Source organism: Trachinotus anak, unplaced genomic scaffold, assembly GCF_046630095.1.
Source record: "Trachinotus anak isolate AG129_WGS33_773 ecotype Australia unplaced genomic scaffold, CSIRO_AGI_Tana_v1 ptg000008l, whole genome shotgun sequence".
Lineage (NCBI taxonomy): Eukaryota > Metazoa > Chordata > Actinopteri > Carangiformes > Carangidae > Trachinotus > Trachinotus anak.
This window is the reverse complement of record NW_027273859.1, coordinates 22,430,484-22,572,624: the sequence shown is the minus strand read 5'-3', so window position 1 is coordinate 22,572,624 and position 142,141 is coordinate 22,430,484. Positions and strand designations below refer to the sequence as shown.

At 39.1% G+C, this 142,141-nt stretch overlaps 10 protein-coding genes across 19 annotated transcripts in view; 3 read left to right on the top strand and 7 right to left on the bottom strand.

The window, feature by feature from the left end:
* Positions 1 to 2,579, bottom strand: part of LOC139624464 (UDP-glucuronosyltransferase 2A2-like) — a 5,655-nt gene extending 3,076 nt beyond the window's left edge. Inside the window, exons 1-4 of the mRNA XM_071483596.1 lie at positions 1,462 to 2,579; positions 1,154 to 1,302; positions 894 to 1,025; positions 1 to 18 (exon numbers count right to left, since the gene is read on the bottom strand). The exon at positions 1 to 18 is cut by the window's left edge and continues 70 nt beyond it. Of these exons, the coding sequence (XP_071339697.1) occupies positions 1 to 18; positions 894 to 1,025; positions 1,154 to 1,302; positions 1,462 to 2,185 (1,023 nt within the window). The 5' untranslated portion in view covers positions 2,186 to 2,579. The remainder of the gene's footprint in view (positions 19 to 893; positions 1,026 to 1,153; positions 1,303 to 1,461) is intronic.
* A 4,555-nt stretch (positions 2,580 to 7,134) lies between these two features.
* On the bottom strand, positions 7,135 to 9,498 carry tal2 (T-cell acute lymphocytic leukemia 2). The gene is made up of 2 exons (XM_071483577.1): positions 9,275 to 9,498; positions 7,135 to 8,125 (listed from the first exon to the last, which is right to left on the bottom strand). Exon 2 carries the CDS (start codon positions 8,119 to 8,121, stop codon positions 7,783 to 7,785), a length of 339 nt encoding a protein of 112 aa, XP_071339678.1. The 5' UTR covers positions 8,122 to 8,125; positions 9,275 to 9,498; the 3' UTR covers positions 7,135 to 7,782.
* Positions 9,499 to 13,051: 3,553 nt separating this feature from the next.
* Positions 13,052 to 32,891, bottom strand: LOC139624453 (protein shortage in chiasmata 1 ortholog). Of its 6 annotated transcripts, none has more exons than XM_071483573.1 (28): positions 32,789 to 32,891; positions 32,342 to 32,417; positions 31,340 to 31,469; positions 29,994 to 30,087; positions 29,686 to 29,867; positions 28,695 to 28,857; positions 28,449 to 28,548; positions 28,218 to 28,359; positions 28,030 to 28,140; positions 27,761 to 27,890; positions 27,587 to 27,681; positions 25,937 to 26,173; positions 24,819 to 25,337; positions 24,067 to 24,294; positions 23,317 to 23,511; positions 22,773 to 22,865; positions 21,791 to 21,972; positions 21,526 to 21,598; positions 21,221 to 21,290; positions 20,130 to 20,305; positions 19,930 to 20,032; positions 19,038 to 19,149; positions 17,890 to 18,011; positions 17,719 to 17,806; positions 16,555 to 16,737; positions 15,873 to 16,022; positions 14,184 to 14,916; positions 13,052 to 13,430 (listed from the first exon to the last, which is right to left on the bottom strand). In XM_071483573.1, the coding sequence occupies exons 1-28, from the start codon at positions 32,830 to 32,832 to the stop codon at positions 13,345 to 13,347; spliced, it is 4,617 nt and encodes a 1,538-aa protein (XP_071339674.1). In that variant the 5' UTR covers positions 32,833 to 32,891; the 3' UTR covers positions 13,052 to 13,344. The 6 variants fall into 6 exon arrangements, with proteins under 6 accessions (XP_071339674.1, XP_071339677.1, XP_071339671.1 ...); XM_071483570.1 differs by having other exon boundaries at positions 13,053 to 13,430; positions 14,157 to 14,916; XM_071483571.1 differs by having other exon boundaries at positions 13,053 to 13,430; positions 14,157 to 14,916; positions 28,030 to 28,128.
* A 3,654-nt stretch (positions 32,892 to 36,545) lies between these two features.
* On the bottom strand, positions 36,546 to 45,076 carry krt1-c5 (keratin, type 1, gene c5). Of its 2 annotated transcripts, none has more exons than XM_071483568.1 (9): positions 44,939 to 45,076; positions 43,851 to 44,257; positions 43,101 to 43,183; positions 41,779 to 41,935; positions 40,536 to 40,700; positions 40,284 to 40,409; positions 38,371 to 38,588; positions 37,999 to 38,027; positions 36,546 to 37,869 (listed from the first exon to the last, which is right to left on the bottom strand). In XM_071483568.1, the coding sequence occupies exons 2-9, from the start codon at positions 44,247 to 44,249 to the stop codon at positions 37,754 to 37,756; spliced, it is 1,293 nt and encodes a 430-aa protein (XP_071339669.1). In that variant the 5' UTR covers positions 44,250 to 44,257; positions 44,939 to 45,076; the 3' UTR covers positions 36,546 to 37,753. The 2 variants fall into 2 exon arrangements, with proteins under 2 accessions (XP_071339669.1, XP_071339670.1); XM_071483569.1 differs by having other exon boundaries at positions 37,628 to 37,866.
* Positions 45,077 to 54,825: 9,749 nt separating this feature from the next.
* Positions 54,826 to 66,862, bottom strand: lhx6b (LIM homeobox 6b). 2 transcript variants are annotated; one of them, XM_071483566.1, is made up of 9 exons: positions 66,684 to 66,862; positions 65,924 to 66,054; positions 65,165 to 65,296; positions 64,637 to 64,758; positions 61,322 to 61,542; positions 59,644 to 59,744; positions 58,530 to 58,625; positions 57,065 to 57,236; positions 54,826 to 55,619 (listed from the first exon to the last, which is right to left on the bottom strand). In XM_071483566.1, exons 2-9 carry the CDS (start codon positions 65,924 to 65,926, stop codon positions 55,537 to 55,539), a joined length of 930 nt encoding a protein of 309 aa, XP_071339667.1. In that variant the 5' UTR covers positions 65,927 to 66,054; positions 66,684 to 66,862; the 3' UTR covers positions 54,826 to 55,536. The 2 variants fall into 2 exon arrangements, with proteins under 2 accessions (XP_071339667.1, XP_071339668.1); XM_071483567.1 differs by lacking the exon at positions 66,684 to 66,862 and having other exon boundaries at positions 55,388 to 55,619; positions 61,322 to 61,539; positions 65,924 to 66,064.
* Positions 66,863 to 84,217: 17,355 nt separating this feature from the next.
* ptgs1 (prostaglandin-endoperoxide synthase 1) lies at positions 84,218 to 96,824 on the top strand. Of its 2 annotated transcripts, none has more exons than XM_071483565.1 (11): positions 84,218 to 84,572; positions 84,670 to 84,750; positions 86,980 to 87,067; positions 87,258 to 87,398; positions 88,557 to 88,700; positions 89,225 to 89,406; positions 89,581 to 89,664; positions 90,786 to 91,032; positions 92,185 to 92,471; positions 93,387 to 93,534; positions 94,337 to 96,824. In XM_071483565.1, the coding sequence occupies exons 2-11, from the start codon at positions 84,736 to 84,738 to the stop codon at positions 94,684 to 94,686; spliced, it is 1,686 nt and encodes a 561-aa protein (XP_071339666.1). In that variant the 5' UTR covers positions 84,218 to 84,572; positions 84,670 to 84,735; the 3' UTR covers positions 94,687 to 96,824. The 2 variants fall into 2 exon arrangements, with proteins under 2 accessions (XP_071339666.1, XP_071339665.1); XM_071483564.1 differs by having other exon boundaries at positions 86,951 to 87,067.
* Positions 96,825 to 97,143: 319 nt separating this feature from the next.
* LOC139624448 (protein sax-3) lies at positions 97,144 to 109,921 on the bottom strand. The gene is made up of 15 exons (XM_071483563.1): positions 109,407 to 109,921; positions 108,295 to 108,389; positions 108,029 to 108,215; positions 107,487 to 107,584; positions 107,227 to 107,380; positions 105,987 to 106,105; positions 105,724 to 105,891; positions 105,453 to 105,566; positions 103,497 to 103,549; positions 102,684 to 102,798; positions 100,699 to 101,890; positions 100,434 to 100,588; positions 100,006 to 100,075; positions 99,695 to 99,896; positions 97,144 to 99,290 (listed from the first exon to the last, which is right to left on the bottom strand). The coding sequence occupies exons 1-15, from the start codon at positions 109,526 to 109,528 to the stop codon at positions 98,799 to 98,801; spliced, it is 3,336 nt and encodes a 1,111-aa protein (XP_071339664.1). The 5' UTR covers positions 109,529 to 109,921; the 3' UTR covers positions 97,144 to 98,798.
* Positions 109,922 to 120,995: 11,074 nt separating this feature from the next.
* pmpca (peptidase, mitochondrial processing subunit alpha) lies at positions 120,996 to 128,687 on the top strand. Its single transcript, XM_071483561.1, has 13 exons — positions 120,996 to 121,077; positions 122,030 to 122,232; positions 122,333 to 122,412; positions 122,795 to 122,877; positions 123,002 to 123,096; positions 123,193 to 123,293; positions 124,065 to 124,328; positions 125,427 to 125,519; positions 125,602 to 125,720; positions 125,824 to 125,914; positions 126,526 to 126,588; positions 126,691 to 126,835; positions 126,979 to 128,687. The coding sequence occupies exons 1-13, from the start codon at positions 121,031 to 121,033 to the stop codon at positions 127,146 to 127,148; spliced, it is 1,554 nt and encodes a 517-aa protein (XP_071339662.1). The 5' UTR covers positions 120,996 to 121,030; the 3' UTR covers positions 127,149 to 128,687.
* Positions 128,688 to 128,737: 50 nt separating this feature from the next.
* On the bottom strand, positions 128,738 to 136,172 carry inpp5e (inositol polyphosphate-5-phosphatase E). Of its 2 annotated transcripts, none has more exons than XM_071483557.1 (11): positions 136,038 to 136,172; positions 134,377 to 135,251; positions 133,494 to 133,617; positions 133,278 to 133,375; positions 133,027 to 133,151; positions 132,368 to 132,487; positions 132,058 to 132,165; positions 131,380 to 131,541; positions 131,150 to 131,265; positions 130,503 to 130,639; positions 128,738 to 130,059 (listed from the first exon to the last, which is right to left on the bottom strand). In XM_071483557.1, the coding sequence occupies exons 2-11, from the start codon at positions 135,180 to 135,182 to the stop codon at positions 129,930 to 129,932; spliced, it is 1,926 nt and encodes a 641-aa protein (XP_071339658.1). In that variant the 5' UTR covers positions 135,183 to 135,251; positions 136,038 to 136,172; the 3' UTR covers positions 128,738 to 129,929. The 2 variants fall into 2 exon arrangements, with proteins under 2 accessions (XP_071339658.1, XP_071339661.1); XM_071483560.1 differs by lacking the exon at positions 136,038 to 136,172 and adding an exon at positions 136,012 to 136,030 and having other exon boundaries at positions 129,794 to 130,059.
* Positions 136,173 to 137,902: 1,730 nt separating this feature from the next.
* LOC139624447 (gamma-crystallin M3-like) lies at positions 137,903 to 139,113 on the top strand. The gene is made up of 3 exons (XM_071483562.1): positions 137,903 to 138,044; positions 138,450 to 138,692; positions 138,798 to 139,113. Exons 1-3 carry the CDS (start codon positions 138,012 to 138,014, stop codon positions 139,074 to 139,076), a joined length of 555 nt encoding a protein of 184 aa, XP_071339663.1. The 5' UTR covers positions 137,903 to 138,011; the 3' UTR covers positions 139,077 to 139,113.
* The last annotated feature ends 3,028 nt before the right edge of the window (positions 139,114 to 142,141 follow it).

The window sequence follows — 142,141 nt, the reverse complement described above, 5'->3', positions numbered from 1 at the left end:
GCTGTATCTCCACAGCACCTATAAAACAGTAAAGTCACTTTTAGACTAACAAAGTGCTAATTTTATGCCATTTAATATGAATGAATGCTAAAATGATAAGAATAGTTGTTTTTTTTTTATAACAACCTCAATACTTTTATTTGGAAAATGGTCAATTTTCGGTGTTTAACCTTTGGTATTAGGTGTACAACAAAATCAAGCCAGTGTGATTTGGGACCAACACTTATTTTTGAAAATCCCATCTTAATTCTTTCCGTCAAATCTTTCTTCAATTGTATTTTTTTACACTTTGCTTCTCCTTGCATCCACTCCTGATATCCCAATACAACCAGAAACTATGACAATATTGACTATATGCACGCTGTAGTCAATTAACAGCAAATCATGTCTTACCACAAAAAATATCTGCCACAAAATATTAATGTCACATTTAACATTTTGTTCTTTCTTTTTGTCAGTTGCCTGGTAGTGCTGTTTCAAGCAGCAATCCTTTTGAAAATTGGTGGCATGTTATCTGACAGTCACAAGGAGAGTTTTTAAAATAGAAACTTTGTGACAGTGTAACTCAGGAAAAGGAAGAAGATGACTAAACATTTTCTGTCAGGCGTTGCCTTTTTTTCACCTAGTTTTAAGTTGTTGCAACTTGATTTTCATGTGATAAAATGAATGGAAACCAGTGGCTCCTTAAAATGTAGACGTTAAACATCTTGAAACTTGTGGATATGCTGTGGAAAATGCCTGGCAGAAATGTAAAGTACAAGCTATCTGCAGTCAATTGGATAATACATGCAATAACACTGATATGAGCTGCCACATGATATTCTCATAGCCATAAAAACTGCATCCAGGGGGTCATTCAAGTTGATTTAACTTGGAACTTATTCTCCTCTGACCTTTTGTGGGATCTGAGCGAGGGCTGAGGCAATCATGTTTGCTTTCTCTGTGGTGATGTTCTTGATCATGGATCCCAAGGTAAAGACCACAATGCCGGCATCTCCCGAAGTCTGCACAAACTCTTCCATATCCTGCAAGAAGTGAAGTACAGTATCATCCGAATACAAACCACAGCATTTAAATGGCTCATTCTCTTCAATCTTGGAGTCATGAATGCTGTGGAGTTGTCATAAAAGATAAATAGTGGAGACATTACTACCTCTGGCAAAGGTTTAGCAGGTCTGCAGTGGATCCCACCAATGTATTTGAAGTTGGGGAGGAAAGGACGAGGGAAATCAAAATCCCAGTAGGTTCGTATCAACCAGATGTCTGCCCTGCTCATCAGCTCACAGGCGCTGGTGGGTGTCCCTGCCATAATACAAGTGAGATAGCTAATTTTCAAATATTACTTATTAAAATATCAATTAGTTGACAAAAGTGATTAGATATAGAAGCATAGCAATTCAACCAACAAAGGACAGTATGTGTGTTGTTACAAACAGCGGTTCTTTTGGCTGAGCTGCTCACCTTTGACTTCAGAGTAATATGTATCTAGTTCATTCCAGTAAAAGTTATTCAGCAAGATGTCCTGCAGAATATAGAAGAGAAAGTTCCACACTCTCTCTGAGAAATCCATCTTGTCTGTAAGTTTGCTCATAGCAGCTGGGACAAAGGAAGGTGGAGCGGGTAGCTGACCGCAGTGCCTCTCCCAGTTATTGGCGAAGGAAAAGCGCAGAGAGAAGACCAGAGGGATACCCAAAATCTCTGCTGCTAAGTCACTGCCGGGGTAGATGGGGTCAGCCAGGAGAAGGTCATATTTTCCATCCTTCAGGTTCCTCATGATGGTTTCTGATTTTAGCACACCGTCCAAAAACTTCAAAGTATACTGCAAGTCGGTCTTCATCAGATCCATGAATCTGATGTAAATCTGCAAGTAGCTCATTTTATCTATCTCATACATGGAGAAGTGAAGGAACTCCTCAAGAAACTCCTCCATGTCCTTCATTGAGACGGCGACGTCGAAGGGTTCGTAGCGAAAGCGGGAAGGCTCACTGGTGTTCATGAACATCGACGCGCTCGGGACCAGGACCGTCACCTGGTGTCCCCTGTCAATCAACCTCTCCAGCACAGGCTTCATGTTAATCCAGTGGCTGCCTTCAGTGTACCACACCAAAATGTTTCCTCCATTTGCACTCCATGTTGCACAAAGTGTCAGGAGCGCGCAAACAGAGAGACGCTGCCCCAGCTCCATGATGGCTGTTCGTCAAGAGGCAAGCCTGCTGTCACTTGATCCTAATAGGTGCTCCGAGAGAAGTAATTATTAACTAAACAAAGCTGAACTCTGGCTTGTAGTTCCCCTTTGTGTAGCATGACATTAGATAACAGATGCACGCTAAGCAAGTGGTTAAAGGTAAAAGGTAATGGCTGTAAAGTTCAAGGTATTAAAAATAAGAATAATCTTTATCCTTTACTTGAAAGCTGCGGAGTACAACCAGACTTCCGACCTCCCGAATCAAGCTGTCAGCTGTGGAGAAATGGAGTAAAATAACACAAGAGGATAATGACTTCATCTCAATGGGCCTGGACACTTGCATAATCTGAGGAAGTTGTGAGAGCATGTGCATGTGGAAGAATTCCCCTGCATACCACTAAAGCGTTAGAGAGAGAGAGAAGCCAAACACATTTATTTTTATGGGGGGGGTGGCGTCATTTTAAGCTTGATAGTGTGTTAGGAGAAAAAGACAGATTCTGCTTTAAAGGCACATTTCAAAACTAGCAGTATCATTGCCATTTTTTTCCTCAGTTGTGACATTTTTGTACACAAGGGGCCATGACTCAAGGGACTGCAACGTTGGTTGGTCCAGTTCCACACAGGATGCAATGGTTTTGGTCATTCCTTAACCCTTAACCTAGTTCTGCCACGAGGTAGAAATTTTGACTTATCTAGTGAAATAAATTAAAATCTTCCAGATAGCTTGGCACAAGATGTCGTGCAGATGCCCCTGGTTCCCAGCAAACGTAGCCTGAAGACTTGCAACGCCCTGTCTTTCTGTCTACCGCCACCATGAGTTTGACATCTGTGGTTTTGAGTGTATTGTCGCTACAACAATGCTAGCATGCTAATACACTAAACTAAGATGTTGAACATGGTAAACATGTTTGATAAACATCAACATGTTAAGTGTCATTGTGAACATGTTAGCATGCTGATGTTAGCATTTAGCTCAGTATAGCCCGTATGCTGCTTCTTATTGTCGCATGGCTGGATAGCTTCGGAAAGCCCCTGCCCTGAAGCTGTTACGACAACAGAACCAGTGCGTCTGTGACTGACCATTTCTTTAACTTTCCAAAAGCCATCAATGCAACATTTACACCCATTTGACATCGTTATTGGCCAACTGTGCAGAGGTGAGAAAGAAGTCGGGGTTTGAACTGTTCTTAAAGCTTTCTTTTTTTTAATCTTTACACTATTTCTACTTCTGTCTGAATCTCCAGCCGGAGCGACTGTCTGAAAGCGTGCGTTGTGTTGTTATCGCCTTATTTAAATGTTACTGTCTTCCCTCTTTTTATGACAGCCGGCCTTTCACTCCGCCTTCAAGTGTAGCCTTTACAACAAAATAAAAACATTTGATTTCTGATTAGACAACATGTCGTTTCAACTAGTTCTAATCGAGCATAACCCGACCTTATGTGCAGCCTCACAGACATGCAAACATGGATGCGGAGTCTGAGTCTTCTTTTAGAGATGTGTTCATCAGCAGAATGAAGCAGCTGATCAGAAATCAGGAAGGGGCAGGGTGGTCAGCTTGGTGTGAAGATTTACGAGGCCGGCGGGTGGGGGTTGTCGATAATGCCTTCAGGAATCAGTGGCACAGAAGCTGTGTTGTTTTCGTGAAATGTCACCTCTGTTTGTCACCCACTGTTTGGGCGTCTAAAATCTTAACTCTGGGTACTTTGGCCCCCTCATTAACATTGTAGATTCCTTTTGACGCTGGTTTCAGGAGCGTCTGGAAAAACAATAGGCATTTGAATATTGAATTCAATGCCCTGTTGAAGGAGTCAGTGGCCATTCAGAGTGTGTAAGTGTGTGCTGTTTCGTCCTCAGACCTCCCCTAGTGTTACAGAGAAACTGATGGGAGGTGTATGAGGGTGTTGCATACAGAATAGAGCCTAACAGCGCATTTTGTCCTTGTATTAAATTTTTCTTGGGAATTCAACCATCTAACCTTCTCTCTCTACATTCCTGCTGCCTCCTCTCCTTCCCTCGTTCTGCCTCTCTCTGTCTTTCCACCACAGGGTAAGGGTTACAGCGTATTGCTTTTTGAAGTAGATATTTGCATAATCAGATTAGGATGCGTGATTGTCAGTGGGCTCCCCCATCAGAGGGTGCTCCAGAGGAGAGAGGGTGCTGTCCAGCCCAACAATGGAGGAGTCCCCTCCTCTCTCACCCTCCAACCAGCCCTGCACCTGCATCCCACCCACCACCAACCCACCGCGGACTGCAGGTCAGCTGCGGCGGCGGTCCACGCTTGATATTGCAGCCGTGGAGGGTTGAGAAAGAGCGAGAGGAAAGGCAAAGAGGGAGGAGGGGGTTCGAGTGCATGACGGGAGTGGGAGGGCAGGGGTTGAGCTGAGATATTTAAACATGCAGAGTGTGAATTGGCTTTAAGGGGATAAAGAGCTCAGGGCCTATCGGTTGGCACCCAACTCCAGAAATTCTTTTTCATGGGCGCCTCAGCCGGAGAGCGAGGGGCTGCCTGCACTGATCTGGCCCATTGTGATAACGGATTCAGACAGTGTGTTAGACGCTGATAAGGAAATGTGCTCTCAATAGACGATTACCCACATACTTGGGAGAGAATAGTCAATCAGGCAAATATACTTGGTGGAGGGAAAGAGAAGCGTATACAGATTTGTTATTATTTTCAGTGCAGGGTTTCATAATCCTGCGAGAGAGTTGAGACCAGAGTAACAGTCTAAATAAGGTGTATCAGCAAAATGCATTTTGCAGCTGACAGCATGTCTGCAAAAGCTGTCACATGCCTTCCAGCTTCAAATGACTGAATAATTTCACATTTAGGGAGTCTGAATTACACTGAAACATTCCACACGTAAGGAAGTAAACAGTTTTTTTTTGTTTTTTTTAATATGTCTCATATTACTAGGCAATTCACCTATTAATCACCAATGTAGTCTTACTTAGTATCATTTCAATTTCCCATGAAATTGCTTAATTCAGCATGAAACTGCACAAGAGGCGATTACCTCTCAAATTCATGCTGTGGGAGAGGCAGACTGCTGCTGTACAGTTGTCATCTCTGTCCCACTACAACATGATTTCAGTATTTTCGCAGCATTACAAAGAGTCACCTGTCAGTTCCCACAGGCCTCCAGTCAGTGTGTCCAGCTGCCCTCTGCTCCGTTTACACACCATTAGCCAGAGTTTAACAGCTGGGGTGAAAGCGCCCGAAAACAAGCGCAGTGTTTACTCTTCAGCTCAGTTAGTTGCAGCTTTTTGCCTGAAAATGGGGCACGTTTTCCACAGTCACAATAGGAAATTAGGCATGTAAATTTCTGACCTCGGTTTAAATGGCTGCCAAACAAAGAGAACGGGGACAAACATAACTGCTGACTTTGGAGAATCAGTTTGTTGATTCACAGAAAGTGAAGCAGTAACCATTTTGGTCATTTAGTAAGTGCTTCAGTCATTATTAATCAAAAATATTTGCTGCTTTTCAGTTTTTATATGATATATATATATATATATATATATATAAGTGTGTGTGACTGTTGGTCATACATAACAAGTCATTTGAAGTTGTCCTTTTGAAATCTGGGGTGTTACATTGGACAATTTTAAATATTTTCTCACAGCTTAGACATTTATCAACTGTTAAAAACTTCAGTTACAGCTCTAGTTGACATCGTCAGTTTTCATCTATTTTGTCATAGATCAATGGTGTTATAACTAAAAAACATTTATCTAGTTGCACAGTAACATTTTGTTAATTTAGAAGTTGGATTTTAGTGTTTGCCTGAATATTTGGGTTCTGTCGTCTCTTTTCATGAAATTCCTGCTTTTATATACTTAATAGCTGTGACTTCAGTGCTATCAAATACAATCTGCAGCAACAAAGTGACACTTTCCTTAAGAAAACTCCATCTGCACGTTGGTCAACTGGTCAGTGTTTGACTCCAGAATAGCCTCTGACCTCGGGGGTCACAAGTTAAGCTGTCACTTTCACTGCTCTGTTCTCCGGCCTCTGGTCAGTGGCCAGAGAGCTGAGGCCAGCTTTGTGTCCACTCAGTCATCACAGGCAAATGTCTGGGCTTGTTAAGCATGAACAAAGAGGGTCTGCACCGACGCAGCAGCTCTGCTCTTAACTTCAGATTAGTCTGTGTGTCTTACACACTGTGAAGTAATTTCACTGGAGTCTGACACTGCCCCAATTGCTCACTACACACATATGCAATATATAGTTAGTATTTAGTTTTTGCTGAAAAAAAGCAAAACAGTTTAACCTTTTCATACTAGGAGGAAATGAAACACTTCCATTTAAACTTAACAGATAGGTGGCAAACTGCTTTTCTGAGGCTTTGATAGATTTTTTTTTTTTTTTTTTTTTTTTTTTTTTTTTAAGTGTTACTGGTTCACCATCAAAAATTTGATTTACATTTTTTCAGAGTCCATCAACAGCACACTCGAACATTTGGTGTCTTATTTTTCACGCTGACTGTATACTGAGAGTTTACTTTCTAATGTATATGCACTAAAGTCTAAATACCTGCCTGTATTGCGTGGAGTATCTCTAAAATATCTCCTCCTTGAAAAATCAGATTCTAGTAATGAGTAATGGTTTGAGTGACCTCTTTCACTGAAGAGATTCAAAGGTGTTTTTTTTAACAAATCATTTATTAAATAAATAGTGGAAATAAATAACATACTGTATATTTACAAGCAAACCAAAATAACTTACAAAAGAGGTATCAGAAGATAATTAGCACACTCTTCACAGTAGACAATCAATTGATAATCTTTGGCTATATGACATGCGTATTTTACAAAAAAAAAATCAAAAGAAAACACATGTAAATGAGAAGATATGTGTGGGAAGTAAGTAATTACTGAGAGAAGGATTGTCAGTTTTGCTAAAATTCCTCGGCCCAATCCTAAGTATCACAAATGAACAAATACGGAACAAAAAGAGTGAGAAACAGGAAGTCTTTCTTAGAAGTAATTCTTCAGAGGTCGCATAACCTCGATAATTAAAAAGAAAGGTCAGATTTAGTGTTCTCAAGAAAAAAAAACAGCATGTCGATTTTTAAAAAAAAAAAAAAAAAAAAAAAAAGAAAAAAGTGCCCTTGGCTATTTTGAGACGATTGCAGTCTGGAGAATTGGCTGAGCCATTATCTATTCAAATGCCTTGCTGAATCTATTGCTTGAAATGAGAAAATTCCTTAATCCGCTCCATTTTCCTCATTGGCAAAACATCCTCTTATTGCAAAACTAAATTAGTTCCAGGCGGGTTGGCAACAAGGAATATTAACACGAAGACATGAAGGGAATATTGTACATCCAGGTTTTACACATCCATGCAGAATACAAATTAATTTTAACCCTGCAAATCATATTTCAACACTGATCAGCGAGCAGGCACAGTCCACAAATATCACACAATATTGCATCTTCTGCACTGAAACACCAGTCACATACAGGTGACAAATGCAGAGACAAAAAAGGAGTCTTGAGAAAGGAAGAGAGCAGTTTTGAGACCCAGGAAAAGTGTCAAGGAGTCAACTCAATTTTTGTTCTTTTTTTTTTTTTTTTTTTTTTTTTAAACTGTGTTTCTACCAGGCCTCAGCACTGTCGCAGCTGGATCCCGGTGATGGAGCTTCAGTGTCACTGGTCAGGGCCCAGGCGTGTGGAGGGGACTGCAGCCGCTCCATGTTTCCTCTGAGAAAGGTGAGCAGAGCGGTGGGGGAGTGGCTGGCCGGCTGACCGCTCTGGCTCTCCAGCAGCTGCACCAGGAAGTTGATGTAGCGCATGGCCAGACGCAGGATCTCGTTCTTGCTCAGCTTCTTCTCCGGAGGATGGGTGGGGATGAGCTTGCGGAGCTCGGCGAAGGCAGTGTTGACGTTGTGCTGGCGCCAGCGCTCCCTCGTGTTGGTGAACACCTTCCTGGTCATGGTGCTGAATGGAGCAGCGAAGATTAGTCAGTTGACAAAAGCTTAATCAGCAACTGTCCTGATCATCAAATAATTGTTAGAATCTTTTTTTGTTTGAGCAAAAATGCCAAACATGTCCAAGGTCGAGCTTCTTGTACGTGAACATTTTTCACTTGTTATTGTCGTACATGATAGTAAACTAAATGTCCTTGAGTTTTGGACCCTGTTGGACAAAACTAAACATTTAATTATTAATTGCATTTCTCCACTATTTAGTCTTTACATTTTATACAAAACAAAGATAATAATCAATAATGAAAAATAATAATGAAAATAATTGTAAGTTGCAGCCCTAGGTCTGAGGTGACTGAGTACAAGAAGAAATTAGTGAATGTATGTCAGGAGGAAAGCTGGACACCTTACTGAGGTTTCTTGGACAAATGTTAGTTATATAAGATCTATATATATTTTGACAAAATTATGCACATTTCTACTAGACTTTGCATTAAGTAGGAGATCAATAAATAAATGTATATATCTGATTATAATGATCATTTTAGACCTTGTTTGGTTGTAAAACTATTTGACCTGAAAGTCTCTAAAACTAATTTTATAACATTTTACTTTAATCCCCCTGGTTAGCATTCATTAGCACTATGTGTACTTTTAATAGATGGTTTACAATACACTGTAACGCAGTTATAAGCTGATATCAGCGTTCATTACTATAACTCCTCCTGTGGGCTCCCACATGTGGACATACGATGACAGTACAGTAAAATACAGGAGTAAAAACATACAATCTGTCTCTATAGGAGAGTTTATAGATGTCGACAAACTACTATACGGTAATAAACACTTGTCCTTGAATCTACTTACAACTACATTATAAACCACGCTGCTTTTAAATTGTAACTAGAAGGACAGAAGTTAAAGAGTGAACAAATTTGTTTTCTACAGTAAGAAAAATTATGATTTAATTGGATCTTTCAATTACTGCAAAGTCTGGTACAAATGCATTGGTCTAAATTATTTACTATTACATGGCAGCTGCAGGCAGAGTACACAATATCCTCTTGCATTACATACTCGGTCTGATTAATCATTTACTCGACCAAAGTGGGAACACATGCCCTCAAGAGAAGAAAAATCCTTAATACCAAACGTTTCTCACCTGTGTGCGTGCGTGCGTGTGTGTGTTTGTAGAAATGTGCAGAAATCTCAGTCGCAGCCTCGGCAGGTCATCAGAGTCCAGGAGTCCAGGAGGTGTGAATGTCCACTCAGTTGTGTCTTCTCATGCTCACCGAGAGATCCTTATGAGCGAGAGGGAAGGAGAGAGTAAAAGACAGAGAGAGGGAGGGAGGGAGGGATGGAGGGATGAGAGTAGGGGGGAAGACTGCTGCATGCTCGCATCCCACATTTTATAGCAGGGTGAACCCTATTGTGTGACGTGTGCTGTCGAGGAGGTTGGTGTTAACTGAGGAATGGTTGTTAAAACACACACCCACCTCCTGTCTGTCATTTCCAACCGGCAGAGATGGCTTTATGACTATATTGTTCATAAATCGTCACTTTCAGAGGTGATTCTGTGCAACATTTGAGGGGAGCCTGGGTCTTTTTTTTTTTTTTTTTTTTTTTTTTGCAGCTTTCATGATTCAACAGCCTTTTAAGTGACTATTTGTGCTGCTTTTATGATTCATTGCTCATTTAATCCTTGAAGGTTAGCACTAAAGGTGACAAATAAATTCCCATTGAGGTGAAACTGAGACGTTCATCTCTCTGATCCTTCTCTTACTGCTGCGGACACTTGTTCCTTTCTGTTTCTCTGCCATTAGGCATGGACAACCCACCATCCCCTACACTGCGCAAAAGACCTTGATATCGCTGGCTGCTCTGCTATTGAATTCAGCCTGATTGGGCCACAAAAGGTAAAAATACCATATCCAGATTGACAGTTGGACAATATGGGTTTTGTTATGACTATGGTAATCTTGTTGAGCCATTCCAAAGGGCCACACATAAATTACAGAGCAAACAGGGAGAGCACAGCGCACTGACTCACCTCTCTCCAACCACTCCCAGCCCCTCTCTCCCCCCTCCTCTGCCTCCCACTTTCAACCTCCGCTCAGATAAAAAAAACACAAGTCTAGTTTAACCAATTGTCACTGTTCCTTTTACACCCTTCAAGTGTTGTTTCAAAGATGCAGCCTTCCATAAAAGTCTGTGTGTGGAGTAGGAATTTACATAATCCGATTAGGGGCTGGGATTAGCCCTGGGCCTGGAGAACAGGCCCGACGGGGGCCGTTTTCTGAATCGGGCCATTCATGGGCCCTGCTGCACGTCCAAGAGGCTGCACCTGCAGGCCAGGCGCCACCGCTCTCTGGCTACATCCAGCCTCCACCGCAGGTCTGCAGACACACTCACTGTGGGGGAGTGTGGTTTGCCCAGTGTGTTGACTTTGGTCACAGCTACAAGGCCAGGTGATGATTATACCTGACCTGGATGACTAGGACAAGCTGCGAATCCCCAACTGAAATTAATTACATCAAATTATGTGCAGCGTTTCGATGCAAGTCAGTTTGACAAACAGAGACAACTTGAGATCACTCGAGTCTCTTAAAACCAGTCTGACAGCAAGGAGCTTTAATGCCAGAGGTCACTGCTGTAGTTCTCTGCCTCTGCGGCTGTCTGACGCTCATATTTCAGCAAAGCCTTGAGGAAATTTCTTCAAATTGACACGAACTTGGATTCAAGAATGAACTGATTAGAATTTGGTGGTCAAAGGTAAAAAGATCACTGACCTCACAAAACATGTTTTTGGCCACAACTCAATAATTTGTAGGCTAATTATGACAAAATACACTTAAAACCTTATTAAATTCCTTCAAAGTCGTCGGTACATATGATTACACCAACATTACTCATCCTCTGAATTTTTCATAAGGTCAAAGTTTCAATGTCTCCAATACTTTAAACTGATCACAGCCTCACTTGTACTTTGTGTTTAGTTTAAGAAAATGAACCAATGTTAACATGCTCTCACACTTAACAGGGGCAACCAAGCAGTTTTTTCTTTGTCTCTGTAGAGGATATTGTCGGTGTCAGAAATTCATGATACCTCCAACATGGAAAAGTGGAGGCTGATGTGAATGATTTTCCCACTTAACTGTTTGTAATCACGGTTTTAAACATTATGACCTAAATGCAGCATGAATGCAAAGTCCAGCTTCACGGAGCAGCCACCATGGCAGCAGATTCTCCTGTTCATACGTTTATTAATGAATTTGCTCTCTAGCATGCAAGCCACACAGTCATTGTTTTTAAGTTAATGTATCATATGATTTTTGTTTTTTAAGTAGAATCAATTGTAAAGACATGAGTTGATAATCCAATTATGCCAGGTTAAAAAAAGAAAAAAGAAATAGAGGATAATTTTAGGTAAGAAAGTAATTTAATTTATATTAGCAGACAAATTTACCATCAGATACTTAGTCTGCAACTATTTACATTATTGATTCATCTGCCAATCATTTTTTTAAATTTTCTTTATTGCTTTGTCTATTTTTTGTCAGAAAATAGTGAAAAATCTTGTTGCAATTTCTCAGAGTTCAGAGTGTTCAAATGATTTGTTTTATCAACCAACACTCATTTGAATATTGTGTGTTTTGTGTAGGAATCTGCTGCTGCCGCAAGGTAAGACACCATCATTTTCATTTTTGGGGGGTGGACTCTTCACATATTCATGTCAAATTAATTAACACTTCTTAAGCCTCTTAATTGTTAGTTAATTGTTAGCTAATTGAACTACCATGCAGTGTTGTATAAAATGTTTAAAGACTACTTATAATTTCTAAATTGGGGGTTGTAAAGTTTTACCTTTGTGTCAAAAAGCACAGAGCAGATCTTATTTTGTCCGTCTAGGATACAAAATCTGTGCATCACTCTTATCTAAAATCAGTACTTAACCAAGAAGGTGTCACAGGAAATCCCCTTTATTTACAGAGGAGAGGAAACTCACAGGTGACTCTGTGAGCTGCTGCTTGTGATTAAAGATAACAGCTGTGTGACCTTTGCAGCTGTAGCCAGAGCAGGATCCAAACCTAAAGAATGGCTCTGGTTTAAACAGCCTGTTAATTCCCACAATATCTCTCCTGTCCCATTCAGTCCGGGGCTAAAGTAATAGTCAGGGGCAATTACTGCACCATCATGCTGCTGTTTGTGTAGCTTTATGTGGAGACTCCTTTGACCATCCTACCCGCTGCTTTTGTTCCTGTGCCATTAAAGAAGCTCCATTTTCTCTTTGTTTGTCCACTGCTTGTTAGAAGGCAGAGGCCAGAAAGACAGAAAGAGAGAAAGAGATGTTTTTAAAAAAAAAAAAAAAAAAAAAAGCTGTTGGCAGGTTATTGATGGTGGCTAGCCAGTGCTGGGTATGGCTGTCCAGAGGCAGGGAGGCTTGTAGTCAATGTCCCCGGGGGTCGTCTTTGTCTGGGGATCATTCCTGAGGGAGCTGGCTTCACTCTGCTGGCTCGTGAAGATAAGCACTCTCTCCACATGCTGAGAGACGACGATAAGGGGATTGCTTCACTAAATGAAAGAGGAAAAAAAATAGCCCCACCATTGGAGCTGCTAAAATGAGAGACTTTATCAGTTCAGCTGGGAAAGACCCCCAGTCCCACTCCTCCAACCATAAATCACAATTTGTTTTTTACTACTGAGCATGCTCTGAATGGAGGACAACAAAAGCAAAAAGTGCACACAACTGTAATCTTAATGTTTTATCTTATTTTGTAAAAACAAATTGGGGACCCCCATATTATTATTTAGCAGTAAATAAATAAGTTTATAACACATTTTAATGTTGTTGTAATCAGATATAATGTGTTAATATTGTATTATCGTTCATAATCACTTTATGTACCAACAAGAGTTACAGGGTGCAAGACACCTAAATAAGTAAAATAAACAAGTACTGTAAATTTTCATTTAATAAATCACAAATACATTTGTTCTGTGAAGAACAGAAACTTACGTAGTAATAGTAAAACACTAATACTAACAATACATTTCAAAATATTAACATATTATTTCATTGTTGCTGATAAATGGTATAAATTTTATTAAAAACTTGAGAAACTTCTCTTGCAATTAAAACTAAAATTTTAATTATGCAATTTAACAAAACTTAAAAAGGCTGCACTTCTTTCTTGTCTTTACAAACAGGCCGCAGGAACAAAGAATTCATGCCTAAAATAATTTAAGCCTCGTCTGTCCATCACTTCTGCCGGGAACCCTCTCATAGCTCAGCCTCCCCATCTTCATTGGCGTCAACACTGCAAGACACGAGGAAAATTCTTAATCTGTTAAATAAAAATTATAAATTAAATCATATATTCTGAACACTAAATACTGAGTAAGGCCTTTATTGACCTTACAGTCAGGGAGAACCAGGCCTTCATGTCTAATTTCCTATTCCCCAGTTGATATAAACTCAGAGTCACATCATTGTGACAATGATCCACCACTAAGAGCAGGGTTTGGCAAATTACTTGAACAAATCAGTTACTCGTCACACATTACGCATAAAATAAGTAATTACATTACCAATTACTCAGCAGCAAAAATACTGCATAACGTTACTCATTTCTTTTGTTACTCAGCTGTCAGCTCTGACAAAAGTAAGTAGGAAGAACATGAGGAAACAGAAAACATAACGCTGCCATTCAAAATCAGTACGAAAAACTCGGATTTACAGATGGTTCATTGAGCTCAACAGTTGGTGGCTTGAATTGACTTGAAAATACTTAAAATCGAGAATGGGGTGACTCTTAGCTGCGCTGTGATATCTGCACACTGACCTACTAGGGTTCCCCAACCTTTGCACATCACATTAGTACTTTCTAAAATTAGGTTCACGTAAACGTAAAGTAAGTAATATTGGAAGAAGGGGTCATTCTCATTGCTTGTTGCAGGTGCTCCATTTACTTCTTTTCACTTCAAAAATCTTTGCCTGATTTGCCCAAACTTTTGCTTGTAACTTAACAGCCACCATCATTCACCTGTTCCAACCAAGCCCACAGCCTCACCGCTCCTCTTCCTCTCTTGTCCTATCCAGCATTTGGAGCCATACATAGGTGACACTGTTGTTATCCCTCCACTGTCGGAAAGGCAGTTGTTGCTGGTTTGAGCTCGGCCCCACAGCGTGACCCCTGTTGAAGGGCGAGGGCTCTGACCACAGGTGATGTGATGGCTGTTGGGACGTTGGAAGTCACTGAAGACTGTAGAGTATGAGGATGTTTGACCGCTGATGTCAGGTAGCTGCTGTAGGACAGGGCTGTACCTGAACGTGGTGTCCAGTTTGAGAGGACTGCCATCAGTGGTGTGGAGGTAGCTGGTGTAGCCACCGAGGTTTAATGGAGAGCTCAGTGTGCACTCATTGTTTACTCTCCTGACAACTCTCCCCACTGCTCCAGTTCTGCTTCTCCACCCAGGAAACTTCACCTCCTCTTTCCATGGATCACCACTGGTCCAGCTCCTCTCCAGGTAAACATCTGGGCTGCCAAAGGAACTACTCAGGTCGAGTCTGAAATCTGTGTTTCCATCCTGCACTGTTGAGTCTGGGTCTTGTTCACAGAAGCTGCCCTCTGTACCCTCTGCTCTGAACAGGAAGCTGGTGTTGTTCTCGCTACAGAATGGCTCTGGATGTGGGTTGGTGGAGGGTTGTGGATGAGGAAAGGTTTGTTGGTTTGTCTCGGTGACAACTGTCTGAAACTCTGGCTGGTTGGAGTCAGTGTACAGGGAGGTGGTGTCACTGAACAGCTAAAACCAAGAAGAGATAAGATAAGAGTGCTTTATTAGTCCCACACTGGGGGAATTTGTAGTGTCACAGCAGCAAAGTGGACAGTACAAAAAAGAAAAACCGTAAGATGTCAGTAACAATACTTAAAAAGATAAATAATGGATAATAAAAAAAAAGAAGAGGCTGATCTGCCACTGAGAAAAGATTCCATTTGCTTTATCTGATAAAAACTGAGTTTATTATTTGCTCAGCAGAAAAATTTGGCATGTTATAATTTTTTAAACACTCATGGAGCGTTGGTGTAGTTCAGGTAGTCATGGATATTGTTTTAAAGTCACATGTCCATAACCTGTCTCTCATAATAGAGTTGTGAAGTTTGAGGAGCTATTTTGGGGACTCCCACTGACTTCCACTCATTTCTTTCCCATAGGCAATGTTATGTGACTTTTCCACAGTCTAGACCTATTATTTTGTATCCATTAAGGAGGTCACTTATAGACAATATTAAATGGAAACATGGAGACACTTCATAGCTTTAAAGGAAGTCTACGTTACATTTGACACTCATTAAATCTGCAACTCAAAGAAATGGGCCTCTAATTTGTTCTGCCTGATTTTCTGTTTTAAGAGTGTTTGATTATTCTTAAAAAAATCAGTAGCTGCAAATATTGAACATCTCAACTAGCTTGTCAACAGTTTGAATTGTTATAGTAGAAAAAGCACAGGTGTTGTTAATGTCCTCGTCAGTCATGACAGTGAGCCTGCATGAACAATACCACCCTGAAACTGAAGCAGCTAAATGGAACTTTCGTTTTTGTTTTTTTTTTTTATTTACCTGTTTTGCCCACTGTGACATGCTGAAATGTCTTCCTTCAAAAAGGAATAAAATATACTCTTTCATAAAAAGAAGTGGATCAAAAAAGAAACATGCAGTGTATTTTGGCATATTTAAGTGTAGTGATATGCACTGGGTTACCTTGAGGACTTTATGTGGCACCTCAGGGAGGAGCTCCTTCAGCTGAGACAAAGAGGCCCTCAGGAGCCATCTGAAGGACGGCGCTCTCCTCAGCATTAGCTGACTAACCAGAGGGTTAATACATGGGAACTGCAGCAGACACTTTTCCTCCTGTTGGAAAAGGAAAAAATGTTTTAAGTACTCAAAGTTTGCTCATTTAGCGATTTAGTGAATTGTACTAACTAATTGGAGACAATTTGCTTTTTTATGTAGTGCAGAACGTAGAGAGCTACAGTTCTCCAGATGGGATAAAATAAAGATATGAATAACTTTCTGCAGACAGAATGGTTTGATTTTACATTGTTTCTCAACTGATAAAAACAAGACTGAAGATCCCCTTGTACTTGGTTTTCAAAGTGATTAAAAGGAAGATATAAATGTGTATCATCAGCGTAGAGATGCAACAACATGTCTGCTTATTGTCTGACATGGAGAAAGCAAAGGAGAAGCCCCCTTTTAGGTATTTACCATCCAGTTATCCTGCATTAGTACAACTGAAGTGTCAAATAAGACTAAAAGAAAGGCCTCTCCACCAAATATTACTCCAAACTTAGTAATTTACCATTGATAAGAAACAAATCTTCCTCTTGTGGACAGAGCCAAAAAACAACTGTAGTTCAGTATCCAAACATACACCCTGTACCTTTTCTTCTATGGTTTTCTCTGTGATGGTTTGGTTTTGTGATGTGGTCACCTGTGAAGGCATCACGGTCACCCAGTCTCTGTTCAGGTAGCTGAGAAGTTCCCTGTCACTGGACATCAGGCTGTGGAAGCAGATCTGACTGATCCACTGGGCAATTTCCAACACTTCTGACACTATCAGCACCTGAAAGACGGGGCAGGAAAGCAACTTGCTTCTGTCAGTGTTTAAAGTAACTTAAACACTTAGTGCAATTACCTAAGTACTGTACTTGAGTATTTCCATTTTATGGTACTTTAAACTAAATATCGCACTTTTGTCACCATTAATTTTGACATTTTAATGGCAACAAACTACTAAATTACAATGATGCTAAACTTTTACTAGCATTTCATTAGCTTTATTTTTTGGCTTGAGATTGTAGCTGCAAGTTCCACTTCTGTAATGTTGACATAAAACATTTTAGTTTGATGTGCTCAGTTTGTAAAAGTTTGATTACTGTTGACTGATTTTGAACTTGCCTTTCTTTGTGATGCTGTTGATTATTCAGTAATTAGAAATTACACAGGCTATAAATTTGAACTCAAATAAGATGTAACTCAAAACATTTCAAAGTAAAAACAAATCATTGATAAACCTGGGTCAATTACTAGCCACCAACAGCTGTGTGATTACCTTGAAAAATACATAGGGGACAGTGGGCGTGTTGTGCAGCAAAAATATATGGTTCAACTTTTTTCTGCACCTTTTTCTACATCTTGTCAGATGACTCCAACGGGTCATCTGACAAGGTGCTTCAGGTACCAATATTTGTGTGTCTTCATGATGTTTACTTTAAGATTGTCACAATGAAAGATTAAACAGCTGCTGCCATGGTAACTTTCCAGAGTATTTCAAACCACTGTGCTGTGTTTTGGTGTCTAATAAGCTTCATGGAACAATATGTTTCTCCAGCTGCACTTGCTGGATTGTATTTCATTGTCTCACCAGTATGAGAAACAACACGCCCCCACCAATGCAGCTAGAGACAAAAAGCCCACTTGGGTGTCATGTTCTCTTGTTGACACATCAACAACAAATTAAAGGCTCTGATGGAGATCTTCTAGCATCAAGGTCAATGAGTTTTGTTGAAAAACATAAATCTTGTTTGTGTTTTACATGTTCTACCTTGACATCTAGATCCTTGAACTTCATCCCAAACAGCACCAGTGATGAATAAACCAACACCAAGTTACTGAAAGCTTCACTGGAAAATCTGCCATCACACAGACAGAGGAGTGGTAGTGAGTCTTTGTGTACAATGTGTGTGTGTTTGTATGAGCATGTGTGCAGTCTTACCCTCCTCCCTGGATGTCCCGGCAGTGCAGGATGAGCCAACAGCAGTTGTACTGAAGAGAGAGTGCACTCATCCTCATCACCAGTCCCTCACTGGCTCGTTCCTGACACAGTTCATCCTGCTCCTACAAACAAACAAACACACAAACAAACACACACACACACACACACACACACACACACATTTATCAACACTCTAATTTTGTCATCCTGATTGTCCATACTGTAGTTTTATTATGTCATCTATTCTTTAACCATGATATCTAGTGCATGTTGGTTCTCTTCCATTTAAGGATTTTTTTTCAGTAGAGTAAAAGGATTTGTGGTACATAAATAACACTGACGGAACACACACAAATACAGTTGACACTTAATTAATTTGACTGTATGGTATTTTGCAATTTTTTTTGGCAGATTTTCTGGAAAATTGGTAAAAATTTGCACTCGGTTTTAATGGAAATCTGGCTTACTGAAAATTGTCACAAAGGCTGTTACTCAAATAATTTTGAGTGTCAAGTAATAGTTGGGGTTTGGGGGACAAATACAGGCCAGGTTAAGACAAAAAAAACACAAACAAAAACAAAACAGATACACACACTGACTGACGGGAAACAGCTCACATGGTAGATTTAGTATAATGTACCTTTCCAGAGGACTAAATCCATCTGTACAAACAGTCATGTTAAAGTCACCACTCTGCTGACTTTTTTAACAGAAGTATTGTTTTCATACTCTTCAGACTCTTTAACGAAAATGCAACACATTGTTTTTTTTCCACATTAAAAGCCTACCTGTAAACAGAAGGTTGCAACACTTAAGCTGGTTGAGTTTCATAGCATAACAAATGGAAAGCCTGATGTGACTCCTGCTGTACTGATGAATTTGTGCTGTGGAAATGAACATTATACTAAATTTATCAGAACAACAGGTAAACATGAAGCCTGTCTCTAATATACACCTCTCTGCCACTGAGGTAAATACATTTGAGAATTAACAGTCAGTTGCCGCTGTCAGGACAGATTTTATTCTTTAGCATCTCCATGCAATACTGAGGAGGCTCAGCAGGGGGAGATGAAGACATTCAGTTAATCCAGCATCGTAGCAAATTTTTGGCCTTTGAAGGATGCAGCAGGTATTTCTGTTCCCGGTACCTGAATGATGATAGCGGTACTTTCATCCACTGTGATCACAGCATAGTGATGGGTCCCTCCGAGCATCTGCAGGGATGAACAGTGGCTCCTCTCCAACACATTTATATTAAACCTGTAACACACACACACACACACACACACACACACACACACACACACACACACACACACACACACACACACACACACACACACACACACACACACACACACACACACACACGTCTCACCATGTGGCATTTCAGAGATAAGTTATATTCACTGGCAAGTATGGTAGAAACATTTTATTGAAAAGGCTGACCGTGAGAATAGCTTTTCACCATTTTCTGATATTCTAATAATGAAAAAAAAAACTTTATGTTTTGATTGTGGCCTTAGTTTTGAATATTTTGTCAGCAAGACTGTCTTGTCCTGCTTTTATCGTCTAATTAATCGTTCCAAGATTCAAACTATTTTATTAATTGTCAATTTATCAAGGTAAATATAGTTTGTCAAATTATCACATATTTAAATTAGGGATGTCACAAGAACTGATACTTTTCAAAATTTTGAACTTCGTTTTTGTATCCTGAATTGTCTCAGTTATTGTTTGTGAATTACGACAGCTGGCATCTGTTGTATGCTCCACACATAACGTTCAGAGATACTTGTTTCATCCAGCAACAGCTCATAATGTGTGCTGGGTGCACACAACATTAGTAGGCTACTGTTACTACCAATCAGTCTGTCAAAATGTGTGTGCGCCTTGGTGTTCAGAGTAATGCAGCTTCAATGGTTTTGGTATCAACTCTCATATTTCTGGTATTGTGACCTCCCTAGTCTAAATACGGCAATACTGTGGAAATCCACTCAATCTGTAATTGCTCTCGGCTGGATGAATGGGAGACTTTACCCTGACTCAAGTGTCTGTAGCAGCAGTGGACAGTTAAGAAGTCCCTCTGTCACAAACAACACATAAGGCACGTTGTCTTCCAGGCACCAAGATGTTTTCTCCTCTTTTGGGGGAAAAAAAACATACATTTAGAAAAAAAAAAAGGTAATGAAACATTACTGATAGGTAGTGTGAATAATATGTAGTTAGTGACATCAGACCAGTGTCAGAGATGCTGGTGTTGAAGGTGAGGTGAGTGATGCTCCTCTCTCTGCAGACTGCGGACCACGGAGACTGGCCTGGATGGTCGTACTCCACCACCAGAGAGAAACTGTTCCAGGGGAAGTCGGGGCCTATATGTTGCTCGTACACCACTACACACACACTGTCACACACCCTGGAGGAACAGGATGGGAGTGTGAAAACAACACTTTGTTCAACATAACGTAGCAACTTGAAATATTTCCTTTAACACAGTGAAATGATTAATAGTTACTCCAAGCACTCCTTTCTCTCTCTCTCAATGAAAACAGATGTTTAATATCTTTGCTTGAGGAAGGACTTGGTTTTCACTAAACATTCATAAAAGAAGCATGACCTAAAATTTTGCTGTTTGTATTTTATTAATACCAAGATACAGAATTGACACCAGAACATATGGATGTGATTTATGATGAATGTGCTAAAATACTTTGTTCTGACAGGAGAATTGAAGCTGATCTTATTTTAGAAAAATCAGTAACCTACAGGATTTTTGCTATCAAACAACAGTTATGGGCTTTGATTCACAGATATTCAACAGATTAGTGGATCATCTTCTGTTGATCTATGACCCAGTTGGCTACAGAATGTTTCATTGTTGGTGCAAGAAGTGGAAATAGGACTTTCAGTTATTTATACAAATGTGTCTTTTAAGAATTATTTTAGTTTATATAACTTTACATGAATTCTTCTTATTTATATTATTATATTGCGCCTGCTTGTTAACTGTTTGAATCAGCTGATCATCATGCTGCTGCTGGGGTTTGTCATCTCTCTCTTTCTCTCTCTCTCTCTTCGAGTTGCCCACATTTTGGATTGGGTCTAACTGTCCTTGGGTCTATTTGGGTCTGAGCTGCTTCCGGATAAATGTAATGGAGTAAAAACAACCATATTTCCCTCTGAAATGTTTTGACTTAGTAGGAAATAGTATAAAATTGAAATAATCAAGTGTCAAATGTGAACCTAAGTGCAGTACTTGAGTTAATATATGTAGTAGTAGTAAAACCTGCAATAAAAACAAAAAGACTCACAAACAACTGTACATTTTTACCTGCTGACCACACTGGCACCGTTCAGTTTGGTCTTATTCTCCTCAGGACAAATTGCAGTCACAGCTGTATCTGAGAGAATAAAAAGAATGAACACATTCAACTGAACAGCACTATATTATCATGTTTTTACATAGTGTAACAGGTAATTTAGTAAAATATTGTAGATAAAGGCAGTTGCTTTGGCTTGGCAGTAGTTTAGTTCATTATTGGTGCTTTTAATTTGTTTTTTATCTACACAGGAAAAATATAAATGGACTGGAGTGTTCAAGGAAAACGTGGCTGAAAGAGATAAAGAGCTGCTCACCGGCCACTTGGCTCAAGCTGTTGATGATTATAGATCTGCTGTCGTCAGAGTCAACGGATGTTATGACAAGAAACTAAAGGAGAACCAGGACCACAAACACTGAAACATTATGGTGCTGGTCAAACACAACATCAGGTTAAGTAAGAAATTTGAATTTTGGATGGAACAAAACATCAGGTCAACATTTCCGTAAACAAAATGAAACATGTGACACAATTCAATAAGAGCCAAAAAAAAAAGTATGGCAGGGCAAGTGAACACCGACTTTCTCCATGTTGTTGTGTCCTTTCCTGCTGTGCAGCCACGCAGTGAGCAGCTGCTGCAGCTCCTGCAGTTTGAGGTTGGACTCCTGGTTCTTCTGACTGAGGAAGAGGATGATTTGCAGCCTCTTCACCAGCTGCTCCAGGTTCTGCTCCGTACAAGCCTCAGCTGCCTTACTCAGGTACTCTATAGAGCATAAGAAGAAGGCTCTAAATATCACAGTATGGTGTATACAATGTTCAGAGTATCTGCAGAGTTCAGCAAGTTGAAATTTCAGACTTTAGATCTTTTTAATACCACACAACAATTTTGTACAATTTTCACAATCATCAAAACCAAAGTATGATCATTAAAGTATATTATTTTACTTCCTAGCAGTAAATAACAATAATTCCTATGATAAATGATTAACACGATGATGTATTAACCAATGAAAAGTCATTTTAGTTCATTTTCCCATTATAAGACACTGAGCTTCTTAGCTGCTGTAGCAACAGAAGTGACAGTGTTTACTACAGGTCTGATGGCGCCGACTGAAACTCCACAAAAATGGACTGAACAGCCTCTAGCAGCACAATCCACTGTCTCACCAGTCTCACTTTTAGTTTAAAAGGTGTTTTAATTTCTCCCCACAGCCCACAAACAGATACAATAACCTTTTTTAACCAACATGAGCAGGGCAAGATAACATATTTAAGACTTCAGACTTCTTAACACTTTCAAAGACCTTTTTTTAGGAAATGAAATTCAATGCTTTTGAAGACTTTCTGCCAGAGTTCAGCAGTATTTAAATCAAAATGTAATCACAGTTATGTTTCCAGCACTGCCAATCAAAGGTGCTTAAACCAGACACACACAGTCCTGTTGAAGCTAATTCCTCAAACTTTTTTGTGAAGATTTTTATGTCAGAGAAAGAGTCAAGATTTGAAACCAGGTTTTAGGGGCTTTAAAGTCAAACTGCAGGATTGTCGGCAGCTTAGACCGACCCAATGCAGTACTGAGGTCACACTTCAGCAGCAGCTCCTTGAACGTCACCAGCATGTGAATCAGAGCCGCCTGGTTGAAGAGCAGCTCCTGATCTGCATGCAACACAGTGGGAATTTACAACTTTCAAATGTAGGTTCAGTATATTAATAACTGTATACTACAATATATGGTCACTAAGCACTTTATTAGGAACACCTGCTTATTTGTTCACCTGCAATGATCAGTTTACTATCCTCTAATGGCTACTTCCAGCATGATAAGGCAACTGTTGAGGATGTGGTAGAACAGGAGATTCAGAGCATAAATGTGCAGCTGACAAATCTGCAGACATTATGTGATGAATGTGTCAACATGGAGCAGAATCTCATGTTTTCAAACATCTTGTTGAATCAATGCCATGAAGAATTGAGGCTGTTTTGAGAGCAAAGGGAGACCCTGCCCAGTATGGTTTCCCTAATAAAGTGCTCGGTGGGTTGTACAGTTCAAGTCATAAATAAATTTCATACAAATGTGTTTAAGCATCAATGAAATTACTTTTCATACCTCTGATCAGCTCTGTGCTCTGTGCATGCGCCCTGCAGAGCGCCTTCTCCTGCTGTTTGAGTAGGAAGTATGTTTGGTCGGGAGCCAGGCAGCAGAAGTCTCCCAAAACCGGGAAGTTGAGCCCCAGCTGTCTGGCAGAGTTCAAACATGGCTTAGAGAGGGCCAGCAGCTCACAGTAGGCACGCTGCTGGCTGTCTGCAACGGAGTGAGAGCACTGAGCCTCGACAAACAAACAGACTTAAAACGCCATCTGAAACATCTTATCCATCCTTTTCTCTAACACAGATACTGTGCTACAATTCAGTTTGGTCTGTGAGAAAAGTGCTCAAGTAAATTCAACATAACTGGGAAATACTACTTCAAATTAGAAGTGGTGCATTTAATTTTTTTACTGAAGTTTACTATCAAGTATTAGCAGTAAGATGTACACAGTAAAATGTACTTTTTGTGTAAAGAGGACAATACTCTTTTTAATCCATCATATCTGAGTTGCCTTTGAGTATTTTTATGTTGGTATTGGTTCCCTAATTACTCCACATAATGTTTAATTACCTCTAACAATGCATACTGTATAAACTTATTATACAAGTCAAACTTACATCAAAACCATTGAATGAATGTCATGAAAAAAAGTGTGACATTTAGTGTGGCAGTAAAATTCTCTCAAAATGCAAAGTAAAATTCAAAGATAAGAAAACTGCAGCTAGTTTTATATTATGATTTAAACTGAGGTGTTGTAATGTCTTGTACCTGTAGCTTGGACCTGTATTACTCTGCTGTCCTGCCTCTCTTGAGGGTTCAACTGACTGACAGGATGACTGATGAGTTGACCTTTTGACTGACCAGCTGCTTCCTGTTCTCTGGTAGCATTTCCTGACACAGCACTGCTCTTGTACGTTGGCCTCCCGTCTGCTCTTTGTATTTGCTCTGGAGTAGGCTGCAGCTCAGATGGAGGCGTTTTCTGCTCCACCTTTGGTGCTGATTAAAAAGAGAAGGAAATGAGATTACAGCGGGTGATATTAGCAAGTCATTACGCCATTAACACAGTAAGTATTGAAGTATTTACAATTTGAACCCCCAGAAATTATTATTGTACCTATTATTTCCTCAATTTATCTACTAATTGCTTGGTCTATCAAAATAGTTATTGAAATATTTTGACAACAAAACATTTAACACAAAAATAGGTAAGGTAGGTTAATCAACATGTCCAGGTAGTGTTTTCTTATTAAGAATAATGTGATGGTATCTCAACTGAATCTATTTAACTTGGGTGTCTAGTGGCCCAATGGTTTAGGTGCATACAAAGGCAAAGGCAAAAACAAAATATTAAAAAAAACAACCTACCATTAAGCTACAATTCATTATTTTTTTAAATTAAGGCTGCAAATCTATAGTGGAAGATCATCTTCAGCCTTTATGAGAGGAACAGCTGATAACTGCATCATCTGTTGAGTCATTGTAACCAAATGAGCCACAGCAGCAGCATCAGCAGTCTGTACCTGGAGAGCAGGCTGAGCTCTGAGCTGCTGCAGTAACTGGAGCTGTCTGCTGGGATCTTAGTATCATGAAGTTGGACAGAGGGTCGAGGTCCTTCTCTGGTGAACGACTGGTAACCAGACCTCTGTGACTGTCTCTGATATTCAGTCTGGAGGACACAGTGCATTCAGGAGCGTGGACACTCTGCTCGGTCTTACAGTCGTCTCTACCTGCGTTGGTCTTGTTCTTACGAACAGAGGACATGGCTGCAACTTCTGAGACCCTCACGTCAGAAATTTCATCTTGTGTGTTGGTGGCAGCAGCAGGTTTAAGAAAGAGTAAGGTTGCAGGTTGTACTTCCTTCTTGTTTGTGTTGAAATTGTTCATCAGGAAGGTGTCAGGTGACGTGTCAGCGAGGATTTCTTTTTGGAGAACGGGGTCATCTGTCACAGCGTCAGCATGAAAAGCAGCAGTTTCAGGTTTCTTCAGGTGGAGTAACTCAGTTTTGTTTGTGGGACTCGTCAGGATGGATCCAACAGTGACTGAAACCAAGGAGATGAGGAAAAGGACACAGATGACTATGTAAGAAATTGTAAGACTGCTTTGGAGTAATATATACAAAGAAACAGGATTCATCTGCCAACTATTTTCTTGATTAATCGACTAATTACTGAGTCTACAAAATGTCAGGAAACAGTGTGACATTTCCATCACAGTTCCCCACAGCTGTACTGTTTACATATTAATTTTTCCTTCTTTGTCTGACCAACCAAAATATATTCAGTTTACTATCCGAGATAAAATCAAGTAATTGTAACTTGTTTCAGTTTTACCTCATTAATATGCAAATTCATACATCAAGCCACTCCAAAATCAGATCATCTACTCTTAATGAGGGACCTGTGTGTTGTTAAGTATGAAGTTGTCCATAAACATGTGTCTATGAGTTACAGACATCTACCTAACAACATAACGTCCAGCATTCCACATACCATGGTGATGGGACATCACCATGGTATGTGGAATGCTGCGAAATATACCTACATAGGTTTTTTTTTTTTTCTTAAAAAGCCAGTTCACCCTCTAATAAACTACCACGTGAACTCAAAACTGATTCAATGGTAAAAACAATTATACTCACGTGGCACATGTTCAGGTGACAGTTTTTCAAAGTCTTCCAACTTCTTCTCCTTGGTGGGTGGAACCTCAGATCTCATGCTCTCTGTGAACCCGCGGTTGCTGCACAAATACACCTGTGGGGTTCCTGTCCTTGTCTGTGACTGTAGTTCACTGAAAAAGCTTTGTTTCTCTGATTTAATCACTTTAATGGCTTCGGACAGAGGCTGGAAGTTGAGTGGGGGTTCATATGTTTCAGGCTCTGTGAGAAAATATAGCAGATTAGATTTTTTATAACATTCTTTGTAGATTTGTTTGTAGTGTAGGTCTTTAAACAGCCAGAATCAGGGGTTCATTTGACATCGGCTTCCAGACTCACGATTCTATATTGTGCTTCAAATAAAAATAACTCAACAGCATTTCATGAATGTCAAAATTTTGTGATTGAACTGACAAAATTTGCAAATAATTTCTCAAAAATAGTTTGTGGATAAATAATTACTGAACCAGACTAATTTCTTCCCAAAAATCTAGCGCAAACTACAAAGGATTATCCTGGACACTGAGCTAATACAGATGCATGTGCATAAACATCTTTAGATTAATTAATGACTGTCTTCTTCTTAAAGAGGCACTCCATCACGTTGATGGACTCACAAGAGTCAAAAGATCAAAATCAGTGCAGCAGAGGCAAAAATCCCCTGACTTTTACTCCCACAACATGATACAACATTTGTTTGACCTTCCCTGTCTGATATATGCCCATGTCTTTGAAACTCTGTTAAAAGTTTATAGTCTCTGAAGTCCAGTTTAAGCTCCCTCCAGAGCCACAGAAGATATAGCAGGGGAAGATAACAGTCATGCAACAGTTTTCAATGGTGAGGAGTGACGGGCGGATGAAGCCTAATGAAGCTCTGAGACTTTAACCTCAAGGAGCACAATGACATCTAGTGGTTTGCAAAAGTTACTTGGTGCTTGGTATCGGATATAAATGTTTACATCACTATTTCTTCCCAGTCTACATCACCATATTTCTCAGTTATTCTTCTGTTATTATCCAGCCACTGTGCGTTATTGCTTAAGCAGATAATCTAGCTGCAAAACTTTCAACACTGTCAAATTGAATGAAGCGCTTTCTGAAGCAAGAGTGACAGTTGAAGTGTCAGGCGTTGTGAGTCATGTGTTTTTTTTTTTTTTAAATCAGACAAAAACAAGTGAAATCAGCCGCGGAGCTACGGTATTGTACAGCCATCACTAACTGAGTCAAATGATCTCAGTTAGGGCTGCACAACCAATCAAAATATAATTGAATTTGCAAAATGGCCAAGTGCAATATGCAATTTGATAAAATGTAAATGTGTCACATTGTTATCCATTGTTATGCACTGTAAGCACCATATGTGTGCTACAGAGAAGCCCCAGCCTTCAAATCATATTCTCTAGACAGTAAAGAAACATGTTTGCTTGGTACCAGACCCAACAAAAATCACAGTCATCATTTTTTTTAAAGTTTTTTCAGTAAAAATGAAATGCAAAAACAACCATTCCAACTGAAATCACATATGACTATCTGCCAAAATGATCACAATATGATTTTTTGCATATCTTGCAGCCATAATCTCAGTGTGTAAGATCAGTAAAGTGCCCCTTTAAATACCAAACTACCTGTAATTACCTGCCAACAGAAAGCCCACCACAAAGGTTGGATGCTTCTCTGCTTTCCAAAGTGCCATCTCCATCTCTTTGTGAGCTCTCCCTGACACCAGAGATCTACATGACAATCAATAATGTCACAAGCTAGCTGCAGCGTCCGCAGTCTGACACAATTTCACTGGGTATCATCACTCACCGTCTGTGGAGCGGCGACAACTCTTCCCACTCGAGGTCAGAAGTGGACAGACGCAGATGGGTGGGACTAATCTTCAGAGTCGGAGAGAGAGTTAAGTCCAACTCCATTTCAGCTGGAGGTCTCATACATCCTTTTAGAAATATAAAATTTAAGTCCATGATCTGAGGACTAGGTTTTCCATCCTTGATTGAATGTCCTATTCCTTTTCACACAAGGAATAGGAAATTTCACAGGTTACACGTTTTGTGTATGTTCTCTGCAGCTTGTACCTTTGAAATCTGAGTCCATCAAGTCTCGCGTCATCTTGCATTCTTTGCTGGGCTCCTCTGGTAAGTCATACTGGGAAATGTCCACTGATAATGATGCACCTGAAAGAGAAGCTGATTGAGACACTATATTACTTAATTTTTCTATATTGTTATGCTTTTTTCTTTAAACCTTCTTATCATGTCTTCACCTTGATGAAGAACATCCAGGACTGGAAGCTGCTCATCCAGCAGTTCAGGAGCAACATTCATATGACCACAAATACTTGAAAAGGATGTGCAGTTTTCTGTGGTCAGTTTCAAAGTGTCCACTATGACGGGTAACAGCAGAGACTACGGAGGGAAAATGATAGAAGTTAAGTCATTTCATATATACAACACAATAACTTAGCATTTATCTTTTTTTTTTTTTTTTTAATTACCTCTTCCTTCATGATTGACTCTTTAACAAACTCCTCATGTATGTTTGCACATGTTTGAGTGTTACACACATCAGGGGTTTTTTCATAAGACGCACAGTGCCTGAAAAGGTTGTAATCCAACAGGTTTTAATATTATGACCAACACAAACTAGAACATGAACTTTCTTCACAGTAATGGATAGGTTTCACTCTGATTACAACACTATGAAATACATTTGTGGGTGAACATATAGAGCAAGTTTTCACCTGAATATGGTGTCCTCGGAGACGATGTCTCCTGTTGAGCTCAGCAGAGGGTCAGCCACAGGAAGTGTCTTCAGCCTGGACAGTTTGGCTTTCAGTGTGGGTAAATGTCTCTTAAATTGTGGCAGGTAATCAGCAGCCATGAGCTCTTCTGGCAGGAGGAGATCTTTGACAGATGTTAACGTATTTTTGGTGACAAAGACAATCAGGGTCACAGTCAAAACAGTCATTCCTCCAATAGATCATATACAGGGTTTCTACTGTGTTCATCAAATCAAAATTAAGGCTTCTTAAGACCTTTTTTATATCGCAGGGAATGTGTCAAAAATTGATGAAAAACAAAAAAATAAAGGAAACAAATATTGATACATACGTGAATTTATTGATATTTATCACATACATATCACATTTTTGTCAGCAATTCTCAGCTGTATATAACAAAAATTCTAAGTAATAAAATTAAGCATTTAATGTGACCTGAAATCATTTGGGCATTACAGACCATGAGGCTCAAAACCACCACAAAGAGATGCATAATGACTACAAAGACACATAATGATCCCAAAGAGACTCAACACAACCTCAAACAGATGCAAAGTGACTACTTGTTTTGTGTCTCTTTCAGTCTGAGGGTCCTACATACAAGGGTTGGGGGCATTTATTTGTCTACAACCAAGGGCTTAATCCGTCTATGCCTGGACCCAGATAAGAGGCAGAAAATTGATGGATGGATTATCTATCTAAAAAAATAAAAAATTTATTTGTTTAGTTTTTGCTAAAATCAACTTGTTCATTAAAAGTCAATGAGCTTCCTAGCTACATGTAACTAATGCTACTGTCTAGAGTAGGCAAGAAAAAATATTCTAAGCCTTTGAAATTTAAATGTAAGATTTTAATACCGTCTAAAGCCTTTTAATACTTTCAGACCTGCAGTTACCCTGAATGTAAGGGAATGGTGAAATAAAATAACTGACAAAGTTATTCTTTGAGTTACCGTTGCTGTCATTTCCAGGGTTCATCTGGTCACTTGTCCACTTGAAAAAAGATTCCTGACATGGATCATGCGTCTGTGATTCTTTTAAAATGCAAAAATATTCATCCTTGTCTGGATCCGTCAGCGAGTCAGGATTAGAGCTGGGTATCACCTCAACAGAGTCGCTCAGAGTCACATTAAATCTGAGACATGACAAAACTTCTATCAAATATCATCCACCTTTAAGTTCTTATATATCTTATGAAATTCTGACCTTGAAAATAAAATGCATTGGAAGAAAAAGATGCAGAGTGAGTGGGTGACAGCACCTTTCGGGTGAACTAGCCGGTTGTTTTTCTGTTCCTCCCAGGTCGTCAAGCACAGAGCCACTGACAAAGAGTTTGCAGGTAGAGATCACCTTTCCTGTCAGATGTGTAAGAAATGAAGACGTCGAGAATCAGTCATGTCACATATGAATTAAATGCAGTAGCTAAAATGATTATGCTTGTCTTCAAAAGTCAAAAGCAAGCAAGTAGAGCGCACACTAAATATGAACATCATCTGCTCGTTTTACATAGCCTACAATGTGACTGATGCAGAAGACAGCTGGTATTAAGAGGGATACAACCTACTTCTGTGTGTACTTTTCAAAGTAAAGTAGCAGTGACTGTGTTAGTAGAAATACTGTGATAATAACATCTTGAACCAAGCTCTGGAGAAAACGACAACTGATGCGAAGGAAGACTGGATAGTTTTTGGAAAATTGGTACACTGTCACGTTAGCAGTGCTTTCTCCCTGATTGCTGTGCTAAACAAGTGCTACATATGTAAGACGTAAGACTTATTATTAAGAGTGGAAATGAACATTAGGTGGAGAAATGGGGTACTCACTATTAATCTTACTCTGCTGTAGCAGTCAAAGAAGTGGAGAATTTGTGTCACTTACAGTAATTGTGAGAATCCTTTTAACGCAGAGATATAAATATCATGATATTAAAACTAAAATTCCAGGTATCTTCAAAAGTTTGTTTCCTAGTCTAGTCTGATTTGAGGATGTGTAAAGGAATATCCAAATGTTAGAGATATTAGAATGTGTAAAAGAAACAGTTAATATTAACGCATATCTGTAAATGTGAAAAAGAGTTATTCATGTGTAAAAGAATCTGCAAATATATGAACTGTTTTCTGTGCCCTGAGCTCAGGCTATTCTCACTGCCTATGTCAACAACTAACAAAACATAAACATGTATTTACAACAAACAAACAATCTAGAATCCATCGAAATCTGCCTTGCTGCCAAACTGCAACCATAACTGCTTAGAAATGTCACAATTAAAATCACTAGGTGCTCCTGACACCTGCTGGTGCATGGTCTTACAGCTACTGAGGCAAAAGGAGAAGTTAGCTGTGCTCATCCATACAGCGTGAGCCTGTGAGTCCTTGCTCAGGGGAAAGAATCCCCTGAATACAGCCAGATCACCACATACATTTACAGATTTGTGTACATATTTGCAGATTTCCTTACACACTCAGAAAATAAGACAACACATTTTCAGATACTTGCACACAGTCACAAATCTGAGAAGATACATACATATTGAGATACAGTTTGACAACCCCTCACACACATTTGCAAACAAAAATGCCCACACGTTAAGTTAGGCTGCTTCCATACCTCTGATCCACGGTGTCCTGTAGGTGACCTCAGGCAGCTTTCCACTGTGAGGGTACAGGTCGTGGCTACCAGTAAAGTAAGGTGTTGGCAGTGCCAGTAAGCTCATCGTGACTTTCAAACTGGTGGTCACCTGAAATAAACACAGAAATGGAAAGGGAAGAGGGAGACAGAATGAAAGCTGAAGTCTGCTTCCAATTTGCAGCTTATTTTACAGCAGGTAGGGGGAAAGTTAAGGGAATATTAAATGACAGTATTAAGTTAACAGTTCTCAGTTTTTTGCACCACTTATTGTCAAAGGACATTGATAATGTGATTGTATTTCAAAATGTAAAAATACCTTTTCTACCTTTGTTTTTAAGTGACATAGAGATCTCCATGCCCAAAAAAAGACATCTTGTTGAAATACTGGTTAATTTTGATAACCTATTAAAATTGTCTGTGGAGTCTTTACGGTACTATAGTCCAAATTTGACTGGTTCAGGTATAGTTGTTTTTAATCTAGACCTGGTCCAATGTGGTCTGGATGGCAAAAATCAGTAACATTTTCTTTTCTCACTTATAGAATAAATGCTTCACAATTCCAAAATTGTTTTAAACAGTCTTTTGTTTCTCTTGGATAATGTAGTCCCATTTCCATATCTAAGGGTGGTGGATTTTGGTCTGATGTGGTCTGAAACTGTGTTTTACACGGTTAAAGGAGTTCGCTTGTTAATCAGGCCAAGGTTTTGACAAGTGCAAATCTGGGGGCTTTTACATTATACCTGGTCTACTTATTGTCTGAATGAGAAAACCCGGTGAAGAAAAAGATTTCCCAACACTGAAAGTGGGTTTTAAGCAGCATTAGGGTTTTAACTAGGATGTCTGACAGCCTTTCACAACAAAGAGTGGCGCAAAAAATACTATAATAATATTGTTATTCAAGCTTCCCTTAGCTTTAAATACAATTTAGCATCAGTGTGCAATAAGGTATTCTGGGGTAAAGTTAACAAGTCACAAACTGACCTCAAACACATAATCCAGAGCTTTATATCTGATAGTAGAGAAAATCTGAGGAGGTAAACGACTGTCCTTTGCAGACCTGTAAGCATCACATAAACACACAACATAAACACAAATTAGCATATTTTCGCAAAACATGAATTTGAAATATGTTGTTTTCTTCATTATCTTAACAACAGCCGTCACCAGATGGATTCATTGAATATCTAATATCACCCTACACCGATAAATGCAACTCAGTTCCAACAGTAAGTGTGTCAAAGTATCACAAGATAAATACTACGCGGCTATTTCGGTTAGCTTGGCTAGCTATCTCTTCCAAGTTTAGCTAACTTTTTTTTCTAAAGACTCCAACTAGTAAAATATTCTCACGTAACCAAAGCTTCTATATCACGAATTGAACAAATAAAACGTGAATGATGGGACCGTGCTGGTTCACATCAAACTTACATGACATGAGTTTCGTTTAGATTTGTTTGACAAACGGGATTCATGTCGAAGATCGTCTAAGCGGATGAATCAACGGTTCATTTTCTGGGCTTTAACCTTCACGCATGCGCATGGGCTTTTTCCAATTATCATTCGGCTATCTTATAATTTTTTTTTTTTAACAAGAGTGGCTACAAATAGTTTGGTGAGAAACAGGGTAAAGGATTGGCATGAAAATGCAATGGATAAGAATTCAACTGGCTTGGTAGTGAGGAATGTAGTTGTAATAATGTCTCTGTATAAATAAGTTATATGTTTTAAAGAGGGGTTTTATGTTCGCAATTTTTTTTGTTTTTGCAAAAAAAAAAAAACAAAAAAAAAACTGTGAATGTAGAAATTATCTCATATTATCAATAGGTTGGTGACAGACACTAGTATTTGGCCGTTACCTGGTGAAACATCAATTTTTGTCATTTCTATTTTAAAGTTCAGCCAGAGGGAGGCAGTGTGGGATAATGGGGAAGAAAAAACTGTGTCTTGTCCTCAAAAGTTTTTTTTAAATAGTAACTTATGTTAGGGTACACAGAGAGTAATATCTATGAATACCTTTAAATATACTGTAGACTCTTTGATATATTTGTAAGATAATATCCATATTTTTCCATATAAGATGCAATAGGAACATTTACATTTTCTCAAATCAATCAAGTAAAGACAAACAATTCAAGACTGAGAGACACTTGAAGCAATAGAGCACATCATTTATATTTGTTTATATTAAAGATATACCTTAATTACACATGAGGGTTTATCTTTTAGAAAAGCTATTAACTGGTCTTTTTTTCTACAGGGACATTGCATGTATTTCACCACAGGGGGGTACTATTCACTACACTTTCAAAATACAGTACAGAACTGACACAGGATGTGTTAGTGCATCTGTGCAGACAACATGTGCAGTTCAATCTGTTCCTCTCCAGGCCTAAAAAATGGATCATATTATCATACCAGGCAGTAACACAAAGTTTTAGATGAAGTTTCAAGCTACAAATATGGGTTACATTGTAGTTCAAATGGGTTATGTTGCAATTTGAAGATGGTGTTACAGATAAGTGGCAGAAAGAAGAGGTGTTGCTGTCCTGTTTCTGCAGTGGGTGGGGAGAGTTTGAGCATGTCACACTTCATCTTTCTGGGTTTCACAAAACAACTGCTGTCCACTCTGAAAGCTTGTAAATTTTGTGGATGAACTCATGGGATAGACTCTTACTGACACACATCTATGTTTGGATTTTACTAGTTTCGCATCAAGGCGGCAAAAAATAATACTATTAACTATTCAGACTGCTGTGTTTACGATCCTGCTGTTTAAGGCTTACATGACGAAATGAGTAACACCTGCACACTGACTCCAAACCACAAATATATTTCAACGGACAGTGTTTCAATGCCACTTGGATCTTCGTCAGGTTGGGGTTATACAAATAGGCTGGCTGGCTCCATGATGAAAGATTTAGTTAAATATCCCTCTCACCCACTGTCTAAAAACTAAATCAGAAGTAGGAAAGGAAAGACAACATTAAAATATTGTACATGATAAAAAGCACTGAAAACATATTTCTCTGGAAAATCTCCACAGAAATGCATCATATTTTTCTGCTACCATACACAAACATTCATGTTTGTTACGGTCAAGGCAGTTTAGAGCTTTGACATCATCAGTGACGTCTGAGTCTGGGAATGTGTGGATTTACTGCATCATGGTAAAATCTTTTCACACTGGAGTGAAGGCCTCAAGGAACTGAACCTAACAAGCCCCAATAAAAAGGTGATACACAGACAAAAGCCCACAAGCAATAAACATATATACACAAACTATTCTTGCTTGCTCGATGATAACTTGCTTGCTGACTGCTGGCATCTGGAAAGAGGTTCAGTAGCATTCGAAGCAGAACAGCCAATATATTTTAAATACATTCTTATATTTTGTATATACATATACATATTTATTTATTTGATTTCCTCTGTTTTATTTGTTTTTAATGTATCGAACTTGTTGCACTATTTTGACCCATAGCAACAGAATCTCGTTCTGATGTGCGCTGTATGATGCATAGTCTGAATGACAACAAAAGTCTATCTATCTATCTATCTATCTATCTATCTATCTATCTATCTATCTATCTATCTATCTATCTATCTATCTATCTATCTATCTATCTTTTATCTATTTTCCCATCTTATTTCTGAGGCGGGTTTAGAAGTGATTTAAATTGAATGCCCTTATTAATGAATTCAATTTCATGATATTTATTTCCAAAAACAAAAATTACAGTAAGTTATAAAATTATTAATTTAGTTTGCAGTGAGATTTTTTAAAAATCATGTGTATTGTCAGTAGAATAAGTAGTTTGGTTTGTCAACATTTACTACAATTTATTTAATCCATATTTGGCATATTGCAATATTGCTTGGGCTGCAACTTATTCCACTATGTTTATCAAAATCATTTGATGTGTGTTTATCATGTTTTGGTTCCTACACAGTATCATTATAAAGATTTTTATTTTTTCAGACAAGTTTGGGAATCCAAACATGGTCTCAGATGTGCATCTTCCAAGATTTAGACCAACTCTGTGTTATTTTTTAATCAGATTAAGTTGAAGACTTTAGTTGTAGAGTTGGTACAATCATAGTGCAACACAATCTTTCTCTCTCATAAACTTGAAATCTAAGCTTCAGACTTATTTGATGAGCCAGACCAGGTAAATTTAGCATATTGTGGACTTTTTCCTCCCAGTGCCACATTTTGTTTTCTTCTGTATGTTGCTGCTTTGTGTGTGTTCTAATGTGTTTTATTGTGTTTTTTATGTTATTGTTTTATACCTTTTGTTAGTGAACTTTCTTTACTCGCTGTTCGTACATCTCAACAGCACAAACCTTTTTAATCCTTTAATGTAATTTCTTTGTCACATGTGCAAGTAAATTTGACTCCTAAACTAAATGTGTAGTATATTCTTCCTTACAACCTCTCCACTAAAACATGCAATGCTCTGTGAAACTTCTCACACTGACAAAACACCTCAGCAGTCAGTTATAAAACATGATGAGAGCGCTGCACTTTAAATGGAGCGCTTTGTCACTCGAGATACGATCAAATTACATCAGAGTTTCACAGGACAAATCACCAGATTTCTCCAAGCTGAAACCTGTAAATCTTTGTAAAACCTTGATACAGTTTTTTAATGCTTGTTATTTAAGTGTGAGCTCAGTGTCTCCGTGTTTCCATGACATATGACCTGGTCTGGTATCACAGAGACCCAGGATGACAGCTTTTATTCGCAGCACTGTAGGATTTTGCTTTGACCCTTATGGTCATCTTGTTGTTCACTGTTCACACAAGTTTTTACATTTTTTGATTTTGATTTTAATCAGTATAAATATGTCATGGGTCAAGTTTAAAGCCATTGTTCTTGGAAATAATGAACTGTATAAAGAGTCACATTATTTATTCTATGTACAAAGTAAATGAAAAAATCAATAACTATATTAAGTATGGTGTGCCATCCCTCTGGGCCAGCCTATGATGTGCACACAAAGAGAAAGAGAACGAAACATAAGACTCACACAGAAAGATTGTTACCTGATACTACTCTATGTGAGTGCTGTAGTTTCTGCAGAAACATTCGTTTCTTTGTTTCTACCCCCAGTTTGTTCCTCGAGTATCGCCCAAAGTTTCAGTTTGAGCTTTAATCTCTGTGAAATGACTGAGACACTTATCTTTAAACACTGTGTTTTATTGACACTGTACAGCTGCTTTGGTTGATTTGTTTATTTCTATCTATCATAAAGGTTACAATTCTCCCATTACAACGCTTACAGCCAAACTATTGTGCAAATACAGTAGATACTGTTGCAAAAACAAGACATTTTCTATAAAGCATTTGTTTAGAGTGAAGACAAATTTCAAATAATTAATCATATTTATTGTAACCTCCCAAAAAACTCCTCTGTCAGTAATTCAGGAAATAGTTTGACATTTTTGGAAACACTTAAAGACTGACACCACTCTCATGTCTGTGCACTAAATCTGAAGATAGTGCTGGCAGTTGGTTAGCTTAGCTTAGCATAAGGATTTTTTTTACCCTTTTGTTTTTGTCTGAATTAAGTTAACCAGATATTAACTGTCAATAATTACTGAACTTTAAAGGAGCTAGTAAGCAGATTTTGCAACCGCTGGACAGAGCCTCTTGTTATGCTAAGCTAAGCTAATCTAAGCTAAACTAAGATAAGGGATTGCTAGATGTAGCTTTATATTTACCATACACACATGAGAATGTTTTCAATCTTCTCATCTAATTCTTGGCAAGAATGCTAAAAGGCATATTTCCAAAAATATTCATGTAAAATAAAATGGGATTGATTGTGAAAACTCATTCTCGATTTTGAAAACTGTAGTTTGACAAAAAACAAAACAAAACAAAATAAAAAAAATCTAAAGGCACAAGGTCCTCATGCTAGCGTTTTCCAGATGTTTCACATTTTTATGACAATTGCGCAGACTCCATCTGCTGGGGAAGACTGTGAGATGTAGTTAAAAGCCCTGGAAAAAGCTAGTAAGTGGACCTTGAGTTGAGAGTGTTTTTATCAGATCAAATGATCATTCATTCACACAGCATTTCACACATTTCATCAAGTCCCAGCACAATCTACACATATTCCTTTTCTTTCTATTATCAAACAGACTATTATATCATGATTATGAATTTCCTCTTAAATTTTAAAGTTCATACGTACAGAAATATATCATGTTGTTGAAATGATGAACATATTCTTAACTTTGATTTCATCTTTAGACCAGATTTCGGCAAGTTTGAGGAATTAAAACTCAGAGACAAAATCACAAGAGCACTGTGGCGAAACTTGACCCTCAGTCATCAGGCACTTTTGGGTTAAGAGACATTACTGCTCCGTCTCTGCGCACTTGGCTCATTTTTTGCGTTCTTCAATCTGCTCCACCTCGCTGGACTCATCTACCACTTTCCCATTGATCATGGTCTGAGTTACGACTTTAACAATCTTCCTGGTCCTTACATCGGGATCTTCTGTAACACAGAGGTTAAAAGTCACTTTAGTCACAAAGAACACTAAATGACATTGATCTTTCTTGTCTAATGGAACAGTGCTGACAAGTATGAGGTCCTTAATAACATCCAGTACATAAAATAACTTACTTTTAGGAGGGGGAGGTGTTTCTTTCACCCTGTAGGACAATAGAAATTGACAACTTAATCCAAGAAGCCAAAGTACAAAGTAGAAATCATGCTCACTTAATAGCTGAAGCTGATATTTCCTTTGCTGCTGAGAGTTAGATTAGAAGATCAATATTTGAGAAATGCCTCATTATGTTCACAGTTAGTCTGTAACTGCCTCTGGGAAGCTGCAAATCTAGGTGATGATTCTCTGTAGGTAGGTAGTTCATCTGTACAAGCAACTTCTTTCACATTGTTTTTCACATCGGTGCCACTTTAAAGGAAAATGTACAAAAGAAATATTAAATGTATGTTGTCCTGAGTGATAATAGCAATTTCTCTGCCCTCACTTACATTTCCTCTCCTTCCAGCAGCCTCCTGTAGGTGGCGATCTCCATCTCCAGGTTCTGTTTGATGCGCAGCAGCTGTTCGTAGTCGGTCTTGTTGCGTTGCATGTCCAGACGCAGCTGAGACAGCTCGTCCTCCAGTTGGGTCAGCGTGGCCTGAAGACGGTCCATCTCCACAGAGTATTTGTGCCCCGTTTCTCCCAGGTTTCCCTCCAACACACCGACCTGTTAACAGAGCATGGTGGCAGGTGATGATCAGTGACAGTACAAAACAAGTAATCCTATACAGTTTCATACACTAAAAGTCAACTGTAAAGTACTACAAGCTAGTAAACAAGTAAACAATACTGGATTTAAAATACTCAAAAAAATGGCTTTGCAAATGTTTTATGTAGAAGGACCTCAACGTCAACACGCAATGCATTTTGTGTGTATAACTTTCGTTTGTTCAGAAGGAAGCTCCACAGGGACCTTTAACTCAGACTGTTCACACAGAGCAGGGTGTACTAGGTCCACAAAGGTGTCTCCACTCTCAGACAATCAGTACACCTTTGATGTACATTTCTTCCACCCAATATTTCTTTGTATGTTTACCTGTTGAGCTCATCCATTCACGACCCCCCACCACTCAACCAGAGATACTAGAGACTGTCAGCGCCATAATATCTCTACATTCAATACTGTGTGCTCATTATCAGGCTGAGCAAACACCCATGAGCTATATTTGCTTCCTTTATATGCTGTTTGATCTGTGTTGACTTGCAGCAGACACACAGACAAAACGTTTGTTGTGTGGGTCTACGTCTTGTCACAGTGATTGATTATTGGAGCAGAATGAAATTGCTGTGTGCACTTTACCGCTATAGTAGCTCTTTGTTGACAAGGAGAAAGCAGCTGTTATCTATAGTTACCAACATCTGTGCAGTGTGCATAAGAGATGAGGTGAAGACGGGTTGAGCCCTAAAAAGGAGGTAATTAATCAGGTAGTAGATAAAGGTAGTTAACATAAAAATGTGGGAAAGGGAAAAAAAACTCTTTGCTCTCCCTCACAGTGAGAGGACAGAGCAGCTACAAACAAGTCTCTGGAGTTCAGGAGCTTGTTCAGTGGAGATGTTGAGCAGTTGGAAAATTGTGGAAAAGCTCAGCGGGATTACAAAACCTTTTATTTTCTTTGTTTGTTTTTTTTTTGTTAAAATAAGCATATTTAAGCAAGAACACATACGATCGATATGTCATGTATGTACTCCTGCATCCTAGTTTTATGTTTTGGTGAGCTAAAGACAATTTTCCACTCTGGTGGACAATAAAGTTGCATTCTATTATACTCCACTGATTAGTATTAGTCAGTAATAAAATCAGCAGAGCAGAAGCTGGAGCTTTGGGTGTGTTATGCTACTGTAGTAGTAGATACTGTAGCCTCATTGCTGCAAGCCTGAAGCAGAGCATGAGGAGCAGGCTACAGAGGTCTGGCAACCTCGCCTCACGATAAATAGCCTTAACACAGATTACTCTTTAGCCACAAAAAGCTTACACAATTTTTGTCAAACTCGTAACCTGTAAACGGACTTTGACATGTAAAATTGGTGCAGTTCCCAATGAACATTAGTCTTGTGACTGAGAGTGTGAGAAACTAGTTAGCAAGCTGTCAGAAAAGTTGAAATGATGAGTTGGAAGTAACTGATAAATGATTGAAACGTCCAGCTTCTGCAACACAAAGTGGTAGCTATACTAACACAGACTTATATCATCTACAGAAAAAAGAGCCCAAACCTAAACTTAAACAATTCCTGGATCACCATCACTATGAAAAACGATCAGACAAAGTATTTGAATGATTTGAATGCTAACTGTCATACTATGAGAGAAATGGGTTGTTAGTTATGGAGGTTCACATGTTCAGGCAGTGTGTTTGTGCCGTACCTGTTTGCGAAGACTATCGAGCTCGACCTCCAGAGCCTGCAGGAAGCGTCGTCTCTCACTGAGTTCACCTTGGGCACAACGCAAAGCCTCATTGCTTTCTTTGACCTCCGACTGCACTGCTTCTAACTGCAGACACACACATCAAAATGATACATAATGTATTGTATGGTATGTAGTCTATAATACCACAGAAAGAAAAAGTATTAAGCATTAATATTGGAAAAATAAAGGCTGATTCATGCAGTGACTGACCTTTTTGAGGTACCAGGCCTCGGCCTCTTCCTTGTTCTTGCGAGCGATGCCCTCATACTGGACCCTCAGCTCGGCGAGTATGGCCCCCAGATCAGGACCCTGAGCTGCATCCACCTCAACATTCACCTGCTCGTTGGCCAGACGAGCCTTGAGGGAGCTCATCTCCTGCAATAATTTAAAAAGGGGAAAAAACAAACACTATTTAATCCTGAAACATCTCACTGTGGTTTCTATCTCACACCCTGGACAATAAGAACTGAAAGCCTGCTGATCGCAGAGCTGTTTTGGATTGCAATAGCTCTAAAGCTGCAGTGGCTGCTGACATCTGATTTTGACATGAGCTAGTGTTAAACTAAATATATTACAGTAACAAGGAAGTAGATCCAACGTGCTGTGTAGTTCGCTAGAATGGCTACAGGGATTCAAAGGGTTCTTCTTTCTGTTTTCAAATTCAAAGATGCTTTATTAGCATGAAAACAATCAAAATAAATTAACAGAAAAAAGCAATAAAACGAAACTTTGTGTTTACTTTCTTTTTTTCATTTATGACAAATGTTTGACATGATTTCTTTTAAACTGACGCCGGGTTCAGGTTCAGGCTTTCCAATTCAACTGCATATGTGCAGTTTACAATGATAACCATGGTGTCCCTACTACTTAAAATTCATGGTTATTATAAGAACAGAACAAGTGGTGACCTTTCATTTCTCCTGATTACATTTTTTGAACACCTCAGCATAAAAAGAGCTTTGCTTTCCAGCTTTGCTTTCAGTCAAGTCTGCAGGGAGCAGAGCGGCACCTGGGAGGTTCAGGCCACATCCTGGACACCACACCTGACTGTCTAAACACACACACACACACACACAATCCCTGTGGCTGGATGAGCTCAAACACTCCTGTGTTGTGTACATGGGTGTTATCCAGCTATCTGGAAGCACTATGGCTACAAAGACACAGGGTGTGCCCGTACACTTAACATTATCATGTTTCAGATACTGAATACTGTTAAACCTTCTGAGTGAGCAAATATAAACTGCCTCAGAGCTGGTTCATGTCAGCCTGTTTCAGTTATGTTGTAGTTTCTGGATTATCTTAATAACAGATGTTTAAGCAGCTCAGAGAACCCACTGTGCTTCCTGCATTTAAACAAGACTACACTTGACAACTTGTAAAGCGATTATCTTGACGAATAAACACTCATTGATCATGTCTGACGGGACCTTCACTTCAGCAGGGCTCTCACCTCGTCGTGATTCTTCTTGAGGAAGTAGAGCTCCTCCTTCAGGCTGTCCAGGTCTCCTCGCAGAGTGCCGATGATCTGGTCGTGGTCAGACTTTGCTCTCCTCAGGGCCTGACAGTCCCTCTCCACCGACTGGCACAATGTGGCCTCTGCCTCCCATCTGCGGAAAAACACAGTGAACAATTCAAATAAGAGAAAAGGGAGGTCATCAGTAAATGTGTGCAACACCTATTTTCCAAATCAGCACTGTAATGCTGTAATAATTTATATGCAGATGATATCATGTAGATTTAAGATTATTTTGCGAAAACATAATGTTATTTATCACTTTTTCGGTTTTTCTGTTATTCTTTGTTATCTATCATTCATTTCTGGATTCGAAATAGACTCGCAAGTTTAACAGTCTGTGCAGTGCACTGAATATTCTTCAATCCAAGTGTGCAGGGGAGTTTGCAAAGACATTGGAAACACCTTTAAAACAGCTGTAAGTGTTATTAAATGCCCATCTGAGTTTTTGAAACCCAGGTGGTGTAACATGTGCTCAGGTTGCTCACTTAAATAAAACTGTTAATACCACACAGTAGAAGTACTCATTACAAGTAAAAGAACTGCATTCAAAATATAAATAAAACTACAAAAGCATTATTAGTAAAATATCCTTAAAATATATAAATAAAATTACTCAGGTATATTACATTATACTGTAAATACCATATTACTGTAGATTATTGCATTATTAAGGGTCTAGGCAGAGAGGGTGTTGTATGCTGTACAGATTATAAAGTCCTTTGAGGAAAAGCTTTGTCATTGTGATTTTTGACAATATAAACAAATCTGACTCGACTTGATTTGACTTGATTATGATGAAATCCCAGAATGGGTGCACACAAGTGAAAAATACCACGCAAACTCATGCAAAGATCTGCATGTAAGGTACATGTGCACTTCACTGCTGATACCATAAATCACTGTCAACTGATGTATTACTCCTTCACATCAAGCCACAGAACATACCACCAACACACTGTGAAAAGTGGCAGTGGTGGGTGTACACTGATTCTACCATCTTTCTTCCAGCTTCACCTTGCCAACTGTGGACTCTTGAGAAACGGACGATGTCCCCCTGACCTGCACGATATATCACATCCTGCGTTAACTGACGACACGGTTGTTTGTCTCCTGTAGGTGCCTGAGCACCGTGGGAATGGGGCTCTTATTTCGCAGCCTGACAGAAAGGTCATTTATTCACATTGCTTTGCAGTCTGGCGCTCCCATGTGAACACTCACAGGCAAGTAAAAGAAAGGAACCTCTGTGTGACACTCACTTGACCCTGAAGTCATCAGCTGCCAGCTTGGCATTATCAATCTCCAGCATGATACGAGCGTTCTCCAACGTCTTCTTTCTCACCTTAGAGGGAACATGGAAAGTTTGTTAAGATCATGAAGAAGAAGAGATGAAATGTGTTTTTCTATAATGTTGATGTGTTGGTTTATTTACTGCAACTAGCTGGCAGAAAAAAATATGTTCTTACTAAAGTACATCACTGAGCATGAAATTCTACCTGGCTGTAGATCATATTCTGTTAAAGGTTGCTGCAGGAGCTTTTTTGCGCTCCTTCTCTCATCACTACCTTTAAATATAATGGACTGCTAAAACTACTACTACTAACTTTTTCTTTCTCTCTTGTGTCAGTATTCACAAATGTCATTTTCCTGTTTTAAAGCACAGGATTTAAAGTTTTTTGTCATGTTCCTATTAATTTAAAGTTACCCTGAATGTTATTATTTATTTAATACTTCAAAGTTGTGTATGCAAACCACAACAAGATATCAGGTGCACAGAGGAAAGGGCAAAAACAATCTCAGATAATTACAACTTCATCAGATAATACTTATGCGGGCTTCAACCAAGCTGTGAATCTCAGCTTCAGCCCATCAGTTATGCTGGATGTAAAGTACATACCAACTTATTAACAATATTTACAACACAAAAGTAAATTGAGTGTAATCAAATGCTTCCTGGCAGAAAGAATGTGGAAAACTGACTTCTTAAATCTGATCTGCTGGACACTGACCTCCTGCCCGATGGCATGTGCCTGGGCCATCATCCCCTCGATGTCGTGTCCTTTTGGAGCCTTCTCCAGCATGAGCTGTTTGATCTTCAGCTCCAGTTCAGCATTGGACCGCTCCAGTGAGCGCACCTTGTCCAGGTAATTGGCCAGCCGGTCATTCAGGCCCTGCATGGTCTCCTTCTCGCTGGCGCCCATGCCGATGCCGTTGAAGGAGAGGCTGGAGCCAAGCATGTTGAGGCCATTGCCCATTGAGACGGAGCGGGACAGAGACAGGGTGCTGACAGTGGACAGAGGTGAGACGGGAGGCTTGGAGCGGATGCTGCGTCCGCTGTCCCTCACAGACATGCTGGAGAAGGAGGGCTGGCGTATGGAGTAGCTGCGCACAGAGAGGGTGGAGGCCATGGTTTCCACTGCAGAAGATTAAAATGAATGTTACTTTTATTGGTGCTCTTATGAAGCTACAGGTGTACACGTACAGAGAAGGGCCAGAAATACAACTTTTGTGTCAATAAGCAAGACAAAATTAATTAATGAGATTGAGAGTTTACTCCTGGCCTTGGAAACAATAGTCAAGAATGCATCATCAACATCCAGTCAACTTTTAAGCCAACATGGCTTAAAAAGAAAACGGCATTGTTTTGTGACTCTGTGTAGTTATTTTGCTTCTCTCGCTCTAGGTCTCTCCGTAGTTATTTTTTTGGTTGATTTGCATCTTTAGTCATTTTGTGCCTCTTTGTCGGCATGTAGCGTCTCTCTGTAGTCAATTTGCATTTTTTTGGGAGTTTGATTGACAAATGGTAACTCTCATTTCAGGCATATCTCTAGCTCAGGGGCCCCCTGACCTCTTGTGCCCCTTTGTCTGGCAGGCTCACTCAGTAGTCCATCCATCTCTCAGGACGGCTCCTACGTGGTGAGATTGTTTGTCAACTTTGATTATCGATGATGTTTAAAATAAAAGTGGTAAATATGAAACATTATAGTTCTGTTCTTGTCAGTAAGTTTCGATACATCCCTCCCTCTCCCTCTGTGAGACTATTTCTGTGGTTATTTGATGAGTAAGAACAGAGGAGAAAGAACAAAACACTACTCACATAGAGCTCTGTTCTTCAGGACGTCTTCTCTTCTGCTGCTTGGTCAGGTCTCAACCCTGATGATGTGAGTGATCGTTGTTACTGGAGCAGATGTCACAGGTGAGTTTGGCTGCAGAGGCACGACTCTCTTTACTGGGGTGGAGCCACTGTTGGTGCATCCAATCCCACTTCAGCAATGAGGAGGGCGCAACTTGACACCTTGTGGAGTGGTAAAAAAGTAACTATGGTGCACATAAACTAAACTAGTCAAATGTAGTTCATTGTCTGCAGGATCACATGTTTGCAAACAGCATCTGTAAGTTGAGACACTTGATTCACTTCCTGTTATAGTAAAACTAAATCAACATCTGCTGTCTATTAAATCTTTCAAAATTCAAATTTGACTTTATTATCCAAAGAAATAATGATCCTATTTAATTCATTCTGTTTACAACTGAAAAATGTTATGTTTATTGGTGTATATTAGTATTTTTCAGTGTATTTAATCTTTGCTTATTTTCAATTTTACCAATTATACTGATGGAGATGCTTGAATAGTGATTTAAAAAAATAAAACAAATAAAAATATGTTAGAGCCAATAGAAATAATCATAGAGGAATTGATATGCTGGAGAAAACAATAACTTGATTGTGTTCTATTTTTAATCAGTATTGGAAGAAGTGCTTAGTACTTATACTGAGGTAAACGTAGCAATTCTACAGTAAAATTAAAAGCATCACTACATTACAAGTAAAAATTTTGCTTTCAAAATTTTACCTACATAAAAGTACACAATTATTATTAAGTATCAAAAGTAAAAATACTAGCAAAATGGCAGCATTCAGTATGTTATATGTTTCACATATAGCTGCTATACATTATTACCAAGGGTGGAAGTACCCAGATCTTTTACTGCAGTCCACAGTGTGTGGTAAAACCCAAGAAAATGTTACAAGTAAAAGTCCTGCATCCAACATTTTGCATAAGTAAAAGAACTAAATTATTAACATCAAAATATATTTAAAGCGCCAAAAGCAAAAGTACTCATTATGCAGAATGGCTCATTTTAGAATAATATAATATTGTATTATAATTGTTTATATGGTGTCACTTTAATGTTGCAGCTGGTAAAGGAGGGGGTAGTTTAACTGCTTTACATGCAGCCATGTAGTTTAATATATGTGATAATTCATTTGAAATGTAGTGGTATAGAAGTGGCAGAAAATGGAAATACTCAAGTTAAGTAGTCTACTTCATCCTTGTAATTCATTACAGTACTTAAATTGGGTACACTGTGTGTTTTACAAGTGTCATCTTAATCTGAAAAGTAACTATAAATGTCGAGAGTAAAAAATACAACAATTTCTCTGAAATGTAAAAATATTAAGTAAAGTACAAAACTGTCCTTAAGTACTGCATTAGAGTGAATGTACTTTGTTAAAGCCCAGAACTGTTTACAGGACACAAACTGACTTCTTGAGCTATGTTTGGCCTCATATATCCATACAGTGACATCCACCTCCTCTGATCTTCATCTGACCTGACTGGTGAAACCTGGAGTACAAACCGGTGGGGCTAGTCGGTTGGAAACAGGGACCCTGCTGTCTCCATAGTGATCCCATTGAGTGAACACACAATGCATTCGGAGCGATGTGAGAAGCTGGCTTCACCTGAGGACGGCCTGGCGGGGTGGGGAGAAATGGGAGGAAGCCAAAACAATGGAGGGACAGATTGAAAAGAAAGTGAAGACCCCTGAGAAATGCAGAGAGAAATGTAGGGCGTAGGTCTGGTTGAACTGGAAACCTGGCTTATATTCACACACAGACTTAGAAACACACACCTTTTTTTTTACATTTAATAAGTGTCAACTATCTCTCGGCCCCTCTTTTGCTGTAATCCCCTGTTACTGTATTGTAAAATTCCTCTGCTGAGCATTATTCTCTCTGTAGGATCAGATCACACAGTGGCACTGACCTGGTTTAGTGCCTTAGATGTCTCTCACTCCACCCAACCCACACACATCTACCCTGCACACACACGTACACGCTGTCACAAAAACCACTGAAAAAGGGCTGACGGAAAATGAGGTAGGCAAAAAAAATGCTTATTCTATTCAGCTCTGTCCACAACAAATTTCAGCCAATGCCAACAAAAAGTAAATTACATTTCCTGTCCTCTAACTGCAGGAGTATTATGAGATTATACAGGTGTTTGTATCATTTTGTCCAACAATGATGCAAACATCTCATCATGCCATATGATTGAATACATATTACAGAAAGCAAAATAAATAGAAGATGTAACATTTTTTTAAACAATACCAATTAATAATAAAAAAGAAATGTATGCAATCGTTATGCTTCCTCAGATCTGTATGTGTGAGGGGTTAATGTGACACCAAGTGAAGGAATTCTAACTCTGATTTTCACATTCAACCTTAGCAGGAAGTAGCATGGATACACCGCCACCTTGTGGTTCAAAAACATGCTACATTATGCACTGATCATCAGTGAGCTCGCAGCACAGCATAAAACCAGGTTAAAACGAGGCAAGTTTCCGCACTGTGACACTTTTTCATGGGAGCTGTAGTTTTAATGCTCACTAAGTAATCGCTTCACTTAGCTAAACCCAACACAGTCTGATACAACAGTCCTGCTTTTGTCGACACTATCTTCAAGTGTTGAGTCAAATGTATGATATTGGAGGATGCGGTCTGTGGTGCTGTTGAACTGTGTTGCATTATACGGAGAGGTGTTTCTGTTATTTAACCTACCCTCAATGGATAAGGAGGACTTACAGTTGCTTTTGCTTTTTTTCTGTCAGCACAGGACAGTTTGATTATTCAGAGCTTAAAACATAAAAAAATGTCCTCACATTTATAAGACTTTTTTTTCCCTGAATTCTTCATCGGAAATATGAGGAACTGAGGAATTCCTGATAAGATAAGAGGAATAACTTCTCTTTCAGAGGGTTTCCTCCTCCACTGTAGAGGACGAGTACAGTAAACCAAAATAGTCTATATCTTGCTCAACTGTCTCTGATAACAGTCTCTCAGAAGACTGAGAGAAACTGGATCAACGTTTTTCCAAAGTATCTAATAAGCAATAATTTTGAAGGACTTTTTAAAAAAAAAATCAATATCATCATCTTAACAGAATATTGTATACATAAATGCCGGTATGCTAAATTGACCCTCTATTATTTGTATATATTCTTTTACAATATGTATGAATGATTTGTTACCTTAGAATGTTACTCTTTATGTTTTTTTTTTTTACTTTTTTCTTTTGCTCTCTTTGTTTAATGTAATATTACTTGTACGTATTTTCTTTACAATCACTATTATATTTATATATTTGATTTATAAAAACTCCTTACCTATCCCATCCCAGTCTCCATGAGCTCCACATATGTCTCAGTATTTTTGCCATTTTTTTCTGCCGGTTCTTCTCCATCTCGGTAGGTTCTTTTAAAATAGTGCTTTAGTGCTTTACAGTTATTTTCATCATGGTCAAAAACAAGGCAACTGGACTCATCTTCTCATGGTGCTAGCATAGCATGCTAATTCTCACCAGACACGTCATACTTTATGATGACGTATCGGTGGTTAATCACTGGATAACTTTTTTTTGGGTAATTCTGGATAAACTTCAATTTCATTAACTTCTTAAATGTGCCAGAACAAAGAAAAGGTTCCTTCACCACAGATGAAAGCACATTTTTCATATATCTCAACATCCCTTGCTCTCACATTGTTATCCACACACAGACAAAACATCCATAACATAAGGTTTTCTACCTTGCATCATGTACATTCCACACACAACATGAACTTAATAAACTTACATTTTGTTTTTGTCAGCACATCTGCCACCATCTGGTTTGTTGGGCAATACTCCAAACTTATTTTTCCATCATTCACAGTTTTGACCTTATGAAATGAGACTTCATTTCAGCGTGCTTACACCTCTGTCTGCTGACAGGATTCTTTGCTCAAACTATTGTATCTTTGTTATCCGCATAAACCTTTGGTGGTGCATACTGACATCTATCAGTGCCTTCTAATAGTTGATCTAGGTGCATACACTCTTGTGTGGTTGCTGCTAACAGTGGGCTGTTTTTTAGTTTTCCATGAAATCAAAAGGACCATTCGCATTCAGGCTTTCACAGTAACCAGCTGTGCTACATCTGTCAGTTACATCAGCTCCCCAGTCTGGATCACTGTATGCTTGTAATCCCATTTTTTCATTGTCACATTTTCTGTGACACAACTCTTTCTCCATTGTACCTTTCAGATATCTCGGGACATGTTTTACAGTAGTCCACTGCCTCCTGTTGGCTCTTTAAAATACTGCGACAATTTACTAACTACAAAACTCAAATCATGTCTTGTGCATGCAGACAGATCAGTCAGTCAACTACTTACTGCCTCTCTGTATTTTCTGACATCTCTCATCATTTCTGCACCGTCAGTGTAGTTCAGGTTTTGTTCACAAGGTGTTGCTCTAGGTTTACAATCTTGCATGCCAAACCTTTCAAGTAATTTCTCCAAATATCTCTCCTGTGACATTTTCACATGTGTATTGATTTGGTCAAAATCAATACCAAGAAAATGTTTCAGTTTGCCCAAGTCTTTCATCTTAACCTTTTCTGTGTGCATCGCCTTCATAGTTTTCAGTGCATTTTCATCACTGGCAGCAATGATCAAATCATTCACCCATATTTATCATGATCACTGTCTCATTTTCTGTTCCCCTTGTGTCAACACAATGGCCAGCACAAACTTGTTTTGACTGAGATAATCGTGTTGCATCTCGTTCGAGTGCAAGTGTTTTAGGCCATAGTGACTTTTCTAGTTTATACACCAACTTTTCATTCGTACCAGATTGCAACTCATAACCCCCTGGCTGTGCCATGTATATCTTAGTCTATTGGTGCATGAAGGTAAGCAGTTGTAACATCCACATGATGTAAGAACAGGTTTTCCTGTGCAGCATTCTGCATTAACTAATTATTAATTAGTCAGTTTAGCACCTTCTCTTGATCTGTCTGTCTGAAAAATGCCCTTTTGATGCCAGAATGTCCAGAAAATTATATTTTTTTCTGTGACTATGGGGGCGAATTGGTCATAATCCGTGATCATGTAAGTGAGCCATATCCTTTCTGAACTGTCTCTGAGTAAACTTCAGTGATTTCCAGAATCTCCAGTCTTCCAGCGTGCTATAGCGCCACCATCTGTCCCTGACATGCAGCAGACAGTTGGGCATTTCTGCCTCCAACACGCCTCAGGAGAGTAATTTAGATCCTGCTCTGGCTTCTTATAAATCAAACTGAAGTGCTGTGATATTTCAAAAGCCGCTGTCGTCCCCCCCAAAATAAACACATTCTGGGAACCTGCTGTGGAGTCCCGTGTTTATTTTTGCATAGTGCACAGTTGGCCGTCAGCCTGGGTGAAGTGAATCATATGTTTCAGCTATTTCGTTGCTTTTCATCAGCCCTCCTCCTACTCTAGTGTGCTACTGTAACAGTCATGGTTTACACATGCAAAATTTTTCTTTGTTTATTTCTCAGAATGCACGTAGTACACTGTGTACTACAGACCCATTGTCCAGAGTCAAATTAAGTCATTCTGCTTTGTTTTGTCTTTGTTTGGAAACTTGATACTGAATACAGTTGTGTAGAGCTTTTATAGCCAGGGTTAAATGGAAGGCCTGTGCAATATCCACATTTAAACAGAACACCCTAAGCCACAAAGTAAATTTGCTGTCGTCCAGTTCGCCTAAAGAAAGAACGGTTTCACCCAAAAAAGTTCACTCATGTGTAAACCCTCCCACTGTTGTTTGGTGACGTGGATCTGCTCTGAAGCCTCAAATCGTCCACTCCTGAACAACAAATTAGTCACCCTCAGTCCGAGAGACGCTCAAATAGCTGGTTTTCTCGTGTGTCACCAAACAGCTGATGGATAACATGAAATTTAGATATGATGCTTTAAGTGCTTCCAGAAATAAGCAGCTGTTGTTGGAGGAAAACTCACCCTGCATTTTGAAGCTGGATGACACATCTGTTTGGTTTAGAACAAACCTGAAAACCAGAGAAAAGAAAATGTCAAGGCTTATTAAAAGCTAAACAAGCTTCCAAATGTCTTGAATTTATTGTTAAAAGATGGCAGTATGCTAAAGTGCCTTGTGGCCATTTTGGATAAACTCAGCTGAACCTTTACTTAAGCCCCGCCCCCTTGGTTACTGTTGCTAAGTCTAACAGCTCTCCTTTATATTCAGGCCTCACATTTTGAACGGATTTAATACATTCATGTATTTCAAAATTCATAGTCATTTTTGAAACATTTTTTTAATTTCAATCACATGTATATGTTGGTGGTGTGCATTAGAAAGATATTATTTTAAATTGGGGTACAACGCGATTGAACAAGGTGTAACCTACCAATCATTATTTTGACATGTGGAAAGTGTGTAGCAGTTTTTCCTTCAAAAGTGGGGTTCAAGGAAAATATTAATACTATTCTGGAAGGGGCCTTGGTTTTTTTTTTTTTTTGGTTTTTTTTTTACAGTGAAACATAAGGTCCCTCCTCCACTAACACTTTTTAGCCATAGCTCAAGACTTCACACAGCAATTAGGACAAATTTTCACACAAATGGTTCATATTTATATATTATGACTCTGGGTAAACAAGGGTGAAATCTGAAACTAGTCTGAGTGGTGGAGGCATACAACTGCAAAGTGGAAAGTGTATTTTCTTTTTTTTTCTTTTTCTTTTTTTAAATTATGACCAAGTTCTTTTATTTAAGAGCTGAAACTAAACCATTATCATGCTCATCAGCCACTCAGTTACTTTGCATGGCATCATCAGTTCAGTCAAATAATATCCTCAAGTGAAGCAGGGGAGTAAAAAAAAACTCACAAAAAAAAAAAAAAAAAAAAATAGAAGACCCTGCCACCATATGGCAACGTCTGAAATAAACTTAAGGAAGAGGAGGTGGAGGAGGAGGAGGGTACTGATGAAGATGGCTCTCGTTGCAATCTAGCACAGAGGTTTTGTTGACTGTTGTGCAGGGGAGAGCTCATCAGCATGAAGGAGAGAAATGTGAATACGCAGAGACGAGGGGCACTGCAGTGTATCTGCTCATTAGGCGGGCGACGCTGTAATTCAGCAAGCAAGCAGCTCCGCAATCAGGGGCCTATTCATTAGCATGGGGGGCCCGCTTTCATCTGCAACCACTTGAAGCTGCCAATCACCGAGGCGGACGCATGACAGGATGACAGAACGGGGTGGCTTAAACGCTCGGGGATGCTTGTGCATGGAGAGAGACATGCCTAAATGCTGCCTCGTATCTGAGAGGGACTTTAATGGGAAAGAAATGTGCGTTTTTACAGTGTAGTGCTGGCAGGTGGCCCAAACTGTGTCAGCCTGATAATCATCTCTCTGCTCAGCATAAAGACAGCTTTTGTTCTAAGATTTCACAAGGAGCAGAATCATTTTCCTGAACAGGTTTCCTCCTGGATTGAATTGATTGAAAGTGATTGATTAGAATGAAGTTTGATTTAAAGGTAAAGTTTAGGAAAGAACAAGAGTTCTCCATCAGTTGTCTGATGCCCTACAAGTAGTGAGCTCTACAACACAGTTTTCCTTTCAACACACAGATGTGCAGTATACTCCCACACAAGGACACGCATACATTTACCTAAAAATCAGACAATGTTGCAGGTACAGACCCTCACACAAACCTTGTCCAGTCACCATTCGGGCATCTTTAATTAAATCTCTCAGCGGTAAAAGGGAACCATTGTGTATGTGTTTTTATCTGCTGTAGTTATGCTGTCTGTGTAGAGGCAGCGCTGGGTCAAACTGTCGAGTTTCTGACATTCCTGCTCCAGGAGAAACACTGCTGTCACCTGAAACTGCATTAGTGTAGATGTGATCCCCCTCTTTCTGCATTTTTACTCAAATGACATGTTTGTGTTCACCGGTTTTAATTCCATGGGCGGAAAAACTGTTGAAAACTTAACAAACATTTGAAAATACATGAAACAATCAGGGATTTTTCCATCTAAATTCTTTAATGGTACAGTTCCTCATGTGGGGAAATAGTCTTAGTTCCTGCCACTCTCATGTTTATATGATAAAAACTGAGCTCCAGCTAGCAGCCAGTTAGCTTAGCATTACGACTGGGAACCATGGCTCTGACTGAAGGTGACAAAATCTGCCAATGAGCACCTTCAAAGCTCACTATTTAATTGGTGGGGGTAAGAAAGATACTGATGATTCCTGACTCTCAGAAGCCTGTTTTCTTTTCCCCAGCATGATCTTCTTTACACATAACTTGTAAACAATTTCCTCCTCCAGATGTCCAGGCCCAGTTGTCTATGCACATATGCTGTATTGGAATAGCGCCAGTGACATATGCAAACTACGAATTGTTCACTACATATGCAAGTCATAAATAGCATCATAAATTGGGCTTGATGTGGTGTAAATCTTAAGGATCAACTTTAAGGGATTAGTAATTCTTTATGTGGCTCATCAAGCTTTAATCAGCAACTCAGATGCCCGCAAATAATTATATTATGATAATGCCAATAACTCCTCAAATACTCAATACAGCTACATTGTTCATACGCAAGATGATAGTCCAGGCAACAAACATGGGACTGACCCTAACTTAGCTGCTGTGTTGTTAATATTAGATAGTAGGATTATATGGGGTGATTAAAAAATGACATGTATAAAGCATGCTGTACTATAACTATGCAACCTTTTTGCGTATGTTTAAGTGTTTGTGTAGTAGTGTTTTCAGTCCAGCTGTTGCAGGGTCTTGCTAGCTACCATGCTAGCTAACACCTAGTGCATAAACAATACAAATGGACTGATTTCTAATCAAGCAAAGTTGTAAAAGAGATGGCAGGAAACAAGGCGGTGCAGCAAGTGAGGAAAATTAAGTGTCAGAGCCGGCAGCAGCTGAAACCCAGAATGAAGAGCAGGGACTAGCAGGCAGACTGCAGGTGGTCTGAGTAAAAATGAAAATAGTAGTTAAGACCGCTTCTTTAGAAGAAGAAGAAATGACACCAGAGAGTGGTGACGGGTAATTTTTTAAACTGTAAAATGTCCCTTTGTCTCATCCTTCCATCAAAAATGTTTGTATTAGGTAAAAAAGTTCATATCAGCAGATAACCCATATAAATTTGTAAACTGATATTGGTATCAGCCTCAAAAATCCTGTATTGGGCTTTAGTGTCAGCCCTTGTCATTGCTCTCCGAGTGTCAGTACTGTAAACGTTGACAGGACTGTGAAAGTACAAGTGCGTGGTTGTAGCACACTCAGAAAATGTACTTCTGTGCTAAGAAAAAAAAAGAAGCCACATTGATCCAGTTGGGAAAATCTAACAATATCCTTTAACTCAAAGTATCCCATTCAATCGTCCATCGCAGCAGCTTAAGTGCTGTCAGTCAATGTAACAACTGTAGGTAGTCTGTTTTAAAAGGCCTTACAAAAGGCAACAAACTGCCCGATCAATGGCTGCACTTTGAGTGAAGACCTCTATAATCGTTTTCACAGCAGGACTGATCACATTTCCTGTTAAGTCCAGCATGTAAATTGGAGATGATGTGTAGGTTTGTGGCAGGACATTGCTCTCAATAACAGGTTACCGCAGGTACTTGGCCTCTGACAGTCGACCTTCACATTCAGCAGCTGTGGGTGTATAAAATAGTGTCCTGTTGTAATGTGCTTCCAGTGGGGATGCATTCTCATTTCTCTGTACTGCTCCATCTTTAAATACGTGTCTTTGTCCGGACATTTTCAGCCACACACACACACACACACACACACACACACACACCCCTTGTTTCCTCTGCATAAAATCAACCTGATTAATTATTCAAACACTAAAATTCTCATAACAGATCTGGTACATTTTATTAAACCGTAGCAGTATTTACAATGTACAATCACTGAATTATTCCATTTCAAGACACATTTAAAAGTGCTTTTTAAAGTGGAGTTTTGTTCTGAATAAATAAGAGTTTCCATTTTCTGACAACAATACAACAACAAACAACAGTAAAGCTGCAAATGTGCTCACAAAAATAATAATAAACACAAAATAATAAAACAAATGCTGAGGTTTTACTGTAATACGGCTACAACTTTCCTTTTTTCTTCTTTTTTGGGCGCTCATATTGCAGCAACAATTAAAATACCTTGTATGAGTTGAGTAAACCACAGGAAAGAAAATCCTGTCCTGCTGCAAAGTTTTGTGTCCAGTCACAAAAAGGAATAAAATAAAAGTGGTCTTCTTTTCTGCATCAAAAAAACAAAAAACAAAAAACTAACAAAAAAAAAAGAAACTTAAAAATAACTCCCAAGCTGGCATGGAGGCGGGACATTTCTTCCATCACCAGAATCTGCTGTCTTTAAAAGACAAGTTTAGCTCTGCAGTCTCACAACGAAGAATCCAACCGATTGAAAACAGATTGTCGAAGTCCTGCTGCCCACGGATCAGACTCCCAAACAGAGTGAATTACCGACAGTATGTCCCAGAGGATTTTTTTTTTTTTTTCAGCACAAAATCATTGGAGTGCTGGAGAAGTGGACACAGGAGGTCAGCGGCTTATGGGAAGCTGTGGTAAAGAGATGGACGAATGGGTCAAGTGGCCTGGAGCAGCGAGGACAGAGAAGGGATGAGCTGCGTGAAGAAGAGACGAGAAACAAGATGAGTTTGGGAGGCAGCGTGAGCATGTTACTGCGATTTAGCTAAAGAAAATGCTACTAATAAGCGATGAAGACTCGCTGAGCCGCTGAATGATGAGTCAAAAACCACAGAGACTGATTGGAGTCTGTAGAAATCATCCAGTGTAAGAAAAGTGATTCAGATTCATATTTTTAAAGCTGCAACACAGTTGGGCCCTCACAATGCCCTTTCAAGTCGAGCCATTTTTATTTATATTGCTCAAAATTACAAATTAAACATTCGTCTCTAAGGACTTCACAATCTGTTCAACACATGACATACTTTTTCCTGATCCTCTCACTTTGAATAAGGAAAACTGAAAGCTTTATAATAAAACCCTTAATTCACATTGTATGAATCAGGCACTGATAAAATACTAACTGCTTCCTAAAATGAAGGAAGAGTGGCAGAAAATAAAATGATGGGGAACAAGGAAATAACAACTGGGCATTTTAGAGCAAATAAGAAATAAATGATTTGATGTTTGAGAAAAATTGTGTTATCCACAGTGATGTTCTGCAGAGTCTACAAAGTAAAACCTAGCTGCCATAAGTGAAGGAAAAGTGTTTGTTTTTACTGGACTGCAGTCAATTCAATGAATATGAGCTGGCTGGCTAAATTGCCTATGCACTGTTTAACCTGTTAAGTCCTCTATAAGTACATTGCTGTACTCCATAAAGTCCCTCATTATTCCAAGAATGAGTTTCCAAGATTGAGTTACTACATTTACAAGCAGGTAACATTTACTCAAGTAGTGTAATTCAATAAAATTTTGAGGTACTTGTACCTCATTAAATTCCTCTTTCTAATCCTCATTTTCAACTCTTATTGCAATCATTAGTCTTATTTGCATAGTATCCTTTATTCTTCAGCCAGGCCCTAACAGTATGGCAACATGCATTTCACTACAAATGTGATTTAATGATATGATTTGAAATATGATTTTAACTATTCTATGCACTGTTGGGCATTTTAAAGTACAACAGTGCAACATAATTTAGTGACTGATCATATGTTTTTATATAAACTACTTACTGTAGAAAATAACTATAGCCGTCAGATAAATGTATGTATACAAGTAAAAAGTACAGCGTTTCTTTCTGAAATGTAGTTCAACAGTGTAACGTAGCATGTCTATACTTTTGGATACTATTATACTACTATAGTACTGAGATTAATCTATGTCTCTGCATCATATTTTATAAGCTCTGTATATGTTTTGTATGTAAAATCAGAATCTGTAAAGTAAAGCTGCCAGATAATGTAGGGCAGTAAAAAGTACAATATACAGCATTTAAAGTGGTGTGTTATTCTGCTTTACAAAATACACAAGTTTTCATGTGTGACAGTTTCTTTAGTTCCCTAATAAAGAGGCACCAACACGAGTAGCTGACACTCACTGTCTAGGTATCCCTGCAGGGCGAGTAGATGTGGTCGGTCTGGGCTGCTGAACGGGGAGTAGTGGATATCTTCTGGCAGCGATGGAGGCATCCTGGACAGCGGAGCGTTCTGAGAGAAGCTGCCCTGAGGCGGCTGCTTTTTGTGTCGCGCACGACAGTTCTGAAACCAAACCTGAGAAATATTACAGGTAAAGTGAACATGTAGCAGGAAGGTGGAGGGTGGGGGGTATACTCTGTAGCAACACTGTAGAAATCTAGGTTGAGGTTTGGCCCTATTTGATTATTGAACATGCTGAGGAGTCAAGAACAAATATTTGTTGTTGGATTCCCAAGATACCCAGAAACCAAGCAACACACTAAAGGTGAAATAATAAGTCGATTCATTCATTAGAAGAAAATGAATTGGCAACAATTTTCATAGCCAATGAATCATTTAAGTAATTTCAAGTACCAGCTTCTCAATTGTGACCATTTGCTGGTTTTCAGTTTTCTACAATAGTAAACTCAGGATCTTTGGGTTTTATAATGTTTGACTGCAGTTAGAGTATGTTAACTTGATAATGATGGGCATTAATCACTATTTTCTGACATTTTACAGATTACACATTCAATCAATTATGACAGAAAATAACTGTCAGACCCATTAATGATGAAGATAATTGTTGAATTGTTGAACAGTTCTCCTGTGATGGAAGATTATGACCTCGCCCGATGGTCTCTGCATGTTAATTACTTCACATCACAGAAAAAAATAGAAGAAATCTGATAAAACAAACAGATTATAAACTCGAACAACCGAAACTAGATTTTGGCACAACGTCTCTCTTTAAGGTATGATTTTTTTGGATTGAACCTGGGCTTTTAGGGCTCCTGGGGTCCCAGTGCAGCTGCTCATTTTGCCAGGTCAGACAAATCATTCCAGTGTTGTGCGGGAGGATTTGACCCATCATATTAATGGTGTTAGTGTGTAAATCCTATAATGAAACTCATCTTACTCTGAGATACGACACTGCTGTTTTCCCAAAGAATTTCAAGAAAAATAAAAAGAATCAAAATTTTGCCACTTTTATTTTGAAATACTGGATGATTTACCTGATTTACCAGGTCACAGGTCGACAGTTGATTACTTTAAGTTTACAGTTTATAGTCGAGTAGTGTAGAACTGTCTTTGTCTGTTGTTCACAACCTTTTTTTTCCTTAAAACAAAGCAGTGTTGAATTGCAACCTCAAATCACAAGTTGCATGTGTGATTTTCCCTTTTTCAAATTGTTTGATTTGAACTGTTTCCAGGAGCCTGAAAAGCCAAAATGATCGAGAAGTCCAAACTAAATATAACATTGTGGAGCTGAAATATGTATTTTTCTTCTTCTCCATCATGTTAATTATGTCACAACCCCTTTTCTGTGTGGCATAGAACAACATAAACTTGTGCCATGTTGTTATATTATGCTTTATCGTGGCCTACCTGTATGACTCGTCTGCTCAGTCCTGTCATTTCTGCCAGTTTCTGTAAAGTTTGAGCGTCTGGGTTATTGTCCTGAGCGAACTGACTCTGCATCACCTGTGAGGACAGACAGTATGAAACGTCATGTAATACTGCACCAGGTGGTGGAAAGTAACTACACATCCACTCAATTACGTTATTCCACTTAATTTCTTTGACAGCTTTATTATTGAAACAATCTGATTTTGCACAACATTTGAAGAACTTTAAAAAAATTGTGCTTTGTTGATCAGTAAATAATCTTATAATTAATCAGCAGCTGTTTCGGTAAATGATTAATCATTTGAGTAATCATTGAGTTTTATGCAAATGATGCCTGAAACACCTCGTGGTTCCAGCATGACAACAAACTGACAAATGCTGTGGTCTGGGCTGTGGAAGGTGGGACTTTGTGCTCTGGGTCGTGATGGAAATCTTGTGAACCAGTTAAAGAAGGTTTGGGAGACTTCAGATGTCTCAAGCAGAAGCTTTTTTATTGATGCTCGATGCATCAAGGAGAAAAATTATGAACAAACAGGAATGCCACTCTGAAATCTCTGAAACAGTCCTCTGAAACCCAGAATCCTCACATTGCACAAACTCATACATGTGTGACGACTGATGGAAACCAAAGTCTAGACATAAGCTCACGTCTCTCACCTAACTCACACTGTAGCTCCCAATTACCTCGGTCCAGCTAACAGAGACACTAACTGAACATGAGACACAGAGACACAGGCTGTTTGTTATGGCTATCTACCTTATCAGTGCTTTCACAGCTCTCCTAGAAACAGGCAGTGAACTGTTGCCTCAAAGTAAATGACATGTGAATGAGCTGTGTGCAGACATTTCCTGGAAAAGAGAATACAGACTAAATAAATTAGAATAAACATGTTTTTTTTGTTTTTTTTGTGATGGACGTCTCTTACCAGTCAAACAAGATGAGCAGATGAATCCATAATGCAAATAATCATCAGCTGACTTAAATTGAGCTTCACCTCAACCAACAAGAGTTGCATCCCGCTCAAACATTAATGCACGAGTGATGATAACATATATGGTTTTACACACATATACACATCACAGCAGAATCTACCTGCAGCTGTTCAGCAGTGAACGATGTCCGCGCTCTCTTGGCTGGTTTTGGTTGGCAGTCCTGATCAGAGGGCAGTGCTCCCTCCAGAGTCAGCCCTGTGCCTGAAGACAATCACAGCAAGGTTTCTCATGTCACTTCGCCCGCAAAAAACAAAATAGTCAGTGATCATAATGTGAGGTTACGCAACACAACATAAAAGTTAACAGGCCAATCTTGTTGCAGCTACACAAAGTCAGTGTCATAAAACCAAAGATTTGTCCAGACAAGCCACAAAACATAATTAAAATGTTTTCCTGCCAACAACCGCACATTCCAAAGTATTTATACCATTATGGCCTACGTGTTCCTCACAGCAGAGTGCACAGCCTTCCACTGGATCAGTTATTATCAGAGTGAAAAATAAACAAATGTCTATTTTAGCATTACTGTGGAACATGATGGACTTCTGCGTGAAATATTCTGCGTGAATTTTGTTTATACCTCTCTCCCTCTGGCTTATTTTATTCTCACTGTGATTATTTTTGTTAGAGCTTCCCAAAATATCACCTCCTCTCCAGGTTCAGTTACCTTAACCTGACAGATGTTGTGGCAGGTCCATCGTTTTGATCTTTATCTCACATTCAAGAAGTTCACAAAGAGCAAATACTGGTGTTTCATGGTGAAAATAAGGCACCGGGAGATGTGGATTTTAACATTTGATGTAATGATGATGTTATGCAGAGCTGGACTGCGCTCTTACAGAATATGTCTGTGATATTGTCTGCCAGTGTGGAACAAAACTACTTCAGAGGAAACTTAAAGGGCGCACTGGAAACTTTAGAGCTCAAGTGATCAAAAGTTGCCAGAATATTTTGTTCCATTTGTTACAGAGGCCTTCACCAAGGCTGGATTACCAACTGGGCAGAGCGGGAAGGCAACCAAAACCCCAGATTTACTACATATAGTTTGGGTCTACACAATCTGTCTAATTGCAAATTTGTTAGAAAGTAGAACATCAGTTATATTGCATCCTCCATGTCGGGGCCCTGGTCTTGAAGAGGGACCTTTAACTGTTTGTTTATATTAAGCTTATTTGTTAGAAAGTTGTGTTTCATCAAACTACTTCGATTTTATTTGTTTCAAGTAATTAAAACACAGGAATCCTCAAGACAAGGTTTTATTACTCCACCACAGGAGTAAAGCTGCAGCCAACAATTATCATCATTGTCAGGCCCATGAATAATAATTATTTCCTTTAATAATTGATTGATTGTTTTGTCTACAAATTGTCAGAAAATGGTCATAAACACCCACCATCATTCCCTGACGCTGAAATTAATAAATTATAATCACAGTTTTTGTCTGACAAACAGTTAAAACCCAAATACACTGATTTTATTATTATAGAAAACTACAAAAATTAGCAAATGTTCTCATTTGAGAAGCTTGTACCAGAGATTTTTAGGCATTTTTCTGAAACAACTAATTAATTAATTAACTAATCATTTCAGCTGAGCATTGTTTGTTTTTCAGGCTGCATGGAGAAGCTGACATGTGTAGTGGGGGTCAATATGGGCCCCAACAACAAATGATTCTCCTGGGGCCCCTCGGAAAGTTAATCAGGCCCTGACTTTTGTATATTTTAGCTGAGTGGCTCATCAGAGACCATCAGAGGTGCATCTTTGATGATGTCTGTTACCGTTTTCCGCAGCCCTGCGGAGGTTGTCCAGCATGATGTCGTAGTGGCTGCGGCAGAGCACCCGGCCCTCCACCAGGCCGAACTCCTCCCCGGTGGACAGCTGCCTCTTACAGGAGAAACAGGCGAAGCAGGCCAGGTGGTACACGCTGCCCCGAGCCCGGCGCACCCAGTCACTGGCGTACACCTGCCGGCCACACTGGGCGCACTTAGTGCCGAACCTACTGTGAGGAAGAAGGAAACGGGCAGGTGAAGGTTGGAGCACAGTTAAAAGTCCTGATTGTGTTATTTTTTCTCCTCTGCAGAATCTTTTGAAATACACTGTATGTGCACATCCACACTGCAAGTGTCTTAACTAATACACACATTCACGTTCACAGCTACAATAAGAACTTACAGTCCATGATGCATCAGTTGTGTTAAACACAGTCTTACATTGAGCTGAATTGTTTAATTGTCCTGTACATAAAAGTCAACCTGCACATTTTTGCTTTAATCCTTGGTAGTTACCACTAATTTCCATCTCTGTTTCTTTGTTTGTGTTCATATCTATATATCATATTGCCCCACACTACACAGCTGATATCTACGGCTAGAAGACTGTATGATATAAGTTGTAGAATAACTTTGGGTAAGATGCTTGAAATGCATCCAGCCATCCCTGCCAGATTGGTTTGAATTTTGATTCTCTGGTATGATTCTCAGTTTGAACATTTCTTCATGCTAAATACAGTGGTTTCATTTTTTCCTCCTTCTCGTTGTGCATGTTGTTGTCGTACTTTTGGTTTTATTTAACACTAATTTGGTCTTTTCCACACATTTGATATCACATCAGTCTATATGACAGCTACACAGTTACATTTCACTGAAATGCAACTTAATTAATCAAGCAATTTGAATCAGAACATCATGAAATATAAGCCACTGTATAACTTGAGCTTTCTTTTGTGGTCTCCTAGAATATTTTGTATTTTTTCTGTGGTATATTTTATAACATCTGTGCAGAGGAGTCTTACTGTTACAGGAAACAGCCTCTCTTTTTCTCTAGAGTGAACTAAATATAGAAATTTAGCTGCAGTTTTTGAAGTGTTGAAAATGGTCTAAATCAGTAGTTTCCAGCCTGATGGTTCCCCATCCCTAAATCTGAAAGGTCACAAGTGGATCAAATAAATCATTTCTCAAAATGTTGCCACTTTCATTTTGAAATACTGGATCTAATCTCTAAAAACCCTTTAAATCAGACAATTCCAGGAGGAAAACCAGGTCACAATGCTGGATTTTAAGGGGTTACAAGCAAGAACATTGGGAACCACTTGTCTAAATGCGTCTTTAGAGCCTATTCAACTGCATCATGATATATTCTGGAGAAACTGTCTGGATTTAGGTGGTTATTAGTCTAAAAACTTCACAAATTTAATTGATTATAAAAATACTGGTGTCAGTATTGGCCTTCAAGACAGCACTGGATAGTCTAAATGAAACCTACTGTGAAGCACTGCCTTTGTCTGGAGTCACAAACATTTTGGCTTGTGTCCATTTAAAACAAAGCAGTATCTAACTGCAACTCTTTATCACAAGTTGCACGTGTCTGCAAACTGTGATCAGCTCAACCAAAGAGTGATTTCCTCTTTTCAAGTTGTGTGATTTGAACTAAAGGTAAACAGTCCTGTAGATCAACCACGGGACCTCAGAGTTCTGCTTCTGCCATTGTCTCATAATCATGCTACTTATTAATTAATGAAAGATAATATTGTGAGACTGTTCTTTACTGTCTTATTGTTGACTGATGTTTCCACCGTCTTCAATCAATAATGGATTCTGTCATTTTCTCTGAAACACATGCACCAGCCTGTATGTAGCCTGGGAGATGGGTGTTAGTGGTGAGATCTAGGTAGAGAGATCTTTGTTAGTCAAACTGAAACTGAAAAAAAAGGAGGAAATACAACTGGGATTTTGAAAAAGTGAGGGGGAGACATTAATCCAGTGTAAACTAAACTTTTCTATGAGTCGGGTGGTTTGTGGTAGTTTGTCTAAAGACTATTATAACTTAATTCAGGAAAATGCACCATGTGAGTGCAATGTGAACTAGAATAATATGGTCCGAACACTAGAGTTTGATGGCAGGGCCCCACTATGAGAAAGGGGTCATGAAAATTAGCGAATGATGCTGAATCAATTTTCAGGAAATTGAGAAGCCAAATCTTATTATACCAAAGTCCAAAGTTGATCTTGGGGAGAAAAGATCAATTAGCTGTAAAAACACCCAGAAAAATAAACCCAATTATGTCCAATGATTCATCACCTGGACAAAAATAATCTTTATGTCATCAGTCATTGTTCGACCTCTCACTGTAAATTCATTCTTTTCCATTCAGATGTAAAAGTCAGGTCTTTTACAAACAAAAGCTACAAATTAGAGCCAAATTCAAAGATAATATCTGTTTTTTTTATTTTTCTTTTTTTTATTTTAAAGAACGGTTTTAGAGAAGCATTACCGTGTGTAGAATCAGTTATGATATTATTTATTGCATTTTTTTGTCTGCATTGCTTTTTATGAATAGCCTATGAAAAACAACAGGACGGCCTTTCTTCAAATATTGTGTCAACAGCATCAGTTCATAACGTTTACAGAACGTTTTTGGACGATTCAATGGGAGATCAAAAGGAAATATATCATCCGGGTTTTGTTTTGCACTGACGCAGTCATGCGCCGGGAAACTGGAGCCTTTACAGAAGACGCTCCAGTCACATCTTCTTTTTTCGCTGGGCTATGATTTCTTTTTTTTTTTTTTTTTTTTTTTTTTTTTTAACAAATGCACTTTATGACATCTCTATTTAATTCGACAAACAGATTGAAATAATAAACCATACTCTGTAACTGTAATTTGTAATTTATATTTCAGAATAAACTACATCGACATGGCGAAACAAAGTGACTGGGGGGAAAAAAAAATCGAAATAAAGTACACTTTCAAATTGATAAAGATTTGAATCTTTAAATTCATTAATTTAATTTCGGTAATCGACATATTTGAACTGAACCTCGTTTATAAAGATGATAATTAGCCTAATTATTAATTCTAGAAAATAAATATAATAAAATAAATACATTAATTCTGAAATGGTAAAATCCTTTTTCAGTGCGTTGCTTCCACAGCCTATCTGCGTTAATGTGGGATTTATAACAACAAATATATTATATATATCATATAAATATATTTTTAAATGAACTTCACTGATGATCTGAAAGTAACACAAAACAGCTCTAGGCTTCCCCAAATAAAGATCAGAGCCAGAACAAAACTAAACTGATCCTACCTGAAATAATCCAGTTTGCAGTAGATCTCTTTGTTTTTGACGTAGCAGCTGCTGTGCTGGCGCAGAGACGCTCTGCACACTGAGCACTCCAAACAGCCCAAGTGCCAGTTCAGGTTGTTGACCTGCGGAGATGAAACAATACACAATCACACTCACACACTAATGCACGGCTGAGTGTGCATGACCGATAATCACAGCGACGACCCCCCAACAAGATGCTCATCAGCCCGCCACACATCTTAGAGAATTTTAAAAACAAAAATCAGTTCATTTAGCTATTTAGAGATTTTCCTAAAAGAAAGAAAGAAAGAAAGAAAGGAAGAAACTTGAGGGGGAAGAAATATCTGCATATATTTTTCGCTTGTTTTGTTGGTGTAAAGTCCAAAATAATCCAATCAAAGGAAACCTACGGACCGAATTCAGAGGCTGAACTGCAGCTTCAATCTCTTGAAGCTTCACGGACACATTTTGCTCTTTGTGAGAGAGCAAACAATCGTGGCGTTTCCTCCGTGGGTCGCGGCTCCTCACCTTCAGCAGGTACCGGTCGTGGATCTCCATGCCGCAGCTGGCGCACTGGTTCTTGGCCGCCGGAGGAGAGCAGAGACAGGCGGCCTCCGATGGGCTGGACTCGCCGGACTCCTTCTTCACCTCCGACTTAGACTGCGTCAGAAAAGACGAGTTTATACCAAACACAGGGCTCGTTTCATCGTCTCTTGCAGCTTTTTTTTTTTTTTTTTTTTAATTCTAAGAGTTACTGAAAAAAACAAAATAGTCCGTGAAATATTTCAGTCCTAAGCAGTGATGTGGTGGAAACATGAAGATCCAGCCCTGGGAAAAAAAAGCACTGATTTGAAGCTTTATTTTCTCCAGTGTTTATTCTAGTCTTTTTATAGGCAACATTCATATTATTTTAATCACACCCACTGGAGGCAATAGTCTGTCTACGCATGTGCCCCGATAATATATAAAAAATAACTTTCATTTAAATCTAAGAACATAAATCTTAAAATGATTCATTGTGTGAACTCTAATCCGAAGATTAAATGTGGATAAACTGAGTTTTGGTGGCTTTACTCTAAACCTCTCTAAACCAAATCCCTGATGATAAATGCCTATAGGTGCAGTCTCTGGTTCGCTCCTGATGAAAGCTGTGCCTCTGCCGGAGGTTATCCAGCATGGGAAAGTTTAGGAAGAGAGCAAGAAGAGGAATCGACGAAACCTTACACACACCGAAAGACAAAGAAATCAAAAGGTTGCAAACCAAACTCGCCCAGATGTTTGACTCACCATTTTCGGGTCTTGAACGCTGCCTATTTGGAGAGAAGATGGAGCTTGTTCTGCGCATTACGCATCTCTGCCCCAACCCACACTATATCCGGTCCAAAACAACGAATAACAGTTTCTCCTGCATTTAAACCCTGGCAACAAAAGAAATTTTGATGCAATTAGGAGGGGGGAAAAATTATATCTGATCGATCATTCCTCTTGTGCGCAATAGGAGGCTGTATTCCCATGCAATCAAACGCAGTGAAAAGAAAGGATGGCACTATATCTGCAATTAGCGGTGGATTGAAATGCTTCGCTTGATAAGAGGCAACCCGAGTGTCAATTTCATCTGTCAATCAAGAAAAGGCAACCGAGCCACCAAGCCAAGAGAGAGAAGAAAGCGGCGCATCCTAATTTCAATAGCTGTATAATCGAAAATCGAAAAATCTCCAAACTGAAGAGGCTCAACTGGAGATCAGTCTATTCATAACAGACAATGTGCAGAAACTGCAGCTGATCTTGAGGCATAAAGGAGCTTGATTGTCTTTTTCTCGTGATGGACCCATTTAAGTACTTGAGGCTCCCCTGGGTGATTACAGCTGCATTCATAAACTGCCAAAAATCTGCGTTTGGGTGGCAATCCGGACTCCGTGTTGTCCTTCATTTTGTCGAAATGAACTGGAATGTAAGATATGTTAATTATCAGCTAGGGTATAAATATTGGAGGCAGTGAAATAAGAAGAGAGGGCCTATGGGAATAAGAAAAACATATACTTCATACATGGAGAACCTCCCAAAAGCAGCGAAAACATCGTCCGATAAAAGTTTTTGCGGAACATCACAGGGAGAATATCCAAATAATTCCGTGGGACATGGTTGTTTGTGCAGGCTTTCCTCCCCGAAAGACTCCTCTCCTTCCCTCTCTCTCTCTCTCTCTCTCTCTCTCTCTGTCTACAAAATAATCCAACTTGATTAACTTTGTGGAACTGGGAATCAAACCAGTGGCACCAGCACCACCCTCCCAGGCAGACTCCCAGCTCTGTTGGTGCGCTGTGGTTTCTTCTCCCCGCCTCGACTCGGAGTTTACACCCAGTTGAGTCGCACAGGATGTGATGCTGCTGCCCACATGGGCCAGCAGTGGCCCGGGGTTACCCTCCTCACAGGAATTCATTAAGAAACACAAAAACAAGAATATCATAAAACAACCAACACTGAACTTTGAGAAGTTTTCTTTTTCTTTTTTTTTTTTTCCTGCAGATCAGAGTCCAGAGTCATTTTGTTATTGAAATCACTTCACTGCTGATTGCGGGGTGATGGAGGCGTTTAGGATGCTGGTAGTGCTGTTTAGAGCTAATTATCTATAGAATTTAATTTTAAGTACATTTCTACACTTTTCCTTTGTGTTCGGTTTTGATGATTTTCAATTCACATGGCTCAAGATGGGAGAGTTATTTCACAAGTCTGCCTTAAAACAGCACTCACATGCACTTATGTAAAGTTCAGTTTTATGTTTGTAGTGTTGTGTTTTTATGTTTTTATATCAGGCCCAGTACAAAAACTGTTTTTTTGTTTTTTTTCTGATTCCAGTTATTTACCTCTCAGAGTTTCCTATTAGTTTTTCATGTGGATGTTTTGCTTTGATTTATTTTTTCAGAATAATATGAGAATGAGAATTTATTAGATGTAGATAGTTGCAGTCAGGGTTTCTACTGGATTATATACACGTGTAGAAAGTCAATTTGCATAGAGAAAACTGTTGTAAAATGCATTTTATTATAATTGAGAAAATGTCAAATGTGATAGCTCATAACAAAGCAGTGCCACAACTTACCAGTGTCATCTGTGAAGTTTTATTTTCTTTGTGCAACTGATGGAAACTATGAGCTCACAACAGCCTAATAACTACTAAATAACACAGGAAATAACTGAAGAAGAGCAACAGCAAAGATTTACTTCTTAAATTAAACCATTTCACTTTCTTTTCTGAGTTCACAGGTGTTGAGGCTCAACGCCTAGAATATGAATAGTTCACTAAATCTCCATAACCAAGAAATAGAGGGGAATTATTTCGACAGCCTCATTTCCCATTTGGGAGAATGGAACACAACCAGTGATGCCCAGATGTTGCCACATGTGTGATGTGGTAGTCTATTGTGTTCATAAGGGCAGGGTCATTCATACTGTATGCTGATTGACAGTAAAAGTGACCAATCACTTTAACAGTGGGCAGGAAGTCAGTGCTCAGCTGGAACTGATGTAACTGTTGTGCTGTTTGGCTCCTTAAACTAAAGAATAGGTGGATATAAAATCAAACACTCATACATTGTGACACATACTGCTTGTTTTTAACATGTGTTTATTGTGTGTAAGTGACTTGGCTTTGAAAAGTCGGGACTGATATGCAACAAAGATCTTCGGCTGGACTCGAACCAGCGACTTTGAGGTTCTTGGTCGGTGCCTCAAAACTCTTTTTTTTTTTTGGACGTTTATTATCCTTGACTGATGATTCCTGTGTATTTGTTGTCATGTTAGTGTCCTGCGTTCAAAATTACAGTCTGAGAAATCCCAGCCAATGAAAAAATTCCCACATCTCCAAACAACTGTGACTCTTTTTTAGCCTGTGGGTTTTATTCACAGGAAATTAAACAAAACAGGAACAGGTCATATTGGGCCATACTGGCAGCAGATTAGAGACAATGTTGAAGTGTGATTGAATGTCAGCAGCTTTTCCTCTGATGTAAATGAATCGAACTCACCGAGTGAAGACCTCTCAGGTCAAATACTGCTCACTCAGACTGAAGGGACTCAGCAGGACTCGTCTCGCCCTGCTCACAAAAACACTGAGAGGTATCAAACAAAGGACAGCCAGGTTTTGTAACAGCATGTATCCAGAGGCTTTTAGTGTCTTTAACTTCAAAAAAAAAAAAAAGATAACAACTGTTTTACACAAGGCACCATAAAGCCAGTAAATCTGGTCCAAAATAAAACCAGAATCTGACTTTTTGACATTGATATTTGACATAGAAATGAGGAGCCTGGTTTAAATGCACTTTGGATTAGATTGTCTAAAAGGAGTTTTTTTTAGCTATTCAGACGTCAAACTTCAATTTTGTTTTCCGTACTTACTGCTGTCTGCCTTTGAAAGGCAGTATGGGAGTGCTTGTTTTGATTCATAAAAGTTTTATTGTTTGACTGTGGTCATTTTATGCTTTTCCTGCTTGTTTTATGTCTTGGTGCGGTTATGTGCAGTATGTTTCTGTTTAGTTTTTGATTTACATTGAGGTCACCAAAGCAAATCAATCCTCAATCCTATCAACTGCACTGAAATGGCAATAAAGCACCAAATCTTTTAGTGACTGAAGGATGAGAAAAAGGATGAATTTTTGGTTGCAATAACTTGAAGGTTTCATTGCAGCAATTTTTTAATATCCTGATCTTACTGCACACAATAAACAGAAAAACTCTGAAGATTAAAGATTGAAGTCCATATCATGTCTGATTGGTCATTATATGATGTTTGGATATTGATAAAAAAAAACTTTAATCTTTTCTATGAGTTGAGACTGGAGACAAAAATCTTCAATTGTATTGTAATGTTACTGTCTACATAAGATATTATATTCTTGGGTGATAAATATCTTATCACTTAAACTGTATTTTTGATATGAACTGGGTACTATGTGAGCGTGATACAACTACATTTAGGATATCAGCAAAATCTGAATGTTTTAATCATGTTTACTCCAATTATTATGAGATTTTCTGTGTTAAATTCAGCTGAAGTGAACAAGGAAATCTGTCGTCTTCATAGGTTCACATTTAAGAGATTTCTGAGTGATAATATGAGGAATCTTTTCCTCTGCGTACAAGGTCTCACACTGAAGCCACAGCTGTAGATTTCTTTCACTACAATCACCAAACTCCCTTCACCTACAGAGAGGGAATAAAATGACTCAAAGTAAAGGTTTCCATGAAATCAATGACACTTTATTACTTATTGATCACATAAAAAGCATTTGTAACAGCAGAATTACGTTGTCTCTGCCTCTCTGTATTGTCAGTGTAATGCACTTTAGCGGCTCTGTGCATTAACTGTAATTACCAGATGGAGCAGGGTCAACTGGAAGTGGGCTGGTCAAGATGCAGCAGGACTTTAAGGAGGGAAGAGTGTTATTTCACCTCCATTATCATGACTCTTAAGTGGTGATTTGTGAGAGTGAAGGTTTGGACTACTGTGACCATGTTTTTTTTTTCAGACCAGTTTTTGACCAGTGTGTATTTGGCTTGGTTCTACATTAAAACCCACAGAGCCTTTTCAGAGACAGTGATTTTTCTGAGATATAATCCAGGGTAGATACACATTTGGAAAGAAGCCGTTTGGACCTTTGACAAGCAGCAAATACATTTTCCTCTTTCTCGAAAGTTATTGTTTTGAAAGCCTTACACTGTAAAAAAAAAAAAAAAAAAAAGCCACACCATTGAACTTTTAGTGTAAAGAGAAATTAGTGCATTTTATTATCTGGTTATGAATATAATGATAAAATCCGCCTACTAAATGTTCACTTACTCCATTGTTCAGGATCTTTCAGCCATTGTCCTCAGAAGATGTTTACTAGTTTGTCACACAAGTATATGTTTAAACTTTCCATTATTGTTTCCATTATTCCACATTATTTATTACCATTATTGAATAATGGCTGAGCGACCTGATGAGGACTGTGTCGCATGATCAAAAGCTCAAAAGAGTAAGTGGGATTTAATTGAAGTGAAAGCTGTTTCCAAGGTCAAAACTGAAAGTTTATTTATTTCATGATTAAAACACTGATGACATTTTATCCATTACGCATGGTGAAACTGACCTGCACCTTTTCATCTAGAGGAAATATTGTGCAACAGGATTTCAAATGTGTTACGTCTGATTTCTATTTTCCTGTACGGTACGGCCCCCCTCTGGAGTGTGACTGGCCACTCCTGTTGCCCCCCCCCCCCCCCTTCCTTTATGAAGTGATTGTTAACAAGTCTTGTTGGAAAGTTAATCACACAAGGAGATAAAAAGACCACTGGAAGAGATAAGAAATCTAAGAGATAAAGTGACCGCAAAGAGATGCAAAACGACCATAAAGAGACGCAAAGATGACCCCATTGGAACAAAAATGACCACAAAGAAATGACCATAAAGAGATGCAAAAATTCATTTCAGTGGAGGGGCTTTTACACATCTGTGTCCAGGAGCCCACTGTGTTGTAATCTCTCCTTGGCTGTAGCATATGTGGAGTTAGAAATGGCAGCTACTTATTGACATTATTTCATGTAAGAATCTTTGAAGTGGTTCAGTCATAAACAATTTAACTACTAATAATGTTGAGTGTATTATTGTCAAGAACCAAGAACCCCCCCCCCCCCCCCCCCCCCCAACCACGGCTCAATGCCCTCCCCTCACTTCAAAAGTTTCTAAACCTGCCCCTGCCTGTACGTCACCCTTTACAGAATTTTTGGCAGTGTGAAACGCACAGGAGCTTCTTGACAATGGTAATATCTGAGGATGGGTCACCTGTTGCATCCTGCAAAGCTCGGTGGATGTGTGAAAGTCACAGTCTTGCTGCAGCACATGTGTATGTGAGCGCTTTGTCCTGCAGCCCTGCCCTTCCTTTACGCACAGCTGTCCGCGATCCACACAAACAATAAGTGACCAGCACACCGCCACAATAATAACAAAGTGTAACACATGCTAAAGCTATTAGACTCATCCAATGAGCCCCAGTGGACAGTTTGATGATTGGTATGTCGACAATGTATGACGTAGGTTGTGGAGGTGCAGAGGGGTTCACATGAGGGCAAAATCTTATTTACAGTGCTGAATGCTGGAAAACAACCGGCATTAAGGTGGGGTCCTTTTGTCATAACTGAATAACAATGCTTGTATAACACACTGGCCTCCACTCACCAAGGTTATGAGTTAAAGCCATGGTGTTGACATAGTGAGATATAAAATACTGCTGTAAATCATTTTCTATGGATTATTTGGAATATCATATTAAGATGAGCAGCTTTAAGATGTCACCTGTCAGGTAATAATCTTTTTCTGAGCTTTGAATTGCCAGAAGCAGCCATCTTCACCATCTTCTCTTCTACTTGTTTTTTGCTTATTTTTCTAAAGTAGTTTCAACAGGTTTCGGCTAGATTTTCTCACAGAGATGAGATTGAGATACTGATATTAATACAAAAATCAATCAATAATAAAACAAGTAATCTTGTTCAAAAATGTGTCTGAATACACTTATTGTATTGAGCTTTCTTATGGTCTTATGAGTCTTTTCATGAAAATATGTGCTGGCTTTGGCCATCAATTATCTCAACCCCCATTACTCCGCTGCATCGTTTTATATGAGTGCAACAGCCAAGAGCTGCTGTGGTCGCAAATGTTAATTTTACAACTGTCTCTTGAAATCACAGACTAATTATCTTCTCATCTTGAAATATCAGACTAATTTTCTCATGATTAAAGACCCTGAAAATCTGTTTTTTTTTTCCTCAGCCACCATCTTACGCTGAGTGCTGTGGTATTCTCTGACAAACGTTGACCCGTTTAGGTTATTTCACAGGAGAGAAATTTGTTTGTACAGTTTTTTTTTCCCTGTGGTCTTTCCACTGGTTTAAAGTGGGTGTGACTCACAAAGTTTATGTCACATCTTCCAATTAGGATTTTGCAACCAGGACTGGATGGCAGTGGTGTGGCTGTTTGTTTATGATGCCAGGTCAGTGTGCATGAAATCCAATGACACCACGCCCACACTGCTCCGATGATGCAGATTAGCTTAGTTTTTGAGTGTTAAACTCACCTAATCATGTTTTCCCCCCTCAAATTTTACTTTTGCTTGTCGCTTGATTTGGAACTATGTTTCCAGAGGCTTTAACACTTAGTGACCTTGACATGATAAATGATTTCTCTGAAAACCATTAGTTATGTTTGTACAATAAGTCATTTTATGTTTGTACCATACAATACAATCAGTAAAGTAAAATCTAATGCAATACAGTAACTCAAACATAATTTATCTCTCTGACAATATTGATTATAGTGCAAGTTACACAGAGAGCTGGTAAAGTCACAAAAAGCTGCATTTGTCACCTTAAACCAAACTTTGTTAAACTGAGCTTTGCTTGTACTGTGACCTTATCACAGCAGTTAGTGGCCAAATAAAAAACAACTGTGATCTGGAGAAGAAAAAACATTCACGACCAGAAAAACCTTGTTTCAATTACACGACGATGAAGTCATTAAAATTTGCCATAGTGAAATGATAGCAAGCATAAAAATGGGTTAAGCAACAACAAAGATGTGAACGTTGAACGAGTTTTGAATGGATTTACTTGACATCTGTTTGCATGCACTGTTGAATTCATGTATCAGTGCATACATAGACACTTTTATCTGTTGTGTTGTTTTTATCCCAGATCAGTTTAGTTGTTTAACCTGAATTTAAAGGCATAAGCAGAGACGGTGGCTGCAGAATTAGCTCCAGCTCAGTGCTCTATGTTACATTTCTTGCATTGCTTCTTCCTTTATAGCAATCTTTATCTGTATTTTCCTGTTTGAATAAATCAGTAAAGGTGTTTGTGATGGTGACATTATGGGGTTAAACATGAATAACAATGGCTTCTCTTCTGTAGACGTCCACTGCCTGCAGTTTGTGGACGTCTACACTGTAGTAATTCTTTTGGGCGAGGCGGAGAATAACTGTAATGTGCATGATTCATACCTCCTTCTTTCAGTGGCTGAATGTTAAGGAGAACCAGCACAAAGCCACGTTACAGTGATGACTGATGCTCTGCTTGTCATGTTGGCTGAAAGAAAATGTTTGGAGAAGGGTGGAGTTAGTCCTAAATGTAACACCAAGGCCTTATCTTGTTTCTGTAGAACTTCTGCCACTGTAGTAAATGTGGACACTGTCGGATGTTTGAGATAAGATCTGAAGCCAGTCCATGTGACAATAGGGCTTGAAAACATCCATTGTTGCAATTGTGATTTACCTGCCTTGTAAACCTGCATTTCTAACTGGTCCCCAACTAGGGGGAACCCAGGGGAAGGAGCCATCAACTAATTGTCTCCACTAAACGCAACAAAAAATTAAAATTGTTATATGTTAAAAAGTATATACAACATGTTACTATATATTTCTGTTAAGGTGGAAAAGAAACAGCAAAATGTGACATTACAAAATCAGTGTAAGTTACTGCCCATCCACCAGAGTCACCTGTGACACATTTGAAAAGGAAGTAATGAATAAACAGTTGTAGTAGCTAAACATAAAATTTTTTTTTTATCTAAACATATGGATAAACAGTAGAAGTTAGCTAAAAGTAATGAATTAACAATGATAAAATTCACTAAAAGCAACAAATAAAGTTGAATTAGTTAAAGCAACTAAAAATAAACACTTGAAATAGTTAGCTAAAAGTAATGACCAGCTGAACTAGATAAAAATAATGAACAGTTAAAATAGCTAAAAAAAATAGAGTAGACTGTTAAAGTCGTTCGCTAAAAGTAATTGATAATGTTAGCGAAAAGTAAATAATAAACTGTCTCAATAGCTAAAAGTAATGAATAGTTAGCTAAATGAATAAACAGCTAAAATACCAGCTAATGAATGAATTATCTGTTTAAATTGTTAAAACTAATGAATAAATGGTTGAACTCACATGTATGTACTCAAGTGATGGATAAACAGTTGAAATTGCTTAAAGTGAGTTCTAAGTGTTAGCAATAGGCTACGCATGCTAACTTGAACAACACCACAAACAATCAGTTCAGCTGTATGAAAACATATGGTGACAATAACAATTTTATATATTAATAGTGTTAAATAACATATTGTTCATAATGCATTCATAAGAAAACAGTAGGAACATATGGTGCTAATGAAGGGGTACTTGAGCTCATTTTACAGGGCTGTGGGGGCAGGTTAGACAAAAACAAGTGTCCACCGAATATTTATTTGAATGCTTTGCGATGTGTGCATAAAAATGTGAGAGTAACTGCTGGGGATGTGAAGAAGCACATGACTAATACAAGAAAAACTGATCAGTGAATGTTTGCCTATGGGAGCTTGCTGGAGAATCAGCTTGATGTTTGAAGACACACCATCTAGCACGTCCAACATTCAACAGGCTGCATCTACTCTGAGATCAAACCCATCTAGATTACAGTCCTGCAGCCAAGCTTTCAACAAACAAAGGAAATGGCACATTACACCATCCCTCTCTCTGAAAACTTACATTGGAGAGAAAAAACTCTCCAGTTATTTAACAAATACAAGTTTATTTGAAGTACAGACAAAGAAAAATGAAGGGCTTTTTTCAGGGCTTGCACTCCATATGACAGCAATTTGGGGGTATTGTGTATTTTGGCTAAAGCGTGTGGTCTATGATAGATGACAGGAGAGAAAATCACGAGCCGCTGGCTTGAGCACAGACATGCAAATTGCTTTCAGCTGATTGCCGTATTCTGCTTGATATTTATCAAGTGGATTACAGTATGCCTCTTTATTTACAGCCAGGAAGCAGCTGATCAATTCCACTAAAGGAGGGAGGAAGAAGGCTGATGTGTTTTCCTCTGCTGGGTGAAAGTACAAACCCCTCAACTGGCCAGTGAGTGCCGTAAAATAAGTGTATCCTTGAATGCATCTTTTTTAAAAACCACATCAGGGGACAACGTGCAAAATACAGATGTTTCAAGGTTATCCCAAACCCACACTGATATTGGCTGAATTAATTACCTGGAACGCTTATTGTTAATATGAAGAAAACATGTGTCACTATTGGAGTCCAACTTTACATGAAAGTGGCTCCATAAAACATCTTGTCACTCAGTAATGCAGATTTTGCCACAAACAGCAGCTTCTCTGAACCTTTTATTTAGTTTATATTTTCATGTGCATTTATTTATTGGATGGGAAAGTAAATATTTACCTCACATGCTGAAAAGGCAGGGTTTCTCTTCAGTGTGTGTGTGTGTGTGTGTGTGTGGGGGGGGGTACTGCAATACACCACTAATACTAAATGGGTCTTTGTCAAACAAAAGAAAGAAAAATACATTGTTTATGAAAGTGAAAGAAAGAATGAAGCAAGCACAAATACAAGAAACTTTTCTTTTCTATTCATGAATGGCCATCTAAAATGCATCAACACTTATCAGCCTAACTACTAAAAGCAGTGTTTCCAGATTGGACACATTCATACAGAAGAACAATCCTAGTCAAAGTTGTATTTTGCTGGACGTGTCCAGGTGGTTTAAACTCTACCTTCACGTCAAAACTGTAACAATTAGTTGATTCACCCATCAGATGATTAAAAAATGTGATGCTTTCGTTAGTCACATTTGATAATAAACCAAACATCTGGGTTTTGAACATAAAATAAGCCATTTGAATACATCTACTTAAGATGTGGGAAATTACAGAATTCATATTGAATATTCAGCTGATTAATTGAGAATGAGAATAGTCCCATAGCTGCTCAATTAGCTTCTGATCTGGTGATTGTAATAGCCATTATAAATGATTCATATATTTTCATACTCATGAAATTGTTCAGTGACTCCCTGCCGTTTTTATTCAGTGTCCACTGTCATCTTTGTCTCATGTTTCTATTTTTGAGAGCTTTACAGGGGCACTCCACTGATTTTACACATGCATACATTTCAGTTTACCGACATAAGGAGTACTCTACATACTGTGAAGACAGTTTTATATTGTTTTCTATGGAAATGCAACACTAAAATTGGTGGAGTACCTACTGCAAGCAAAAAGTTCAATCCATACAGACAATCCATAACTCTACCATTTTCAGGAGCCTTTAACCTCCTCTTATGCCACTTGAGCGGATTTGACTGCTCACCTCTCAGAGGTGACTTTCTTTGAGCAGCACATTATTTGTTCGGTGTCCTCTGTGTTGGTAATTTCAAACATAGGGTACACAACAAAACTGAGAACACCCCTGTGCAATATCATTGAAATGTTAAATGTCAACCCTCAAGAATTGTAGAATTTTTTTTATTGATGGAAAATACGGAACCCATAGAACAACCTCAATGCATCAAGTACACCAGTGATTTCCAAATAAGGCTAACTGCATAAAGAAAGTTATAAAATAATCTGTGAACACCGCAGCTTCCTCAGTGTTGGCCTGGGTTGTGTCAAAGGCAACGTGGTTCCACATGATAAGGAAGTAATAAACCATATTGTCAGACTTCATAAAGGTGGGAGAGGATCCAAGAGTATTGGTGGACTACTGAACATAAGCAACATAACAGTTGCAACCGTGGTTAGTAGAGTTGTTCCAATTTGAATACTATTATCAGAAATGCCTCAGATATTGTCCAAAATACTGGACTGGGAATCAGCGAGCAACGAGTCTTTGTACTGATCTGATACCACATAATGTATTGATAAACTTATAGTTTCACACCCAGATGAAATAGTACTTTTCTTGGAAATAAATTCTTCTAAAAGCTGCTCTAAACAGCATCCAACACAGGAAGTTGCGCTGTGCAGCCTTTGGGAACTACTGTTATAGAGAAGCAAGGAAGAATTGATTTCTGGTCATGTTCGCCGTTGGCTGAGGTCACTAACAGGTGGACCCGTAGAATTAGTACATTTTGACATAGTGTTTCTGTTTTAAGAGGCACAGCCTTTCTAGTCTTTGTGGCACTGGTCACGTGATGGTGAGATGAGATGAGAGGGAGTCTTAGAGGTAAGTTGAAGAGCAGTAGGAGGCTACAACAGATTTGAAATCTTTTTCCATTTGTCATCATGCATGAAAAGACCCAGAATGAACACTGTAGTGGACTACTTGAGCCCTATAAATGAGTTATTTTGCATTTATGTAGATTGATGAGTGTAAAGTTGACCACAAGTAAAGTTGATCACACATCTGTTCATGTTTTAAAATGAGCCATGCCATACAACAATGACAACAATCATATCACATCTGTAAAGGGTTAGTAGTTTCCAGCTGATACAGCTTTCTTTTTTTTTTTACGCATTAGTATCAGATCAGTACTCGGCAATGGCTGATACACAAGCTCAGGTATCTGCATCGGTATCTGTGAGGAGAAAATGGTATTGGAACATCTCCAGTGGTTAGGAGGTATAAGAAGAGCCATACTACCATTAACAGGAGGTGCAGTGATCATCCTCGAAAAATGACACCGCACACATTATTTACACAACCTTGCAATGAAAAACAGACGGGTAAGTGCCTCTGACTTTGACATTGCATGAAGTCAACCTCTATGCTTCTCATCCAAGAAGAAAACAACTGCTCACAAAATGGCACAAAACTGGAAGTTTCAACTTTTCCAAAGAACATGAAAGATGAATATTGGCAGCACATTCTTTAGTCAGATGAGAAGCAAAATAACTTTGTTTGGATCAGATGGAGTCCAGCATGTTTGATGTGAACCCAGACAGGACTATCACTGAGCGGCGCTGACTGTAAAACATGGAGGTGGGAGTGTGCTGATGGGGCGACATGAGTGCAAAAGGTGTAGGATAGATGACATTTATAGAAGACACTATGAATACAAGTTTGTATAACCAGATACTGAATGAAAAGGTTACTCCCTGTCTCCAGAGGCTTAGCAGGAGAGGAGTTTTCCAAAGTGAGAATAATGTTAGTAGGGAAGAAAAAACTGAAAAGGATGCCCCGTGACTTCAAGCCAATACAACACGTTTGGAATATTTTAAAGCAGAAGATAGAGCAACAGAACCCCTCCAGCAAAAAGGAACTGAAAGAACATCTCATCCCTGCCCAGGAGCATAGAATCTGTCATCATAAATAAAGGCAGATACACAAAATATATTTAAAATAAAATAACATTGATGAAGGGTGTATGAACTTTTGTTGCAATTGGTTGGGGATATTTGTAAGTTTTCTTTGCTGCTTTGGCCCTTGTTGCGTTTACAAGACAAGAGGTTATAAAGTGCCCTCTGAGCAGTGCGACTTCTTCAGGGCAGATTGGAGGCTACAGTGAGTCACTACCAAAAAAGTAACAAGATGGGCTGGAACTAGCCGGTTAGCGCGCTAACTTCAGTAGAAGAAAAGACATGATAGAGACAAGAGTTAACATTGGCGTTGCTTTCCACTGCTGGAGATGTTGATTTTGCAATGTTTCTTCTAAACTGGTAAGTTCAGGTGTCAACTGTGTTGACTGTGGCAACACCAAAACTTACAAATGGCTCCTTTAATATTTAACTTTCATTATATTTGATTAGTCAAAGATTTAAAATTTTTCAAATGAATTGGCTTCATTCATCTTATTAAAGAGAGGATTTGTAACTACTTCACATTTTAGTGATACCAGGGGTGTTCTCAGTTTTGTTGAACAGTGTATGCATCTGTCTAACATTGCCTCACTGACTATTAGTTATGAAACAAAATAAGCAATGACAGAAGACCAGAAGAAAAAGTATCATATAATTCAGTCAGTTTCCTGTTGTCTCAGTAATTTCACAGCCCTCCGTGTAACCGCTATAAGATGACAATAATACATACAAGGTTCAGTTTCACAAGCAGAACATATTGTTATAGCTCTGTGTAATTTAATTTAGCCCCGCTCTTGTCTCTGATCAGGGTCCAGCTCTTTGCCTCAGCTCTTCATCTATTTGAGGACCCGGGTCAGTGTTAGAGATCAGCTACTTACCCAATCAGGTAACCAGCGCCAGAAGGAAAATTACTTCCTTCCGAACACTTGCACTCACCTGCACTGACCCAGAGCAATCAGAGGTGAATGGGGCTCTTAATCATAGACTACCCTTTAGGTCAGCAGCACCGCAGCCCACCCAGCCTCCTCCAACGCCACCTCCTCCGACAGGCCAGCTCTGAGTTCAAGTGTTTAAACTGTCACATCAAATAGGCTCAACGTGGAGATTACTTGTGCAGGACCCATTGTGTGTTTAGTTTGATGCCGACTGCAATATCCTGCTGCTCTGTTGATCCTAGCAGCTCCGGGTGTAAAGCAGCAGAGTCGAGCAGTGTCGAGGAAAGGTGGCTGGTTCCAGGCACGCTCGTACTCCACTCAGGCGGGGGAAGTGTGGAAGGTGGGACAGGAAACACAGGCGTGTTTTAGCCCAGAGCACTGGAAAGGATCTATAACCTGGAGCACAAGCAGGACTCCCTCATTGATTGTTTTGATAAGAATACTCCTGGTTGCTCACCATATTTTGCATGAGTTATTGATAAAGCAGAGGGTGCAAAGAGGTGAGATGCTCTGGAGAGGTACACGAGTGGCACATTAGAGCAATATTACATTAGCTCCTGGTCAATGTGGCACACGTTGATGGATAGTCAGCGACAAATGCAACTCGTGTTTGTGTTTCATGCACCCTTAACATTTGAGGTCTGGACCCTACATGCTTGAAACACCAAAAATATGGTCTTTCTGCAGAGTGACGACATTACAGTGAGGGGACTCTGTGTTTTTCTATGGTGAACTGTGCCAGCTCCCTGACAGCTGATGAATGAGTCCAAACTTTGCTTCTCCCATGGATCTCAGATCATTTATAGTATGCAGTGTAAATGTCTGAGGACTGTGGACTCTTAAACCCTGCTTGCAGAGCAACATGTGGACCCAGTAAATGATGATCTATAGCATGTGAATTAAGCTCAGCCAACATCAAAACAGTTGGTTTATGTACTAATGCAACAGTCCTACAATAAATCCTCCTTTCATAAAGGTTATAATATTCAGTGTTTTTAGAGATGTGTTGATACAACTTTATTGTCAATTTTTGGTGCCGTTGACCCTGTTGGTATCAATTATTTAATCCACCCCTTTTGATATAAATAGGGTGAATGAAATAATAGAAACACTGTCCTTCAATAAAAACTGAACATTATAACCGTGATAAAGATAGGATTTATTGCAGCACTGTTGTATTAGACTACATTAGCTTTAACTAGGCGTACCTAATAAACTTACCAACTGAGTGTATATATAAGCCAACTCCAGAGGAGGTCTCTTCTTCCACAATCAGCTGCTTCTAACAGGTTTAACAAATGATAGTTGGAGGACTGTTAAAGGACCCACCACCGTGTGGCTCTGTCAGAAACCCCATCTGAGCTAACACATGACGCCCTGGCCTGTACGCCTAGCGCCTCTCCGTCAGTCGGATTGGCTTGTTCCACAACTGGACAGGAAGTCTGCTAATCTGTAACCTGATCCGGGGGAAGGAAGAAGTCAGGAACCAGCCTTCAGTGCTTTCACCAATCGTATTCATCACCAGAGCCGGACCGAGGCTCATTTAGAGCGGGAGCACGGCTTAACTAAACATCTTCTCCATAAAATAAATGCTTCCAGGTTACTCCCAGTCCAGGTTCCACTCAGAGGAGCATCTGATCTCAATTACCAGGAATGCTATAGGAAGCATTGAGCCTTGGTTTGCAGCCTGCACCAACCGCACCATGGCAACCAGCCGCATGTCTACAAGCCCTGCGCAGATAGGAGTCCTTTTCAGGCACTTGTAAGGGGGGAAATGATGATTTGATAATTAGTTCCTGATGTGCCCCATTCTTTTTCATATCAATCATATGTAGGAAACAGAATGTAATTCAAATACAGTTTGCTGTTTGAAGCTGCAGAGGCTGGTCTGTTGCCATAGCGAGCGTCCAGCGAAGAATGACGTATGGATGCCCACAGTGGTGAAACTTCAAGAATAAACAGCAGGAAAATGCAAAGCACTGAAAAGAGGATTGATACTGATGAAGTTTCCAAGATGGATGGGTTTTTGTCTTTCCACTTGAGCAATGCCTACAGTTCCCAGAAGGCCCCAAAGTAAGCAGTTGGAGGAGTGAAAATAAGTGCTGCGTTAAAGTCCTCCTCATTTACTCATTCAAAGATCAAAACTTTTACTTTGGTTCCAAAACTGCAAATATTTAGCTTGACAAAATATGAATATGGTGCTGAGAACGATGTTGTATATAATTTATCTCGAAAGTAAATATCTTTCTGTGTCCAGCTGAGATGTGGTATTTGACCACTTGCTTTTGGAAACTGGACAGTTTGTCAGTCTGAAAAAAAAAGGATTTGTTCAATAAGCTGTCTGAATGATACAGAAAATGAGTTCCATTTTTTTTCTGTCTGCTGTACATCACAAATCTCAACAGTTTCAGAGTAGTAAGTTTGGACACATTTATTGGAAAGCGTGTCCAAAAATTATAAAATGTCCAGCATCATCATAAAAAGCCTCAGGGCTGCACACAAACGCACCCTATAACACATCCAGACAAAACTTGGCAGATGATACAATCTGATCTGAGAGTGACGTGAGTTTGGCATGTGAAGCACGACACATTCTGTACCCTCCTGGAGATGACAGGATATGGCAAGAAACCTTATCACTGCTGTTGTGGTTTCTGGTACGATGAACTAGCTGCTGACATTTAATCGGGAATGACAATGTCAAAGAGACAGGGAGGAAGAAACAGATACGAGACTAGAAAAATGTGATTGGCGCCACTCGTAAGAAATGACTTATAATGAAGTTAATTATTTTCTGACGCTGACCGGCTTTAACTTCAATAACATATTGAGTAACATAATATAAAAACTTCAGAGAGAGTGCAACAATTTGAGAGGTCTGCAAAGTTTAAAAGAATTAGCTGACCATGTTTTGGTCAAGATTTAACTTATCTCCATGTGGACACTGCAGACAAGCTAGTCCTAAAATTGCTACAGTATGCAGGAAATTACTCAGGGGAGTTACTTCAACAGGCAAAAATCTCACAAAGGTTTGGCTCAGATAATGTTTCTGTGGGAAGATATCAAAGATCAGAACCTGGCAACCAAGCAGCATTGTTTGGATCATTTTGAAATGAACCTCTTCAGCTGCAGACATGCACAGTTTTCATGTTTATTCTTTCCCCTCCTTATTCCAAATCAGATTGATTACACACCACTGTCAGCGTCTCTGTCTGTCTGTTATTTTTTGTGATAGACTGCTGACCTCTGCAGGGTGTTTCTCATCATCATGTGAACAGACAGGAGTGAGTAAATACAGTAAGGAAGCTAACAACAAAACTTGTCTGTGAAAAAAAATTCTAGATAAAGATGGTATTTTATTGGACATATAGAGTACAGGACAGGAAGAAAGGTTGAGATTGTTACACCTACAGTTTATATATTTAGATCCCTATGAGCAACCAGTTCACTACATATAATTTGGATCTGTGAAAAATATGTACCACTAAAGTATATTCTCAGTTATGATGTGTCCATCTTGTAGCCCCTCTTTGATAGACCTTTATTCTTTACTTTACTACCTCAGTGTATAAAATGTTAAAAAAAAAAAAAAACAGTGGGATAAATGCCCATCATCATTCTCTAAAATGCAGTCAAATAAGGTTGAATTGACAATCATAGGAAACTGGCAAATACTCTCATTTGGTACCAGAATATCTTTGGCATTCTTGCAAAAAAATAATTCAATTGTGAAAAATGTTGGCAGTGTATTTTCTGTCAATTGATTGATTAATCATTATAAGAATACTGGGTGGTGGCCTGGTAAATATTGAAAATTTCATAATAGTGGCAGGAGGGAGAGGCACAACAACCCCTGGGAGGTTAACCTGGACAATATATAAATACAATTTTAACATTTTATTGTTTAATGACTTTCCACAGTAATGAATCCCATGAAACCATTACTCCTGCATTTATCCAGTTGGGGGCATGGGGGCAATAAGAAAGGATCCCTTGTAAAATAATGATGTGTATCTGAAAAGACGTCAAGTTTCTATAATGGATCGGTGTTTCCAACAGTAGGTGTCCTCATTCTGTCAACATCAAAAGACCATCAAAAGGTTCATGTTCCTGGATTATTAAATACACCAGGGGTGGAGGAAATATCCACACCCTTTAGTTAGTTAACAAAAATTACCACCCTGAAAAATACTAATAGTAAAAGTGTGTATTACCATGTTATAGTTGAGCTGTAGCTAATTAACCTGATGATTGGTTCATTATCATTATCTTACAAACACAAAATTGTAATGAAGGGTAATGTGGTGTTTATTGGGTACATATCAGTGCTGATTTTGAACACATTGCTTTTAATAATAATAATTAATATAATGAATTTGAAAATCTGTGAGCTTTTTTTTTTTTTTTTTTTTTTTTTTTTTTTAAGTGAGGCATGGATGATATTTTAATTTGCCAGCAGGTGGGGATAAAGCACTGTGACGAATTCCCTGAGAGGCCAACCAGCTTTTGTTTTCTTTCCCTGTCATGAGTTCAATGACACATAAAAACCATTAATCTTCATCATTTGAAGACAGAACTTTTTACTTTGACACACGAGATGGGTTTAAACACTATCCTGAGAACAATTTAACCACCACATCTGGTTAAAACGATCAATCAAAATTATTTGGTGGCAGCTGAAGTGGCCTTTCCTTTCAGTCTGTTGAAGACTAAATGGAGGAAGTGGAGGAAACTGTGCTACCGCCCATTCATGACAGCTGTTGTTATAAAGCCACTCAGACCATGTCAGTTAGTGTTGTTATGGAAAGAGTCTCAAATATCTTCCTAGAAATATAATAACACCGTCAATTTTTTTTTTAAATTTTGTAATTCACCCATTATTTGTCGGGCCACTTCTGGAAGTTATGAGAGGTGAGTTCAACATTTATTTTGTACATAATGTGCCCACTGAACATGATTTTTTACACTGAATTTGTGATATTCATACATTAATTATTTTATAAAATAGAGTTTAGCATCTTCTCCATCTGGGTGTCTATCAACCTGTTGCTGCTGATGAGCTCATCGTGTGCTGATGACTCAACTATTGGTAAGCAGACTTTTTTTCACCACAACGTAGCACAGTTTCAGAGTCTTTATAGTTGAGACTGATAATTAGATGCAGGATTTGAAGTTTGTAGATATAATGATAATAGGCTTAAAGAACTACTTGTGTATTTTGTGATGAGATTTTTATTTATATTTTAATAAAAACTTGTCTACATCATCTGAATATATTGAGAGGGATTGCATAAATGGCAATTAGAATGTTTTTGTTTTTTTAGCAACGGTTTAACCGGACACCCATGATTTACCCGTTGTTGATTTACCTGTCTGTCTGTTTGTTTGCTGTTCTAAATTGGTGTACACCAGATCCCAATGGTTGGGAGTAGCCAGACATAGCTGGTTAGAGTCTGCGTAGGTTTGGGATCAGGTCAGGCATCATAAAACCTGACTTGTTAGGATTAGGGTTAGGTTCAGATTTAAGTAAGGGGAACACATATCGACTGGGAAACAGACTTCAGCCTAAAAGTACCAATACAACCATATGCAAATACTCTATTAGAAGTAACAGTCAAATGAAAGAGAGGTTCAGATTTAAGTAAGGGTTTCAGATTTAAGTAAGGGGAACACATATCAACTGGGAAACTGACTTCAGCCTTAAAGTACCAATACAACAATATGCAAACACTCTCTTAGAAGTAAGTAAGTCAAATGAAAGAGCAAGTCCCTTTAGGCCAGCTTGACTTATAGCTAACTGATTAAATTTTGAATGTAACTACAAATCTAACTATTTACTGCCTTGTGACAAGTCCTGAGTGGACTTTGTTGAGTGAGTGTAATGCACATCATGGCATAGGGAACAATGTATGCCTCACTCATTAACCCTAACCCTAACCTTCTCCTTTTAGGAACCTGCATCTATGTGTTGTTCGAGTAGGGTGGGCATACTTATCGACTGTCTCATTCACAGAGGAAGAAGACGCTGTAGTGTCACATTATCTCACTGAGCCTATGCAAGTGCAAAGGAAAGACAGGAAGCCATATTACTTCTGCGAAGGACGTTAAAGATATGGAAGGGGGGGGGGGGGGGTTAGTTAACCAGTTCCTGTGAAGTGACTGTATTCAGTGTTAAAAAGCTATAAGCAAAAAGCTTTTCAACCACTGTTTATCCACAGCTTTCACAGCTGGAAGTTGCCCAGTAAAACCAGTTTGATCTGTTGGCCAGCTCCAGTGAGTCTTGTTCATGCGGGTCCATCAGTGGTGATAATGACCTTTAGGCAAAAGCGGGTTACATTTTTGTGGTAGTGGTAATGTGAGTTAATATACTATAAGTTTAGGGTTGTCTTAAGCCTTAAAGGCTAAGATTTATTCAGGAATGTATTATTCTCCAACACACACAATTATATGTTAATTAATTCAACACTTTCATGTTGTCTGTGTTCTTTTTGGTTTCCAAGGTCTGTTTCACTATCATTAACATCTGAAGAGTCACTTCAGACAGGGGTGGGTTTAGAAACTTCTTATGGGCCCTGGCTCTTAGCAGTAATGAGCTACAATATTAGTAGTTATTTATTCAGTGTAATAAATAAATGACAAATAAACAACTTTAAATATTCTAAAATCAATAAATAGCTGCTGTCTGTAACTTTGAATATCCTACAGCCATGGCCTCTGGACACAGACATGAAAAGAGTCCCTACCATATAGGAGAGAAACACGCAGACTGAAAGAGGCACAATACAACCTAAAAATCTGGCATAATTTTGTATTTCTTTGTGGTTGTTTTGTCTCTCCAGTTGTGCTGCATCATTTGATGTTGTTCTGCTGACAATGTAACCCACAAACTGGTATAAGAGACTGACATAACATATACCAGAACTAAACTTGCAGAAAGACAGGTGTTGAATTTGTGCTTTATTAAAAAGAAATGAACACCACAGTCTCTTTGTGGTGCTCTGTGTCTCTTTACAGTCTTTTTAGGTCTCTTTGTGATTATTTGTGTCTCTTTGTAGTTGTTTTAAAACATTTTTGGTGGTTTTTCATCTTTTTGCAGTCATTTTGCTTCTATTTGTGGTCGTTTCGTGTCTCCTAATTGTCATTTGACATGCTAACAACTTAGTAGTACTAGGGCAACCACCAGGGGTTGCTGATCAAAACCCCTCTGGCCATTTGGTTTAGCAGCAGCTACATTATCACAATAATTCATTGATTCATTCAAAGCAAGATATCCTTTTCTCCGTTTGCAGTGAATCCCTGTTGTTACTACCCTTGTCAGAACTCAGGAGTGTGTGTGAGATTTGGTACAGACGGCTACAAATGTGACTGCACTCGCACTGGCTTCTCTGGAGAAAACTGCACTGTTCGTAAGTGCAACAACATTCACATTTTCAACCTTCCGCTATGCCTTGATATGTGATTAAAAGTCTGGTCAACCTCCACCACCAAGTTTCACTTCAATGTGACTTCAGCTCAATTTAACCCCGAACCTAAACCCTACACTAACCCTGCGCTCTAATGCTCCTCCATGTAATGCAATGTTATCTTTGTACATAGCGGAGTTCTGGACCAGAGTTCGTCTCATGCTGAAGCCCAGCCCTTCGGTGGTTCACTACATCCTCACCCACTTTGAATGGTTCTGGTACCTTATCAACAACTCTTTCCTGCAAGATACCTTCATGAGATTGGTGCTGACTGGTAGGTGATGAGGTTAAATCTTCCAAACAAGTCACTCAGTCAGCAGAATCACAGACCCAAGCAGATAAATCAACAGGACTTGCTTGAAGCTAATATCTTCCCACCATTTTCTTTGGGTCTTTTGTTGCATCTGTTCACAACATGTATATTTTGATGATCATACTCACAGTAGTTTTAGTCATATCCGTCTTTTATCAGTTATCGGTTGGTTAACATTTATGTTGTAAAGTCTCATTTTAGACAAAGCATGGTGGGGTAATGTTAGTATTATGTGAGAATTGTCATAATTCTCATGTATAGACTAGATTGAGAATGTGCAGGGCCAAGTTTGTTAGTAGTTTTACCCCGCAAGAGGACCTGATTTAAATAACTTCGATTTCCTTTTCTAAATGTTGTCAAATTTCTCACTTTGGCCTGCTGTATGCCTTACGAGAAAACTCAGACTGAGAGCACAGTCAAGGTTCAGTCAGACATTGGTCTATACTTTCCTTATTGTCAAAAAAATCCCATGAAAAGAAAAGATATGCAAATCTTATTCAACCCGAAGCCCAATGGTTCCTAATGAAGATGTTAATATTTAAAAACAGGTCACAAATACATTTCAACTTTTTTAAAAAGGATAAATAATTTTCTCAAAATAGATTTGCACTGTAGTTTTAAGCAAACATCACTAGTGGATTTGTTGGGGGCTCTTTTCAGCTGCAGCTGCATTGATGTTTTTCATAGATTTCAGACAACAAAGGAGCTCTATAGAGCAGGGCCTGTATTTATCAAACTTCTAAGAATTACTCCAAAGTACCAGCTTAATAGTAAAAAAGTTTTTCACCAAGTGAAGAACTCATAAGAACACATTTATCGAATGACTTCCTCATCCTTAAAGCAAAGTGTGAAACTACCCAGACAGAAAACAGAGTCGTGCCTGCCTCTGCTGTCTTTCTGTATTGCAATCATTTAGGATCTACTGAACCAGACCTCTCCAGCTCAATTAAATATAAGAGCTTTTTTTTCCCCAAAAGATATCAGGCCTCTTATTTGGGAATTGATTAGATGTTCAAACTTGGTGGTTCATTCATTCCAATGAAACCTGAACCAGCAAACATGGAAATTACATGAAAAAGAAATGTGTAGTGAACCACATATTGTCACCCTCTCCTAAAGTCAGAAGCGACCTTATTCCAAGCCCTCCGACCTACAACACCAAATATGGGTATCTCAACTGGGAGTCCTACTACAACATCTCCTACTACACCCGACTCCTCCCTCCTGTGCCTGAAGACTGCCCTTTGCCCATGGGAACTAAAGGTGACATACTAAATTCAGTATTATGTCTATTTCAACAGCTTTAACTCATCAGTACAACCACAAATTATGCCATTCTCTATCTGTTGCTGTGTTTCTCTGTATTTCTTACTTAACAGAAATTGTGTTTTCATACTCTACTACTACTAATTAATTCCAGTTTTTCACATTTAAAACATACTTATAAAATCCGCCTGTAAAAATTCTGGAGGAAGTGTTGAGTTTTATTCATAGTATCTTAACATTGTTTAGGAGAAGTGATATGACTGACCTGACTCCTGCTAGTGCTGAGTATGTTATACTGAACTTATTAAGACCAGAAAACATGGAAGAAGTTTAGCATTAACTGGGAAACAGAAGATAAGAAATAAAGGCCTGTCTCTAAACTTTAGCCTTACCCAAATAAAGGTTTGGTCCTGCCTGCGACTGAGGTAAAAAAAAAAAAAAGGCCCTCATCAGTATTTGAAACTCTAGGGTATAGCCTACACAGATGTGCTCTTGAGGAAATCTTGTTTCCTTCTTTACAGGTAAATCTGTTCTTCCCGATCCCAAAGTGTTGACCGAGCGTTTCTTTAAAAGAACAAAATTTAGGCCTGACCCACAGGGAACCAATCTGATGTTTGCCTTCATGGCACAGCACTTCACCCACCAGTTCTTCAAGACAAACCATGAAATTAAGGGTGGCTTCACCAAGGCTTTAGGACATGGGGTAAGATACATAGTGACACAGTGTGTCAGTACTCAGGTACAATCAGAATTTAATTGTTATGAAACAAGTAACAATGAAACCTTATGTCAATTAAGCACAAAGCATATTACTTTCATTATGGATGTGACTTTTGAATTTACCCCCAAATATATGTATTTTCTCTTCCTCACTCAGGTAGATGCAAGTAATATTTATGGAGACAACCTCATGCGACAGCTTCAACTCCGGCTTCTTAAAGATGGGAAGCTGAAATATCAGGTTAAGAAACAGCTATTTTTGGAAATACTGTATGTTGTCCTATAAAATAAGGAATTATCCCATAATTGGAAACTAAAAAAATGTTTTTCTGATACACTGATACAGGACTTGCTTTGCCCTGTAATTTGGTGACCCAAGTCATTGCAATTCTGAGGAACTATTCCCAAAGCCTTCCCAAAGGCCTACAGGAATGATTTTTGGTCTCACCCACTGTAAATCAAAGTGTGTGTGGTTAATTCATCTGCCACTTTCTAAACAAACACATGCAGCTGGGGGGCTTTTGGCATTCTGCCCTGGTTATGGACTCCTACCAATGACTGAGCCAGTTTACATTCTCTCTACCTAGGGACAATAAAAGAAAAAAAAAGAAAGAAAAATCTAATCAGATACTTGTTTTAATGGTCTTAGGACAGTAGGCTTTATTTCTGAAGCAAATTTGACAGAAAATGAGGCTAAATTCAGAATTTGACAGAATATGTTTGGCTGCCTAGAGGGCATTGATGGTAAATTTTACACATTTTTTGGCAACAAGTAATATGCTTATCATGTTTAAGATATTTTTATATATGCCTACTATTCCTGATTTGGGGTTTTGCATTTTCATCTGACAAAAAGTAATATTTTTGTAATTTGTAATAAATCATGATATTAGTGAATTACACAATAATAAAGTATTGACCCTGGTTTCACCAGATGTGTTTTGTGCATCTCAAGCAAGTCAGCCTTAACTTTCACTTCCTCTGTCATGATATTTTTTGTGAATGTTTTGGAACATTTTGTAGATAGCAATATTAGTGATTAAAAAGAGGGACAATCATTTCACTCACTTTGTGTATCACTGCAGCTGCTGCTTATCTTTCTTTTAACATGCTTTAAGTTGTGATCAGGGTTTCAGAGGAGACTTCCTCAAATCTCAAACTTTATCTAGAAGCTATTCTGCTTGAGGATGTTGTTTTATGGTTAAGACATCTATAACTCTGGGGTACATTTGGTTTTATTATTTGACCATGATCTGCTCTGACTAAGTTTATTTAGCTGAGAATCGTATAAACTAATAAGACACATGAGTCACTTTAAAACATTCCCCTGATATGTGGATTACTGTTTTTATTTTTCCACAGTTAGTAAATGGTGAGATGTACCCCCCTACAGTGTCTGAGGCCCCTGTGCACATGGTGTACCCAGAAGGTTTGCCTCCAAAGCATCGTCTGGTCACTGGTCAGGAGTTCTTTGGCATCCTGCCGGGTCTCACCATGTACGCTACAATATGGCTGAGGGAGCATAATAGAGTCTGTGATGTCCTTAAGGCTGATCATCCCACCTGGGACGATGAGCAGCTTTTCCAGACCACCAGACTCATCATCATTGGTAAGGGCCTCAGGAGCATACACGTACAGTTTAAGTCAGTTCTTCATTGCAGAACTGGCAGTTTATTATTTTTTCCTTTTATGTTCACCCCACATAGTAAGTAAGAAAGTAAAATTTTATCTATATTGCATGGGCTTCACAATAAAAGCATTCAACACAGGACAGTAACAAATACAATAACAAACAAAATAGACATTATAAAACAGAAATACTGTAACATCAGTAAAAAAAAAAGCCTTGAGCCTTGACAAGGTTTTTTTTTTTTTTTCATGACTCCACGCCAGTTGTCTGTTTGTCCCATTCTCATGAACACGATATATCAGGAACACCTTAAGAAGAAGAAGAATTTGGCACAAACTTCACTTGGGCTCAAGGATGAACTGATTAGATTTTGGTGGTTGAAGATCAAAGGTCAATGTCACTGTGACTTCACAAAACACGTTTTTGGTCATAAGAAGAGTAATTCATATGTTAGTAATGACAAAATTTCACACAAATGTCTAATGGGATAAAATTATGAAGTGATGACATTTCATTATTTTTAACATCTCAAATTTAATATACAAATATATGGGGCATAGAAAAAAGGTTAAAAAAAACTTAGGAGACAGATACACAGATACAGTTCTTACTCACTAATGTTTATCGCAATAGAGCGAGAGAGAGAAAAGAACTTAATCAGTATCTGTTTCCTGTGAGTAACAGTCCCATTTCCTCGAGTGTTTTTTCCCTTTGAAAATCTTCTTTTCCATCGAACATAATTCACAATTCCTGTGAAAAGGTCCACAGCGTGAGGGATTTCTCAGAAGCCAGCATTTGGTGACAGTTTCTTTTTTACATGCAGTCAAGAAAAAAAGTTAGAAAATCTTCTAACTTTTACATAAGCATTCAGGGGTAACTCCAAGATACAGGGAGGAAAATGAGACATCATTGTTAAGGCCCAGGATCCTAAGAATTTTCCTAGAAAGGTTGACTATGTCAACCTTTGATAATGAAAATAATCTTTAGATGCAGCCCTAAGGGATTAACAGTGATGAACAGAAATTATCAGTTCAAATTTCCATCTTCCAGTTTCTTCTAAATGTTTTTTATGTTGATAAAGTTTGACACAGTGTGTGACATCAAGTGATGGTTCTATTTTTTGGCCCCCAGGGGAGATCATCAACATTATAATAGAAGAGTATGTGCAGCAGCTGAGTGGCTACCAGCTGAAGCTGAAGTTTGATCCCTCCCTGCTCTTCAATGCGCGTTTCCAGTACAGCAATCGCATCGCCCTGGAGTTCTGCCAGCTCTACCACTGGCACCCAATGATGCCTGACAGTTTCCTCATCGATGGAGATGAAATCACATACTCACAGTTTTTTTACAACACCTCACTCCTCACGCATTATGGGGTGGAGAAACTGGTGGACGCTTTCTCTCGACAGCCTGCAGGACAGGTAGTGGAATTACATCTTCTACCACTATACAAGAGGGCAACACTAGGGCCAAATGCAGCTAGTCTTGTTAGTTTAATTGTAATAACTTACACACATTATCACATGTCTTGTCCTGAACCTTAGCTTGTTGTTCAAATGACAAACCAAACATTCACCAGGGGAAAAAAACACACTGGTAAAGTCGGCTTACAGGCCATACAGCTTATTAGCTGCTCAGCTGCAGCACATCAGATAGCATTTGATGCGGGTACGCTCATTACTCCTCATTATCACTGCCAATAAAATATTGTTGTAAGCTACAGTGCAAGTTTGTATACTTTACCACTCTCCAGTGGGGTCAGAGCTCAGCCTGCCAAAAACACACTGCCATATTTATGAATGCAGAAAGGCAATGATTGTACGTGATGTCAGTTGCACTTAACACTACTGTGCCATAACTGGTCGAGGAAAATGTCAGTTCATACCGTAGCAGCTGGAGTCTGGCCTGGGTCCTTTGCTTTCTGCCTCTTCTGTTGCTGTTAAAAATAAATGAAAGGGCAGAAATGTCAAAAAACATCTTTAAAAAATCTCTCACTTAGCTCACAGTGGTGGTACAAACTGTAACACAACACGTATTCATAAACACTAAACCACTATGTTCTTTTAATTCCACATGAAAGTGCACTTCCCCTTATAATTACTGTCTATCATTGACAGATAACGTCCTCAGATACAGTCTTTCAGCAGTATCATATGCATGCAAAGAGATATTTCTTTTGCTGAGAGCAGCGATACACAGTGTTGATCACAAGTGTTTTTGACTGCTAAGCAACAGGAAGACGCATCATTTACCTCTCACTGTTTGTTCTCTGGCTGAAGATATTGCTGAGCAGTTCATTAAAATAATACTGTGGTAACCTTTTTTCTTTCTCTCAGATTGGCGGAGGTCGCAACTCTCATGAAGTTGTACTGAAAGTAGCAGAAATGGTCATCAAAGAGTCTAGAGCAGCGCGTGTGCAGCCCTTCAACGAATACAGAAAGAAGTTTAACCTGAAGCCATACACCTCTTTTGATCAGTTTACTGGTAAGCAGGAATAATATTGCAAAAGAAAGCTCTAAAGGGTTTTTCGCCTTTTTCTCTCTTTCATATGTGTGTATAAAGGGAAACATGCCATTAGCACTTTTGACCTCAAGCCTATTTAAACCTGATTAACATCATAAGTGGCATTTTCTCAGTCCCACATCAGCAGGATGTTTCGACAACATCTTCGCTGAGATTAAATTGTTGTTTGGTTTTGTTGTCTGTGGCAACTCTTGTTTCCTTTGAGAGAATCTGGATTTTATCTGTCACAAACACTCTTTACATTTTGACAAGTCACATCAGTGGAAACAAGTCATGAAATGAGCTAACTAATTAAGTAAACCGTAACTTCAGTTTGTGTCTGATTTCAGCAGCACTGGAAAAAATAAATTATTTTGCTACAAAATACTGATTTAGCTTTATATTCATTACATCAAGCAACTTAATACATTTACTATCATTTATTTCTATCAACTGTTGCCAGACCTTATGAAACACAAGTTGCTACTGATAATTTTTCTCATACTGACTAACACAAAGTGGCACAGATGTTCTTCTACTCAGCCATATTCTTCAAACTGCAAACTGCCCTAGGGTCAACTGGCATCAGCGCATGTTGCAGTCTGATGTGGCAAGTGTTTCACATTCATAAAAATAAGTAGAAATCAGTAAACATCCTAAACCTACAGCCCCGCTCTATGAGGCTGTCCTCCACAAGCCATGTCTATGGTGTGACTTAATAACATAATGGTAAGGTCGCAGTTAACAATGTTTAATTAACAGGTGTTTTACCTTTGCCAAACAGATGACACAGAAATGGCCAGAGGTTTAGAGGAACTCTACGGGGACATCGATGCTTTGGAGTTTTACCCTGGAGTCCTGTTGGAGAAAGCACGTCCTGATGGTATATTTGGTGAGAGTATGGTGGAGATTGGTGCTCCTTTCTCCCTGAAAGGCCTGATGGGAAACCCCATCTGCTCCCCAGCGTACTGGAAGCCCAGCACCTTCGGGGGAGAGACGGGCTTCAATATCGTCAAAACTTCTACTTTGAAGAAGCTGGTGTGTCTCAACACCAAGTGGTGTCCATACGTGGACTTCCACGTTCCACGAAATGAAGAGGAGGCAAAACCAAGGAAATCATCTACTGAACTTTAATGAATATTTACCTGGTGACCTGTGAGTTCATCAGTATATTATAGATGACATAATATAGTTGCCAGTGTTGTGAATTTTGTCATAATCCCATTCAGACTGATTTGGAGAGAAAAATGTGATTTCAATACTGTACTTGCCTCCAGTGAATGATACACTGTACATATACCTCCTGAAAATACAGCTGACAAATTGCACACACTATTTTCTGGTGAAATCAATGTATACATTACCGTTGATCAGGACCTGGACCACTGAAATTAATTTAAATTTGCTTATGGTATAAATGATTATTGATAATGATTATAAATGATCTTTTTCTTACTTATTCTTTGTGTTATTTCATTTTCAAAATAGATGACCTGTTGAATGAAAAGAGTGAATTTACTGTATTTTAAATTTCCAAAAATAAAAGAAAGAACTAGCATATGAAATATAAGAATTAATAATCTGATGGCAGTTAGTTCTGTTGCATTTTAGTACAAACATGTTTCATTTTGGTTAAAGTTTCATCCCATGTATCTGTAATAATCTGTACTAAAGAAAATTAAAAAACAAAAAATTAAAAACAACAGTTGATAGTTGGGCACTGAGCAGCTCCATTGGGGTGGTTTTGGGGTTAGCTTTACATTTCAAACTCCCTTGTTTAAGAGCTCTTAAGCAAGGGAGTTTGAAATGGCTGCCGAGACAGACACATCACCGGTGGGAGTTTGATCCCAGGTCTCTATATCAGCTTTTTTTCATACACTGTAAACATTCTCATTCAGTCAAAGTTAATGGCAACCTCAAAATGTACTTGCAGTATTTTATATAAGTTCACATCAAATGTCAATCTTTATACAATACAGTACCAGCACATATTACACAATAATTACAGATTTTCATTACTTTTTGAATTCATACACAGTGTAAGCTAGCACCACGGCTCTGAGACTGATATATTTCAGTATCTAATAGAAAGATTGCCATTAGCTTTTATATTTTTGGACATTCATGATCCCCAGATGATGAATCCCTTTGACTTTTGTGGCCTGCTTATAATATTAGCATTACGAGCATGTTAGCAAGCTGACATCAGCATTTACCTAAAGTACGGCTTACAGGACTGCTGGTCTTGTGTCATTATGTGCAGCTGTTCTATAAATTTCTACACAAATCTGAATGAAGAAAAAAGTACAGTCTCAATATGGCTAAATGTGATGTGTCTGAATTCACACAGACTAACAGGATGCAGAGGGCGTCATGCCTTTTTATGTGTGAGAAAGTGGTCACACACTACTGTGGTTTTGTCAATTTCCCCAATGTGAAGAGGTTGTGAAGTTTCGCATGTAAATTTACACAAGTGTAATAGTGACTAAGGTAGATTTGTTGCACTGGGTAGAGCATGAAACCAAAACTGCTGTGTCATGGGGACAATCATGCAGAACAGACTGTGCAGTTGGTATAGTAAGAAACAGATGAAAGCATTCATTAAATCATGTGGAAGTTACATCTGTTACTATGCCATAATTTTTAAATGTTTCAATTAATTATGATTTAAACAGCAGGATGTGAACATAATGTATGCGACTGGACTTAAGAATATACTACTGTTACATTTTTAAAGATACATCTAACTAAAATGTATTTTTTGCTATACTGGGCTAGATTAACTCTTATTGTATATAGTTAATGGTTAATGTGCATGTCTAAATGATGCGCTTATGTCTTAGTGGATGAAAAAATATGGTTGTACTGACCTCTGTGGGGTACCTACAGTTTTATCATTGCTGAATGTCTTGTAGCTGTTCACTCAACACTGATGTAGCGGTGCTCAACTTTGAGGCTGTGAACATTTCAGCCTCTAGATGGCAACAAAAGCAAGATTTCCAGGTAATGTTTTTAGGCCTTTTTCACCAAAGACAGTCAAGTCTTATTTAGTCAGTTCAGTCTTAGGCTCCTGATGTTGTCCATACTGTCACGCTGTCATAGTGTACTGGGACACATTAACAAATGGAGCATTTTGTAATGGTATTAGTAACAGCTGTGCATTTCCTACCACGACAAGTCACAATGTTTCCTGCGAAAAAGACCTATTACTCTTCAAAGAGTGATTCAAAACTATTGACCAAAATTGAACATTTACATACTATTACATCCTTAAACAGAATTACATACTATCACTTTTACATACTACATGGAATCGGTGTTCAAAACAGACAAGGAGAATTGAGGCTTGACTGTCCTTCTCTTGATGGCTACACAGGGATAGCACAGCGATTTGTCACAGAACAGTTGTCTGATTATCTCATGACCACACACCTGCCTCTTACCATCTTATCAACCCCTCAGTATTGTACAGAATTGAATGTAACTGCCAAAAGTTATACAAAAAATAAAGAGCTACGTAGTAGAACAGTTGCTGTTCATTAATGAAATATTTTGATTCAACTATAAAGACATAGCTAACCATATGACACACTAGTAGCCTGTGTGAGCACCATTTGAACTGCATACTCAGTAGACATGGACACAGGATATGGAGTGATGAGGTCTGGAGCACATGGTTATAATTAGAGCTTTTTAATTAGGTGCAGCTAACATTTTTATGATGAAGCATGCATTCAGTGAATAAAAGCATGCTTTATTTTGAAAGTATGGGTCACAGGGCCATGTCTGAGGTACATGCAAAAATGTCACCAAGGACTTTGGCTGTATTGTCTAAATGTTTCTTGATACAGCCCCAATTACCTTCCTTTGGTTTCAAAAAAGGTTTAACAGTCAAGTAGCTTGAAATAAGAGAATGAGCAGGTCGCTGAAACAAGTTGTGTCACAAAATTGCAATATTTTCTTACAAAGTAATGTATCCTTGGCTGTTTCACTTACATAACTAATGTAAAACACATTTTTACTTGAACTAACTTACCAATTACATAATATGAATCAGAGTGAAACTTGCCTCCTACATTAATAATGATAAAAAAATGTATAGGCCTACTGCACATGTACATATTCTCTTTCGTGTTCTATTAATAAAATAGAGAATTAAAATAAAAGAAAGCAAGCCTATTCATCGTAAAGCTGCAGTTGTATTCAGAAGTAGCCAGTTTAACATGTAACATGACATTAAAAAATGTTGCCAGATACAGGAAATGTTGTGCTAAAGCTATGAAATACACATTAACAAAATAATGTGGACGCTAATATAGGATGTAGCCTTTAGTACGACATATTCTTATTCGAGATATTTGTAAGTTTTACTATTGCTACATAGCTAATGTTAGCATTAACAGGTAGTAATACAGGTAATAAGGTAATAATACACCCTCTGAACAGCATTACCTTTTCAGGGCAGCCTGAAAGCTATAGTGACGCGGTATTGGAAAGTAAAGAGACATTCCGGCTGGACCAGGGCTAGCCAGTTAGCATGCTAATTTCAGTACAAAAAAACAAGTGATAAAAATAGAAGCTTTCCACCGCTAGAGCCAGCTCTTGGTGAGTGTAGGGAATGAAGTTTGATGCTGAACTCGCAATGTTTCCTCTAGACTGGTAAGTAAAGAGCTGTTAATGCTAATGTTTGCATTATAGCAATAACAAAACCTACAAATAGCTCCTTTAAGTACAGTATGCATGGCAGCTTAGCGTAGCTTAGCTTAGCTTAGTTTAGCTTAGTGTAAAGGCTGGAAAAAAGGGAAAACAGCTGCCCTGTTTCTTTACAAAGTTTAAAAATTGGTCAGCCCTTCTGAAGTTCAGTTTTCATGTTGTATATCATTTATTTAATCTGCACACAGAGATCCAAACACAAGTTTACAAGGAGCTCACAATTCTTGAAAGTATGTTCAGCAAACTAGGTAGTGTGTCATTCTTTGAAGAAATGTGGCTGATGTTTTGTTTTGTTGGTGTTTCATTTTACTCAGAAATATGTCACATTACTGAAGCTCATTTATCTTATACTCATTTAATTCTCATCAAGAAAACATTTAAGCGTACTTCCCAAAATGTTGAACTATTAATTTTAATATAATTTCTTACATTATACCTTATACATGTTCCTCATCATGGGTAAAGTGGTGTAGTTACTGTTGGAGTTGGTTGGTCATATGAAGATGCATTGGACTTGGTACCTTAATTTGCAGCTACTTACACTGATGACATCTGGTAGCTGATGGGTCATTCTCCCGACTGTTAACTAATGAAGGACTGAAGAGAGGCGCAGCCAATGAGGTGGAATTAGAGACTGAATTGATATGAGTGGTAGTGCCTACAGCCATCGAAGCAGTGGCCGCTGGGTAAAAATGGACATCAACAGCAACCGTAGTGAGACCCAGGGAGACATGGTGAGACAGGAGGAGGGGAGGGTTGCCATGTGAGATGCTGAGGCTGTGGTGGATTGGCGCTACACATTGCTCAGCACATTGCAAGGTTAATGAGGAGCGCAGGCTCTCCTCACGTCTGGAGGGTGGAGAGGGGGAAGGTGAACAGGAGGGTAAAGATGATGGAGGAGGCAAGGCATCCTGGCACGGGCTGTGGTTGTCTTCTCTGTTACTGGTCCAGTCCTCAGAGCACTGCAGCTGGATGCTGGGCTGGGACAAAGTGAAGCCCTTCTCTTCCTCCACAGAGGGATCAATCTGAAATAGTAGCAAAGGGCGGCACTGGAGGACATGATTGCTGTGATTTAGCATTTCACTCCTACAACGCAGGACAGTTAAAACAAAAAATTGCAGCAGCACCAGAGATATAATCTTTATTATTCAACCCATTCTTCTTCCTTGTCAAAACCTGGGGCCTAAATTACCTACAATGCAACTCAACTACCAAAAAGTTGGTCGAAGATTTGGGTGTGTTATGTTGGTGGAGCTACTGATGGTATTTGGCCTCGCGCTTGTAGCCCCATGCAGAGATGAGGAGTGGACTACTGAGGTCTGGTAAACTCACTCAATCTGTTAATGCCCAGAGGACAAATATACTCCTAAAAATATCCCTGGGAGAATTTTCCACCCTCTCACATTCACATGTTTCTGTGGTGTCAAACCTTTGTGTCAAGAATGGGCTCAGGATAAGTCTCTACGGTGACTGAGTGGTTGTTCAGAGTGGGTTGTGTGTCCTCTTGAAGATCTTCAAATGTGGGCTCCATCTGCACTGTGACCAGGCTGGGTCCTGGAGGGCGGGCTCGGGTGTCTGACGTGTTGGGGCTCTGCTCAATCACTGCCACACAGTCATCGTCTTCAAAAGCTCTGTGCAAGACACACAACACTGTGGTTTTATGTGCCATTTACAAAGAGACAAAAAATTAACTGTAAGTCCTCATCTCTTTCATTTTCTATTGTCTAACAGCGTATTCACCTGTTTTCATATGTTCGTCCTGCAGCTCGTCGTTCAGCATGTCGTACGGGTACACCCAGATTCCTCTGAGCTGTTAAGGACAAGTCATTTGGCTTTAAAGGAATAGCTTGACATTTAGGTAAATACACTTTATACACATTAGTTGTGATTAGCATAGCTGACAACAAAGCCTAAAACACGGGAAATAGTAAGCCTAACTTTGAGCCATCTAACAGCACCTCTACAGCTCATTAATCAACACCTTATATCGTTTGTTTTAACTATATCAAAAACGTAGTATTAAATGAGAAATCACCATGTTATTGGGTACTTTAAGAACATTTCTCAAAATGTCAAACTCTTCCTTTTGTTTTTAGGTATTTAACATACTAAGAATCTAAAATAGATGTGCTATAATTTGTTGCATGGAGCAGCTAGGGATTTCTGACCTGCTCGGCTTGTTGGTGCAGGTTCATTCTTCTGGACCACTGAATAGAAGGTAACAGTGATGAAGATGAAGGCCAAGGATACACCCACTCCCACCACAATTGGGATGTCGTGTTTCTCCAGCACAGGCAGCCATGAAGGAGACTGCTGCGTCACCCTATAGTGTAAAAGACAAACAGAAGTATCATCTTGCTGTGCTGTTTTTACCACCAAACTCTGTGCTAGCATGAAATACTAATTGCTCAATCTTCTTTTTATTTGACCTACCTGGGATCATTACTGGTCATAGGTGATTGGGAGGTGTTCCTCTTCAGCCACTCTGAAAGCTCAGTGTCGTTTGCTGATTTATCTGACTGAGCTGGGTCACCTTGCTGAGTAACATTTAGTTGTACCTTATCGGAAATGTTTACCTGATGGACAACAGGATTCTTAGGGACCAATGTTGAGAGGTGTGGGGTTTGATCATGAGGGTGGGTGGTTGAGACTGAAGGATGTAGATGTTGTGTAGGAGATGACCGAGTTTGGGTTTGAGGGAGGGTAGAAATGGCTGAAGCTGGTTTAGGTATTGAAGGCGGACTGTGAACATGGGAAGGCTGAAACGTGGTGATTGAAGAAGGTGAAGGTTGTGTGGGAGAGAGATGATGCTGGATTGTTGACAACTCAAGATGGAACTTGGGTAAAAAACTTAAAGTGAGGAATTGTTGAGGATGACTTCGAGGTATTTGTGAGGTGGTTGGAGGAGGCTGCTGATGTAGCAGGTTGGTTTGGGAAGTCTGGGATGAGGTTGGCTCATGGAAGGATGGGTAAAATTGACTTTTTGTGACCAGCTGGTGTGACTGAGTTTGAGATCGGTACAACTGGGTGACTGAACTAGAATGGGATGTCATAGTTTGGGTAACAAGACCGTGTGTTGGAGTTCGCAAATACGAATCTGACTTGAGAAAACCAAACGGTGCACCCACTGAAAGCTTTGATGGTGGCTGGGTCACAGGTTTCTCAGTGAGGAGCTCTGGAGTTTGACTGACTAGAGACACAGCAGGGATGTCGGAGCCCTTAGAATCTGTCAGCAATTCCTCACTGACTTGATGCTGAAATTGTGTATGTGATGATGTTAATGTTAAATGGGACTGACTTTCAGGGAGTAGATACTGAATGGTTGTTCCCAAAACTTCACTGGTGACTACTGATGTCTGGTTCTGTGTTACTAATGGTTCACTATCTGTAATTAAAAGTGAAGCACTAGTTACTGGCAGTTGTGGAGGTGGAGGAGGTGGCAAGATAGGAGGCTGCATCTGTGTGACTAACGGCTGGTTTGGATTGGTCGTTGGCTGCAACAGGGAGTGGTGTGAAAAACGGCCAAGTGACCGCGGTGACATCTTTAGCTCAGCCACTGCTACCCTTGAAAATGTAGAAAATGGGGCAGCTTCATTTGTTGTAGCATCACAGTTCGACGAGAAGCCTGAAATAGTGAAAAAAAAAAAATTGATGAATGCCCTAATTTCTATTATTTATTTCAATTTGATTTTCTTATTTAATGGAAAAAGTTGTTCCCTTAAAACTTGGGTTGCTCCAACGATAACTTATAGACAATATTCCCTTTTACAAACAGTAACGGATGTGTGCATAAAAACTAATTCCCAGTGTTATGATGGTTTACATAGAGATTTTCATTATTATAAAGCAACATGACACATATTGGTGCCTTTTAGAGGTGAATTTGTATGTAGCACTCTTGCTTGCATTTTCAAAACTTTTTTCACAGGCTACACCTTGATAGTCGGCTCTTGCTAGCTAACATGACAAATATCCCAGTGAGAAATGGCAGCCAGAAGTGATGCTAACACAGAGTACAGTTGCCACTAAAGGCAGCAAAAAATTACTTATGTTTTTTAAGCCATCAACAGGCAGCACACCTTAGAAGTATATGCTAGTGACATTAAATAAGGAACTGCTGAAATCTCAGAGCACAGCAACAAAAGCAAGCAGTTTTTTTTTCAAATAAAATGTAAAAGATAACATTTGTAATTTTATTTGCACAAAAAAATTATTGTGATTGGCTTGCTCGGCAATCTCCATCCTTTGCAGGTTGAACTGAGTGGATGAGACAGTCTGGGTCACAATTTTAGTGTTCGCCCCTCTTTTCATGTATGTATACATGTATGACTGTCTGTGTTTCTGCTATCTTATCTATCACAGCAATTGCACTTATCATAACTTATAGAAAGGATGGTTGGAGTTTTAAAAGTACATACACGTGGCCTCCTTATGCTGTGCCTGTACATGTAGATGATGTCTTGTCTTAAGGAGTTGCTCAGCCACAGAGTCATTGTATTGGGAAACTGGCAGTTCTTTGCTAGTGTTGACGCTCTGGAAAATATGAAAACGAAGACTCTTAGTTTTTTAAGACAGACATTTGAAAGAAGCAGAAACGAACTAAGCCACATAAGCAGTCATAAGCAGGTCATAGGCCACAAATATCAGAGCATTGATGTAACCATTGACAATGGAAAGTCACCACAAATAAAGTTGTAAAGAGCACGAGCAATCAAGAAAAATCCACAGCTTCTTCACTGAGACCACACATAAAAACCAGATAAAGAGTCCACTCACTGTTTTGGGAGCAAAACAATGTCACCCAGTGGTGGAAGGAGTACTTAGATCATTTACTTCCGTAAAAGTACTATTAACACAGTTTCAAAATACATCACGGTTCAACATTCAAAAATTTAAAGTAAAAGTAAATACCTTTTATGTGCAAGATGTACCTAGACTCAAAGTAAAAATTCTTCCTCTGTGACTGATGCATTATGATATATGACAATATTCTGTTGTTTATGCTGATGCATCAATGTATAAGAAGTATTTCACTGTTGTAGCTGCTTATATTATTTAGTTAATTATCATTATTCAAATTAAACCACCCGAAATATCACAAAGGGCCAGAACTAGACAGTGGTTGAAAACCACTCATTTTATCTTTAAGCACAAAACGTGAGTAAATGTCCTTGGTTACTTTCCACCACTGTCACATCAGCCATAGCAGAGATTTTCATGTCATTACTCACAGCAGACAAAATCAGTCTTGTCTGCTTGCCTCTTTCAGCTGGATGATCTTCAGCTTTAGGACAGAGGACAGCATGAAAGAGAATCAGCAAGAAAAACAAACTCGTGCATATGAGGTCAAGGAGGCATTTTATCATATAACTAAACTAAGCACAAAAAGTAAGGAAATTTGGGTTTGGTAGATTATTTCTTTGTTGTAACAATGCTTCTTGGCAATAAATCTTATACTGTTGGAAAGCCTGTTTATTTCCCTTTTAAATGGTGCCACGTTTGTAAGGAGCATGCATTTTGGGATGAGCAGCACAGCTGAGTATGTGGGTTGCACCCATGAAAGATTTGTCAAATCTTCTCTGCCAATGCCAAACAGCTTTTGCTGTTGACTTGTTTGATGTTGCTTGGTGGTTTGGACGATTGAAGTCCAACATATTGGCAATTTAACAATTTATTCATTTAACAAACAGGACCCTCAGTAGCGTGAGGAACCATACACAGCCACAACAGCCTGGCACCTCCTCCTCATGCTGGTCACCAGCCTGGTCACACACTGCTGTGGGATGGCATCCCATTCTTCAACCAGCATTTGTCGCAAGTCAGCCAACATGGTTGTGTTGGTCACTCTGGCACAAACTAAGCTGATCCCACAAGTGTTCAATGGGGTTGAGGTCAGGACTGCCGACAGGCCTTTCCATCCTCTCCACTCCCAAATTCTGGAACCTTGACTGTAAATCTGTAGAAGACTGCCTACGGTTCCTAAGTGCTGACAAGATGAGGAAACAGTCTTCTTGGGGTGCTGTCTTCTTGGGACGCCCATTTTCCAGCCTGTCTCTGACATCCCCCATTGCATGGAACTTGGCCTTCAGTTTGCAGATGGTACTAGGGCTCATTCCAAATAACGCCACAACTTGGTTTTGCAGAACACCAGCTTGAAGTTGCCCTATTGCACGGGCCCTATCCAGATCAGTCATTTATAGGATGCCGATTCTTGGAGCAGACACCAACTAACCACTGCAGCAGGGCCCAAGCTCACAGGTGCTGACAATCAGGTGTCAGTCAGGCACCTGATTGTCAGCACCTGGGGGTACCAGAAGCTCAAAACAAGAGTCAATAATAGCAACAGCAAAAAAAAAGCTGTTCTGCATTGGCAGAAAAGATTTGACAAATATTTTATGGGTGCAACCCACATACTCAGCTTTGCTGCTCATCCCAAAAATGCACGTTCCTTACAAATGTGGCACCATTTAAAAGGGAAATAAACAGGCTTTCCAACGGTATAAGATTTATTGCCAAGAAGCATTGTTACAACAAAGAAATAATCTAACAAACACAAATTTCCTTACTTTTTGTGCTTAGTTTATATACTGTGTATGAGTGAGTGTAGGTCACTGAGGATCATTGATGAGGACACCACAATGAGTGAGTGAGTGGGAATGAGTGGGCTATTTGCAAAAGTTAAACCCCAAAATACGTATAAAAATAGCTAATGCATTCACATCATGGTATACACACACACTGAATATATGGTGAGAAAACAGCCTTTGTGCTGCATATATTATTAGTAAGAATGAAAAGGTTGTGTTACATAGTTTAAAATGTCTGTGAAGTAATAAGCAAATTATAAAAACCAATTAAGCCACATTGTATAAGGAAATTTGTCGGTATTTAGTGGAATATCATATCTTATATTAAACCTTAGGAAGTTATGCACTTTCTTCTGAAACTAAATACATTTTTGTTTTTTTGTAAGAATTGAAAGTAATTAATTGATATACACACTGCAGTGCGCGACTTGTATGCAGATTGTTATCAAATAAAATCCAGGATTAGACACAATAGTTGACAAAAAGTTCACTTATTTCACTGTGTGCTACAGGCAGTCTACCTTTTAGGTCATTTTTTTTATATTTTAAAAACGACAACAACATGAAAGACAGTAAAGCAGTGAGTTGGTGTCAAAGTACCTGTGACAGTGAGGATGGTACGTCTCTGATGTTGTCCTGCTCGGTTCTCAGCAGTACAGTAATATTCCCCTCCATCAGACAACTGCACACTTGAAATATGCAGAGCTCCATCTTCTACACAGCAGTAAACCAAGGCAGACATTACACAGAGCAGCGATGGACTCAAAACGATCTTAGGTGTAGTTAGACTGAGGCTTCAGTTGCTGTTTCCACCTTTACCAAAGATTCATGTTTGCCGCTAAAATGAAGTGGCTCCAGTCCTGCTACTCACCATCAGTGTGTCTGCCTTCAGGGAGACTGACGGGGGACTGTGTCTCTCCTCTGCCTCTGGTCCAGGTATATGTGATGGGCAGAATCCCTACAGCCTTGCAGGGCAGGACTGCTGAAGCCCCAGTCCTGCAGCTCATCTGACCTACAAAGGTCACTATGATGGGGCTCACTGGGAAGAGAAAATGGTATATCAGGTCATAGTCTGCATTTTAGATATTCAGAATTATATTTTATTTTGTTGCAGTATGTTAGTGTAAAACTTACCAGCAACTCTCAGCATTGCTGTGCTGCGGCTTTGGCCCAGTGTGTTAGAGGCCTCACACACATACACTCCCTCATCGTAGCTCCTGGCTGACTGGATGGAGAGAGTGGCATTTCTCAGTCTGTAGAAAGATGTGAAAGGTCACACACTAGAAGGCAGCTGTCTTAGTACCTCATGTTTTTTTGCTGATATTACAACATTGTACTTAAACACATGGTATGTAACTTTTGCTGCTAGGGATCTCTCAATCAAATTAATAACAAAAGACGTGTTAGGTGACATCATGAAGTAGTGTGGGATCATGGGAGCTGTTGTCTTCATCACCATTGCCATAAGCTTCTCCCGGTTTGGATCATTCAGGAGGTTTTTACTTGGAGCTGAGTTATATATTATCTATCTATCTATTAACCCAATTCCCCATCATAACTGGGGGAACACATCCTGACAGCTGGGAATGTTGCTGTCGTATACTGCTCCCCCTTAGTTTAATAGGAGAAATCACAAATCTGTCAAATTCACATCCATTGTAATGATTTCTACGGCAGGATATGCCTTGGAATCAACGCAAAGTTCTTTTGTCATTTTGATAAATGATATGTTGTCCAAGGTCTAAAGTTTTTTAATGTTTAGAGATTTAAGACTCTAGTATTTTTGCTAATCTGAACATCTTCAAATGTCTATACGTAAATAAAGATAGGGGGTGCATTATTCAGCAGGGCTGATTTTGGAGCTGCAAAGATTTCCATACCCTGATTTTTAAGCCAAGATGAAATGTAATGTGTATTTAATTCACACTGGTGAGCTAAAACAGAAGAATATGCAACACTGAGATTTTTTATCTGCCATGACAGAGGGAAATGTATTGTACCTCTGTAGCTTTCATCAGGTGGGATGATGATACTGTAACCAGACAGAAATATAGTCTGATCCAGCTGCAGGTTATCAGCAGTTAAAATGTATTTGGATTATGAACAAACTAAAATTTATTAAAAGAAGAAAGAGAACCACTAGGTCTGAAAAACCTTCATTCAAGAACAATACAAATGTAAAGGGTTAATTAACAATATAAAGTATACAATACACTGGACTCCTCACACAGGCATCAGTGTGAATCACGTACACATAACATTTAATCTTGGCTTAAAAACCAGGGGATTGAAATCTCTGCAGCTGCCAAATAAAAAAACCCACAGTACTTGACTAAATGTATTTACATTCCACCACTGCAACACACAAACTTACCCCAGAGCAATCTTGCCTCCAGTCTGCTTGGAGTGGCCTCTCTTGATCCAGCTGATGGAGGGTAATGGGTGACCTGACACCTCACACTCCAGAACCACCCGAGCGCCCACAGGCACCGTCAGCACCTGGGGCCACACTTTCAGAGATGGAGGTGCTGCCAGGAAGGGAGAGGGCAAGAGGCAATGACAGTTGTTACCAGAAATGAACAGTTTGAATGATGAGTGGCACAATATACCAGAACTTCTATCGTAGTGTCGTACCCAGCACAGTTAGTGTAGCTCGTCTAGAGGTGAGAAATCTCTGAAGGTAGGTGTTGGAGGCCCTGCAGAAGTAACTCCCACTGTCAAACTCTTGGATACTGCAACAAGAACAATGTCAACAAAACCTGAGAGTGACCCTCAAACATTCTTGAACATATTCTGTTAGCAGTTCCAAGTGGATTATTTCCATGATATTGTAATTTTAATGATATTGACAAAATGATAAGCATCAGTTGACAGTAAAGGAATTTATCTGTTAACTAAAATGTGCATGTTCACCAAGTTTGTCATTTGAACTGTCATTCACGCATGTTTCTGTAAAAACAGGTGATAGATCATCTATCATCTGTATTGTTATGTATGAGCAACAGCTCCATTGTGCGTGTGTGTATATAGTCATGTGCTTGACTTTACAAATATGCAACACAAAAACTCACCCTGGTGACATGAACTTGCCTGCACACACACATGCATGTCCTAAAATATATATATAATGTACACAGAATAAACCACAAAAATGTACGTAAAACAGACACAGACACCTGTAGAAGAAGAGGTCTCCACTAGGCAGCACAGTCACATGAGCCGTGGGGCTGAGAAGCTGGTTGTTTTTGAACCAGGAGACCTGGGCTGCTGGTCTGCTGTATGGAGGTCTACAGGTGACTGTAACGTTGTCGCCTCTCTTCACTGTCAGGTTTCTGGGCTGCTGCACGAAATTCCAGTCCATCTCTGGAAACACAACATGTGTGTTGCTATACTGTGCCATGTAACATAATCAAATGTTTTGGCAGATGTTGGCATACAGTACCAGCTGGAAGCAGGAAGGCTGGTTGGGACTTGATTGTCTCCTTCTGGTTTGATGCTTCACAGTGATATGAGCCCTCGTCCTCCTTGGTAACATTCCTGAGGAGCACAGCCAGAAATTATGAGATCATTATGAAAGCACTTCAAATGAATCAAAACTCCAGACACTGTGAATCACAATTTCCACCACAACACACAAAAAACGAAGCTTTGTACTGGCAAATTATGGCAGCCTCCAAGGACAAAACACATAGAGGAGAGAAAGCACATGGGACAAGAACTGCTACACTAGAAGTGCTCTGGGATGATTTAGATAAACATTAGAGAGGCTTATTTCTAAACACACTTTTTTGGGAGGAAATATAATTGAAAAGATTCACCTGTTATCCACTCTGCATTGTATATTAAAAAGTAAAGTGAAATTTAAAATAGACCAGACTGCCTTTGTTCATTTTTGTTTATGTATATTTCTTTTTATTGAAAGGTGCTGATATATCTGTACATATAAGAACCCCAAAGTCTACAGAGGCAGCGCTGTTGTTGACATGTCCAATAAAACAGTTTTTATGTATTTAGCTTCACCATCAGATTAACAGGCAGAGTCTGAGAACAAATTTTATCTTTCAGAGCCAGAAGTGAATGACCAAAGTTCTACCTGCGATGTTCTCCCTGGAATAAGAGCAGGACTTAAAGCTGCTGAGATGCTGAATAAAGTGACCATGTATTCAGCATCTAAATGGTTACTCCCTCCCCTAAAGTATCTGTATCTAAATCAAACCTATCACTCCTCCCCAGCGTCCCGGTGCATTTCCAGCAGTTCTAACAGTTCTTGTTGCATGTGTTTTCCCTATTTGTATGTGTTTTGGGATTTGGATGTTTCCATTCATGTTTGTGCTCTCACTCTTATATATGCTTCATCCTTAGGGGCCACTGTAGCAAATCATAACCACTGACTATTGAATGATAGATCTTGATTTGTATTTTTGCCATTTTTATAGTGCATACTTCTTGGTTCATCATTACAATTTGGCAAAAAATAAATAAAATAAAATAAAATAAAATAAATAAATAAATACAAATAAAAACAATAAAGAATTAATATTCCTCTTGTCCCACCTGAATGTGAGCAGCTGTCCATTGTTCTGCAGGCTGAACAAGGCCGAGCAGTTTGTCAGGAGGCAGCCGTTTTTGAACCAGTGCACCATGGGAACAGGGAAGCCACGAACAGCACAGTGCATGGAGACCTCTGTTCCTATAGCAACAGTGATGTTGTCAGGGCCCTGGATTATCTGCAGCCGTCTGGGAACCCCTGCAAGACAGGCAGACACTCAGAATGCCAACACTGTAAGATAATGACCCAACTTCATAAAATATATGTGAATGAATCATTTGAAGTAGCACTGGGGCTTGAAACAAGAAAAAAAAACAATTGGGTAATTTCTCTGGCCTAACGCTGTCCTGTTTCAGTACTCACCAAAATACTGTTACAGTTGAAACTACATTGGAAGCAAGAGGAATAATCAAATATAACATGAATGTTTTCACTTTACTTAATAGAATAACTGTCTTAGAACTAATTAGACTAATTGGTAGAGCTACAACAATTCAACAATCAGCAACTATTCTGATAATCACATAATTATTTTAGTAACAAAAAGAAAAATATTAATAGTCTTGTCAAATGTGAGGATTTTATGTTTTTCCATTTCAAATATCTTTGGGTTTTTTGAAGATGTCGCTTTGGTCTGTGGGAAATTAGTGCAGACATTTTTCATTAATTTCTGTCATTTTATAGACAAAACAATGAATCTATCAATCCAAAAGAAAATCGGCCAATTAATCCATAATTAAAATAATAGTCATTAGTACATTGGGGTTTATTTATTCAACCTGTTAGATGAATCATATGCAAAGAGAGAGGAGAACAAAAGACAAAAACTCACCCTGCACAGTTAGTTTAGCAGGTTTGCTCGTCTTGCTGATGTTCAGTAAAGGATTGCGTGTGACACAAATGTATATCCCATCATCCTCTAACGTTATGTTGAAAAGATGCAGAGTACCAGATGTTTTCTTCTGGTGACCACCTCCATACTCACCCTGAACCAGAAAACACAGTTTGAAGCACACACTAAAATACATCTGTGTCAATAGGGACAATAATGGTTCAATGTGGAATAATGTTTCAAGTGTTACTGTTTTATAAGGTATTGTGTCTGTTTGTGGTCATTTTGTGTCTCTTCGGGATAGTTTAACCTACTTCATGAGCTCTGTAACTTTCAGTCAAAAAATATTAACAGTCACTTCATATAAAGGCTCTGGCCCAGGAGCATGATGGGTCAGGGGCCATTGTGTTGTCCATCACTGTTTACCTGAATCTGTCTACCTCTTGTGACCACCTCTCCATCTTTGAGCCAGCTGATGCTCGCGGGAGGTGAACTTTCCCCAGACACACACTGGAAGAAAACTCCCTCTCCTTCCCTGATTGTTTGGTCCTGGGGACTGAAGAAAACATCCTCCAAACCTGAAACACACAGTGTAAATAAAGAAAAATAGACATTAGAGAATCAGTCATATTTCATGGGTATGTATATGTATATATAGTATGGTGGCATTTAGTCAACTTAGAATCAGATAACTAGACTTAGATGACTAGAGATGTACTGATCTGGTGGCTGGACTAACTCACAGGAAGCAGTACATATACTCACCCAGTTGGGATGCGACTGCCAAGCTGGACAGGAAGAGTAAGTAAAGGTGGGAAGTCATCTGTGGGAGCATCCAGATGGAGATACAGACATGCATCCTACTGCAGAGCTGCCTGGGAGGCATGAGGAAACCACCACACAGCTTCATCCATGGTGTCAGCTGCAGGAGCGAGCCCACATAAACAGGAAGCGTGATTATTTACTTACTTAGTGTCATAAGCACTGATGCAAACTGCTTCCTTTCTGATAGCTCTACTGTGCAGTCTTTATCTTCTAAACTTAGTTTAGAAGTTTAGAAATGAACCCCAAAACACCCAGAGCATGTCTTTATCAATGTGGTTACATGTCCTATCTAATGAACCATATGATGTATATTGAGGTACATTTACATTTACATTTACATTTACTCATTTGTTAGATGCAAAGCAACTTACAAATTGGTTTCAGTGCAAAGAATGAAAATAAATTGTTAATGTAAATGTCAAAATGTCAAAATTGCAAAATTTTCTCCCTTCCGCTTTTAACTGAACTGGGCCATACTGGAAGATGTGGTGGACTGGTGCAGCAGGTTGGTTATTAAAACATATTCACATATTAAAGTATATTTGAAGTGTTTATTTTTTTAAAATAAATTACATCTGCAAATAAGAGTATCAATATCAAAAATCCGCTACCAGTCAGGTTGTATTCATGTCCCAAAAAGTGGGAAGCAGCAAGTTAAATGCAATAGATAATTGTATCCAAGAAAATAATCAACTTCTTGTAACAGTATTTACGATCATAACAGCTATTGACCAAAATGTGTTCATTGTGTAGTCTAATAATAACTTGATAATACCCAAACTTAAATTTTTATGGGTCAGGATTCAAAACCGCAAAGGAAACTGCACACATATTAGTAACAACCAGTAACTAATAACAGTTTACATCCATACAATAATTTAGTTCAGGTAAATAAACCATCAGTAAAAAATATTAATAAATAACACTAACACCGGGTCAAAACAGCCCTTTGTTCTGGGTGGGTGTAAATCCACAGGTGCTGGGTAAAGTCAACCCATTATTGTGTCGGTGCTGCAGCATGATGGGAAAATATGTGAAAATATTTCAGAGATCTTCATGATATGATCTCATCTTTGATTTTTCTCATAAGCCCTCTCCACACCATTACCACATCCTATACCACAGCTGCCATTTCTACACAACAGCACTGAGCCTGCTGTTTGCATAGATTTACTTTTGATCAGCTTGCTCAGCAAATGTATTCAGCAGATGAATTTAACATTATTCTCTCTCTGTCTCTCTTGCTCTTAACACCCTCCCCTCCCTTTTCCCTTTGCTTCCTTCCTATTTTGGTTGTGAGTCTGCGGCACCGCAGCGAGCTCAGCTTTGTCCTCTTTAGTCCCTTGAATGGGCCCAGCCACTTTATAGAGCTCGCACTGTGACCCTCCACTCAATGAAAGTGACATGAAAAGAGGCTGCGGAGCTTTGTACTGTGAAGATCAGTTAGTGGTCCCTGCAAGGACAGCTACCCGTCTGATCATATAGGCTTTCATGATCCTCAGTATGGCCATGTAAGGGCTCATCCTTCATTGATTGAATGTGCCACAAATTTTGCTTATGCATTGCTGAATTTACCCAAGTAAATATTAGTGGATATTGAAGGGAAACACGCCAAAGACTGATTTGATGCGAGGATTATGATTTATAATTAAACGGTTAAAACTGAATCTGCAGTGATGGAGGTTAAAGTGCTCAGTGTTTTGCAGGAATGTGGACATCGCCACAGAGAGAGACAAGAAAGAAATGTTCTGTGTAAAAGATTTGAAGTTTAGCAGGTAAAAACATTAGGTAAAACGTTAGCCAGTGCATATTCAAACCACATTTCCAAATTAATTTGCAAAAGAAAATTCAAATGAATGTTTGTTTCCATCCCCTCCCGAATGTTGGGAGTTTGAGCACACCGAACAGCAGGTGGTGCTAATACTCCAGTCCGGTGTATTTAGTCATCACTGAAGAACATTACATTCTTCTTAACTTGTATACCAGTGGCAGAGAGTCAGAGCGTTTTTTACATTGACTATATACATATATATATGAGTCATATACTAGGTTTTAACTTAGTTTACTCTTGTTGTTCAAATTTCTGGTGTTTACACTCAAGTGCTGAAAATGGGTATTAAAAACAGATGGATGTAAACACAATAATTATGTGGAAATTTGGTTGTAACATTTTCGTAAACCCAAAATGTTGTACTTTGGGTTTTTTTTAAATGCTTAAATACAGTTTTTTCTAATTAAAAAAAAAAAATACTTAAATACAGTTTTTTCTAATTAAAAAAAAAAAAAAAATATATATATATATATATATATATATATATATATTTTTTTTTTTTTACAACATGTAAATGATATATTTTGTTCTTAAACAACTCAACAAATCATCTACCCATCAATACGATTAAGATCATATAAGGTACCCAAAATAACATCGTATTGTCAATATATTACCACTTTTTTATATAACTGTCACCTGGCCCTGCTCATATACACGGTAAGATTTTAGGAGGGCAAAAGTAATTTAAAAAAATTGAAAAGAAAATGTGTAAAGGGGTGGAAATAGTAAAACCACACTCCCACCAACAAGGACGTATTATAAACCAAACAAATGAAAAGCCCTCGATTTAAGACATTAGTCATCACTGTTGAACTAACTGCCTCAGTGAATTGCTTGATTAGCACAGCAGGGCTAGTGGCTGGTTACACTAACATAATGCTAAGAGCCTGGGGGTGTGTATTTGTTTGTCTCACAACAGACCATTTACACTGTTTAGCATGTCATTAATATGTTTTTAGCCCACACACTGACTTGTACACTCTTTCTTTCAATGGTGATTGTCGAAAGCTTATTATTCAGTGGTTGGTTTTTTTTTTCAGTTTTTTAATTTTTTATTATAATAAATATAACAATGAGTGGACACGCTGAGTTTCAGTCCTACATGCCAATTATCTTTACACGTGACATAACTTAACACTCAGCATTACATTCCTCCAAATGCTGTTGTTGTAGTCTTCAAACAGTGCTGGACATGTACCATAATGAAATGTCAGCATCAGTCTCTGGCAGTGACTATAAGGAAGTAGATGGGACTAAGATGGACTGTAGCTCCAGTGACTGAGGTGAATAGATCAGTTCAGATCAAGGTTTCATCTGGAGTTGTAGTTTATTTTTGAGTATGAGTATGAAAAACTGAAGTTTTTAAAGAGAAACCCAACCAGCTGAAATTCTTCTACTTTAAATTCTTTGAAGGCAAATGTTTTTGGTCATTTATACAGTTATTTGTTCACAAAATTTGACGGAATTTAAATTACTAGGTCTTTTATAACCTCTTCACTTCATCTAGTAATTATTTGTCTTTTGAGGTCACTGAAGCAACATTTGGACACAACACATTTCAGATGGGTTGCAGTCTTTCTGTTTCTCCTCATCATCCTGATGAACATCCACCTTGCTTGCATTCAACAGGTATATTCGAGATATAGAGAAATGCACATTCAGTACTTTACCCAGTTTCTGTTAAGTGGATGCTGTGCAGCATACTGTATGGTGCGAAGGGATGAAGGCTGAATTCGCATATGATTGACAATAATAATAATAAATGTCAACAGCTACAAAAAAACACAGCACTCTACACATGAAAGTGTCCCAATGAAGAGACGTTTTTAAAAAGCCCCTCGGATTTGCAAAGCTAAATACAAAACAAAATGGATGCAAGTTCTGTAATGTACTCACTATACAAAGAATCTTTATCCATTTCATTAAGAGACCAGTGAGTGTATTGATACTTACTCTACTCGTGTCCAAGGATTGTTTCTGGTTCAATTTACAATCAGCCCATTCACCTTCAGTCAGTTTCCGTCTCTCTGTAGTCTGAACAGATCCTCTGTTCTCCTGATGCATTTGCAGCTTCCAGCTGGGAGAGAACAACAAGCAGCAGCCGGTTGCATGTAGTGGACACCCCCCTGACACACACACTTCACACACACATACGCACACACACACACTTGTGCGCACTATGCATTCTCATTCAAAGCCAACAGCTGTAATGAAGCACAAAACCCTTAATTGTGTAGCCATTATTTAGACAGCATACAGAAGCAAATACGAGCTACACACTACACTCTCCCCACAAATACAAAACAATAAATTCAAAGGCAAAGCTAAGTGTCCACTGTTTGTAGTGTCTGAAGAAGCATGATATTAGAAAATATGAAGCCATAAGATTTTAAAGGCCTTAATATTACTTGACGGCAAATGGTGTTTATACACAGAACCATACTGCCCTACAATCTGGTGCAGGGAAAGAGCCAAAATTCAGACTGTTGAGAAATCAGATTACAGAAATTGTGGCTATTGTTTACAGTAATATAGAGGAGCGAGTTACCATGACACAGTATGAGCTTCTTACAGCACAGCATGTTTGTTGCTGGTCATTAGTGAGAGGATTATTTATGTTTAATGCACTCTCACACTAGTTAATGACCCAACACTTAAATTTGTCAGATTAAGACACATAATCAAATCATAGTGCTGCTAAACATTTCAGAGTGTATTATTCAAAATAACAAACACACAAACACATGTTTCGGTCATGTCATTTATGAAATTTTAGGAAAGGAAATTTTTTTTTAATTTTAAAAAACTGCTGTCTTACATGCCAGTCCAAAGTCTCCCATAGGTGTTGGGTTGGGTTGAGATCTGGTGACCTCAAAGGCTATAGAATATGATTCACACCATTTTCAGACCATTTCCGTTCAGTGATCTATCATGCAGCATAGATGCGGGCATTATCGTCCTGTTTCCCCACCAATTCTGCAGTTTTTTCCCTTAAATTTTCCACTGAAGTCAGTAAAGAAAAATTCACACCATGGAAATGTAAACGTAATCAAATATGAGAGCAATAGGGTCAAAAAAGGTCAAAAAAAGATTTTGAGCCTAGAAAGTAATGTTCACAAATAATTACACAGATTGTAGTCGTAAATCAGAAATTGAAGTTTGTGCATTTATAGAAAAGATTTGTATAAAAAAAAAAACATACAAACAAAAAAAATGTGTGAGTAAAAACTTTGAACAAGTAAATTGAGTGGTGAGGTTACACAATGACACTGTGAAACTTGCTTTAAACAAATAGCACACCCCTGATCTATATGTAATAATGAGTCTGTGTTTTTCTTTACTATTTTACCTTTTTGGATGATGGTATTAACTTCAGTAATGGCTGATCTGAGTAGACACATTGCTGAGAAATGTTTCTACCTTGTAGAACAATACTTAAACTGTTTGACATCTTTACTCTGAAGTAACATCTGTCGTTCTTTCTCAGTTATACACTGTGTCAACTCTTCACCCTTGTGGTCGTAGGTCGGTCTCAACCCACTTCCTCCATTATCAGCACAATACTATGTCAGCTAAGATCACAGTGATAGCACACAGTGATCTACAGCTTCAGCAGATCTGTTGATGGAACGTGTAGATCCCTGTTGAACTGTGTTCTGTTGAATGTAGGTTAATGAGGGGTAATAATGACTGTCGAAGCAACGGTCAATCAGTCCATGAGGGGCATTTGAGGGCAAGCATTTAGGAAGGTGGCTCATTGGCATTTGTAAAGAATGCACTGTACAATGTGTCTATCCTAACAGGTCATCAAAGTCATAGTAAACATTGTTTGAAACATTATCTTTGTTTTCATAAAGTGAGTGAAGAAATCATTCACTGTAAAGAAAGTACAGCTGTTGACAAGCCAAGGTCCAGTTGCTTCTTCTACAGCTTTGGACTGACAGTTATCATAATGCAGATGAAATTTAAAGTTTATTTAGATTATTTTGTTAATTTTTGAATCCTTAAGATTTTGGTGACCCCTGACTTAACCTTTCATAACTTTGGTGCTCCCTTGACTCGTCATCTAGCACCTGCAGAAACAAATTATATTCCCATCAGCTTCAATTTGATGTGAATTACTTCAATACTTAAACATCAGCCTGCTTGGGTTGCCATTGTGAACATGTTAGCATTTAGCTCAAAGCACCACTGTACCTAAATGCAACCCCACAGGGCCGCTGGCTGTAGATTCTTGATCTTGGTTCAACCATGAACTGACCTCTTTTTATGTTAAAAGGGGAGAAGAGTACATAAACATACAAAGCCGTCCATGCAGTGGCTTCTGTCTCACTTATGCACATGCATGGCTGTAGCTTACATACTGTACAGTAGACTTTCCACACGTCTACTGGGGCCAGATGAAGTCCTTGCAAATGTAAATTGACAATCCATTCAGCATAATCAAATGGAAATTAAAGTACAAATGCACCGATTTATAATCTATGCAGGAAGGGTCATTTTAATTAAGCAGACAAAGACTGGTTTAGCAGGCGAAATGTAACATTGTTGGATTCAGGACATCAAACACATAAATCCACCAAAGGACGTGTAGCATCCCAGTTCCCTCAAACAATCTCTGTGAGAGCACAGTGTGGTGTAGAAACTGAAAGGGGTTTCTGTGTCATAAAGACCCACTGACTTTTCTCAATGCTGAGAAATGATACAGCGTAGAATTATCAGTTATATATTAAGATATATCAATTATTGTACGTCTTATTTGTTTTTCCTCCAGGCAGAAGAAAAACTCTGAGCTGCACATTGCCCATTTGCCCTTGTAATATTCTATATTACATTTGACTTTTTTCCTTTAAAATATACATGTTTGTGTGTATCTTTTTTACCCTTTGTCTTTCATCTTTTTATGTTTTTCTTTTTCACACCAGTGTTTTAGCACAACTATAACAGCGTGTCACATTGCATTTGACTACGCATAATGTGACATATAAGCCTTGTTGTTATACTTCATAAATTACTCTTTTACTTGCGTGCTCATTTAAATCACAAGCAAACAAATGAAAGCAAGGATGAACATAATTGATCACAGGGGATAAACCATGTTAGATCCTCTCTGATATCAGCTGAAAACAAACAAATTTTCATGTCATCTCGAAGTTATCTTCTGGATAATAATCAGTGGAACTGAAACAGAAATATCATTTCAAGAGACGCGATTTGACGCCTGTGCAAGACTATTGATGTCACTGAATTAATATTCAGCTAAGTCAAGAGCAGTTTCTCTTTCTATGTAAGAGGATGTGGGTGTTTTGAAGTGTTATTCATACCATCCTCCTCTGTTCTATCACACTTGCAAACAGTCAGTCACTTTACTGCTAACCAGCATGACTTTTGGAAACCGAAGTGGAAGATGCTGTTTTTGGACACCATTCAAACAGCTAAAACAACCCTGAAGAATATATGCTAGTTCACAGTCTCAAACCCTGTGGGATTCTGCAAATGCTTGCAGGACTGCTGCAGTAAAGCAATAATAAGTTCATTTGTTTTTTTGTTGAAGCAAAACTTAATTTAGTCCTAGTTTTTGTTTACAAGGGAAATAATGTGAATAAGAATAAATGATAAAGAAATATTTGACAATGATGGCACTCAAAAAACAGGAAATATTGTACATACAAAACTAGAATATGAACTTCAAAAAGGGGTTTATTTGCAGCCAGCTACCACTGAGGACATGTAGGTCATGTTCTCTGTAATATTTGGAGGTTACATCACATAAAAAGGAGTTTAAATTCTACCATAATACACATATATCATTGAAGCTGGGTTTAAAAGTCTTAAAATTTGACTTTTTGTAGGAAACAAAACCGATTAAATGACAACAAATTGGATTTAATGTCCACCAGAACTACATAGAACAACATTTAGACCATATTGTTGGGAAGTAACATTCATAGAATATTAAATTCAAAAGTTGATGAATAATTTATATATTAATAATAATTCACATTTATATTTCTTATTGTCAAAAATGTCTTAGGGGGGGTTCAGCATTTTTAAAAATCCTGACTATGCCCCCTGCTTCTGAACCAAGGTGCAGGATAATAATTACAATGCTATCCTAACGCTGCAGTTATAGGAACTCTACTATGTAGGTGAAGCTTTTCCAAGCTGGAAGTTGTTGGTCTTTTGGAGCTGAGTCATGACAGCAGTGTGAGAATCACAGGAGGTGAGAGGAGGAGGAGGAAACCCGGGGTGATGAAGCTGGGGTGGGCAGCACCGTGGAGCTCAGTTAAACAGAAGGCCTGTTGCAACATTTGGTGAGTCTCAGTGCTAATGCCTGGAAAACATAAGATTGTTGTTGAGACAGCTAAGTGCTAAAAAAGGCTGTTTTTTTTATGATGTTAAACCTCATTTTGAGACCTTACCATGCTGGGACCACTCCTTCCAGGCATGCAGGTATTCAGTGTCATGTCCGCCCCGAGAAACTGCATGAAAATGTGAAAGAAATGGCTTTGAACCTCCATTCTGATGCTCAGTGGTGGAAGTAGTATCCAGATCCTTTACTTAAGCCAAAATACTAATACCACACTTCATAAATACTGCATTGCAAGTGAAAGTTCTCCATGAAAATGCCACTTAAAAGTATGTAAGAACAATTCCTCAGACTATTATATTAATATAGAATCATATAATTAGATTTATTACTAATTTATTAATGTATAAGCAGAATTTTATTTTTGTAGGTGGTCAAGGTGGAGCTAATTTTACTGTGATTTATTATTATTTTCATAATGGATTCATATGTGGATGAAGATGAATAGATGAATTGAGTGAATGTTTGGTTTGTAAGAAATCTAAAATGCCCTTTGCAGCCACCCAAAACTCACTGTGACATCTTCACAATGCTTTATTTAATCCAACCAATAGTCCAACCCTCAAAAGTATTAAAAAATACATCTAAATCATTAAAATGTTTAAATGGGAAACAAGGAATCTTCCCATTTGAGAACTGGAACAATAAAATGTTTGGTATGTTGTCATGAAAACTCCATTAACCTGTAAAGCAACTTGAACCTAAAGCTGTAAAATAAATGTCGAGTGAAAAGTAAAAAATATTTTTTTTCTACAATGGAGTGGAAGTAAAAAGAAAGTATTTATGTATAAAGTACAAGTCCCTCAAATTTGTACTTCAGTACGATACTTGAGTACAACCAATTATTGTATATAAAGACCTTTTTTTATCCTTATAAACAGTCATTGAGTACTACTTTCCATCTCTGTTGAAGATTTCCTCATTTATGATCCAATGACGAGGTAACTCTGCTCTTACCTTTGGAGTGCTCTGTCAGCAGGTGTTTTAAATCTCTGAGAGCCCGGGTGAGGTTCTCCAGTCGGTGCTGCAGGTGGAGGTTTTCTCCTTTCAGAGTGTGGATGGTGTCCTGGAGCTCATAGGCTGAGCTGCAGTGTGACAACAGAGAGACCAACCAAAACACTGTCGTGACCTGCAGGATAGAGAACATTGTAGTAGCAACTGAAGAAGTGTGACTGGATGAGGATTCACTCAGTTCATCGAATCATCTCCTGCTGCTGGTCTCAGTCCAGTAAAATCTTTCTGCAGCTCAACAATGTTTCAAACTCAGGTGGAAGTGTTGATGTTATTCAAGACCTAGTTCTACCTCTGTGTCAAAATTGATTCAGTGATGGGTAGCTAAATGGGAGCTAAAAATGCTCTTGGCCCACTAACCACTCTAAATGATCAATTGTTCTGTTTTGTTTTACCAGAACCCACATTAGATATAAGTCAGTGCCATGCCATGGGGCTGGGTCCTGGGCCCTTTGCTGTGTGTTGTCCCCTCTCTCTCGCTCTCGTGTGTGTGTGTGTGTGTGTGTGTGTGTATGTATGTATGTTTACATACATACACACATACATACATACATACATATGTATGCATGTATATTATATATATATGTAAATTGTGTGTGTGTGTGTGTGTGTGTGTGTGTGTGTGTGTGTGCGTGTGCGTGTGCGGGTGCATGTGTGTTGTTTAAGTTATTGTTGTTTAAGTGTACGTCTGCGGCGGAAGTGTTTTAACAGACTTTTATCTACTTCCGGGTTGATTTCCGGTCACAGCGAATCGAAGATGGCGACTCACATGTCGAGGTGTAGAACCTGGAGTCGTGTTCAGAGGTAAAAACATGTTCAACATTAACGCTCTAAAACTGATGCCTGCTTCGACAGAAAAACAATAACACCAGTGTTTTCGTTGTCTTCCGTCCCTTGACTCTACGTCGTCAACCTATGAAATTAGCTCAGTCAGTTAGCACGATGCTAACAGTCTGGGCTAGTGTTGCTTCCTGAGTTAATAAAATGAAAAAGTAGAAAATCACCAGTCGCTTAGATGGTAGGAGTATTTTGTATAAGTGGATAGCTTTAGAGATGAATAAGTCATATTTTTGAGTACTGGTGATTTACTGAGGTTTGTCAGACATTTGTCAGCAACCTCTGTTAGCAAGCTACATTTGTGTACAGTTTAAATGTCATAATGTTTGAGTTTAGTTTAAAGTTATTTAATTATGTGTCCACTACTTATTTACCTAGTGAGCAGATTAAATGGCTTTGGTAATTGTGAGTAGAGGAAATCATAAATGTCCCCCGAGGGACAGTGTGTCCTAGAGACAACAGTTAGTAATAGTAAATGAAAAAAAACAAAACACATAAATAAATTAACATAAGTACACAGAGTAACGCCAGCATCAGTGTCTCTTGTTAGAAAAAAAAAAACACATAGAGGAGAAAGAAAAATCAATTTCTCAGTTATAAACCTTAAAACCTTTTCTTCTGGAGTAAATATTATATCATTTGAAATATGGTATACTTTGTGGTTTATCTAATCAAGCTTCACTTAAGTTATTAATTTAGTATTAGTATTTAATTTTATTTTAGGGCTGACACTAAAAATCGTTCTTATTATTGATTAATCTGCTGATCATTTTCTTGATTAATCCTTTAGGCAATTGGTCGATTTGGTCAGTAATATGTCAGAACATTTTGAAAAATATCTATCCTAATATCTCAATCTATACTGTTTCCACAACTATTGAGAGGATTTTGAAGAAGCATTGCTTTGTTGTTCTCAAAGGTTTGGGATCGCAGCTTACAGAAAGTACAGCAGTGGCAGCAGATACCCAAATATCTCCCTCTCGACACCACTGCCTGGGATCCCCAAGCCAGTGTTTGCATCTGTGGATGGCCAGGAAAAGTACGAGACCAAGATCACTACTCTAGAAAATGGCCTCAGAGTTGCCTCCCAAAACAAGTTTGGTCAATTCTGCACAGTTGGAAGTAAGTTGCAGGACTAATATGGAAATTATAACTGTATCCACTTTTGTTCAGGATCAGGACCAAGTAGGTAAAATGTGGATGTTTTCTTTCTTTTTCTTAGTTTTAGTAAACTCTGGATCCAGATATGAAGCAAAATACCCAAGTGGAATAGCACATTTCTTAGAGAAACTTGCCTTTTCTGTAAGTACTTCTGCTTTTGAGACTTGACTTTTTTTTTTTAGCTCACTCATTCACACTCAATTCATTTCATTTCAATGTCCAGTCCAAGCTGATTTTTAATTCTGACCGTCAAGTTAACTGGAAAGACTGTTATTGGTTGTTTGGAATGACCAGTAAACATTCTCAGTAAGTTTCTTGGTGCATAAAATACATACAATTCAACTCTAAAGTGTTGATTTTTGTCACAAATAATAAAATGATCTCAACAGTAAGGCATAAAGTATGGTCACACATGAAAAATAATGCAGAGCCAGTGGAACAGCAAAGGAAAAAGCACAGAATAAAAAATGACCATCTTTCATTGTGGACTGATGTTGATAACAGTCTGTTTTTATCTTTTAAGTCCACAGCTCAGTATGGGAGTAAAGATGAAATCCTGCTCACGCTGGAAAAGCACGGAGGGATTTGTGACTGCCAAACATCAAGGTATAGGGTCTTTCAGCACGATGTCTGTCTCAGAGTTTATTTGTGCATTTCTACCTACTAGATAGAAGCATGTCCTTTTCCTGTGTCATGAATAATACAGCTGTTTGTATGTTTTGCTGTGCAGGGATACCACCATGTACGCAGTGTCTGCTGAAGTGAAGGGTTTGGACACAGTGGTTAGTCTTCTCTCTGATGCTGTACTACAGCCTCGCCTGCTGGGTAAGTCAAGTCATTTTTACTTGAATTCACATATTAGTCCTTAAGAACCGTGTGAGGTGTTTCCACGGGTAAAGTGAAACATGTGTTTACATGCAGACGAGGAGATCGAGATGACCAAAATGGTGGTACGCTTCGAGTTAGAAGATCTGAACATGAGGCCGGACCCTGAACCTTTACTCACCGAGATGATCCACGCTGTGAGTTACACATCACTGGTTTTAAAGTGACATTATAAATGTGTTTTAGCATCTAGATGAATGACTGACATGTATGCTTGCTGCAGCTCTGTTTTTTGGTGAATTATCAAAAATTTTGACAAAACCCACAAGTTACCACAAGTTTGATCTAAATTTAATTTGAACCTGTAGATTAAAAAGGTACTAATATCATAACTGTACCAAACAAAGAGGTCAAATAATGTAACATTTTTTACCTTTAACAAGTAAGTATGTGTTTTTACTTGCTAACTGACAAACAATTAATGTGTTGACTGAATAATTAGCAAAAAAGTGAGAAATCAGTCAGTTCGGCCCCATTTTAAGTGTTGGATAGAGGCAGAGTTATTAGACTAGTGGATTTATTGATAATTAATTATTTTAATAGTAGATTAATTGTTAATCATTCATGGAGAAAAAAATGTCAAACATTCATTTGATACAGCTTTTTTTCTGCTTTTCTGAAGTTTTTTTTTTTTTTTTTTTTGATTTTAAAATATTTGGGATGTGGACTCTTGTTCACAAGTTGCAAAATTCCAAGTTGTCACTTGGAAACTGTGATGGAAATTGTTCTTCCATTTCATAGACTCCATCACTGCGCCCTGTCATGTTAAGGTGTCTGATGGGAAGACTCTTACAGTTTTCCTTGAAAGATGACAGAACTGAAACCCCTAATTCATCATTTTGTTTTGCTGAAATGCTGTGTCTTTTCCCTCCTGAACATTTATGTGACCCTTCATTGTTTGTTTCCAGGCTGCATATCGAGGCAACACGGTGGGACTGCCTCGCTTTTGTCCTGCAGATAATGTGGACAAGATCGACAGTAAAGTGCTTCACAGCTACCTTCGTAACTACTACTGTCCTGAGCGGATGGTGCTGGCTGGAGTGGGCATCGAGCACGAGCAGCTGCTTGAATGTGCCAGGAAATACCTGCTGGATGTGAAGCCAGTGTGGGGAACGAACACTGTGGCCAACGTGGACCGGTCTGTGGCACAGTACACCGGTGGCATTGTCAAGGTGACTCATTGGTTTTATAGTTTACAAGTCATCTTCACACCAGATTTGGGCCTGAGGTGACATTTATATGGTGGATCTTCCCTTTGAAAATGGTGAAAAAGACAAAAAAAGTATCTATTGCAGTCACAGATTTACAGAACCAGGGGCTACGCAGCAGAGAAATCACTATGGATTTCACAATGAACCAGAAATATAACAGAACCAGAAACAAAAAATATAAAAACAGACTTTTTTGAAACAGCATTGACAAGTTATTTATTTACACATGCACTAGTTATGGAGCAAAATGAACATTCATTTGCACTTATGTTTCTAGCTACTTGATGGATTTAAATCAAGTATTCACTGGAACTGTCTCTGGCTTTGGTCTCTATTGTGGTCTTCACCAACCCCTGAGGGAAATATGTGTTTCTTTAACTGTTAAATGCTTCATTGTGTTCACCAGCTTGTTGCTAACTGTGTCTGCCTGCTGAGCAGGTAGTGCACAGTGGGATTTTTTAGAGCTTTTTCACTGAAAACAGCTGCCATGTGTGGCTGAAAGCTATGAGAGTAGTAGTATTGAAACAAAACAGTCCATAAAGCTAGACAATGAGCTGAAACTCACTATAAACCTCTGTAAAGCTGAGGGATCCTGCAAATTCAGGTGATAATTCCATATAGCTTCATCGCCTCTTGGCAGGATAATAACAGTTACAAAGTTGAGGCTTAAATCTAAAGGTGACCATGCCTTTGCCATCATAGCCCCTCAGTTTTAGAACAACCTGCCAGAGGAGACGAGGCTAACAGAATCAGTGGCTTCTTTTAAATCACTTCTTAATACCCATTTTTATAGACTTGTTTTATCTGATGTTGTCTTTTTATTGCCCTTCGATTATGTTTTTTATGGCTTTTTTACTGGTTCTTCTCTCCTCAATTGCTTATATTTATGAAGTAGACTGTATTGTATGTCTTTCCTCTCTAACTTTACCTCATTTCTGTCCTGCTTTTGTTTGGTTTTATGCTCTGCTGTCTGTTATCATATTGTTGTTGCTGCCTTTGTGAACTCTGTTTTAAAGGTGCTACGTATATATAACGTTTTTTACATTTTTAATCCATTAGATGGAGAAGGATATGTCGGATGTGAGCCTTGGCCCCACCCCGATCCCAGAGCTCACCCACATCATGATCGGCCTGGAGAGCTGCTCCTTCCTGGTGGGTGTTTGCAGTGCCTGGCTCCGTTCAGGTATTGAAACAACGTCCCAAATAAAAACAAAGTTTTGTTTTTCCTCTACAGGAGGCCGACTTCATCCCGTTCGCAGTGCTCAACATGATGATGGGTGGAGGAGGCTCCTTCTCTGCAGGAGGACCAGGGAAAGGCATGTTCACCCGCCTGTACCTGAACGTCCTGAACAGGTGAACGTCACAAGCTTCAAATCAGACTCTGCTTCACTAATAAAGCTCCAGCATCCGGTTTTATTACTTGTCACTGATTTCGCTTTTATCACCATTGTGGTAGGCATCATTGGATGTACAACGCCACCTCCTACCATCATAGTTATGAGGACAGCGGTCTGCTGTGTATCCACGCCAGTGCAGACCCCAGACAGGTTGGTACAGACCCAGGCCCCAGCAGGGTCTTTAAAAGTCTTAAAACACTTTAGTTCCTACAAAAAAAGCCGCTCTTGCTAGCTACAGTAGCTCATTGTCTCAAAAAGGGCAAGTGTTGTTTTCAGCCAAAACTTAAATAAATCAGTTTTCATTGTTTTATTCATGCATCTATTTTCTGCTGCTTATCCAGGCCTGAGCTGCATTAAGTTAATTAATTAGATCCCTAAAAATTATTGTTACGTGCTGCTGGCGTGCTCTGAAAAATTTGTGATACTCTGTAGTAATATATAAAGTCAGGGTAGATTGTGCATAGTTTGGTCAGAATAACTGTGAAACAGGTATTAAATTTAACTTGTAGGATATCTTATCATACCTTCACATCCACATACAAATTTTTAGCCAATCGCAGCTTTACAGAGGAAGGTTTAATTGTGTCAGACATTCCTCTAAAACTGAAATTCTGAGTTATTGGAGTTAGTTGTAATTTGCATTTATTTTTTCTTCATTTGAATGTGGTCTATTTGTGAAAGTTCTTCTGTGAGTGATTGGTAATGTGGTTTATGTGGTGTTGACGTTGATGTTCTCACCTTTACAAACATTTCATCTCCAGGTGCGAGAAATGGTGGAAATAATAACCAGAGAGTTCATTCAAATGGCTGGAAATGCAGGAGAGGTAATAATCACCACGGGGAAACTTAATCACCACAGGCTTTGTAATATGAATTATTCTCACATGATCAAAAGTAAACATTTTACGTTTTCCCTCTGTATCCAGATGGAGCTAGAGAGAGCCAAAACTCAGCTCAAGTCCATGTTGATGATGAACCTCGAGTCACGGCCGGTCATTTTTGAGGATGTTGGACGCCAGGTTCTCTCCACAGGAAAGAGAAAGCTGCCACATGAACTTTGTGATCTAATAAGTGAGTACTAAACAAAATTAAATGGTATTTTCTCCGTCATTTGTCCCGACTTATGGGAGAATGGCCTTAAAATGAGTAGAAATAGTCTCATTTCATCTTGCTAATTTATTTGTTTTTTTGACTTGTCAACAAATAATTTCCAGGCAATGTGACAGCTAGTGATATTAAAAGAGTGACCACTAAGATGCTGCGCAGCAAGCCCGCAGTAGCAGCTCTGGGAGACCTGACGGAGCTGCCCTCGTACGAACACATCCAGGCCGCCTTGTCCAGCAAAGATGGACGTCTGCCCCGCGTGTATCGCCTCTTCCGATAGACCCCCCCCAATGTCCCCCATCACCATTCAGCCAGTCAGATCTGGCAAACGTCAATGTAAATAAACCGGACTGGAAGATTACACTAGTGTTCCCTCCCGACACAGAACTTGGCACAGCTCACTCAGGGAGGGGGCTAATCCCCGGGCTCTTAACTGAACCTTTCAGACTGGGGATTTTAAAGAAAAGTTACATTTTACTCTGAAGTAGTCCACATACAGTTGGAGTATCTGTATTTATTTTTTGTGGGCAGGAAGCCAAACGTCATTATTTACTGGTGGTTTGCAGGAGTTTGGTTTTAAAGGGACAGTTTACCCCAGAGCCAAAAGATAGGTGTTAATTTCCCATTTAAAAACCTTAATACCAACCTGTTCTGTTTTTACACTGTGAAAAGTAAAGCAGCACAGAGGCAAGAGACGGCGGTGATAACGTCACCTGCTGTGTCAACTCTGTTGCTTCTCTTTGAGCCATTGCATTCCTCAGTTTTCAGACCCTCAGCTCTTTAACATTGACCGAGCTCCACCTCAGTCCTTTTTCTTTAAATAAGAGCACTTAACGATCTCCCTTTACAGGCACAGGAGACACAACACACAGCAATAGTTCACTGATTAATAATGATGCTGCTGCTGGAAAATTTCGGATCATTGTTGCCAACTTTACAACTGTAGTCAGACTGAATCATGGTTTCTGTCACCCATGTCTCAGATGTACTGTAAAGAGACTGAAATCTAAAGTGAAACCTGTTTCTTTTTGTATTTATTCTTGGTTGTGTTGGTGCCCATGTAAATTTCAAATAAACTTCAAGGGGATGAATTAAGGGCAGAGTTTGACATTGGTAAATGATTCGCTTTCTGGCAGACAGTTAGGTGAGATGTGGGAGGGCGGATCGATCCTCAGTGTTGATACTACTGATAAAAAGTCATTTTGAGGATTAGTATTAGTGTCAATAAGTTCAGAGAATTCACATAATGAATACTGGTCATTTACTTTAAACACCATCTTGTGTTTTACCATGCACATGATAAAGTGGTTAACAGAGAGTAGCAAAGAAATGCCTCCTGTTTGGGAAATTATCCTGTGGTAATTAAAATATATTCAGAGGTGCATCACAATCGTGACGTATTCTCTGCCTTACATGTTAGTACATGAGCTGCTTTTAACAATAAATAGTATTGATATCATGATCCTGGCCCTGATATCATTTGGTATTGCACTGAATTCAACAGATGTGTTGTCGATCTCCTCGTCTAGTCTCCCACCAGAAAGCAAATAAATACATATCAAATGTTTAACTGTTACTTTCAGAGACATGTCTCTTCTGTCTCCTCTTTGAAAAGTTAGGGGTTTACGATTGCCTGATAAAACATTAAATCAAAACATTGTGTTGATCTGCAACCAAAAACACCAAAGTTTATTTTACTATCATCTCAGTGGCTTCTGACTACAGTGAGTATATTATATGTGACCTTTATTAACATCTGTACACCAACTGACAAATAAATGTATTTACTTCCATGAATAAAATTATATATTTTAAAGGTCTTGTTTTGTAGCGTCACGTACAGTAATTTAACCAACGAACAAGTGTGGATTTAAAATGTTTATTGAGAGGTGTTACATCATAGCTGACATAGAAAAAGATAAGAGGTCCTGAGGAAATGAAAACAAGACCCACAGGCACTTTTCCTTGGAGCAGACTGCTCCTCATGCTGGGAATGCAAGTTCATTAATGCAGTACATAACATACAGTACATGGATAGTTTGTAGTATATATGAGGTTACACAGCAGTGACATGAGAGATAAGGCAATAAGTTACAATCTGTTCCAAAGGATCACTTGGCCTCATAAGAGAAAAAATATGTGACAGGCATTAACAGTATAAATAAAATCTATTTAAATCTATTTTATAGCAAGTGAGTTCCTTAAAAGAAAGTTTAATATTAGCTGTCAAATACATTTGATCTCCCTGAAATTCAACAGTAGCGTGTGACAACCTCATGACCGGAGTGTTGAATGATGCAATGCTCTAGAAATCATATATTTGACTTCATGACCTAATAATTTAACCACAGCTCCCTTCTTCAGTCATGCTGTATCTTTTCTTTCAAAACATTCAGTTTAGAACAAAATTGAAGTTAGAAATCGACCAATGGAAAACAGCTAAACAACATTTAAAAAGTACCAACATGTTTGCTGCAGTTTTGTTGGGAATGCTACTTGATGACAAATTCACAAGGCTTTTGAACAATGATGTAGTGTTCAGAAAAAAAAACCGTAACACTGTGGTTCTTGATGCTTTTTAAACACCTAAGAATGAATTAGTAAATGAAATGTAGTTACACAGAGGCTGCAGGGTTAGAGCAGTTCACATTGCAGCATGTGACTGAGGAGTAAGCCACAACCGCTGCTCCCCCCTCTCCACTCTGTCCCAGTCCTGTTTGAGTAGAGGGGGCTGAATAAATAAAGGCCAGACTGCTGCTGCATCTGTAAACCTGTGTCTGTCTGACCTCAAGGTCCCTGTCCTCAAGTGCAGCCAGGCCACTTGTGATGACCAGAGGGACCCCCACACACACACAGACACACACAGACACACACACACACAGTTCCCACTGTGCCCACTCTGTTTCGTTACCACAACCAGCGCTGGGGTCTGTGTAGTTAAGACAACTCTGGCTTCCTTTTGGTCCTTTTCCACCTGCCTGCTTCTGGCACAGTTTGATCCAGTCTAGCCTGATCTGGCCTAGTCTGGTCTGGTCTGTACTGTAGAGTCCACTTTAAGGGTCTATGAGATGGCGCAGATGGTGCTGCTTTGGTTCTTCATGGCTTCCCTCCTCTTCAGCTCTCTGGTGATCCTCCTCCTAATGCCCTCCAAGTACAAGCCTCGGTCGAACTGACCTGCGCCCAGAGGGATACTGACAAGACACAAGCAAATAGAGTAGAGCAGATATTATGAAATCAGAACACAAAAAATAAAATGTTTTTATTTGGTATTTAAAAAAACAATAATTAAGAATCAAGTTTAAGAGGGGCAGAAAGTAAAGTTCTTAATGTCCAAACATCTAAAAACTAATTAACATATCATTTTTAAATACTTCTGACTCAATTAGGTCTTTGCAAGGGCTCAACACAACATACTCTCTAGCTGTATAGGAACAAAATGGTCCTGCTGAATTGAATTTGTAGAAACTCCCTAACTGCTCCAACCTGTTGAATTTTCAATTTGGCAACAACAGAGGACAATCCTATAAAAAACACGGTGCCATCAGCAGTGAAGAGTAATCAGCTTTACTGATGAAACTACACTGCAACTGCAATAAATGAAGTCATGATGCCTTTAAACCCATGTGTGACTCACTTGTCTCTGCCAGGCCTTAGTTTGACCTGGAAGACGCCAATGACGGGCCGATGGTCTGAGGTCTTGATGCTGGAGCAGCTGGTGTACTTGACCACTTTTATGTCATCAGTCTGCCTGTTCCTGAACAGGATCCTGTCCTGTGAACACCAACAGAGAGGTTTAGCCCTGCTCCGTCCAGTTTACACTTCAATTAGAGCAGCTGAACAAGTGTAATGCAGAGCCTTCCACCAATGGTTTGGCTTAGTTTGGTAACTGCAGGTGTCCAAATTCAGGGGCCGCATCTTTCAGAGGAAACGGTCAAAAAAAGGCATGGCTTTGGAAGATGGCATAGACTGCAAAGGCCAAACTGAAATGAGACAGTCTGGTCTACAGAGGAATTGCTATTTATCTTTGGCCACTGCTTGAGTCCACTTATTCTCTTTTTAGTGAGAATAAGCAGAAGCTTAACGAGAAACGAAAGACACATTTCTCTGCCGCATTTGAAGGGGCCCTTTGAAATGGGACAGCCTTGTTACGTCGCTGTGATGCAGTCTGACTTAAAATGCAAAGCTTCGAAGGATGTGGCCCCTGAATTGAGACACACCAATCATTGACATCATGTGATTATTTGTATTCATGTGGAACCTGTTTTTTCTTTTTCTTCTTACTGTGTATGAAGGTGTTCTCTGTTTAGAAGTGGTGTCGTAGATGTCACAGCCGATGTCAAATTTGTATGTGGGCAGGAAGTGTATCGGTGCCTCCTGAAAGCCTTTAAAGATTGAACCTGGAGAAAGAGAAGCACGTTCTCAGGGTAAGAATCAATCAAACACAAGGGTCTTTTATGAAAAACTTTTCAAAAAGTTTTCACTTAGATGTAGCCTCCAACATGCAAACATACCATCCTTCATCTCCTTGGAGAGCTGGTCGTGCTCCAACAGGGGGCCCATATTCCCTGCTCCTGTGTGGTTCATTAGGGTCTCCACACCAACCCGGTCCTTACTCAGCCGGAAGTTAAAGTCTCCAAACCAGAAGACCTGGTCGAATCTTGTGGTGACGTCAGCTACAATCAAAAATGACATCCATTTATTATCAATATTGCTGGCTAGCATTCTTACCAACATCCACTCAGTATATTAATAACTAATAAATTATATTCTGTTCTCAGCAGGACCAAAGTTGGGACAGGCATTGACACAAAAACAAAAATGGATGTTATTTGCTCAAACCCTAACACTGCACATGACACTGCATCTAAACATATTCTAAGTAGTTCTATCAGCTACAATCAATCCTTGTATTAACTTTAAAAAGTCAAAAACATGTGTGAGTAGGGTGAGGCTTAAGCATAATTTATGAACAGCCATAGATCCAGTGAAGAAATTCCTTGTTTTAATACAGATTTGTCTTTTGAAAATGACTAAAATACATAAATATCATGTTTCCTGCTGCCAGATTGTTTCAGAACATGAGGCTTATTGCAGCAGCGGTTTTTTCCATTCTGGGTGCAGGGACACCACCATCCTAATTGTTTTGATTAATCACATCATTCACAAGGGGTGACTTAAAAGGTTCTTACATGGTGTGGAGCGGTAAGGGTTGGTGTCTGGAAGGCCTTTTGGAAGAGCTAGAGCCTCGACGATCTTGTTGTAGTCGAGTATTCTCTCATAAACTTTGGCGTCTCCAGCTGAAAGAAGAACAGAATAAGAAATTAGAAATGTGTGAGATTGCCAAGCTTTCAGTGTTGCAAAGTTTAAATGCAAATATGTAGTAGTGAAGGCACATGTATAAGCTGAGTTGCCAAAACCCCTCCTTAACTTTAGCACACATTTCCAACCCGTCCTATCCACAGCCTTTCTGATGAAAGCCCTCGAATACCTTCTACTCACAGGTAAAATGGGACGTGATGAAGAGGAAGGAAGTGCCAAAAAAGGTAAAGGCGATTCCCACAGCCCCTTTGGTTTTGATCTGCGAGATGATCCTGGTTGTGACTGTGGCATGCTCCACTTCTGTGTGGGTCAACAGAACAAATGTTGTGTCAGATCAGTTAGATTCAGCCACATGAAAACCCTCCTTTGGCTTATTATGATGATCTAGCATGTGATTCAAGTATTATTTGAGACATGTCATTACACAACTGTGTAACCATCAAATCAAAATATTAAGATAATCTTCCGACAATCTAAACTACAGAGAAAGTATGTAAGCATGGAGCAATGTAGGGTTATAGCAATACAGAGTTTAGGACTTCAACTAATGGTTATTTTCATTATTGATTGATCTAAAAGTTTTTTGCCAATTTATTGCTTCGTCTATAGAAATCTCAGACAAAAAAAAAAAATCACAAATACAAATTCCCAAATGTGACGTTAAAGGTCTTGTTTTTCCTAACTAGTACATTATACAAAGAAAATCAGAAAATCCTCACTACTGAGAAGAACCAGAATTTAGTAATTTGGGGCATTTTTGACTAAATAGTCAAAAATAGTCTCGTTTATTCACCCTCAAACTGATCTCTAATACCTGTATTACGTTAAGTGGGACTGACCTGAGCAGAACCAGATGAGGTCTCTTCTGACAAATACAGTGAGATACAAAACACCATGTGATGCTGCATACAGCATGACGTAATAAGGTCCCAGAGTCTCCTGAAGACGGGTCTCCCACTCCCTCCTGCACACACACAGTCACATACACAGTAGTATAATTGTACACTTTACAGCCCTGATAGATTAATCAAGCATAATAACTCGTTCTTATGCAGTGATCATGATTAAAATCAAACAAAGCATACCATACCTGTCAGGACAGCCCTCCTGGACCCCAATAATATAAAAGTCCTGTGCAAATTCAGAGTCTGTCGGAAGGAGGAGATCATCTAAGTTTGCCGGCAGGCCCTGAAAATTATACAAACTTTGTTACAACTCAGCTGGTTGCTGAACTTGTGCAGTTATTGTTAAGACTTTAAATGGTTCTTGGTCTGTGACACGCTGCAGACCCATGATTTCCTCATACCTTCTCTCCCTGCATGTTCCACGTTGCAATGTAGATGCCCACTCTCCTGTCGGGAAAGTAGCGGTCCAGCTCCTCAGCCCCAAGCAGGGCGCCGCTTCCCAGCACGCTGCCCTCCAGAAAGCTCCTAGAAAATACACATTGGAGAGGAATATTAGGACTTCTACTGGTTTGCTTAAGGCTACATAAACTCATTTGATTACAACTAAATCTTAATATTCACGATAAGAGAAAACAAGATTTTGGTCTTAGATGCTCTGTCAATAATTTCCCTACTGAGCTCTGACTGTGTATTAAGATGTTTTGCTCCTCCTCTTCTCAAAAACTGTGCTGAACAAGCATCTCCTCTGATCCTGTGTTAATCCCCCTCCACACTTTCATGTTTCCCTTTTCTCTTAAAGATGTGAGCACTGCACACACACCAAGTGTAAATGTGTGGAGCCCTGATTTCAAGACCAAATTAACAGTCTGTTAGTGTTGCTTCACCGCTCATGACTGGTCCAGATGCGATGTGCTTATCAGCTCCCAGCAGAGAGCACAATCAATACTCAAAACCTTGTAGTAGATACTGTACCTAATTCATAAACAGTGCATATGCAGACATTTTCATTTGAGTGATCTTCTTTTGATGAACATAAGGATAAAGTAGTTGAAGTAAGCTATATGTGCAACTAAATGACTCATGATTCATAGGATAAAAATACACAGATCTGGCTCTAAATTTGGCTAATTTTATGTTGTCACTAGCCTCTGTCTAAATTAGGAGCTTAGGTACCCTAACAGCCTTCTAACACCACAAAGAGTAAGCCTTACTAAAGAGCCTTGACACCCAGCGTGAGGAAGACTCCAGCTACATCATCTATATGGTCTGTTATGCCTACTGTACCTGTTCCTCACATCCTGAGGTCTGATGGGGCTAAGCACGCTGTAGGTGGACCTCATGGAGTTGACAGAGGCACTGTCCGACCCCATGTTCTCCAGAAGCCGGCTGTCGCTCAGGTTCCTGTGGAATCTCTCTCCGAGTTTCTCTTTGGCTAGTGCAGCATAATCCAAACAATCCCTGTCAATCCTATTAGCTGCCCTCAAAGTGGCTGACACAAAGCTCTTCTCTAGAACGGGCACTGGTCCCATGGGTTGCACTGGAGACAGACGCACCTTGGTGGACCTCACCCGGTGGTCTGTGGGGTCGCTCTGCTGGCTGTGAGGCCTCCTGTCATACTCAGAGAGACTGCTCCCTCTCTCCCGAAAGACTGGGGATCCTGTCGTAACAGCAGAATGAGGTCTCACACTGGAGTCCTGGTTCCTGATGGGGGCAGCACTACTGACGACAAACCCACCTTCAGCTGGGAGTGCCTGGTACTCTTTAAGTGAGTCTGTGGAGGAGCCGGTCTCAGTCGGGTCACTCAGACTCTCCTGGCTGTTTCTCAGCCTCCTGTTTCTCAGCGTCTCCGCAACAGAGCCACTTTTGCTGGTACTCGACTGCCTGGGTAGGGAGGGTGGCCGAGGTTGATAGGGGCTGATCTCCCCCTCTCTGTTTCTAGTTGCGAGTTCAAGGGCATCATTGTGTTCCTTGCAAGGTTTGACATCTACTAAGGAGGTCTTGGGTGGCCTGCTGTCATGGACAACTGAATCTCCTTTGTCAGGAGCCTCATAGTACTGATGGACGCTGCTGTCCTCTCCATTCTCAGTCATCCTCTTGTCATGTCTGGGACCAGGTGGGGTCAGGTTGATAAAGCTCTTTCATCGCTAAGTGACAAACACCTGTAGATATAGAGCAGGAAATGATTCTGTGAAAGACTGGCATTAAAATAAGTTTATTTAACCAGAAATACCCCTATCGGTCTGAAGTTAGCAGACAGACTGTAACACTTTAGAATAAGCTTTCATGTGACTTATACTTAAACATATGAAATCCTAACTGAAAATAATAATCGGTAATGTCAGATTTGTGAAACTTTACTTCGTCTAATTATTTATTAGGTTTCCCTTAACTACTGAATCGGAATCTGCAAATCTGAAACTTTAGTTTAGATTAATTCAGTTTTATTCGAGACTGCTTTATTTTTAGATAGAGACTGCTTGATGCATTTCCAGACAGAGCAGATGAAGTAAGGTAAAGTTGAACTACTTTTTATTTAAATGCTGCAGTTTATCACTTAACGCAAAACAAGCTAATAACTACAGTTAGCTGGCGTTAAATGAATGCTAGCAGCGGGAGCTAATTAATACTAAACTTAGCCAAGAGATTGAACCAATAATAATCCTGTTGTTTTCAGATTTCAACGCTTAACAACAGCGCCGTGATTTCTGCTACCTAAATTATCACCCAGCCAACAAGTCATGTTGAGATATACGGTGCTAACACTAGTTAACTACACAGCAACTGGTTAGCAAAGCTATTAAATGCTAGCCAAACAGCAGCAGCATTCAGGCTACATGAGCTACTGTTTAAAGCGGACGTTTATAAAGTCGAGCTAACAAATAGGTAATGTTGGTAGTTTCCGTCTTGTGTTGTATTTACGTGTTACTACGCTGAAGTGAAGTTACCTCTGCTGTTTGATCTCAGAGTGGCTGATTTAAAAAAAAAAAAAAAATAGCTCCGTGACTTCCTTAGCAACGTTTGTCAACACGGATTTTGTTTCCAGGACAAGAGTCGCACAGTGAGTACCTGTGTCACAGCGCCGCCCTGTGGCGAGAAGTGGAACTGCAAGCGACCAGAGCGCATCAGGTTCATGTGACAGCCTCAGTCAGTCATGGCTGAAGGTGCAGTTGTTTTCCTTCATCACAGAAGTACTGTGAGGCTGCAACCAAATTTTAATTGGCATTTTCTTTAATAATCCAATCACTGCTCAGTGTGTACAATGTCGGACGATAGTGGAAAGACGTCATTGTCCCCTGAAGCCCATCTTATAAATATTCACAACAGTTTCACCAATCCAGATATGTTAAGTTTGGTAAATTGTTGCCAATCAATTATCTGTCAGTTGACTAATCAATTAATCTGACATATACACTGGAGGTCAATAAGGGCCAAATCTTTGACGCAGGGCCCCTTGGTGGTTAATCCATCCATGAATCCCTGTACTCTTTTCATTTGGGCTTTATGTCTTTATGTGTACTTTCTATTTGGCCTCCGTTGTGACTGCTTTGGGTATTTGGCTGACTAAAAATGATTTGAAGTCATTTTTCTTTGATGAATGGAAGAGAAAATATCAAGACATCACTTGGCATTTATTTTAGAAGTAGAGATATGTTGTATATCTGACAGCTTTGGACCATTTTTTAAATTTGAAAATAGCCTACATGTCAACATTAATTTTTTATAAACATTGTTCACAATATTATTTGTTTGTTAATGCTACTCATTCAGTGTCCCGTTTTTAAATCACATTTTATGTATGTTCCAGCTTATTAACATACCTTAATAATGCATAATGATACAATGCAAATCATGATGCATTGTGTCACTATATTATTCTTAATGTTGTGGCAACATCCAATAAACTAATAAATAAAGTTAATAAAGTTGAACTGGATAGAAATCCTCTCAATCTGTGTGGTTATAATAAGATTTAAACATAGGATTTCTGATGTCATACCCTTTGTCTGATATAACATAGGTTCATGTCAAACAAGGAAAGCTTACAGGAAAGCAAAGTGCTGATAGGGAATATAGCCGCAGTCTATATACAATAGACCTATACTATTATCCAGAGTAACACATTTTCAAACAAATCATCTTTCACTATCTACCATTACCTAACATCCAATACACGTAAACTGCCATTCACTTAAAAAGACAAAAAATAAACCAAACCACCAGCATTGTGCATTTCATTTTTTATGTCACTTAAGTCTGAAACAACAACCTGCCATAATTCATACATTTCCAACTATGTTTTTATGAATGTAAATGTCACCCTACTTCTGTTTTATTAACCATGTTTCACTGGATGTAATGCACACAACCTCATTGTCATTTACGCAACATTTCTTTGTGCACCAGAAGCCATGTTTTTCATATTGAAGGTTTTGCTGTTTATTATGTAATACTACCCTTTTGCCTTGTTTAACTTTCAGAAAACAACAAAAGTGAAGACAAGTGAGTGCATATAAAATCTTTGCACATGTACTACAACATCAGTGATTTTACAAATGACACACTATGTGTGACAAGAACAAAGGAAACAGCAGAAAAAATGCTGTTGCTGACAAAACAGTGCATGGCACAATGTCCAAACAGTGTCAAGTTGTGACCTCCAATTGTCAACCCTTTAACCCTTTTTGTGACCCCCATGTTGTACGAGAAATGGCCCCCTGGAAATGCGGACAATCCCTCCATATTCTGTGCATTTCTATGGCATCACTGCTGGCTCAGGGGGTTTAGACAAAGGGCCAGTCTGTGGAGCAGGTATAAAAGCAAAGGGTTAAACCAGGGAGGGTACAGTTTGGTGCAAGAGCAAGACCAGCAGCAGTTCCACCAGCAGCAGCAGCAGCAGCAGCCACCCACTGACCAGCAAAATGACTTCCACTGGAATGAACATGATGAGCAAGGTGAGTTTTTAAATTCATTATATTACTGCACTGAGGCTCCTACTGATTTAACTGCCACCAAAATCCTAATAGGGATAAACTGAAAATTGCCCTTGTGGCCTTAAAAACATGTTGTATTTTGACAGGAATACTGCCAAACTCAACATTTTGACAAACCTTGTGAAAAACCCACAAATTTGTAAACTAGCTTTACTGTTACTCTCAGCTTTGGAGTGTCTTTTAGTCCAAGCTTTAAAAACACTAACTGACCATGAACAATCAGCAGTCAAAGTTAGCACCAAACACCATCCAGACAAAGGTGGATTCTCCAGCACTGAATGTTCAGCTTTAAACTTGAACACATCACACCTGTGCCTCTTATGCCTCACATGTGCTAATCAAGGCCTTTCCCTCTCCCCCCTTCAGATCATCTTCTACGAGGACAGGAACTTCCAGGGCCGTTCCTATGAGTGCATGAGCGACTGCCCCGACATGTCCTCCTACCTGAGCAGGTGCCACTCCTGCAGGGTGGAGAGAGGCTGTTTCATGGTGTACGACCGCACCAACTTCATGGGCAACCAGTACTTCATGAGGAGGGGCGAGTACGCTGACTACATGAGCATGATGGGCATGAGCGACTCCATCAGGTCCTGCCGTATGATCCCCATGGTAAGACCTCACACCTGGCTAGATTTACCGTAGATGATCATCTCTGGACTGCTTAAAATACATTTTTATAGCAAGAGTTAAACCCGCTTCTCTTTTGCTCCACAGTACAGGGGATCCTACAGGATGAGGATCTACGAGAGGGAGAACTTCGGAGGTCAGATGCACGAGCTGATGGATGACTGTGACAACATCATGGACCGTTACCGCATGTCCAACTGCATGTCCTGCAACGTGATGGACGGCCACTGGCTGATGTACGAGCAGCCCCAGTACAGAGGCAGGATGATGTACATGAGGCCCGGCGAGTACAGGAGCTTCATGAACATGGGCTGGAGCGGCATGAGGTTCATGAGCATGAGGCGCATCACCGACTCCTGCTATTAGACCATCTTTGCACTCAATAAAACTGTCATAAACTAAACTGTTTGGTGTGTTTAAGTTTATCTTTCCTCACAGTCACACAGTCCAGAGTCAGTCAATGTCAAATTCTAACTTAGAGGCAACTCAGAGGGATAACAGCTGTAGACAGGAGAAGGTTTTTCATCCTCATATCCCACCTACATTTACTCAATAATCAACAACTTTACAATCTCTGATCTCCTCCCTGACATGCGTGTGGGAGAGCTGTGGAAGTGAACACAACAATCTACACAATCTAATGCAATATAATACTTTAACACCGCAATGAGTACTATTTCAATGATAATTAATGAGCTTTAGAGGTGCTGGTAGGATTTGGTTGGATTTTGTCACCTTTGGAGTGTGTCAGTCTTTGTGCGAAGCTAATCAGCTGCTGCCTGCTCAGTAGATTCAGGTTTTTAATATAAAAATAGGAAATTATGTAATAGGTTTGTGAAAACAGACAAAACATAAACATACATGTTACTAAAATTCTTATTCCTTCATTGGATAGAAAATCTGGAGCGGTCTTTGGAAATTAGGTAGGAATATATATTTATGAATCCTGAGAAACTTTAATAGATGAAATTACATTGATTCTTATAGCAGTGAGTGTGTTTTATTTGTTGGTCATCAACAGCTTGAAACACAAAACTAAGTAATTTCCAATACAGCATAAAAGTCAATTAAATAAATAATTACTGATTACTAAGTGGATCTGTAGTGTATGGCAGCTCGAAGTCATGGATAATCAAAATTAAAAACATTTGTTTGTCTTTCTTGGAAACTTGGATCTCTGTTTATGAACTATTTACTTTTTTTTCTTAAAACCCAAATATAACAGCAACTACAACTTTACCCATTTCTCTTATAATTATACCAAATATAAAGATCACCCACTGTGGTCACAAAATGTTCCAATTATATTTCCACATTTAGATCAAGTGTCAGAAATGTGAGGGTAAATTTCCATTTGCTCTGTGTCATGGTTCTGTTCACCATCTGTGAAGCCTTTTGATTTGCAACTGAGAACTAGTGACACTTACTGCTCAAACTGTTATAAATAAAACTTGTGTCATCTGTAGCTGTTGAACTGAGCTGGAGGAAGTTTAGTCTGAATCTGAGTGGAATTTAAACCATTGTGTCTGGATTCTAACATAGTAAACTTGGACATTGTCATATAAATACTGGAATGGCTGAGATTCTCTGATTATAATAACACTGCTCCAATTGGGCTGCAGACTTGCTCAGAAAGTGTATGAGATGTAAATATTGTCTTTGGACCGTCTGGGTCTGTTTCTGCTGGACCATGTGTTTCCTTTAGTCCTGCTCTAAATAGGAGCGCAACAACGGAGCAGTCGCACAGGTAAGCACACAACACTGAAATAATACAGTGACGACTGATTAAATACATACTACACATAGATGGTAACAATATGTACACGAAAAAACATGTAAGGTAAGATTTGTGGTTTTTTTCCACCATTCTGACCCAGGCTGAAATATGTCAACAACTAAAGGAAGGATTACCATGAAATTTTGTGTAGACAGTCATGGTCCCCTGACTTTGGTGACCTGTTGACCTTAGTTTAATATTTAAACAACTGGTGCTCAGTGGATGAATCGTAAAGGTTTTGGTGATCCCACAACCAGCAGATCAGAATTTTCTCTTGCTCAGTGAAATATCTCAACATTTACTGGTTGGACTGAAATATTTCAACAACAATTGGATGAATGGCCTAGAAATTTGGTACAAACCTTCATTCGCCCCTTAGTATGAATAACTTTGGTCATTCTCTCACTTTTCATCTAGCTCCATCATCAGGTCAAAATTTCCATTTGTCCAGTATTTAAACATGGACTTGATTTATGACCGAATACCGGTATAATGTCACAGTTTTGTCCTTTTATTGTTCTTTCATGGGCAGACTCCTAAACTTGTCCTTCCAGATCCTGCCACCCCCACGTGCCCTGCAGTAACCCCAGCCCTTTCCGCCATTCCCAGTCACCTGATTCCCCACCTACGCACATGTTCCCCATTCCCTCATCAGTCCCAGTTTCACCAATTCCCTGACAAGTACTTTGTACTTGTTGTTAGTTATTTTAAATAAGTAAATAAATCATTGAACACTTCACATTATTGAGCAAATAATTCACAAATACTGCAGTGGTGTCTCAGCTCAAAGGCTACAGGCAGATAACAGCAACTTTACTGGCTCTTGCATGGCAAGTGCTTTAGTGATAACTGGATCGTGTATAGTTTTAAATGGTTGAGGTGAATTTAGAATATTCTATTTCACCACTTGAGCTCTGGCAGCACATGTGCTTATATCTCCAAGAAGACAGATACATTTACATATAGGTTTTTGTAACATGACTCAAAGGAGCATATTAAATGCACATGTCTCACTATCATTCTGTCTCACTCTCTCTTTTTTCTTTCCTCTCTCTTCTTCCTCCAGAGAGCGGCCAATCCAGCGAGCGAGCGGGGAATCGATGCCCTGATACGAGATTCAGCCTAATGAGGATCAGAAACATCTTAATAAAGACCCATAATCCACCACTTAATCCCTCATTACAGAATCATCTACATTCACTGGTCCTGCTCCATACCGCCGCAGTGACGGCACATTCTGGTCCATTGTTCTGCCTCGCCTCATCTCTCACCGAGGGCTACGTCTCCCTTTGTCTCCCCTCGGTGTCAGTTTTATTTGATCCGCCCTCATTAGACTTTCAGACGAGATGAGCAGAAGGGCATGAAAATAGTGCTTTTGTGTGCACTTCTATGCTATCTCCTGTCTGAAATGGAAAGTGAGACATATGCTTAATGAGGAGGGGATGGACTGGGACCCGCCGTCCAACAGAGAGATAGGGAGTGTATTGTGCTGTGACAGATACGGTTAGAGGACACACTTTCTAGGCATCGTCCATGTCAGTGATTATGACTTCTGAGAGAGTGAAAATTACTCTGAAGTGGGACAGATGGATTAAAGTTTAATGCTGAGCCCTGGAGAGCTTCTGAGGCTGTGTTTTAGTTTAGTGCAGCACAA

Excerpts from the sequence above, each read along its gene's own strand:
- pmpca (XM_071483561.1), top strand. The coding sequence starts at position 121,031 with ATGGCGACTCACATGTCGAGGTGTAGAACCTGGAGTCGTGTTCAGAG. Across the intron at positions 122,413-122,794 it reads TAGAGAAACTTGCCTTTTCT|TCCACAGCTCAGTATGGGAG; the intron begins GTAAGTACTTCT and ends TTATCTTTTAAG. Across the intron at positions 125,915-126,525 it reads CCAGTGCAGACCCCAGACAG|GTGCGAGAAATGGTGGAAAT; the intron begins GTTGGTACAGAC and ends TTTCATCTCCAG.
- inpp5e (XM_071483557.1), bottom strand. The coding sequence starts at position 135,182 with ATGACTGAGAATGGAGAGGACAGCAGCGTCCATCAGTACTATGAGGCT. Across the intron at positions 133,618-134,376 it reads CCTCAGGATGTGAGGAACAG|GAGCTTTCTGGAGGGCAGCG; the intron begins GTACAGTAGGCA and ends TGTATTTTCTAG. Across the intron at positions 132,166-132,367 it reads CATCACGTCCCATTTTACCT|CTGGAGACGCCAAAGTTTAT; the intron begins GTGAGTAGAAGG and ends TTCTTCTTTCAG.
- ptgs1 (XM_071483564.1), top strand. Across the intron at positions 87,399-88,556 it reads CATGAGATTGGTGCTGACTG|TCAGAAGCGACCTTATTCCA; the intron begins GTAGGTGATGAG and ends CCTCTCCTAAAG. Across the intron at positions 89,407-89,580 it reads CCAAGGCTTTAGGACATGGG|GTAGATGCAAGTAATATTTA; the intron begins GTAAGATACATA and ends TTCCTCACTCAG.
- krt1-c5 (XM_071483568.1), bottom strand. The coding sequence starts at position 44,249 with ATGGCCTCCACCCTCTCTGTGCGCAGCTACTCCATACGCCAGCCCTCC. Across the intron at positions 41,936-43,100 it reads GCTGATGACTTCAGGGTCAA|ATGGGAGGCAGAGGCCACAT; the intron begins GTGAGTGTCACA and ends GTTTTTCCGCAG. Across the intron at positions 38,589-40,283 it reads TCGATAGTCTTCGCAAACAG|GTCGGTGTGTTGGAGGGAAA; the intron begins GTACGGCACAAA and ends CTCTGTTAACAG.
- LOC139624447 (XM_071483562.1), top strand. The coding sequence starts at position 138,012 with ATGACTTCCACTGGAATGAACATGATGAGCAAG. Across the intron at positions 138,045-138,449 it reads GAATGAACATGATGAGCAAG|ATCATCTTCTACGAGGACAG; the intron begins GTGAGTTTTTAA and ends TCCCCCCTTCAG. Across the intron at positions 138,693-138,797 it reads CCTGCCGTATGATCCCCATG|TACAGGGGATCCTACAGGAT; the intron begins GTAAGACCTCAC and ends TTTGCTCCACAG.
- tal2 (XM_071483577.1), bottom strand. The coding sequence starts at position 8,121 with ATGACCAGGAAGGTGTTCACCAACACGAGGGAGCGCTGGCGCCAGCAC.
- LOC139624453 (XM_071483570.1), bottom strand. The coding sequence starts at position 32,832 with ATGAATCCCGTTTGTCAAACAAATCTAAACGAAACTCATGTCAT. Across the intron at positions 22,866-23,316 it reads GAGCACAGAGCTGATCAGAG|ATCAGGAGCTGCTCTTCAAC; the intron begins GTATGAAAAGTA and ends TGTTGCATGCAG. Across the intron at positions 20,033-20,129 it reads CACCAGCATCTCTGACACTG|AGGAGAAAACATCTTGGTGC; the intron begins GTCTGATGTCAC and ends TTCCCCCAAAAG.
- lhx6b (XM_071483566.1), bottom strand. Across the intron at positions 58,626-59,643 it reads TCACTGCTGAACAGCTGCAG|GTGATGCAGAGTCAGTTCGC; the intron begins GTAGATTCTGCT and ends CTGTCCTCACAG. Across the intron at positions 55,620-57,064 it reads CCTGCAGGGATACCTAGACA|CTCATCCCTTCTCTGTCCTC; the intron begins GTGAGTGTCAGC and ends TTCTTCACGCAG.
- LOC139624448 (XM_071483563.1), bottom strand. The coding sequence starts at position 109,528 with ATGCACTGTGCTGTTCGTGGCTTCCCTGTTCCCATGGTGCACTGGTTC. Across the intron at positions 102,799-103,496 it reads CAAGACTGATTTTGTCTGCT|AGCGTCAACACTAGCAAAGA; the intron begins GTGAGTAATGAC and ends CATATTTTCCAG. Across the intron at positions 99,897-100,005 it reads GGACGAACATATGAAAACAG|AGCTTTTGAAGACGATGACT; the intron begins GTGAATACGCTG and ends TGTCTTGCACAG.